The sequence below is a fragment of the Monodon monoceros genome, unplaced genomic scaffold, assembly GCF_005190385.1.
Source record: "Monodon monoceros isolate NGI ecotype Baffin Bay Population unplaced genomic scaffold, NGI_Narwhal_1 Super_Scaffold_7, whole genome shotgun sequence".
In the NCBI taxonomy this organism is placed as follows: domain Eukaryota; kingdom Metazoa; phylum Chordata; class Mammalia; order Artiodactyla; family Monodontidae; genus Monodon; species Monodon monoceros.
Window position 1 is genome coordinate 76,741,212 of NW_021703784.1, and position 144,179 is coordinate 76,885,390.

Genomic DNA, 144,179 nt, shown 5'->3' on the forward strand with positions numbered 1-144,179 from the left:
TCTGGACAGGTTTGGGTTGAAAACAATCTAATCTTAGACTTTCTGTAAGTCAAGGAATTTCCTTTGCCTTTAGTCTGATTAAATTGGACCTTCAGTTACTTGCACCAGAATGATTCCTTCCAGCTTCGTGACATGCGGTTTGTCTTTTAAAGGAGGTAACTGCAGGAAAAAGCAAATACTGTGTGTATATACACGTCTGACTCTTCAACAAAAGAGCAAGCTCTTTGGAGGCTGTAACTTTTTATTGCACACCTTTGTATCTGTAGCTAACTTAACACTGTGCCCTGCACATAGTAGGGGGCAAGTGGTAGTGAATGCTTAAAATAGGCTTGTTTAGTTGAATTGGTTAGCAAGTCAGAGAAGGGATTGTGCAAGAAGTAGAGTGAATCAGAGTAAATTCTGCTTGCTTTTCTTGGCTGACTGGCCAATTTGAATCCATCTGTTGTCATTTGTCAAGGTGCCAGGGGAAAAGGAATGAAGCAATATGGTCCTTGAGTCCAAGAGTCCTGTCTCTCAAATGGAGAAAGTTGGAGTTTTCTGCTGAAACACAGTGAAAATGTCATAGTCTTTAGTTAGCATAAACACTAAGAAAACTCATGTGACCTACGTTTTCACGATGCCAAGTCCCTGGATAAAAATTAAAATGTGTGGTCAACACGCTCCTCAAAATCTATGCATGTGGCACCACATCAACAAATATCCAATTACTTAACTGGACTTCTCACTGTCTAGCCAGGGTTGTTTATGTCATTGAAAGTGATGGCAGCAAGTATGGCACTGTGGCTCTAAATGACACCAGTGCCTTATGATTCTGGGAGGGAGATAAGCATAAACACAGGCAAATCACATGAGTGTTTCAGGTACATTTCAAGGCAGAAAGAGGAAATAACCATAGAAATAGGGACGCTGCCTCTGTTTTCCCACTCCTTCCCTGTCTTCTCCTCCACTCCCCTATTCGACATACAGCATCTCTTATTTATTTATATTAATTTTCTTTCAATGTCCCAGAATGTGAGCTCCAGGAAGGCAAGGATTTCTCTCTATTTTTTTTTTCACTGCTCTTTCTGTGAACAAAATAGACTCTGGCGAATGGTAAATGCTCAATAAACATTTGATGAACAAATGAGATGGCCTGAAGGATGGCAATATGCTAAGCAATTCATAAATCAAAAACTAAGATGACCTGGTGAAAAATTACTTTTTTTCTAAATTAAATTAAAAGACGCAGTGACTTAATGAGTACTGGCTGGCTGAACTGCAGTCTTTGTGATAACAAATAATTTGTTTAACTTTCTATCCCTTGGGTTCTCCACCCAGAAAACTAGAGATAACAGTGCCAGTCCCATATTCTGCAAAAACTTTTAAGTGTCCCAAAAGAGGCAATCGCTGTAAAGGTGTTAGGTTAAAGATGTAATGCAGGAGCTTAGCAAGGATGGGCTTTCATGAAATTAAACAATTATCTCAGTTGCCCATTGACTTATTAAACTGGCAAAATTCCATTTATCAGCTTTTGTTCCTAGACATACTAGCAACCATACGTTAATCAGTTTTCTATATTCCTATTTATACCAAAGTATTAAAGTTATTGTAACTTCAATTAACCATTTCCAAACAAAACTGCAATTTCATACACTTCAAATTTTCCTTTAAAGCCATAAACTTTTTAATGCTAAAAATAGACATACCCACAGAATGCAATCTAACTGACATTTATTTTATTGTTTTGGAAACAATTTTAAATAGTGAAATGGCATTTCTCCAGGGTAATTACCCTTCCTCCCGATTCGTTAATAGCAAAACAGTCTGTCTGTTATGGGAATTCTATTTATCCTCTTCCCATTTTCTCCTTCAAGCTAAATTCTATTTTCCGGGGTCTCTTTATCAATCCTCAAAAAGAGACTCTGTACCTTTAATAGCACAGACCTGGTGAGAGGTTTCTTTCCAAACTTGTTCCCTGGCTTCCAAGTGACGAAACCAGCTGTAATTTGAGAGCAAAGAGATCCTCAGGATATCATTAGCCAAAGGAAAAGCTCCGCATTCCCACCCAGTCCAGGAGTTGAAATAGTATCAGAGGGCAAGAACCTTTCTCTCCAGCTACAGGCTCCATTTCCCAAGGAGCGAGGGGTAACTCAGAGAGCCAGAGTAGGGCAACGGAGCCAGCCAGCGTCCAGCCAGAGAGCTGCAGCAGGGGTTCCCCACCCGTGCCGGGATCCCGCCGGGAAGGAGCCGGCTGAGTTCCAGCCACCCGAGCGAGCTCAGGGGCTCAGAGCGAGGGTGCATCCTTGGCTGCGGGCTGCGGCGGCTGCTACCCAGGCTCTGGTGCCGCAGCCACATGAAGCCAGTTGGGGAGGGGGTGCCAGGGTGCAGCGAGGCTACTGGGACTGAGGCTGACGCCGTCTCAGGGAGGCGCTGACTCCCTAGGGGACCCCCTTCCTCGCGCCTGGGCGAAAAGTCTTCTCCAGGGGTCCCCGGTCATCCTGAATATCCAGGATGGTGTTCATGAAGTTCCTCTGGATGGGTTTTCTGTGCCACCTGTGTCAGGGCTATTTCGATGGCCCTCTCTATCCAGAGATGTCCAATGGGTCTCTGCACCACTACTTTGTGCCCGACGGGGATTACGAGGAGAACGATGACCCCGAGAAGTGTCAGCTGCTTTTCAGGGTGAGTGACCAACGGCGCTGCTCTCAAGGGGAGGGGAGCCCAGCCAGCAGTCTGCTGAGCCTCACCCTGCGGGAGGAATTCACCGTGCTGGGCCGCCAGGTGGAGGACGCGGGACGCGTGCTGGAGGGCATCAGTAAGAGCATCTCCTACGACCTAGACGGGGAGCAGAGCTACGGCAAGTATCTGCGGCGGGAGTCCCACCAGATCGGGGATGCCTACTCCAACTCGGACAAGTCTCTCACTGAGCTGGAAAGCAAGTTCAAGCAGGGCCAGGAACAGGACAGCCGGCAAGAGAGCAGGCTCAACGAGGACTTCTTGGGGATGCTGGTCCACACCAGGTCCCTGCTGAAGGAAACGCTCGACATCTCCGTGGGGCTCAGGGACAAATACGAGCTGCTGGCCCTCACCATCAGGAGCCACGGGACCCGGCTAGGCCGGCTGAAAAACGATTATCTTAAAGTGTAGGTGGAAGGGCAAACTTCCAGGGAGAGGGAATCACATCAGACCCGTGGTGGAAGGTGGGGGACAGAGACGGGGCTTTTTCCCATATACTTATTACTTTTTATAACCAAATTTGCACTTGGAGAGTGATCTGATGTGATCTTAACAAGAAAGAAGTGAGAATTGAGTGGTTTTAGTTTTGTACACTATTTATGTGATTGCTATTGATTTGTCACCTGGAAAGACGAATTTAAAACCATGTCTCCTGCCTTTCCTAGAAGGGCTTTATATCTCTGCAGAGACACCTGTTTCAGCCACCTCTGAAAGGACACAGTTTATGCAGTAGGGACTGTTTAATCTTCCTCATCCTGAAGATTATGTGAAAATATCCAGGGAGCATGTGCGCAGCTCCTTTCTGCCTTCAGCCTTCTCTCCTGGGCTCTGAAAGCTGTCAAAGTCGCCTGTTTTTCAGATGAGGTCAGAGGTGCTGCTCAGCATGCCTGGCAGAGGATGGAAGTTGCCGGTTTCTTCTCCTTTTCCTTCTTATTTATTAACCATGGTCTTTAGTTGTTTTCTTTTTGGTTTTGGATTTGGGTTTTTTGGGTTGTTTTTTTCTTAAGTATTGGCTAGAAACTATACGCAAATCACCTTTTGCAGGGAGATGTCTGCTGTGCCTCTGTGGGTGTGTGTAAGTTAAAGGGGTCACATTCAAGAAGTCTTAAGGTTTTGGTGATTATGCACTCCTGTGATATGCTGATTTGCTGTGTCTCTCATTGTGTGTCTGTGTCATCAGCACTGCAGTCCACTACAAAGAAGTAGGTAGATTGCCTTGACACACCCCCAAATGCCTGTGATTTAGGTTACCAGTGTATTCTTTCTCATTTAAGGGTTTTGCTCCTGTTTGCTTATTGAAAACTTGTACTTCAAGTAGAGGGAATTTTACTTCTCATAACTCCTTAACTAAGTTTTATTATTCAGCCAATAAATATGTTCTCATATAATACCTGCTTATTTTCTAATTTATATTCATAACTTTCATACTGCAAAGAGGAGCCAGTGCAAAAGGGAAGAGAAGGCTGGGATTAAAGCCAGTTTACTTAGAGTATATGATAAAGAAGACAGAGGGACCGCTACGTATTTGGCAATCCTCCCTTCCCTGGCCACCCTTACCATCCTCAAAAGGAAAAAATAAAATCTAGGCTGTGCCAAAACTTAATCTCTGCTGGTCTGCCTAAAAACTCCAATTTTCTCTGGTTTTCCCCTAGAATTAATTGGAAAAGTTTACGGCAAGGCTCAGAGCTTATATGCCCTCAGAATGCAGAGGGAAGGCTCCATTCTAAGCTGTAAGAATCACAGTGATGTTTAATAACTTTGAAGACAGGTCTACGTTATTTCATTAATGATTTTTAAAATGGAAATGCACTTTATTTCATACCTTTTCCCAGCCAATCCTCACCCTTCCCTTAAATATGTTTTCCTTTCATACATATGCACACACACACACACACACACACACACACACACACACACACACTGGGAAATAAGTGTTCATAATTTATTCTTCAACAGGGAGCCACTTTTTCTCTCCCATGCACGAGGAATCCAGTTTTCTATTCCTCTGAAGTGTCCAATATCCTCCTATGACAATAGGAGAAACTGAGGCCCAGAAAGTGACTGATCCTCAGTTAGTTCTAACAGCACCAAGTCTCCTAGATTTAAGTATGGGACTTTCCCACACTGCTCTTTTCAAAGATGCTGAGAGATGAGAGGGAGTGGCTTGAGGCCTGAGGCTTTGCATAACTCTTTCATTGTTTAAAATAAAAAGGAACAAAATATGGAATAATACTTCAAATAATCATTTGTCATTTCTTTTAGCCGCCTCTAGTGTATGGGGAGAAGACTGGTGTGTGGGAAAAAGGTAAAGATCTTTTAAGAGGGTTTCTATCTTTATTCCATGAAAGATGAGGAAAAAAGTAACAGCAGAGGCAAAGGAGATGATATTTGGTACCTAAATGATTGTAGTTTGTAGTCACCACCTTTTCCTATCTCAAAACTTTCATATCACTCACTTCACAGTGATCACATCTAATCCACAGACGTATTAAATGTCATCTCCTTAATTTTCCCAGTTGTAATAAGAGGATATTAGACTCATGATACGATGGAAAATTGATTTCCTCTTGATGCTAATTTCAATCAGTTGGGAATGGCTACATACAGTAGTACATCAAAAAGGATTTAAATGACACAGATGTAAAGATTGCTGTACCCAATTAGAGATATCTTCCATGCGTGCAGGAAGGCGAGTGGTGACACATCTGCTACAAATTTGGAAACCCAAAAATAGATAATGTCTGAGGTTCTTTCCAGTGCTGACATTCTATGATTCCTACAAAACCAGAATGAAATTATCTGACATTGAATCATCCATTCAAGGCTAGATGTAATGCCAGTAATCTCACAGAGTCTTATGTAAATGGCCCCAGAGGGCAAACTGGAATTCCCAGGTGGGGAGAGCAAGCCATCCTGGACTATCAACCCAGAGGCTAGTATCACAAGGAGTTTCCAAATCCTCTTATGACGGGGAGCCAGCCCCACGCAGATCTTTCCCCTCTGCTTCCTTATTATTCTTACTAAGACTTTATTACTCACACAGTGACAAATTCTTTTTTTTAAGTAGTGGTTCTTTATTTCTTAGACCATGAAATATTTTAAGAATCTGAAGAAAACTATATACTTTCCTCCCTGAGAAATCTACTTACAAGAACATTCAATGTAGGATAGTCTTTCTTTAATAAATATTTGTCGATCACTCACTCAATATGTGTCAGGCACTAGGTTAGGTTGTGGGTAATTCTGAGATATTACAAAGTGTTGGGACACCAACTAACTGAAAGTTCTAAAAAGTCTCTTAGGGCTTTTTTTAATTTGGAGTAGGAGACATTTATTATTATTATTGTCATTGTTATTATTGTTATCAACAACAACAAAATATCCAACTTTTTTGAGAACTCAGCTCAGCATTATTGGTTAGAGCCTGTGCTAAGAACTTTGCCAGGGTATTTCCCTTAATTCTAACAACAAACTGTGTGAGGAAAGGATTATATAAAAGGAATTAACATATGCCAAGGGCTTAGAATAGTACCGGACACAGAGTGAATCCTCAATAAATGTTAGTTGTTGCTTTACTGTATTTATTATTATCATTATTTTTATAACTGAGGCCCAGAAAGCCTAGGTAATTTTCCCAAGGTTAAAGCAGTGATGTCTTATTTGCTTCACTATTCTCTCACTTTTTAAGCTGGTGATTATCTAGTGGGATATATGATCAAATAAAAGAAGAATGTGGAGGGTAAGGGTCCACTGGAGCTGCCAGCTGTCCACTCCAAACATTGTCCCTTCTAGGCCAGGCAGCCTACAGCCTACAGCAGCTCAGATGCCTGAGAGCTGTCAGTCAGAAGCCGAGTGGCTCCACTGGTAACAGAATTCCTCACTGATACTTTCTCCATGTAATGCATTGTGCAGTATCCTCACACTCTCAATCTGACCATGTGAAAACTGCCATATACCTACTTTGAAGAATTCCATAGATATCTGTCCATCTATAGCCTGCCGATAAAAGACACCAGGCCACATTAGCCTCTGCAAAAACCAAAGCCACACTTGGAGAAGCTGGCAGGTGTGGGTGTGTTATGCATGGCAGCACGGAGAGGCTGTTCCACAGTTTATGTACATTCATTGTCTTTTAAACTCTCACTTACAATTCTGCTAAGGAAACAGACACAAAACTTTCTTAGACAAGCCTTGAAACTTCAATTATAAACTATTTAACAAGTAATAAAAGCATCCATGAAAACTACTAAAGATATGAAATCTCCCTAAAGGGTATGGTCACATTTCCTTGGGACATTTTTCAGAGTATGATTATTAAAATCTTCTTAATAAAGAATAGTACTAGGGTGTGAAATATGAATGGTAAATGTGGTTTATAAATGTTTTAATATAAAAGGAAAGACAACTGGAAACATAAAAATCTTGGTTAGAAATAGAATACAGAAATACATAACAATCATTCACCAGTATAGAGAATGAGATTCTGCAAATCATGTTTGTTAGTAATTTTGGAATCAGGGGAATACTATTTCCAGAGTCAGAATCCCCAAGGATATGTTATTTATCAGACTTTTCTTTTTTTTTTTTTTTTTTTTTTTTGCGGTACGCGGGCCTCTCACTGTTGTGGCCTCTCCCGTTGCGGAGCACAGGCTCCGGACGCGCAGGCTCAGCGGCCATAGCTCACAGACCCAGCCGCTCTGCTGCGGCATGTGGGATCTTCCCGGACCGGGGCACGAACCCGTGTCCCCTGCATCGGCAGGCGGACTCTCAACCACTGCGCCACCAGGGAAGCCCTATCAGATATTTTTTAAGTGCCATCATAGGAGGTAACTAGGATAGAAATAGTACAGTCGGCTCTCTGCATCTGCGGGTTCCGCATCCGTGGATTCAACCGACCTCGAATAGAAAATATTTGAAAGAAAAAATATTCCAGAAAGTTCCAAGAAGCAAAACAAAAAGCAAAAATAGTGCACTGACAACTATTTACATAGCATTTATGTTGTATTAGGTATTAGTAATATAGAGATGATTTAAAGTATATGGGAGGATGTGAGTATATTATATGCAAATACTAAGCCACTTTTTATAAGGGACTTGAGCATCCCTGAATTTGGATATCCACGGGGGTCCTGGAACCAATCAACTTCAGATACAGAGTGACAACTGTGTTCAGGCATGTGGGGAAACTGACACCTATAAACGGATTTGAGCTTGGCACACTGTGGATTTGTGTGTACAAGGTCCAGCAAGAGTCTAAACTAGAATTGTCTGGACAATGTAAAACAGTGTAAATAAAATAAGGATTTTGTATAACCACATATTCAAGGGATAAAGGAGTTTCATTGTTGCTGTTATTATTGTTGTTGTTTTGCTTTTTAAATAACTTTTTTTCTAGTTATATAAGCCATACCTGCTGAATTCTAATAACGTGGCAAACAGCAGAACATAAAGAAAACAAAATCATTCATATTCTCAAACTCTCCCTGCCATATACTCACTATTTGCATTTCGGTGTGCATTCTTGTAGTGCTTTACACACATATCTATGTATTGTATTTTTTTTAGAAAAAATGATATTTTAATAATGCATTGTTTTGTAGCCAATGTGAAGTTTAAGTGTTAAATATGCTCAATTGCATAAATCTTTTAAAAATGCTTAAATCTATCCACCATGCTTCAGGAGGTGGAAGTTCTGGATTCAGATCTTGGCCCAACACGTGTTAGCTATGCAACTTTGAAGAAGTCCCTTCAATGTTCTGAAATTCAGTCACTTTGCTTGCAAAATGAAGATAATAATAGCTAATATTTACTGAACAGGCACAGCTCAAAGTGTTTTCCATACATTACCTTATAAAATCCTCACAGGGTCATATTTCAGGTAGATGTTATAGTTTCTGAACTTTTTGTATAATGACACTGAGACACAAAGAGGTTAAGGTCTCGCAGCTAAACACGAGTGGAGTCAAGATTCAAAAGCAGGCAATCTGACTTCTCTATTGCCCTCATAACCACTAATGATGCTTTTCCTTTCTGGAAGCAGGAGATTGGACACATGATTTCTTAAATCTCTGCCTATTCCAGGATCTATGACATGTGGCCTGTGAAATGAACATTTTCTTTATATGATTACCTTAACCGAAAAAAGTTAAACCCAATTTCTCTCAAAGAACTTTTTTCTCTGCTTGATTTTACATTGGGCCAAGTATCTCCTTATAACTGTGTCACTCTGTGATTCTTTGCCTAAGAACAACTGGTTTCTCGCTAAATATGACATTTTTCCAATCACTTTCACATGTATTATCACTTTCTATCATAACATTTACTCTGTTACTTTTATTCTGTAACATTTACTCTGTTACTCTGGTAGCAGAGTAAATCAGAGAAAGAAAGAGCTTGGGGTCAGAGAGGAGAACTGAGACTAGGTAATATAGGAACTAGACGGTTATCATAAGAAATTTGGATATTATTCTAATTTCAATGCACTTGAAGTCTAAGGAGAGCATCTATTTAGATATTAATTAATATAATATATGTAATATTGGATAATATTTGGGTATTATTCAAATTTCAATGATCTAATTTCCTTTTGGATATTATTCAAATTTCAATGCACTTGGAGGTCTAAGGTGAGGAGTAGTATGATCTGATTTACACTAAAAAGACCAGGTTGGGAGGAGATTATATGTGGGGCAGCAAGAGTGAAAGCAGGAAAGCCACTTGGATAGGTGGCTACAAGGTCATGCTGATGAGAGATGACGAAGGCTTGGGCTAAGGTGCTAATGGGAGAGACAGCAGGAACTGGCCTTGATCCTCTACCAATATGTCTCATTATTGCTTTTGCCACAGAAGAGTGTGTGTCATTATTCCCAACCTTCTTCTGCGTTGATCCAATTTCCCAACTCTTGGTTCCACTTCTCTTCCTCCCCTTTTGGATGTGACTCTAGCATTGGCTCCCTCAGATTCTTGACCACCTTCTCCTACCAAAAAGTGGCTGGATATGTATGAATGACTACCTCAGGCAATATATGGACCCCAGCTGACCCCTCCCACTCAAAGCTCCAACTCTGGCCCACCAGCCCAAGCCCTGTCTACCCTACTTTTTAGGCTGGAATGGACAGACCTGTAAAGGTGAGATTTGCATTCAAACCACAGGCATGACTCACATGATTGCCTATTACACAAAGATAACCGTGATCTCACTAAAGTTTAGACATCTCCCCTTTACTAATGATCTCAGGCATCACCACTGCATCTCTATTTATTCTGCATTTTTCTTCACAGGAGTTTTAAGATGGATAAGCTATATCTAAATACATAACTTTTCTTCTGAGGCTTTCAAATGACTTCAGAATTTGTCATTGCCTCGTACTCGATAAGGGCACAGAGCATCCTATTTTGACTCTCACAGTGTTTACTCGTATGGCTTGTACATTTCACCATGTCTCATTTTTGCCTTTCCACGAAAAACAGAAGACATTTTGTGTGTCAATAGCTTGCTGTTTACAGAGCAGAACCTGACAGCTATGATTAATGAGGGAGAGCCTCCATGCTTTGGGATTGGCAGTAATGGCTTGCATTTTCCAGTTGTGAAAAGTTTCCTCCTGCAGGAGTTAAGGAAATGTGTTTCCTGAATGTCTTTTCTTGCTTTGATCTTTGCCCGACTCTAAATGCAGGCACTCCGCTCAACTTTCAAAATGTATGCTTTGCTGGCAGTCCCACTGAGTCAACCACTAACATTTTCCACATGATTCGACTACAGATTAAATTATAAAGAGCAGAAAATCTAGTGGGTTCGCTCTGCTCTGAGGTACATTTTTGCCTACCCTTCAAGTGTCTGTTTTCTCCTGCCCTGGTTTCCCCTCCCCCTTGCCTTAGCAAAGCTCTTTCTCTCCTGTTTCCTCCTTTGCTCTCCATCTCTCCCTCTCCTTTTGCTATTAGGAGCATGGGAAGTAGAGGCAGAATTCGGATTCACATCATGACTCTGCAATTTATTAGCTGCAGAAACTAAGCAAATCGTTTAACCTCTCAGAGCCTCCGTTTCCTCCTCTGTACAGTGGGAATCATGACACATAGTTTGCAGGGTTCTTGTGAGGATTTGATATGCCATTGTATGAAGAGGACTTACTATAATACTGAGCCCAAGTGCGTGCCACTATAACCATGCTGTCTGGCCATGGGTAGCTCATCGAAGACCCTCCTTTAAGAAGGGACACCTTATGTGTTCTTAGGGTAAAATGAAAAAGACGTATTTCAAATAAGCCTTAGACATTGTATGTATGTGTCATGAACCTGTATTAACCTCCCCATTCTAGGCAGGCATCTCAGAAGCCAAAGACGTGTTTGTTCCCATTCATGTAAGAGAAGCTCCTTTGCATGTATGTGTGTATACCTCAAACATTCCTCCCTATCTAGGCCAAGAGAATGAATGCTATTGCAGGAAATAACACTTAGCAAACTTGCTTACCTTTCCTTTCCAAATGTTAACAGTGCCTTTGCTTCTTGCCTTGAGCACGGGGATGATGCACATGAAAGAAACTCGGGAACTGCAGTACTTGGGCAGCTACAGTGAGAGAACTCGCAAATCTTGGCAACAGGGCTACCAAGTGAGAGAGAATAAGAATATTAATTCCTAATATTTACTGAGCACTAACTACATATTTGGTCCTGGGTACCCTGGACAAGTCCAGTTTCAGGCCTGTCAGACTAAAACCAGAGCCCATTTGTGGTGATCTCAATATGGAAAGCATTAGGGTGAGAGCATGATTTTCTTTATGTAAACCCACACTCTTGCTGTGGGATTTGCTGGCCTTAACTGCCTGGTAGTCCTCTATCGCAGCGGTCCCCAACCTCTTTGGCACCAGGGCCCGGTTTCGTGGAAGACAATTTTTCCACTGGTGGGGCGGGGGAAGGCGGGATGGTTCAAGCCGTAATGCGAGCGAAGGGGATCGGCAGGGGATGCTTCGCTCGCTCTCCCACCCACCGCTCACCTCCTGCAGTGTGGCCCAGTTCTTAAGAGGGCTTAGGGACCCCTACTCTATAGTCTCCAGGATATGAGCTTGCCAGGGCTGGTAGATTGTACTGATCTAAACCCTGTTTCAGCTCGGACATATGGGGTCTTCACTAAGAGGACCCGGGGACATTTGCATGCAGCTTGCAGACTTCCTGAAGTGAGAATTTCTGAAGTTAGTAATTCTCTAGCTTGCCTGCTTCTCCCCCATGCACTCTCTACCTGAGCTGCAATGGAAGAGGCCCTGGGTCAGTTGAACAACGACTCAGGATAGGGCATGGTGATCCCTGCAAATACACTCAGAGAAGACCTGGATCTACATCCTCTTCAGTATAAAAGCAGACAGTGTGGCCCAGTGAACACTAATCTGTGCATATATTTAGCAGTAAATCTAAGGAATAAATAGGCAACATTTCTTTTCTAATTCTAGAAGCATTCTGTTCACTTGGGAAACTTCAGAAATAGAACAATTTTTAACTGTTTGGCTCAAACAAAAACTCATTCAGGCTCAGAAATTGGCAAAGACCATACTAATGATAAATACTTATCCCATAATCACATTTTCCATAGCCCCTCTAATTTCCAAGAGTTTTGTCATAAAAAGAATTGCAATGAAAAATCTGGACTGCCAGTTCGCAATAATGATGTAATATTACCAGGATGTCAGGGTTTACAGGGCTCTCCCATTTATTCTGTAAAACTTTGACCATTACCAAAGCCACCACTTTGCCTTTCATTCATTGTTAAACAACTATTTTTCAGAGGGGCTATTCATTCATTTTTCTGTTCATTCAACAAATATTTATTGAATACCTACTATGTGCAATTACTTTACTAGATTCAGAGCATAATACTTGTAATAATAATGATAATAATAAAAATAAAAAAATAGACAATGTTTTTACACTCCTTACTATGTGCCCAGCACACTATTTTGAGCATATCACATTTATTTAACACAGGTAAACCTTGCAATAACCCTTCAGAAGGTTTGCTTGTAAATTGCTCAACAACCTTTCTAGAATGTCACCAATGCCAATGCCAACCCCTCTTCTTGCCTCTTCCCTGATCCCCAGCCTTGCCAGAGTCCCCTCTCTGGCTACCAGCCTCTCCTGATCTGACCCCTCCTACCTTCTAATGGATTGCTAATTCTGGGAGGATCGAGCAGTCTTTAAATCAGGAGTTCAGGAATATTTGGAGAAAGTTCTTCCTCAGTGATCCAGGGAGTTAAATAAAACAAACTTTAGATTATCTGAGAAAGAAATGTTAGAGAAAGAAAGTTAGCAGGAGAAGACCTTGACCCCAAGCTCAAGTTTTCAGGATTGAGCCAGCCAACCTGATCATGAAACCCAAGATTTCAACATTATGTTAACCTCTGTCAGGCTAAAATAGAAATAGAACCATACTTGTAATTACATCCCTAGATACAGTTTTGGCCCTGAGAGCTACACAGTCTGAGAACATCAGAGCTAGAAATAACCTTCACAAATGGAGAATCTGAGGTCCAAACAAGGGAAGAAATTTATTCCAGGTCATATAAACTCATGGTATTAAGGCCAGGATGTCACAGAATCACAACCCGAGGGGCCAAGTTCATCCCATTTACCTGGTCAGTCGTCAGCTGCCTGAATTTCTTATATTATAATATGGCAGCCCTGCCAAGTGATAATACAGCCCACATGCTTGCAGTCCTCAAATTGTGGTGCAATCCTTTGTCTCTGGAGGAGTGCATTCAATTGTCAGAGAGTTCCAACTCTTAGAAAGTTCTTCTGTAGTTTGAACTTAAATCTCTCCTCATGGAGCTTCCACCATTCAGGGACCCACAGCCTCATTTATCCCTTTTCCATATCAATTTAATCAACGACCTGGCAGCTCCGTTGGCCAGGCTCCATAGCCTCCAACCTTTCCTTCTGTAGCATAATAACCAAGGTCTCCTTGCTCTACTTTATTACCAGCAAGCAATGATTTACAGTGGTTAAAAGCATGGGCTTTGCAAACCGACAAACCTCTGGGTTGAATCTCAGTTTTACATTTACAACACAAACATCCAAGGGCAGTTTATTTATTCTGACCATAACCTGGGTTCTTTTACGTGAACTGGTGATGATGATACCCACAACATAGGATTGTTGGGGTGAATAAATGAAATAACATGAATAAAATTCCAAGCACTACACCTAGCACTTCGTAAGAATTCAACAAATAGATCTGAATGGATGAATGAACAAACCCCAGGTTGGGTCTTTGTATAAATTCAGCATTGTTAAGGGAGCTGTATAGAAAGAATTGCAAATCTGGGGAAGACCCTGTTGGGGAGAAGGCCAAAGGAGGAATGAAGGGGAGAGGCCCGAATGATTACCCCAAAGCTGCCACGGCTTATGACTGGTGAGCTTTCTGTGCAGGACATCCTCAGCCCTTCTGTCACAAGTTCACCAACCACGTGATAAGCCGTGTAGTTCATGCTCATGGCTGTGCTCAGTAAGGGGACAAGAGGAGTCTTAAATTCAAATCTTTTTCAACTAATTCTGGACTTTCTCATAAACATCTGACCACATGCTAATTTGAAAGTCCAAACACTAAGTTATTTTGGGAATGGGAGAAAAGGTACTTTCTATCTTATCCCTCCCCACTCCCTTACCAGCTACAAAGACAGCTGAACAGACTTTCCTAACTCTTTCCCAAAACTTTCATGTTTGGGCTGAGCTCAGCCCTGGAAGATCTCACTCTCAAGAGAAAGACCTGAGAAAGTCATTAAAGGCAAATGAAAGCCCTGGAATAGAAATACACAAGGAAGATGGGAATTCAGTTGGCTTTTTCTCCCAGGTGATCCATCTCTCAGTAACAGGAAGATGAAACCAAAGCAAACTGTCTCAAGGATAATATCTTTTTTGTGTGTGTGGTATGCGGGCCTCTCACTGTTGTGGCCTCTCCCGTTGCAGATCACAGGCTCTGGACACGCAGGCTCAGCGGCCATGGCTCACGGGCCCAGCCGCTCCGCGGCATGTGGGATCTTCCCGGACCGGGGCACGAACCTGTGTCCCCTGCATCGGCAGGCGGACTCTCAACCACTGCGCCACCAGGGAAGCCCAAGGATAATATCTTTTAAAGCATATAAACTTCAACATAGTGTTAAGAAGGGGCTCTTGGGCACAGACTGCCTTGCATTGAATCATGGCTCTTCCTTTGTCATCTGGGTTATCTGTGGCGAATGACTACACCCCCTGGGCCTGTTTTCTTCTCTATAAATGGATATTATGGTCCTTATCTCCTAGTATTTTGAAGAGAACCAAATGAGAGACTCCAGCTTGGTATATGGTCTGGCATGTATGTTACACTATTTCATTAAGTGTAAAAGGACAAAGAGCAAGCAGTCTTCGTCCCATGAATACGATGGGATCAAAATGATTAACACCTAGAGTCCACACTCTTTTTTTTTTTAACATCTTTATTGGAGTATAATTGCCTTACAATGTTGTGTTCGTTTCTGCTGTGTAATAAAGGTAGAGTCCACACTCTTTTTCCTGTCCCTTACCTGTTTGGCCCCTCCTCTCCTCCTATCTCCTTCCTGGCTCTTGGCAAAAGGAAAAAACCACACTGACACATGATCCACCCCATTTCCCAACAAAAACGTTTTGAAGGAGGAAGAACCACATGCATTAGGGGGATAGAGTGTGACATGAAAGGAAAGGGATAGAGGCCAGGGATGCTGATCTGCATCCTACAGTGCACGGGACAACCCCCACGACAAAGAATTATCTGGCCTGCAGTGTCAGTAGTGCCAAGGTCGAGAAACCCTGGTCTATAATATGTAAGACATAAGGGAGCAGGGAGACAATAGGGATGTGATAGTTAGATTGAGGATCTTGAATATCAGGCTAAAATTCTTCCCAGACGTAATGGGTGTATTATAGAATTCAAGGCACAAAGAAAGTACAAATTTCAGAAGATTTGTATTACAAAGGTTTGTCTAACATATTAGCACTCAGAGATACTAGAGACTTTCAGGCATCCTGATACAAATTCACATATTTTATATAGTATCATGGCTATAATGCCCCAACATCTGGCTGAAAAGCGAAAGCATCTATCAAGAGGCTAATTTTATCTCCTTGGCTTCAAAAGACAACTGGATTTCTGGCCCTTCCATTGATTAGGGCTTCCTCTACACTCTGGCAAGACAATTAAAAGGGATGAGGGATGTTGATTTTTCTAAATAATAGTTTGGCATGATGTAGACAAAACATCTGGTTGATTGGCACTTTCATTTTGTACTTGGTGGCTTTGATATGGAGGAAACATAATCATTGTTGGATGTTGGCTAGTCATCATTGTAAACCTAGCTGATGGCAGGGTACTCAACTGGTCCTAAAATAAAGAATTGTAGGTATGAATCTTCAACCTGAAAGACCATTGCTTATAAGAAAGAGGAGCTCTAGAGTTGAAAAGGAAGAACTCAAGCATAACCTTCATTTATGTCACCCTGTGATTGCTCATATCCAAATACACTCTCAATGTACTCCTGGGAAGTTTGTGTAATCCACCAAAGCATTAGATCAAGCCATGTTCCCTGGACAAGGAATATAACCTTGCCTGGATATATTCCCAAGGAATATAGCCCTGCCTGGATAACAGGGCTCCTTTTTCTTCATGCACAAGTTACTGTCTGCTCACAAACTCAAGTGAATGCATCCACCCAGAAGGGGAACATTGTATTTTTGTTTGCTTTTTAGTTTCTTTTTTATTCATCTACCAAGAGGTGACACCTTGTTCTAATTCATCTAAAGGAACAATATAAACCAGTGAAGAACGTGGTCCCTTTTTCCTGCTTTTCCAGTTCTTACATATCTTTCCAAGTCCAGCTCATACTACCTCCCTAAAGCCTTCTCTAGGGTTCCTGTCGATGGTGATATAATTCATAACAACTGTGATTAATAAAGACTACCTGGATCACTGTGTCAGGTAGGATATTAAAGCCTTATCAATATAAGGAGAAAGAATTCTATGATCTATTAACAGCACCTTTTAAAATTACAAGATGGGGAGGAGGTAATATGTAAATCAAGTATTTTCTTTCCTCATCCTTTGCTGACATTTACTGACATTATCATTCATTTTGGTACCCATTATAGACATTAATATAACAATAGTGAGCAACAGTAGATATTATCCCTGCATTCTCAGAGCTTAAAGTCTAGTGGAAAGGATCACTAATCAAATAATCATCTACCTTCTGATGAATTAGAGACAGTCCCAATTCTTTGCTGCTTCCTTCATCAGGAGGTGGCATTTTACGTTCCTCCCCTTGAATCTGGATGGCCATGTGACTTGCTTTGACTAATAGAATGTGGTGTAAGTGACACTGTGCCAGTTTTGGGCCCAAACTTTAAAAGGCCAAGAGCAGCTTCCACTCTTTCCCCCTGGAATCTATCCACAAAGGTGTGAAGAACATTGGGCTAGACTACTGCATGAAGGAGCTCACATGGAGAGAGACCAGGGAAGTTGAGAGGCCATGATGGACATGACAGGGCCAACTGAGCCCCCAACTGAATGCAGCCACATGAATGACCTCATCACAGAATATGGAATAGAAAAACCACCCAGCTGAACACAGTCAACCAAAAGAATTGCACAAAATTTAAATTGTCATCATTTTAAGCCAAGAAACATGGAGGTCATTTGTTATGCAGCAATAGCTAGCGAAAACACATCATATCTGAGATAGACCTCCACCACATTCTTTTTCTATCACATTACCCTGTTTTCTTTATAGCTCTTATCACTGCCTAAAATTATTCCATTTAGGTTTCTGTTGTCTGTCTCCCCCAGCAAGAGAAAACTGTGAGAGCAGGGACCTTGTCTATACTGTTTCCTGTGATAACTTCTGTGCCTAAAACAATGCCTGACACAGAGCAGAATGTTCAGTAAGCGTTGTAGATTAAATGAATAGAGGGACAGTTGTAACTATGATAGATGAGATAACTGAGAAGTAGATGTTGCTAAAACAGTTTATAATAAGGGAATTAGACCTGGACAGGGAAGTCAAGGATGAGGAGATTTGGTCTGATAAAACCTTCACATGATTTGTTCAGGAGGAGAGTGGGAGAGGAGCTATTTTCTTTCTAGTTACTCTTCAATTAATCATTCTCTTATAAGTGACATTATCATTTTAAACTTCCCATGGTGGTAGAGCACAGAAATTTTTTCAAAATATTTTTAGAGCAACCTTCTGAGGATCCAGATATTAAGTAGGTAAGTAATCTCCTGAATTATATAAAAAATTTAATTTTACAAAAACTGCTCAAGAAAAGATGCGGAATCTGCTCTAGTCCTCTGCTAGAAATCTGAATGAAAGGGAAAATTCTTCTTCCTCAATTTGAGAAAGTACCTCTTTCTAAATGTGAGGAAATTTTGAGGTATATTTTGTGTTTCCTAAGTGTAGAGTCCATTTGAGAAACTTTACAGGAAGAAAGAAAGAGTTCTTAAAGAAGAGAGTCAGTGAGAGAGAAACATGGAAAGATCTTTTTTCTCCTTCTTCCTGGAAAATGTTTCCTTGCTGGGAAACAGGAAATCAGAAGAACTCTGGAGTTGCATGAACCAAAAACCATAATGCTGTAGACACATAGTTTCAGGGCTGTGAGTGAGTTGGTGAGTAAGCAGCTGAGACCCTTCCTTCAAAGCCAAAAGATGAAGATAAGAAAAGATCAGAAAGAGAAAAGGATAAAAATGAAAACAGTTAGGAAATGATGGAGCTGATAGCAATTTTGCTATGTGTGTAAAATATATATGGAGTGTGTGGTAGAATTAAACCTATTTTCTTCCTTATAGTTGTATGTATTTTATAAATGTTAGTTTTATACACACACATATATACATGCATGCATATCTATAAATATATACATGTATCTTGAGTTTCTATCTGTTTCTAAATTTTTTTAATTACTGTTTTGATCTTTGTTTAAAGCTTGGTTTGGGTTGTTTTAATGGAAAAAGATAAACAGCATGAAAGGAAGAGAAATTCATGGTTATAAGACCCTGAGATTAGTTTGAAAAGAAAAATACTATCAATTCAGTGCACAGAAAGACAACGAGATCCAGATCAACAGGTAAACAGAGACTCTGGCTTTATTTGGACCATTGTCTGAATCTTTGATCCACCACTTACAATCTCTAGAAACTGAGGGCACTACTTAACATTTTATCTCTAAAGGACAGGTTCTTTCAATGTTTTGAGGTACTTATGCATGAAATAATATGACGTCTGAGACTGGGTTTAAAATAATCTAATAGGAAAGGTCATGAGGTAGGAGGGGATGTGGGTAGAGGTGAAATAAAATTGGCCATGAGTTAGCAGTCTTTGAAACTGGATATAGATGACTTTTTTGTTCTATTCTCCTTACTTGAGTATATGTTTGAAATGTCTATAATATAAAATTTTAATGCCAGGAAAAAAATAAGTAAATAAAGGGCAAGTTCTTTCTATTCAGTTCAAGAAATATTCTATGCTTGAAGAACCTTCTATGCTAGGTTCTGACACTACAGCAGGGAGCAAGAGAGCTAGCTGTTGCCCTCATGGAGTTTAGATTTTAACCAGAGAAAGAGACATCTGGAAAGTAAATTATAAATGATCTGGGAATCTCCTCAAAAATCTTTAAGAAAACTTCCCTTATAATGTAGTTGAGAGGATTTTGTAAAATAATACTTATAAGGTTTCCAGGATCGTGCTTGTCACATCATAGACATTCAATAATTTGGAGTTCCAAGCCCCTGGGCCTTGAAGCAAACAGAAAGTAGACAACCAATATCTTTCAGATTTGAAAGGTTGATGGGAGCAAAGATCATAGTTGCCTATTGTTCACCATAGTTCTAATGCTTAGATTGGAATAATGAATGACTGAATTGATACCTCTTAAATACAAAATACATTATGTAAGTGTGTAGCTTTGCAGCACTGCCTGTTGTTTGAAAGCCAGACAGTGTCTCACTTACCTTTTCCAAGTCCATGGTGAGTAAGTAGCACAATGCTGAAGAAATGATAGAAAGCGTAGACCAATGGGAAAACACTGGACTGGTAGGAGAAATAGTTCTCTCTCTGCCAGCTCTCACCTGTGAATCACTTCATCTCTAAATACTAGCATTCTTACTTTCAAGTAGGTTTTGAAATCTTTGCTTCCCTCACAAAATAATCAAATGAGATAATATAAGGGAAAGTGCTCTGAAAACTACAAGACACTACACAAATATAGAGGAGTGTTATTATTAAGACACTTTCATGCTCTAATCCCCTGCAGTCTGGCTTCATCTAACCATCTCTTTATTGAGATTCATTTCTCAAAAATTACCCATAAAGTTGGCTTTAGCAGTCTTTCAGAGTTAATTATATTTGGGATGACAACTTGTACTGATTTGGATATCTAAACCAGGGTATGTGTTAAAAAAGAAATAGAACAGTTGGACACTCTCTTTCTGTTGTACATTCTCTCCCTGTAGAAAAGCCATGTGAAGCCAGTTTATCAGGAGGTACCTTGATCAGCCAAGAACTGGCTGCCTTGCAGTCAACTCTGGTGACTGGAATGTTTAATGACACCAGCATGTCTGCTTCCAGGATAAGGATGCATCTGCCTGTGAAAAATGGATGTTTATACCATCTAATCAGAGCACTCTCTCCTCTGGCTTGTGTCTCTCTGCTTCTCTTTGCTGGTCAAAATCCCTTCTGAAATGACACATTCTTTCCTTAGATAAGGTAACTCCTTCAATCAAGTTTCAGTCCTGCCTTACTGGCCTGAAAGGCACTCTTTCTTCTTTATGTAGCTTTGACCATCTCTGATGGATCAAACCTTAAGTGTTCATGTTATAGTTTAATTCTCATGTGGCCATCTTATTTCATTTTGTGTGTGTTTTTAGAGGGCACTTCATTGTTGCCCCATTTATCACCAACAATAATGACCTTCTAATACACCTTCAAACTAAATGGCCCCTTTTTGGTCCTCCTTCTCCGTCTTCCTTCTCCTTCCTCTCTAAGCAATGTGACAAAGTCCACCTTGCCTGCACTAGGAATTTCCCAGCATCATCCCTTTTCTCAACAGTACCCAGCTTCTTTTGGAGGAATTAGCTTCCCCCCATTGTTTTTCAAGTTGATAGAAGGGTAATTCCTGGCTTGCAAATGCACACCTCCAATTATGGACCAGACTCTGGTTCAGCCATGATAGGTCTGTGACCAAATCTCAACTAATCAGATGATTTGGGAACTTTGAGGGGCAATTATTCTTATCACAGGGAGGATGAAGTGGCAATGAGTACAACATCACCAGCATGCAAGATTCTTGGTCTTGCTGGAGATATTTGTTAAATGGTCTAATCTTCCTGCATTTATTTTGGCCTCTGGATTGATAAATATATTATAAACATATTTTTATATAATGTATACAGTATATAATATATAACATATTATTACATAATACACTTATATATTATATTATATTATATTATACATTGATTCCTATTGTTCCTGAGCCTAGTCTACTTACTACCATTTTATTGCATTTAAGGACATTTTCAATAAAAATCTTGAGTTTCAATAAAAATCTTTAGGTCTTGGCTAGGTAATCCCTTTGCATGAGAAGTCAGGTTTCTCTGACATAACACCATGGCCAGCTGTGGGATTAATCAAAACCACAAGCTCAAGCACGTTGACTATTTCAATATTGTACTCAGTTTTTCATATTGAACTATCTCATTAGCTACAAGACAAACCAATGAAATTCTTAATACATAGAAGAAAACAATAAAAGACTAACTTTCTACATGCCCCCTATTCTTTAGTCCTTCAGTAATAGTATTTAAATTGTTTCAAGGGGCTTCCCTGGTGGCTCGGTGGTTGAGAGTCTGCCTGCCAATGCAGGGGACACAGGTTCGTGCCCCGGTCTGGGAAGATCCCACATGCCGCGGAGCGGCTGGGCCCGTGAGCCATGGCCACTGAGCCTGCGCATCCGGAGCCTGTGCTCCGCAACGGGAGAGGCCACAACAGTGAGAGGCCCGCGTACCGCAAAAAAAAAATGTTTCAAGGATAATAACATTTATGCATCACTACCCGTGTTTTCTCAAAAATTTTAATCTAAACTCTAAAAGTCATAAACAAGGATCTGTATAGTCAGAGCCATTTTTATAAACTTTTGATGTTTATTTTGTTGTTTATCTCACAAAAATGAATATCTGGAGATAAGGACAAATGTACAATGATAAGTGTACATTTAAGTCATCCGTGGTCGTATGAATTTTGCTTATATGGCTATTTGCTTATATGAGTGCTGTAAATGGCCAGATATAATAATTCTGTGTTCTATGACCCCTGAACACTTCCACTAAATCCTTTTGCTTAATGTAGACAGAGGGATTTGTATTGCTTGCTACCAAGGAGCTTTTAGTTCAACTATAGTTGAACTGAATTGAATTGCCGTGAATCAAATCAAATTGAAATGAATGGACAGGATTTTTCTCAGACCCACAGTAACTATAAAACTAGATTATTTGACCACCATTCAGAAAATTGTGCTCACAGGAATCTTGACAGATAAGATTTCAGGAACCCCTTATTTAAACACTTCTCAGACAAATTACGTGTCGCACTACATTACTAGGATTTCTGGCAAGGATTTCCAAGTAAAATGTTTTTCCAAAGCAACTGCCTGTGTTTGTAGGTGGTGTGTCATCGTGAAGTGGCCATAACAGACTGCAGTGTAGTTTGGGGCTCTGGTTTAACCAGACTCTGACTCAATGGCAACACTGGTTTGCAGAATCAGATGGAGCAATGTATGCTGAATAGGAATTGCAGATAACAGCACATGGATTGGGTTTTTTCCTCCTGAAGCTCAGAAAAAAAAATGTTCTCTCTCTCTGTTACTGGGTTTCTATTGTTTTCTCTCTCTGTTACTGGGTTTCTATTGTTTTCTCTCTGTTACTGGGTTTCTATTGTTTTCTCTCTCTGTTACTGGGTTTCTATAGTATGTCCCTTATCCAGCGTTAGATCAATGCTATTTGGCAGTTGTGCAAAAGATTGTTAAAGAAAAATGAGAGATCAAAGTTATGCTCATGGGAAACACTTCTTCTTAAGCAACCTATTCAATAAGACACTTTTTAAAATAATAAGAATAGACTTTGATTTTTTTAAAAAAGTGGTCCATATTTATGTGGCTCAAAAGTTTACCAAAACAAGACTATATGCTAACTTTGTCAACCAGTATTTTTACTTTTTCCTGAAAATGAACCTCTCTCCCTGGAGAGAACCATCATTGGAAACCACCAGATCTTGCTGACCACAGAGATCTGGATTTCATCAATGAGGCCACGGAACTCACTAAACACCACCACACATTTGTACTGGGTGCATATATGCCATGCAGAATATACCATCTCAACAGTTTTTCACTTTTGAACCAGTGTTTCTTTCCCCAGCTTTTCAGAACACTCAAACCTATACTTTCTTCAAAGTGATCCTTGAATACCCTGGATGAAACCTCTACCGAAGGAGACCAGACACTCAAGGCACACATGCTTCATTTTTCATCACTGATTGTGATCAGGGAGGGAGGATTTGGAGGCAATAATATGGCCCAGTTGGAAGAACTTAAGAAAAATGGTTTAGAGCAAATCAAATCAAATAATTTTGCCACTAAGAAAAATATTTAAAAACAGTTTAATCAGCTTCACTAAAAAATAAAAAATTAGCCTTGGTGAGGACAGAACCTTTTCTCACTCAGTTATGATGGGGAGAATTTGTCTAAGGGAAGGAATAATGAGGCCCAATATATATCATGCATGATGTTAACCCAGGTAGAATGTCAAACTCAAATCCCTGAAGTACAAATGATGTAATAGAAAGACCATTGCAAATTGGTTATCCATACAGCGAAAAATAAAATTGGATTTCTGCCTGCCCCATAAAAATCAATTCCAGATGGATTAGAGAACTAAATGTCAAAAGTAAAGATTTTAGTGGGAAATATAAGTGAATTTCTTTCTGACCTCAATGTAGATAGGATTTCTTAAAATACAAAATGTGCTGATGTAAGTGAAAAAAATGGATGAATTTAACTATATTAAAATTAAGGCCACTTGCTAATCAGAAGACACATTAAAGAAAGTGAAAATACATGTTATGAACTGGAAGAAGATATTTTCAACATGTATAACCAATAAAAAATTGATAACAACATATAAAAAACTTTTGGAAATCATAAGGAAAGGACAAGTAACACACTAACAAATAGTCAAAGGCATGAGCACACACCTCGAGGTTAAGGAAATGCGTGTTGCCAATATACACACAGAGAAAGATCTAGTATCATCAGATATCTGGAAATTACAACATAAGATGCCATTTTAGACCCTTTTGATTGGCAAAATAATAATAGTGGTAATAATTTTTGACAAGTGCCAAGTGTTGAAAAGAATTTAGATAATTAGTTTGAGAGGTACATATTAACCCTCTGAGACCAATCCACTGCAGGCTGATCTCCCAGAAAAAGAGATGACTTCCTGCAAAACTTCATAGAAACCAGCATTGGTCAAATACTTAAGGTGACGTCAATCCCAGTTAATCTCAAGGCTTAGACCCCAGCACACTGATGATGCCCCATGATGGACTGGTGCTTCTGTGAACATGAATACTCTTGCCAGGTGACAAATTCTTCCATTCACACATCATCATACAGCTGCAACTGATAGACTGGGACCCTGACCTCCTGATCACTGCAAGGGAAAGGCTAGTGGTACCCTCTACTGAGAAGACTCAACTAGCAAGATAGGGCTGGACTAAAAGTTTTGCTATATTACTTTGCTATTTGATTCTGGAATCTGATCACCTTGGCAGAGGAGCTGGAGCACCCTTAACCATAGAGATTAAAAGCCCCACAACCCAAGAACCAGGGTCTTCTATAGTCCAACATCTGGTTATGCCAAATAACTGTAATCTATCCCATAATGGGTGAGCACAGGGTAGTTTCAAACAGTATTCTAGTTCTTATATTGAATGGTGAGTCCTCAAGTGTTTATTGTATTATTGAAAATAAATGAATAATTATAAACAAACAACAAAACAAATGTAACCATTCATGAGCCAGTGATGAGAGTACTTCATAGCTAAAGGCTATGATTAATCCAATCCTGTGCTCCTGGGTCTAAAATAGAAGGAAAAAATGGTTTTAAAGCTTTAACTTAGATGGTTTACCTACTTTCTCTAAAATCTTAATAAGAATTTGTAATGTAGCTATTTTTGTATACATATTTCATACAAAGTGAGAGGATCAGAGAGGATAAGTGAAGAGCCCAACACCAAATATCTAATAAAAGGTAAGTATCAGATTTGGACTTAAGTCTACCTGATTATGTATTAGTTTGATTAAGCTACAGTGATACTAGCCCCCAAACTTTCAGTGGCTTAACACAATAGAAGCCTCCCCTTCACATAAGTGTCCCAGGAGCATCATTTGAGTCAGTGGGGCAGCTTTCCTTTATGTGGTCATCAATGGACTAAACCTCTCTGTCTTGTGGCTCTATAACCCTTTAAATCTTCATCATCGTGTACAGGAAAGAACATGAAAGAACAGATTGGGGAAGTCGTATAGGCCAGCTTTAGAAGGATACTCATTATTCCTATTCAAACTGTGTTAGCAAAAATGAAGTCACATGAGCACACTTAACTGTGAGGGGGGCTGGAAAATGTGGGAAGAGTGAATTTGGGTGGACAGATGGCAACTTCCACCACAGGCTCCAGACCTCATGCTCTTTCCAATCTTTCCAATGTAACAGGTTGCTTCCCTTGAAGACAATGGCAGGCCATGAGCCACAAGTTCTGTGATGCTAGGGCACATGTGCTCCCTGAACAAATGTATTCATTTTACTAGAGTATAAAAGAAACATATCCCAAGCGAAGCTGTGTGAGGTGCTTCCTCTTTATGCTTAAATCCATGGATGTATATTAAACAACTGCATTATACATAGAGTTGGCCATCCTTCAGTTGGTAACTATAGGAGAGAAACTGCACTGACTAATGTAGTGGGTATGTGTGCATTGGCATGAATACAAGGAAGTAATGAAAAATGTAAACAGTCATAATGTTGAAAATCGGTATATGTTGGTTGTCATCCAAGACCATTTTTGGGGGCTTTACTTCATAAAATATAACATATTTTAAATTTGTTTTAATTTTGGCTAGTCCATTAGAGACTGATCTATTAAAGAATTACCAGTATTATTTATAGGTTCTTCAGAATTAGGACTTGTAAAAAAGAGAGAGTTTTTCAAACAAAATTAAAAGTTTCTATAGAGTGTGCCTAAGTTATTAGAGGGCAGTAGCAGATTCTCTAACTAAGCATGTATATGTCATACTAACTCAATCAGTTATCTGCTTTCATGCTTTTCTAAATAAGAGTAGCCATTTATTAAGCACATACTGTGTGCTAATAGCTTTATATACATTAGATCATTTAACTACGATAATGCTATCAGGTCGTTGTTAGGATTCCCAGTTTTCAGATGAAGACACTGAATTTGGTTTAACTGCTTAAGGTCACACAGCTAGGAAGGAGTAGATCAGAATTAGAATGTAGATCTCTCTGATTCCAACACCCTTCTTCTACCCCATCATGATCAGTAGCCAGAAGACCAGCTCAGAGTCAATAATGTTATTCACAAGGTGTCAAAAAGGATGATGATTTCCTTATTTTGATTAGAGTGTTTCTACTGGGAAGGCTACAGCTGGTACTATATATGGTAAGTTTAAGTGATATCCTTGCATCTTGCCTCTCAGGATGGTTCCAGTTAGCCACCCAATTCTGACCCACTCAGACATAGGGTGCCAGACAGCTGAACTGAGGATAGAAGAGATTAAGATGTTCTCTTGGATTAGTCATTTTGGAAGCAATGCTTATCCCTAGGATCCCACCAACTAAGAATTTTAAGATGGAGTATTTTTATCCAAGACAGGATATTTCCAGGGCACTGAAATTATATCCTGCAGGTATAATAATTTCCCTAGTAGCATGGCTGCTCTTGACAGGAAATCCCAGTTTCACATATACTAAGTAATATGAAATTGAATGAACTTTTCCCGTTTCCTTAGAATTGACTCTTGGGAGCCTCTGCTGATGACAAAGAAGTGACAAGTACCCCACATTTTAAAAAGAGCAAAAAACAAAGGTGAGCCAAATTCTCTCCAAGGCTTATTTAGAAGCAGTAGATCTGGCTCTTCCAAACCCAACCATATCTCAGCTACCTGAGTCATCTTCCTCTCTTCCCTGCCACAACAACCAGCCTAAATAAAAAGACAGAGAGCTAGCGGTGTGTGGGAGTAGAGAGTCATTGACTCCCCAACTCCAGCTTCTTTTGGAGAAAGAAAAGGTGCCTCCTAACTTTACCCCACCCCAAAGCTAATGAGGAGGGCACATAGAAGACAATCTGAGAGCCTGAGGATGTGCACAGCAACATGAAATTGTTATCTCATTCCCTGGTTGGACCTTTGCTTTGGCAATAATCATGCTAACCTGCCTATTTGAGCAAGGCAAAGGGACTGGGGAGAGATGGCAGCATGGAGAGAGGGACTTCAACGGTGAGATTTGGCAAAGGTGTGTGAAATTCTCAAGGTTAAGTGGGCATGTCAAAAGGTGGTTGAACAGGAAATATCTTGCTGGTAACACACCCAAGAGGGCTGGGCACCCAGTGAGATATCAAGAGCATCAAGAGGCTGTGGGATAAACTGCCAGGAGCACACGCTGCATGGGTTCAAAACAGTTAAGCTAGAAAGAATCTCATAATAAAAAACTAGGCAGTAAGGGAAGCTCAAAGGGGCCTCTTGAACCCCACAATAGAGTCGGCATGTTTGCCTTACAGGGGCATCAGCAGCCAGTCCATCTTAGCCAGCGACTCAGAGATTGCCCAGAGACATGGAGAATTGCTGAGACCTGCTCAGTTAGCGATGCTTGTACTATTACGTCTTTTTCCATAATAAAGAGAACAAGAAAAGGAAGATAAAGAAGAGAGAGATCTAACAGGTGCCCCAGCCCTAAATCAAGCTGAAGTTGGATGTAGAAGAGTAGAACATAAGCAGTAAATTGAATATGACATTGAAGCTTTAAATTCAACTAGACTGGATTGGACTTCTTTGTACCTAAAATTTATTGGAAACCTGTGGGATCTGTTTAAAATTGTTTAGATTATTCGATTTCATTAGATTGTTTGCAAATGGTCACTCCCTCCCCCTTGACCTCCTCCATAAACTGGAAGATAATGGCATGAATCCTGCATTCATGCTGGGCTCAGCTATGGCACCTGCTTTGGCATATGGATTGTTGGCAAGAGCTCAAATAGCACTATATGGATTGGCTGGCCCTTTTGCACTTCTGCTTTTTTCCATGAGAAGAACATGTCTCAGGTGGTCACTGGTCCAAAGAGGATGGGAGACCCATGGAGAGGACATGAACCCAACTCATGAACTACAGCCAAGCCCAGTCTAGAACTGCTGTAGCCCAACCAACTGGCACAATGTGAGAAATAAAAGGATGGATATGGGTTTCCTGGTGGCGCAGTGGTTGAGAGTCCGCCTGCCGATGCAGGCGACACGGGTTCGTGCCCCAGTCCGGGAAGATCCCACATGCCACGGAGGGGCTGGGCCCATGAGCCATGGCCGCTGAGCCTGCACGTCCGGAGCCTGTGCTCCGCAACGGGAGAGGCCACAACAGTGAGAGGCCACAACAGTGAGAGGCCCACCCACTGCAAAAAAAAAAAAAAAAAAAAAAAGGATGGATATGAGTTAATGTAGCCATTCCACCATATTTATAGGCATTAGGTTGTTTACCTTCTCAAATTTTTTAAATTCAGAGAGTGCTGCAATAAATATCTCTTTGAATATATCATTGTACATACGAAAATTATTTCTATATGCTAGAAAACTAAAGAGGAATTTCTGAGCCAAAGACATTGCACACTAAAATTTTGTTACATACTGCTTAAATTCCCTGGAAAGCTGTTAGAGCTCTTCATATCATCACTATTTACATTCCTACCCATTGGACCTAGGAGGGCCTGTTTCTCCATGCCCTCCTAAAGACAGGCCTTAACAATCTTTTCCAATTTTACCAAGCCGAGAAGAAAAATCAAAATCTCATTTTTTCAATATCAATGGTTGAAGATAGTAAGGCATTACTCCATGTGCTCATAGGGAAAGTTTTCCACAATCCAAGTGAAAAAGCAAGTTGTAGAATTATGTATCTAGTATAATCTCATTTCTTATATACATGTATGAACTTATACATGTCTCTTGTATAAATGTACGTATGTATGTAACTGTGTGTGTAGGCATATCTTTATGTAAATCTATATAAACATTAAAAATCTGGAAAGGTATTCTCCAAACTGTTACCATGATTCTCTCTGGCAAATTAATTTGGGGACAAGAGAGTAAGGAGAGAACTTCAGTCATGTACTTTATACAGTTTCATGTTGTTTAAATTTTATGATCATGTAAGATTTTATAAGAAAAGAAAGTGAAACAGATAAAAATATTTCCTTAAATATAAAACAAAGATCTTCATATCCAGAATTATACAGCGATAATCTCCATTAATGATTTCTTTTATTTCCAAACTCACTAAGAAATCAATAAATTAGTATACTCATATGACATGTCACAATTCTTTTGTGCCTGGTATTTATCATTAATGTTATTTAACTTAGTAATATATCAAATATGGTAAGTTATAATAAAAATATTTGGAATGTTAGTGTACTATAAAACAAATGAATTCCAGATTTCCATTTGTATTTCAGTCTCAGAGCTCTGTGTTTATTAATTTTTTTAAAGCCATTAATGGGCCAGCCCAACCCTTTTAAGTAATTTATTAGAAGAGTAAAGCCTTTCCATTGAGATGTTTTTATAGCTCTAGTCTATCTGTCTAAAAACATCTCAAAGTTAAAACTCACTCCTACGTTTGCAAATCAAGGACACATGTCTGGATGAAGCATTTTTTTAGTGGCTCTTTATACTCAAGATGACATTCTCTGAAGTAGGAAAAAAATAGAGTATTTTGAGAAATTGAAATTTGGCTAGACAAATAATGAACCCACAAATCATTGTTTCCCAAATGTTTTATATAAATGATGTGTTAACTCTCGTTTCCCACTGTTCAAATCATGTAGTGATTGAGGAGTTACCCTCTTTCTGCCAAAAATGTCATCAGAGCCTTGTGAGCTAATTGGAAAAATGATCATGAAAGAAAAACAAAGAATGTTATAGAACCCTACAGAGCTAAGAAAAAATTTAAAGTATTGTAAATACATCTGGATAAGAAAGGAATGTGAGATTTAGGATCTAGTGTTAAGGGAACAAAAGACACTTAATATACTTTCTCAAGTGCAAGTCTGCCCACAAATTGCACACACTGTACCAGGTTCTTTAAGACATTTCAGTGTAGTATATATTTTCTTCCAGTCACATTCTAAATTCATCTTCCACAGTATATTATCAAATCCTAAATACATTTACCCACACATATGTTTAAGTCTTTTGTTGAGGTATCCAAACAGGCTGGAGAGCACTTCATTTGTTAAACAACAAATCAGAAAACAGAACTATCTGTTACTTTGTTGAATTTGATTGCTGGCTTGCAGAAAAAGGTTTATGCGGGAGATACACTCACAAGAAAACAACAAGGAAAGTTCCCTTGGATCCCCCTGGGTCTCCTAGAATTTAGCCACAGAATAAGAAACATGTTCCATCTTTGAGATCACTTGAACCTTTGCCTTAGAAACCCCCTAATTTCAAGGTGAACCTATAGGATTCAGACCCATGTTACAGTGTTGATTTGGGAACCATTTGATAATCTTAGGAAGGCATGTTTATCAGTTTATGTCCTCAAATCCATGGGTATCATTTATTCAGTCCCATTTCCAGCTATTTGTGTTAACCTCAACCACCATCAGTGTGTTACACATCTTTCTAAATGTAAAAGTCTTAATTACAAACAGCTGTTTTTGTAACAATGCATGCTTGACCTAACTGTGCTCAATGTTATAGACAATCTTGTGTCTTGTGTTCAACAGGTGCTTGAAGGAATGCAATGGTTTGCATAGCTAAATCCAAATCTGTAGTACATGTCACTAGGTCTTGGCAGGGTGGGTACAAAGTAAGAATCTCTGGGAGTAAGATTGGTCCCTTGAAAGAAATATTTTTTTAAACCTCTGTCTTCCAAGACTCCTCAATTTTTCCCTCTTGTTTCTTTTACTCTCATCCAAGAGCAGATGGTGCCTCCTGCCTCCCATCTTCTGCCCTAAATGATTCCTGCTCATCTGTCTAGCCTCATCTCCTCCAGTTCTTCCCCTTATCACCATGTGCATCTGCAGTGGCCCGTCTTTTCCTCAAGGGCACCAGACTGACCCTTCTCTCAAACCATTTTCCATTGCTCTTCTCCCTGCCTGGAATGTTCTTATACTCTCCTGTCCTCTGTTCTCTCTGCCTGCAGTGCTTTTCATCCTCTCCCAAAGGCTGGCTCTCTCATCATTCGCTTCTCAGCTTGAGCATTTTCTGCATTAAAAAAAAAAGCTTTCCCTGACCACCACAACTAATATATTTTCACTCAAATTTCTCTCCACCTCATTTCCCTGTTTAGTATTTTTTACAGCACTTACCACTAACTGGTGAAATTATCTCATTATGAAATTATCTCATTAATTTATTTCCTCCTTATTGTCTATGTTCCTCAGTGGAATAATAGCTCCCTGAGGAGCATCTCGAAGTGTTTATGGTGGGCTCTTAAACATGCTTGTTGAAGAAGTGGGTAAATGAATATTGCAATTACTTTTAGTCTCTTCATTGCTACATAGTGATGGGGAGCTCTGGTTTTGAAGTCAGAACTGTATTTGAATTCCAGCCTTGATAATTACCAGCTGAATAAACTTTTGCAAGTTAGCAACCTTCTCTGAGCTCCAGTTTACTCACCTGTAAAGTAAGAATAATAGTGTCTACCTCATTGGGTTTTGTGAAGGTTGAACAAAATAGAGCATAAAACACTGATTAAAGTGTCTGCTCCACAAGAAATGCTCAGTAAACATTAGTGACAAAGTAGTGCTTCTCTCAAAGGATATTTGCATTTGAAAAGATCTCAGGAAGAGACTAAATCTTAATGAGAAGATGCCTGCCTTTCAATCAATGGGACGCCTATTACTAGTGTAGTTTCTTTTGGCAGAAAAGAGATCATGTTAAGAAAGGAAGTTAGCTAGCACCCTGCACATCATAGTTTGAAGACAGTGTTTCCAATGGAGAAGGAAGAACTGTCTTTCAGAGGGTGAGACGGGAGGTCAGATATTGGTGAGGAGAAGGTCTTATCCAGCAGCATTTCCTGGGTGACTTTTTCTTAATCAAGTATTGGCCTTGCAGACCCAGAAAATGTCAGTTTCTCGGAGTTGATAACACTAAGTGAGACTGCCTTGCAATGTCCACACTGAAGCATATAAACTAGAGACCAATTTGTTGAATTAGAACAAGAACTCTTAACTTTGAGATGGAAAATATTCCTATTAGCCTAAGCTGTCCATTTTCCCCCTCTATAAAAAAAAAAATCTGTGAAAGCCAAATTTTGATATAAAAATATCTTGGTAGGCAAGGAGAACTATTTGTGGGTCTCAAACGTTACTGGATATATGCTGTCAGACACTAATGCATCCATCTGCACTGCCAAATCCTTTGGCGGTGCTGGAGGGGTGCTATCAACTTTCTTCTTCTAACTCCTGGTTTTTAATGTTTCCTCACCTTCAGTTGTCACTTTCCTTAGATAATCTTAATATCACTTATCTTGCAACTGCTTGAGTCTTACTAATTCAGACAGGTGAGAGTTGGAAGAAATGTTTCAGCCACTCAGTTCTATGCTAATTTCCTAGAATTAATTTTCTATAATTGTATTCTCAAAACATCTTATTGTTAGGGTCTTATTATGCCTTAGTATATATTATGTTTACAATCTATGTCTATGAGTTCACACATTTGAAAATTGTCAGTGACTGTAGGAGTAATAAGGATTTGCAGACATTGGGACAGTTCAAAAATATTCCATTTTCGTCCTCCCAATAACACAGTTGGATTGCAGTTCTTTACCTCCTTGAAGGGATGTGTGATGATTGACTTGCTTAACTAATAAAATGAGTGAAAGTGGTATGTGACACTTACAGATGGGAGTCTTTAAATTCCAGGCATAATTAGCCATGCTTACTGTCCCTCTGCTACAGCACCTGGTGATATGCCAGGTAGTAGAGACTTCATCAGTCTTGATCCCCAAGTTCATGGAGAAGATCCCACTGCCCACACATGATGGGCATGTCATGTGTGTGAGAAATACCTCACAGTTGCTTTAAGCCATTCAGCTTTTGCAGTTATTTATTTATGCACCATAACCCAAGCCATCTTCACTAACATAGAAATGAAAATCTCTAGAGTGGACACCTAGATGATATCACTCTTGATGTTATCTGGTTTTTCTTTCCTGCAGAAGTAGTCCAGATTCACCATCTATAAATTAAGATTTTAGATCAGAAGATGTCTAAGGTTCTTCCCAACTTCAATTGTACTTCTACATTTACTGATGATTTTCCTGAGTGCTACCTTTAGGTTCATGTGCATATGGATCCCTTTGTGTTTCCATTCAGCAGCCTGTTCAGATGAGTTTTCAACACTTTTGTGGTCTGATCCTAGGATATTCTTATTTGGAGATCTTTTGGAGAAAGAACTGTGTTGTTTTTTTGATAGTGTAAAGGAAGATTCCCAGACATATTTTTGCTATTTACAAGAGATTTCTTTCCCAGGGTTTTGAGATAATAGAAACAGAGCTCACTCAACTTTTTTCATAGAAATTGGGAGGTAAAACAAAAAGCTATTGATGACACTATGAAAAGAAAACATGGCTAAAAAAAAAAAAAGGAAAGGAAGAAAAATTACACCTAAAAAAAAAGAAAGAAAACATGGCTATCGGCTAAAAAATATTGAGGAGGGAAAAAATGGTTCATTGAGCACATGGGAGAAATACTGAAATACTTTGGGAGGAAGAAAACACCCTCATGAAAAGTAAAATATCTGCTATTAGGAATGATTGAGAAAAAGCAACGCTTAAACTAAGTGTATCAATAACCAGTCAATGGACTACGTTTCACAGGTAACAACTCTCTCAGCAGAATTGATTACTCATCATTAAGATTTATTCAGTTAGCCAAGCAAATGAGAGGGAGAATGCCTCTGCTGAATCTTCCTTATTTCTCACATGTTCATCTTGAATTCCTCACTGAGGATAGTATATGGAATGACTAAATCTCAACTACTAATTCAAAGCCCTTTTTCTCTTCACTATCCCAGGATACAAAATACAGCTGAGAACAAAGTTAGAGCATAAAACACAGCCTTTCCTCCCCTAAGCTCGAATAACAGACTTGTAGCCAAATGGAATTTTACCAAACTTTCTAAAATGAGTAACATTGTGTGAGCACTGTTCCCTTGGGAACTGTATGAAAATGAGATGTCTATCACAAAGGATTCTCCAAGAAAAACCCTCAAAGAAATGGGCATTTGTCTTGACCTATAGACAACTGCAGAAAATTACAAAAACCTAAGAACAGTTTAAACTAAAAAACTTGAATTTTTCCCAAATATGATAATAAAAAACATACGAAAATTTATTGAAAGTCTATTATTCATTCTTTCAACAACATTTATTGATTGTATATAAGGTGCCAAGAACTGTGCTAGATGTTTTCACATGAACTGTATCATTTGGTCAAGAGCTCTATAAAGTACAGATGAATTTATAGCTGAATGGCTTACCTAAAGTCATGCACCTATAAAGCCTCTTATCCAAGAGATATTTATTAAGGTTTACTATATTCCAGCACTTTTCTATGCACTAGGGTGCACCATTAACATTTGGCTGTGGGGGGGGGGGTTCCAAGAATGGGAGTACAAATTGAGGCTCCTATACTACAAAGCTAAATATTTAAAATATAAATGTTACCTATGCACAATGAGGCCAAACAAACTGAAACATCAGAGTTTGGAGCAGAGAAAGATTTATTGCAGGGCCATGCAAGAAGAATGGGTGGTTCCTGCATACAGCCAGCTGTATGCATCTCCTCCCAAATTCACATTCAGTAATGTTGCATTGGCAGTTTGAATTTGGCCGTGGTGGGAGAATTTACACCTTGGCAAATGGAAAACACTACAAATTGGTTCATTGTTGTTGTTGCTGCTGTTGTTTTCAGAGAGCCTCTTGTTAAACATTTACCAGCATACCACTGCTTGTGACAACCTAACTGTTGAATAAAATATGTTCTATCCCCCAACCTTGAAAAATATACCTTCAAGATAATCTAGGAGGCCAAGTTTGAATTTATAATTCCCAGATTCCTGTTGTTCTGCACCAGATTTTGACAGGGAAGGGAGAGCCAGCCCGTAGACTCTAGCCCTCAGCCTGCAACCTGAGGCCACAGCTCTGTCCACTTCTCATCAATCTCAAGTTTCACCCTTCACTGGGAGGAAGATCATGTGGACACTCCAGAAAACACATGTCAGCTCATCTATCTGTACACCACACACACATGCAGATCTGCCCCTGGACCACCCCTTGGGCCTAGCGTTTTTCATATCGGGGTGCTGTACAACCTCAGTGGCCTAGCGGAAGAGAAGAGAATGGTTACAGACCCTGGTAGCAGACACAAGTCTTCGCAGGTCTGAAATGTCAGGGTCTGGGTTCACAGAGCATCATCTAGAATGGAGGGATGGTACAGGCTCCAGGTGGGTCCTCTGGTCCCATGTGAAATCACTGGGGAGTGGTATGGATGGAGAGGGGCCAGAGTAGAGCCCCCTAAAACACAGGGCACAGCGTAGAGTCCTCTATTGTTTGTTCTAAGAATGATACTAAATACAGAAGTCTCAAAGTCCTCATGGAGCTCATATTTCACTAAGAGGACATATAATAGTTTAAATATCAAATATTTAAATATTTTTTAAAAAATTATTTTCAAGATCAAATTGGTTATATTACCACCCCTCTTTAAGATTAATAGTGACTATTTATGGACAGATTATTTTTTCAGAAATTACTAAGTTCTTGGAGACTGAATGACTAAAAATTCAGAGCTTGGCTATTGATCTTAGTTCACAAAATGGTTACCAATATTTACTTTTCATCACAGTATTTGTTATGATGTCTGAGGAAGGACTGAGGACAGCTTCCCACTCAATATAAATGTTCCTTCTACCTACCTGAATGAGTCCTTTTGCAGATTCTGGGCTGGGCTTGCTCCTTGCTCATGGGTCCCATCACCCTAGATAATGAAAGTATTTTTGTTATTTACCTGAAAATTAGAAACTTGTGGGCACAGAGAGCTGGTTTTTCCGTGCTTACCAGCATACCACTGGTTTACACATATGTATGGTAAATACTTCAGTGTAGACTAAAAAAATATATTAACAGCTATTACTTTTGGGAAAAGTAATTCAAAAGAAAGAGAAGGAAGGCTTTTCATTGATTGTATTTCCATATTTTTCTTAATAATAATATGAGGTCAGTGGGATTATGGGCCATTTTGGTTTTCTTCTTTATAGAGAAGTATGTATAAATTATAGTCTTTTTAATATCATTAATTTTTGTGTGTGTGTTTTCAACCTTTATGAAATGACTAAAATTTAAACAGAAAGAATGCTACTATCTATTGACTGTATAGGAAGTATCATGTGCAAATCCTGTTAGTTTTTCCTCCTTCAAAAGTGGAAATGATGTAAGCAGCAGAATCTTTCCATAGGCACTAGATTTCACTGAAACTAAAGAGTCCTGCCAGTTAACAATGTTTTCTTAAGCCCAAGTCACCCTCTTTAGCATCACCAGATGCTACATGTGATACAGGTATGTTGCCACTGGAGTCTCCAGGCTCCAATGGCTTTCCTCCTCTAGAAACACCACCCACCTTCAAATCTGCGAGTGACATCTTGCTCAGTCTCATCAAATTCTGCCACTTGGACAACACCAAAGAAGCCTTTCAAGTAATCAAGACCATCTTTCATTTGTGCATGCTCACTGAAATGAGGGCATCATTCATTCTATTTCTGTTTAAAATAAAAACAGAGTTACAATGTGTTTCTAATGTCTAACTCATTGGCTGTACTTAAGTTCAATTAGCTGTACTTAACATGGAATTAACTTTTAAAATAAATTTTTCTTCAGCCTAAACCTAAAAGAAACACATGGGCAAAATATCAACATTTCTGGCTCTGGTACGGATGTCACCTCTTGCGCGTTTTGTGATCTTCTGTAGTCCATGAACCTCTACAGTCTCATTTTCTCTATCTGAAACCCAGAATTTTAACATTGTTTGCCACTGCCAGGATAGTACACTGAGAGACCATATATGAAAGCAAGCTGAAAACTGTAATGGGTTAATACAGATAGAAGAGAGGCCTCAGGGAAACGCTTTTTTTTTTTTTTTTTCCAATCTTAAAGAGGCTTCTCACAGTCAAGAGTAGGATATGTCTGTGTGCTTTCAATGTGGGAATTAATTCTTTATGTGCAGGTGTTTAAACTTTAACCTTAACAGGTTTGTTTATTGTTGTCATTTTGTTTTCTTTCACTCTTCTGTTAGAAACCGTGTTCATGCAACCCAGTTTTTCAATGATGTTCTGAAAGCTGGAACAGAATTTACCTAATTTATTCCAGTAATTGTTACTAAAGCACAAAGTGTGAAATAAAAGTCAGTGGAGTGTATGGACACCAAGGGGGGAAAGCGGCAGGGGGTGGCGGTGGTGGTGTGATGAATTGGGAGATTAGGATTGACATGTATAAACTATGTGTATACAATGGATCACTAATAAGAACCTGCTGTATAAAAAAATAAATTAAATTAAGTTAAATTTTAAAAAGTCAGTGGAGTGTATTTCTACAATATTATGTCATCTGAATGTTTAAAATATAATTAACTGATTGCTTCTGGCATACCTATCACCTCAGTTACTGTGGGTTTAAAGTGCTGGCGACACTGATGGAGGACCCCCAAGTCCACACACCTTCTCCTCCCATATGTAGGAAACAAAGCCTGCCTGATTTTCACTGGATTCCCGCGTGTCAGTCTTTTGACCTGGAGACTTGGGGGAGGGAAGAAGGAAGATGGAGGAGGAGACCACTGATGAAAGGACACAGTTTAAATTTTACTGTGAAAGAGCCAACAGGGCATCATTAATGGAGGGGACGCTGCAGTTCTGGAAGGGGGGAGTTGTCCTGGGCAGGAGACCTTAGAAGAGGCCACAGAGAGTGGATCTGCATTCTCTCTCCCTCTCTCTCTCTCTCTCTCTCTCCCTCTCTCTCTCCCTCTCTCCCTCTCTCCCTCTCTCCCTCTCTCCCTCTCTCCCTCTCTCCCTCTCTCCCTCCTTCTCTCTCTCATTAGCTCTTTTGCGGCTGCCTGTCTGAGTCTCACAGCTGTGGAGTCCTTCAGGCAAGAATCAACAAGTTGTGGGCTGAGGCTGTTTGGGTGTCTTCCTGGGAAGGGTGGTGTTTGGTGAGAGGAGGGCAGAGGGCTCATAGGTCACTTTCCTGGACTTCAGTTGCCACCTGCAGACTTTCTTTTAATGGAATCTGGACCCCCGTTAAGAACTAGGACCTGAGACTTGCCCACCAGCCCTCCCCCTGCACCAAGCACGCACCTACTGAAGGCCCAGCAGCCCACCAGCCCTCCCCCTGCACGGGGTACGCACCTACTGAAGGCCCGGCAGCCAGGCTCTGGGTCCCTGGCAGGCTGCCCACCCTGGTCTTTCCCTTTTGTTGCCCTAAGGGCTGTGTGTTGGGAGTCAAGTCACTTGGCAACCAGGTGCCTTCAGAAAAGCCCCATGCTCCCTGGCCGCTACTGTTCACTCCAGCCAAAGCGGCAGAGAAAGGAGGGCATCGGGCTCAGGGGGGACCATCCCAGCCTTCCTACTAGCCCCTGAGAACTAGTCAAGCTCCCTCCAAAGAGACTCATATGGAATATTCTATGGGCACGGAGGTACCACCTCATCTCTGCTCAGGTGGGAGCTAGTAGCTCCTCCCTGTTAAATGTGCATCTCAATGTCTTTTCTCCAAGTGCGTTTTTCAACAATAAAGCTGTTGCCGTGAACAGGTGGGACAGGAGTAAAGGAGTTCCTTCACTTGCTGCTGCTGGCTCAGGGGCAGGAGATAAGACAGGTGAGAACTGTTCTCCTTTTACCAGGAAAGATTCTAACTACGGCAATGCATTGCAGTGAGTCCTGGGGTTTTGTGGTTTTAGGCACTAGTAGAAGTTAAAGGATTTTCTCTTTCTAACTCCTTCTCCTCTAGGCCATAAAAGCTCTTCACTTTTTTTTTTTTTTTAATCTCCAACCTCCCGTCAGGAGTTGCTACACCTTCAGATTGGGACATCCTTCCTCATTTGCAAACCTCAGCTGTGTCTGGGGGCAGGGCAGCAGTGGCACTGCCAGGAACAGGAAGAAAGGCTTCCAAGTCAGAGCACTACATCAGATGTAGGGAAACTGGGGGCAGATACATCTGGAAGGTGACGGGCATCAGGAGGCTACCTGCCCAAAGGACATTGAAGATCAAAGCTGATGTTTTCTTTCCTTGGTAAATTTTGCATGACTTGGCACACAACGCACATCTGAGAACAGGTATAATTGAGCTCAACTTTCCCTTATTTTGAAGGGCTTGTGGATTCGGGTCTACGGATTGGGGGTGGGGTGGGGGGAGTATCCAACTGGAAATCCAGTCACATGCATCTCACAGCCATGTGGGCTGAGATGGGGATGGTCCATCAGGCATTAGGAATAGGCTTGATTTTGGAATGCAGTGGATCTGATTGCTTCTTGGCAGCTTCCTTTTCGCAATTATGTTTGGCTTAGTCTAGTAGTCAAATTACTTTGCAGTCCCTAAGCTGATCCAGGAAGCACACAGAGGGCACAGAGAGGATACTGTCTAAAAAGTAGACTGGGTGAAGGGGGAGGGGGGTTCTGGCTGGAAACTGGAAATGTTCACTAACTAATCCACCACCCAGCCCAAAGAAAGTGACTGTATATTACACCTTGGCCCTTTGTTAAGCCCCCAAACTGAATGTAACATGCTTTTTTAGAATATTGGTCAATTAAGGCTATTGTGACCTCTTTCAATTATTTTGCTTCCTGAATATAGCTCAAGAAGACATATGACAGGTATTTTGAATTGATCTTATTTGAAAACATAGAATTTCTCATAATGAATATATGTTCTGTTGCAAAGATTTAAAAACCTTAAAATCTAGACCCAGTACTCTGCTTTACCTTGGTAAACAAATGAATTGATAATTTGAGTTTCAATCGGAATGTAGTAATGCCACCAGACTGAAGCTAAAATTTTCCTTTTTATAATTTAGGAAGGACGTGTTTGCATAAAATGTGATACCTTAAAAAAAATGTGGTACTTTAAATAAGGGAGCAGTCAGAAGGGTAAACCTACTCAAGAGAATGGTCCAGTTTTACTAATAGCTTCATAGAATTCATTATTCCCATGAGAGTATATTCATGAATTATTAAGTAACTCAGCCACTTATTAAATCAAGGTAGAGAAAAAAAAAGCAATAACTTCTAAAAGTTAAAAGGACTTAGGTAGCAAATGTAATGAGTAGAGTATGTATGTATTCAAACCATATTAAAGTTCACACACTACAAATGCAGTTTGGTCAACTTCTACCTTACCAAGTGGAAACTGAGTTTTATGATTTAAAGGTTGTGTATAAAGGAATAATAATATTTTAAGCCTTTATGGTGTAATGTCTGAAAACTTCTTCCTGTCCTCTCCTTTCAATGATGAAATGTCGGATGGTGAGGTCAACCAACAACCAATAATCATGAGAGTTAGCTACTATTTTAATAGTACCTTTTTGGTAAATTGAAGCTATTGCCTGGAAAATTATTCAGCCACAGATTCTCCATGAGGTAGTCCTGTGTAGTGGTCACAATTTCTATTTCCTCTGCCTTCAAATCAGTTTCTTTACCCCTTGAAGCTTAAGATCATCTGTAAAAGGGAAGTGATGGAACAGATCTCACAGTGTTTTCTGGAGGATTAAATAAGGTTTATGCAATCGAAAGCATCATTAGAGCAGCTAGAACATAAAAAGTGCTAAATACATGGTTTTGTGATACACCTTGCACACCTACCCATATGATTTGCATGTTTCTTGCATTTTGATCATTTTTTTGATCCTAATACCTAAAAGCAGGAGGTCAAACACAGAGAATCCTGTTCTATGACAGCAAGTCTGATGACTTAACCAGAGGAAGAGAAAATAGATATTAACAGATCCTGACATTTGATAACATGAGTCCACTCTATCTGGTCTACCATCATAAAAATCAGTCCAAAAATGACGGCCTTTTATTTTGGAAGGTGAGTAATCTAGCAGATGAATCAGCCTTCTCAGGTGCATATTATTAATCTCTAGCAATTTTAATTTTATATATGGTAACTATGTAGTTTCTACATCAACTTACTGAGAATCCTAACTAAAACCTCTGATTCAAATTAGTTGTAATTCGCATTTGAGGAATTTTTGCACTCTCTTGTATAGAACCAGAAGTTGTTCACTTTCTATGTGTGTAGTAGACTGGCAGATCCAGGTTTGGGGCAACCTCTCCCTCTAGCCAGCAGTATGTGCTTGGACAAATCATACCCAACATCTCTGAGCTTCCACTTTCCTTGCATAAAAATAGAGGCCACTTAACCCAGTGATATTGAAGATTGTTTCTTTCCAGCTCTGAGATTTCTAGTTCTAAGTTTCTTTTATTTCCAAGATCAATACATAAGATAAATTTCAGAGCTACTTTCTTGATTTTCCAAACCAGCTGACAAAATTTGAGTTTATAAAATTTTAAAGATGACAAAAATCACACCCATGGCTTAAGTAAGATAATCTCTAAAACAATTTAGTTGTGCAAAACAGGAGTGCCAAACACACTTCCATAGCTCTGAAGGGGAAAAATATGGTAAGTGAGTTAGGAAGGAAAACAACAAAAACAACAACACATACACATCAAGTGATGGGATGAAATTAAAAGAAATCTGTCCCATCAGATAGTAATCCCCCCTGACCCTAATCCAAGGTCTGTTTTCCAGGACAGGTAAAACTACTTCCTCCCACAAAAATCAAGCTGATATTTCATAAACTAAATTATACTTGTGAATAATAAGAAGCAGAATAGTTAAGTATAAAATAAATAAACATTTTCATTTTATAGGACCTCTTTAATTCAGCAAAAAGTTCACACTGAGATAGATATAAAGAGAGAGAGATACAGATATAGATATATATACATACATATCTAGGAGCATCAAACTTTTTCTTTTTTTCTCTTTTCTTCAGAGAAACACAATAGTTTATCAAATAACTAAATGGTCATTATGCTTCAACAGGGCTCAGTTTTTTTTTAACATCTTTATTAGAGTATAATTTCTTTACAATATTGTGTTAGTTTCTGCTGTATAACAAAGTGAATCAGCTATATTTATACCTATATCCCCATATCCCCTCCCTCTTGCATCTCCCTCTCACCCTCCCTACCCCACCCATCTAGGTGGTCACAAAGCTCTGAGCTGATCTCGATAACAGGGCTCAATTTTAACAAGTCAAATTGAAAAACAGATTTCAACAAATCACACACACGTACAAGCCTATTCATTTTCATGAAGAATCTGTTTTCAAGTTCTGATGATCCTTGATGGTTTCTTCCTGTTTAAATTTTCAGCCCATTTGCCCCAATACAGCTTTAAATAAATCAAGAAAAGTTAAAGAGGGAAACTGTTTTCCCATTGCTCCCTGCTTTTGTTTGGATGACCATTCACATTTGTCATGAAGTTGAGAAAGGAATTGTGAAGTGTAGAAGTAACCCACCAAGTTCCTTCATAGATACCCAAACAATTTAACTTCAGCAACACCCAGGTCTTTCCAGTTCTTCCACCCTCTCCCAGGTGCCTCAGGCAGCCTCCATCAACCACCCTCCTGATGTGGCCACTGCTCTCGAAATACCCTCCTCAGAACATCCATTTCAGGAGGGCTGGGGGGAAGAGTCTCAGGTTCCCCTAATACCTGGAAATGCACTTTCCCTCTCCAGTTCAAATTTGCTAAGCAGAAGAAGAAAAATAAAGAAAAAAGAGAGAGAAAGCCTAAAAAGGAAGGTTGGATTGTAATTAGTGTCTGTTAGTGCAGGTACATCTATCGTTGTGATCAGTTCCACAGTTAGTGTGACTTGGCACAGTGCCAAGTTAAGTACAGAACAGTATTTATTGTGGTAGGAGATGCACCCTTCAAACAATGTATCCATTAAGAATTCAATGTGTTATGAGCCAGCAATCCCACTACTGGGCATATACCCTGAGAAAACCATAATTCAAAAAGAGTCAGGTACCACAATGTTCATTGCAGCACTATTTACAATGGCCAGGACATGGAAGCAACCTAAGTGTCCATCGACAGATGAATGGGTAAAGAAGATGTGGCACACGTATACAATGGAATATTACTCAGCCATAAAAAGAAACGAAATCGAGTTATTTGTAGTGAGGTGGATGGACCTAGAGTCTGTCATACAGAGTGAAGTAAGTCAGAAAGAGAAAAAGACATACCGTATGCTAACACATACATATGGAATTTAAAAAAAATAAAAATGGTTCTGAAGAACCTAGGGGCAGGACAGGAATAAAAAAACAGACGTAGAGAATGGACTTGAGGACAAGGGGAGGGGGAAGGGTAAGCCAGGATGAAGTGAGAGAGTGGCATGGACATAATATAAAATAGATAGCTAGTGGGAAGCAGCCGCATAGCACAGGGAGATCAGCTCGGTGCTTTGTGACCACCTAGAGGGGTGGGATAGGGAGGGTGGGAGGGAGATGCAAGAGGGAGGGGGTATGGGGATATATGTATGTGTATAGCTGATTCGCTTTGTTATAAAGCAGAAACTAACACACCATTGTAAAGCAATTATACCCCAATAAAAATGTTAAAAAAAATTCAATGTGTGAAATTTATAAAAATCCTTTCTACCAAGACATTTTCAAGCTCATTAATAAACACTCTATTGACAATGAGTTAAGCTTAGAATATACACTGATACGCATGAAAGTTTAATGATAAAAATAAGGATTTTTTTCCTTAATTGTCTTACTCCTTGGGAGAACTTAAGATGGTATCATCTGTATTCTGGTATTCCCCAACCTCTTTCTCCTGCTGTTTACTTGGGTAATTGCCATAGATTTTTCACTGGGCAGGGATGTTTCCAGTTAATTTGGGATAATATAACCAGACCCTTAAATAGCGTACAACACATAAGAACAAAAAGAGTAAACATAGTAAACTTTTCTCTAGCTCAGAGGTTGGCAAATATTTTCTGTAAAAGGGCAAATATTATATTTTTTGGCTCTGCAGGCTGTATACATTCCCTGTCACATGTTCTTGTTTTATTTTTTCAAATGTTTTAAGAATGTAAAAACTATTCTTACCTCATGGGCTGTACAAAAACTTCTGGCCCACAGGCAGTACTTTGCCTGTCCTTGATCAAGTTATGTAAGTCATGCTTTTACTTCAGTAGATACAATCTTACTTAAATACAGAATAGAGTTCTATTTTTCCTCCTCATATGTAAAGCTAGAGTTATCATTCAAATATATATTAAATATCTTCTATGTGTCTGGTGCACTAGAGAATACAAAGATCACCATGAAGTTTCAGACCTCAAAAAAAAAGTGAGATAATTATGAAAGTAAACAAAAAATAAGGAAGACTGGGCACAAATGGCATTGATAGTTATCTGAAAGGCTCCAAAATGCCTCCTTAAGGATGTCTATATGAGTAAGTCTTAAAGGGTGTGATCAATGCTGTTGAATGCATATTAACTCTATCTTATTCTCCTTCCTCACTAATAAAACACTGATTTCTGCAGAGCAAGCATGTGACTAGTAAACAGCTATGTTTCCCAGCTTCCCTTGTAGCTAAGGTTAGATTGTGACATAATTCTGGTCAGTGAAATATACTTGGAAGTTGCTAGATGGGGAAATGTTTAAAAATGAGGTAGACTTAGCTGCCACATGATGTTTTCCCTTTTCCCTTCTTCCTCTCTGGAATGTAGATGTGGTATCGGTGATGCAGCAGTCATTTTGCAAACATGAGGCAAGAAGTAGAAGGAGAAAATCTACCAGTAGCCTGGGCTTCCCATGGTTCTGTGAAATCACATTACCATTACTGGACAGTCATGTTAGGACTTCTTTTCACGCAAGAAAAATAAACTCCTTGCTTATTTAAGCCTCTATTTGTCAGATCATCTGGATACAGATAGGTTGGCTCATGAAAAGAAAAGTTTGTGAAAGGTCATCCCAAGCAATGGGGGCAGAATGAGCTGAGGAACTGAGATTTGTAAGTATGGAGGTTGAATGATAGAAAATATTTAATTTGGCTGGAGCTCGTGTACTTGGGCATCAGTTAAAATAGCACAGGTATGATTATTACACTTTCAATTTGTGGAGTATTTTTCTCCCTTAAAAATTTTCCAGAGCTTTTATGCAAACATAAAAGTGCCTGTGTCATTGGTTCTGAACGTATTATCTAAAATTACTGTGAGAAAAACAAGGAATTCTTTTCAACTGGATCCTGACTCAGCACGTTTATCTTGTTTACTTTCAGTCACTGTGTTCCTGTTTACAGCTCATGAAATACTCTCATCAGAACAAAGGTCCTAGCATTGATAAGTGAAACCACAAACTCAAGCAAATAGCAGAAGCCAGAGTCCATTTGAATTGAAGTCAAGTTCAGAGCCGATCTTCCTGAGAGTCCATTTAACACTGATTTGTCATAGCAGGTAGCTGACAAGATTTACCCTCAAGGACCAGAAACATGCACTGTGCCATCCAAAAGGCAGAAGCGCTGGATGGGGCTCATTTGATGCGAATCCTCTGGCAGGATGGTGTAGAGTCTGTCTACCCCGCTGTGTGGCTGAGGGACAACTGTCAGTGTCCCGACTGCTACCTGGATTCTGCAAGAGCACGGAAACTTCTCATCGAAGCTCTTGATGTGAACATCGGTATCAAAGGCTTGACGTTTGAAAGGAAAAAGGTAACTATCTCTAAATTATCTCTGCCTTCTCTCTCAACTTAAATAAAGGAACTAGTCTCCAATAATTTACATAATGAATTATATTTTATTAGATCATATTTTATACATAAAGCCGTGATTGCATAGTCCTTGGTGCGAGGTCCACATGCTTACTAAATGGAAGCTTCTGCTATTATTATTACTATTTTTATTACTGCTGCTATTATTTTAATAAAATGTACAGTGTTGCTCATTATTCCTTCAGTGAGTGGCAGCCTTGAAGACACAATCAAACTATGTCTCTAATAAAAGGAATGCCCCTGGGCTTCAGTTTACTCATCTAGAAATGAGGGATACTAACAAAATTTGTTCCTAGGGATGATGTGAAGATTCAATGAGCTAATATGAGTAAAAATCTTAGCATGTGGCTGGCATATGGTGAGCGCTCAAAAACTTGTATTGATGAATATTTTTAGTCAAATTCGTGAGTAAATGTGTAAGGCTTTGTATGGGATTCCTGAAAGCATAGCTCTCAAAACCACAAACTAGATGTGGCCTCACCCTGTGTTTCTCTCTTTCAAATTTGCTAAGATAGTTATCAGAAGAGCAAGTGTGACCAGCAAGGTCATCCTCTCCCACTCTTGTCTCCATCTCTAATTAAGAACTTTACCCCCAGGGTTCAGTGCTTGCTAGCTGTGGGACCTTAGACATGTTATTTCCTCTTACTTTGCTCACCTGAAAAATGTGAGTATTAGTTATTGCTTCTCCCTCAAGTTGTATGAGGACTAAGTGGGTTATGTTTATAGCGCTCATTGTAGAGTATACACTCAAAATGGTGTTATTCCTACTATTAGTATCTGTCTCATCATCATTACTATTTCTGACACTCTTGGCAGGAATATTAATTGATCTCTAACCATCACAGAAAGTTTAGGGACCACAGGTTTTCAGAATATAGAACAAGAACTCAGATCTAGCCAGGTTTTATTTCTTTGTGATATTTAAAGGGCCTCAGATCTCAGCTGTATCCCCTTGGCTTTCAGTTTCCTTGTTTTCCAAAAGCTTATTCTATGCCTGTGAGTATATAAGTTAAAAAACAGAAAGAAAAAAGAGCAAGGGCTCATTCGATTCCCTGATAACCTTAAATAACATTCAGAAACAGCAAGAGTGGAGAACCAAGGTACGTAGAAGCATAATAAACGTTTACGTGATATTTGCTTTCTGTATTATAAGGTTCATATCACGTGGCCAAACGACCACTACAGTGAATATGAAGCTGATTGGCTGAAGAAAAGATGCTTTTCACAGCAGGCCAGAGGAAAGCTCCAGAGAGAATTGTTTTTGCCAGGTAACCTTGCTATGGTCTTCAATGCCCTTTAAAACTTGTCTGGTAAGAAATTTGCTCAGAAGCAAATTAAAACCCTTGTGCTTTGGTTAAAATATTATTGTAATTTACGTGGAACGTTTAATGATTTACCAACACAGATGATGTAGGTAGAGATGGAAAGAAACATAGAGCAGTTCTAGACATTCTAAAGAGACAGAAAGAAAAGAAATGCAGCAAATATTTATCCTTGTCATCTAACACAAAAGCTGGCACACCGTAGATACTCCATAAGTGTTCCCTGCAAAGCAGCAGGATGAACCAGAGGCAGACTTGCCCTTAAGAATTTTATCTAAGGCCAGAACCACACAGAATCAACAAGGCAGAAATTCCTAACCTGGCATCAGATAAAACTATGTGATCTATGAACCTCATGAAATGATATACACATCATTGACAACACTGAGTGTGCATGTGAGCGTGTGTGTGTGTGTGTATGTGTGTCAGGCTTGTGCACAGCAAATTGCTTGGGGAGAGTTTATATGAATCCCAAGGGAATCTGTGAACACAGAAACATTCAGAAAATCTCCAGTAAACAGATTCGGTCGAAAAGGAAGACTTCATTCTTTGTTGTTTTTTTTTAAATTTGCTTTCAGTCTTTTTTCTTTTTTTTATTGAAGTATAGTTGATTTACAATGTTGTGTTAATTTCTGCTGTACAGCAAAGTGATTCAGTTATACATATATATATATATATACATTCTTTTTTATATTCTTTTCCATTATGGTTTATCACAGGATATTGAATATGGTTCCCTGTGCTATACAGAAGGGCCTTGTTGCTTATCCATCCTATATATAATAGTTTGCATCTGCTAACCCCAAACTCACTCCATCCTTCCTCCACTTCCCCTTTGGCAACTATGAGTCTGTTCTCTATGAAGAAGACTTAATTTTTGATCTGAGAGACAAAGTAAATACTTAATATAGATAAAAAGTTATTTTTTAAATACGATTTTTGGAGATACACAGTAATACAGCTCAAACAGAGGTGCTGGGGAGAAGTGGGAAGTATTAATACTTTACTCTGTGTATTTTGAAGATTTGTGTCATAAGATGATGTGGGTCAAAGGCCCACAAATTCATGTTTTCAAATTCTGAAAACATGCTGATTCATATGTATTTACTAGAACCTTGACTTCTACAAACACACTAACAAGCCAACTTTCCCTGAACATTCTTTTCCGCTGTTTACCGGATATATTGGACCACTGTCCCTTTGGGCAACTGACCAGCCTTGTTGGATTTTATACACATCTCTTCTGGGATTTCTGGGTCATACACCAAGATAGAGATTTTACCTTACTCCTTTCGAATTTGAAATTCTCAAACATGTGTGGTAACTGCATGGTTTTCAATGTTAGACTTACAACACTTTACTGGGTATGGAGATGTTACTAAATAGCCAACTTGAACCCCACAGCTTCACCTTGTCCCATGGTTATCAATAGGGTGTGACATGGTCCCCTTCCTGTTCAAGCATAGTCCAGCCTTATCAAGAGCTAGCTTCCTCCATTCTCTTAATCTCAACATTCTGACACCTGACAATGTTTTGCTCTAGTGCTTTCTGTCTAAACCACCAGGAATCCATTTTCCTCTTTATCTAGTCCAGCCAGCTGGTGGAATCCAGATGGATATCAAGGGAAAGATGTTTTTCCTGCCTTCCCCCCAGTGAGTGCTTTGCTAGATTCTTCAAAGAGTCTTCAATTACAAAACTGAGTGGCAACTGTCTGGGTCAAATAGCAATATCACAAGTATATTATTATTTTTTATTTATTTTAGATTTCTTCTGGTACTCAAAATATTTTTCCTTAACTCTGCCCTAATTTTGTAATCCCGTTGGATTTTACTCTAATTTCCTTCGAGTTCTTCTTTTGATTATTTTCAGGGGATAAAAGCCAACTTTTTATTATTACAGCTTATGCTTTTAAGCATTGTAAAAGTATATGGCCACCCCCTCCATTAATATTTCTTGACGGGTTCAGTTTTATAGCTTACATTTCTCAGTACTATCAGGCAGTAGCAGGATGGAAATGATACTATATTCAGTGAAACAGTGGAAAAAACTAGTCACACTGACAGGCTGCAATCATGAATAATATAAGGAGGACTGGCTGCTATTTAGACAACGGAAACTATTTTAATGGTTTAAAACAAGATCAGATTTTGAAAATATATTCTCAAGCTGTGCAATTGGTAGGTGAAAGAAGAAATTAATGGACCATTTTTGAAATATTGCTTCTATGGCTTTTTGCCTGTAGAATTTGACACCTTATTTCCCTGCCATTGCATATTTTCAAACATTCATACTCAGAACAAGTAAACAAACTCAGTTACATTTGTCAAAGAATTTTGTTTTTAGTCCTCAGTGGCAATGTTTCCTCTACTGCTCTTTCCTTAGAGTGAGGAAACACTTTTAAAATCTGGCGTCAAGATGCAGATCACTTTTCCTTGATCTTTGCTTGGCACTAGATGTTGAACTCAAAAATGAAAAAAACATCAGCCAGAAAAAAACTCTTGTCATGGGACAGCCACAGCTGGAAAGAAGGCATGGGTAACGATCATTCCGTCATAAATTTCTATTCAACTGCACGTATATCGCACACCTATCTCGTGTGGGAAGCTGTAAGGAAATACCAGGTTTTAAAAAGACATGGATTCTGCCCTAGAGGATTTATCCAGTCTAGGAAGGGACACTAGGCATGGAAACAAATAAGTATAGTACATCATTTTAAGTACATGAAAGTGTGCATAGAAGGTTAATTAGAATGTAGAAGGACTCTGAAGAAACAAGGAAATGGAACTCAAATAAGAGCTAATACTTGCGCTGGGTTTTGAAGGATCTGTCAGACAAAGATAGAAGAAAAGGAAATTCTCAACAGAGAAAAGGGCATGTAGAAAATCAGAGAAGCATAAAAGGGCAGGGTAGGTGCGGGAAACTGCAATTAGTTTAAAATATAGGTGAAGTTAAAATTGTTAGGCAACGAGGAAGGAAGTGGCTTAAGTACCCTACTAAGAAGCTCAGCCCTAAACCCTTAGGCAAGGAAGTTTGTCCAGCACAGAGGTCAAGTATGTTTCCTTCCATTAGTTTCCCAGGCTGATTCTCTTCCTAAAATTCCAGAGAAATGAGTTTAAGGTCTTTATAAGTTTAAGAAGATTGCTTTACTTACTTTCTTTAGGGTGCATTTTATATTTTCAGAGTTGTATCTTTCTGATTTTTACCAAATGCATATAATTTCGTAAATGCCTACAAGGTTGTGAATGTCTTCTTAGCTTCCTTTTTCTCTTGATGCATTCTCTCCCCCTCCAGTGTACCCCTTTGGTTCTTGGTTTGTACTTATCTTACTAAAGACAGTGAAGTGATCAGTTCTGTGTTGTAGAAAGGTCTTGAGCATGGTCATCTGTGCTGGATGGATTGGCGTGGGTAGTGCCTGGGAGCAAGGTAACCATAGCATGGCCTAGAAATTGTCCTGTAAGAGCCATTAAGAACTTAAACTAGGGAAGCAGCAGAGAGGATGGGGGTAGAATTTGTACTCAAGGAAAACATATCATTGACCTGGAGGACAGGAGGTTGCTGGCCCTCTAATCTCTACCAATTTTAAACGAGACTGTTGAAGCCTTGCATGTGAGTGTTTCCAGATAGGTGGATGAAATGGAAGACTTTAATAAAACATTGGAAATATGAAGATTTTTAAATGTAATTGCTTTTTAGCCTCCATGTGAAATTGACATAATTATACACTCATTTCTTGTGACTAACTTCATGATGCAAACTTCCCAAAATAAAATTGATAAGACTAAAATGGGGAAAAAAATCGATACATAGCATGACCTTATATATATATGAACCTAAATATCTGTCCTTCTTAACCCTCAGAGGCAGAATGAATGCTTGTTTTCCTATCTACCTCCTTGAACTGGTACTGAAATGTTTGTATATTTTTCTCTGACATCAGTAGTATTTGTCATTGCAAACTGAAATTTAAAATGTGGTAATTTGAAGAAAATCTTTTGTCCTATGGAAGCAGTCTGCTCAGCTTTCTCAGCAGTGGAGGGAGTGGGTACATTGCACGGTCAGAAAAGGATATTTCCCCTTGTTTCAATATGCCCCACTTTAGCAGAGCAGGTCTTCACCTGTGTACTTTATCAGACTACAACCCTTCGGTACATAGCTATGACTCCCTCCTTTGTTTCAAAAGGAATATGCCACAAGAGGAGTGAAAAATCTCAAGGAGATATAAGGTCCCTCTAAGATCTCTGTGCCTTGCACATGGTGAAAAAAACAAACCAAAAAACAGAGCTCCCCCTTTCTTACAGAGGGCATGTGTTTCCTTGAAGATGAAGCTTTCTATTATAGTGCAAAGAACAGAATTGGTTTGGTACCCAGGCTACTTTTACAGAAATTTTCCAAAAGAGAAAAAATCACTATCTTTTAAAAAAATTAACAAGTAATGTACACAATAAACATGCCTAACTCCCGTGTAATATTTCACCCATGTCCCTAAGCTTTGCCCCATCCTTCTCCTTTTCTTAAACCCCTAGAGGTGGGAATCTGTAGTGCATGTCGGGGATGGGTGAGGGCATTTGTTTCACGTATTACTTGGTAATTATAAAAAGGACTGGGAGTTTGTTTGTTTCAAGCTGCCTTAGAGTGTTCCAACTGTATCAGAACTGCCAGGTCAGAATGGCTTCAGAAGAGCTCTGTTAAATCAGCTGCATTAGAGCAATCAATTCACCATGTCATGTACCAAAATACATTCCCGTCCCAAGAAAGACCTTATAAAAATTCCTTCCCTGAGGTTATCCAGGCTCACATTGTCTGATGCACAGGTGGGAGAATGATTCAAAGTCTTCGTAAGTTTAAGAAGCCAGTCTCTATGCTACTTTGCCTGCCATATGTGAAATGAACCTACTGACTTTCAGAGAAATGTCTTTGGGGTTTTGATGAAATGAATACAGGTATCTTAAATGCTTGTGAGTTTACAAATGCATATTTTGCTTCGCTTTTTCTCTGTGCCATAGTGATGTCTTCCCATGTGTCTTGTTCTTTTCTGAATTACATATCATTTATCCCACTCAGTTTCTGCATTGTACTTGGTAAACGTGGGCGTAATATGTAAAGGGTCTAATATCCCTCCATGGGCTGTGAGTCAGTGAGTCCAAGATGGGAGATTCACAGACTGGGAAGTACCCTGCAGTGCTGTGTACCCAGCAGAGGCCCCGAATCTGCGGGTTGTTCCCACAGCCATCTGCCTAGTTTTTGATTCCACTTGTAGACTCTAGGTCAGATCCTTTTTCTTTTGCCTTTTCTCATCTCCATCCATACCTCCAATTAGAAAATACATAACCACATACTCAGAGATAAGTATTGGGTTGACCAAAAAGTTTGTTCAGGTTTTCATAAGATGTTATGGAAAACCCGAACGAAATTTTTGTCCAACCCAATATTAAAGATGTCTATTTTACAACTAGATACATTACAGAAATACTGGGGAAAAAAGGCCTGTGTACTACGTCTATTACCTTTTTAAATTTTTAGGTAATAAACATTATATTCTTTTTAAAAAATCATTTTTTATTACTTAACAACTTCATAAAACAAAGAATCGTGTCATCATCCAATGTTAGTGTGAAATAGTATTTTGAAAAGCTGGTGTCTTCAAAAGCTGATATCTTTAAAAGACTTGAAAAAGTTTGAGGATTTTTTTGAGAATCTAAAACAAATCTATTTTAAGGAAGAATTATTACGTTTCCCTTTTCATATTTTTTCAGTATACTTACCACATCAAAAATTAAGAAAAATATACTAACTTTTTTATTCTTGGAAAAGTAATTTTCTAGAGTTACACTAAAGTAAATTTATTTCTTTTCCTTCCTTTTTCTTTTCAAACAGGGTAGAGTGGGCTTTTTTCAGTGAGTGAAGAACTTCCATTTCTCACAAACAAGACTTACTTCTTCTTGCAGCCCAGGAATAAGTTTTATAACATTGGCAATTGGACTGCAAATTTAGAATTTATACATTTAGAAAATTCCAAAGTGTGGCAATTTCAAGAAGTAAAGTTGGATTGCTTTATATGCTAGCTTCACTTTTACCAAACCTACACATAAGTTATAAACAATTATTCTCACTTCTGGTTCTACTTTGTTCTTCAAGATGACAGAACACAGCAGAACAACTATAGTTTTGGGATAGTAGATATCTTCATCTTACTTAAATTTCTTCCTTAAGATTCCAGTCCCAAACTTTCAAATATGCCCATGGAAAAAAATGATTTTTAATTTCTTTTTAAAGTTTTCTAACCCTGTAAGAAAAAATTGATTTTAAAAAAGAATTTTGATGTTGCTATTTACCCAGTCTGTGTATTTGCCTAATATCTAGCTGAGCAAATTAGGTAAATAATCTTTAATCACTGCTCCATTGAATGAATTCTCTAACTTTATTCTTTTCCTCAAAACTCTGTATAATTCTCAATCTGTAACTTTGCTCTTAATCAAAAGAGCAGTGTAGCACTGAAATTAAAAGTGCTCTTGAACTTAGGTCTTTCTAGGTCTGTGATCTTGAGCAATGTACTTAACCTGTCTATGCCCCTAAATCTTTAACTGCATGATGGTACCTACTTATCGCCTTGAGTAGCACCATGTTGAGAGAAAAACAACGTCTCACTTTACATATTAACTCACTTCATCTTCACAAGTTGCCCTTGAAAGCAGTTGTAAATAACTACAGAGAACAGCCTTGAGAGGCTTCTTGAACAGTATATGTTTACTGTTCAATGAAACATATGAAACAAAAAAATGTAGAATCCTATTAGTAAAATTCTTTCTCCTTTTTTCCATTAGCTGTCAAGCTTCCATGCACATCGCCTGTTTGCCCAGAGAAGACTGACATTCAAAAGGTTTTAGGGGGAAAAGGTTGTATAGGTTGTCCTTCTTGCCAACAACTTAGTTGAAGCCTTTTATTATCTCACACTTGAATCCTCTGTGTTCACTCCCAGCTTGCACAACTCTGCAGGGTAAGCTTCCCGATGCCCACCATCATCCTTCTCCCCCCCGGCTCTGGTGTTTCACTGCAGCACGATAAAGTCCAAAGTCTTCCCTGGGACTTTCTAATCATCCCACAATGTAGTGCCCCCTCAGCAAGCATGTGGATTCTTACTTTTGTCCAAACTCCTAGTTTCTCAGATCACTTATTCTATTCTTTCTGTCTGGCCAAACTTCACCTTTCCATCCTGCAAGGTGTAACTCACATCCCAAAGAAGCCCTTTACAAACCTACCCTATATTTATATTTATATTTATCCCCAAGTCAAACTACAAAATAGAGACCAGAAAGAAAGCAAGCCCAGGAAATGGACATAATTTCACTCGTAACACTAAAATGCAAAGCTATAATGTAACAATGGAAGCATATATATTTTTCTAAAAGAATTTTGTTAGAATTTGTTAGGAGAAGAAGTGAAAGAATGTGGTCTGCTAGGAAAGCGCTTCCCCCCGTGAAACAACACAGTGTTTTGAAAGGAGAACAGCTTTGGAGTCAGCAGAGGGGCTTTGACTTTCTGCTCTGTGAACTTGACCTAGTGTCATAAATGATCTGACTCTCACTTTTTCCATATGTAAAAGAGGCAATGCCTCTCAGCTCCAGGATGTGAAGAATAAATGGAAAAATGTAAGTACTTTGCCTGCCACACTGTGGATGCTCAAACCTTGTTAGGTCCTTTCCCTCCCCTTCTCCTTCTACTTAGAGAGCCATGAACATAGCAGAGGCATAGTAAAGAGCATTCAGGTAAGGGCAGGAGAGAGAAACAACAGTGGCATGATCACCTCTTATGCGTGAGTTCCCCTTACTTGACGAATAATCATGTTATAATCCAATTAAACGCTTGAGAGTGACTCAGAGGTGAATTATTGCCACGAAAAGGATTTTAGTTATTCAGACATTGGTTTGAAGTCTGGGCCAAATTTTTGCCTACCTGACAGATAGTTTCCTTTAAATAATACTAAGGAAGGCAATGAAAAGACTGGTCAACTATGACCCTAATTCCAATCAGTGTTGTAAAAATGTTTACTGAAGCTGGGATGATCAGCAAACTTGGGGAAAAATGGTGAGTTATCTACTAGTTAGTCAAGGATCACTACAGATGAAAATACCAGCACTCAGTAGATATATTTCATGTACAAACCTAGATACTTGGACGAAAAAAATTCCAGACCCATCTAGATACAGTCTCATCACCATATAGAAAACAGATAATATGAATAAGGAAGATAGAGGAAAGGTATCTAAAGAGAACAATGTGCTCATGCAAGGAGGAAGCAGAGTCTCTCAACTCTAACTTCACTGAGACGTGATGGAAGTTTCTAGCCCAGAATAAATTGGTCAAGCACAATATATGATGGACAACCAAAAAGGAGATTTATAAAGTGATTTACTTGGAGCAATAAGAAAAAATGAAGAAAACCAGAGAAAAGGTGAATCCTCTGATGGGAGCAGATGGTCTTAGGTAATCCTGTTTCACACCCAGTCTTTCCCATCTCAGTTGATGGCAACTCCATCTCTCAGGCAGCAGGTCCACCCTAGACTCCTCATTATCCCTTATACTACACACCCAATGTGTCGAGAAAATCTACTAGCCCTATTACCAAAACAATCCAGAATCCATCCATCCACATCTCGCTACCTCCACCACCAACCCTCCATCTGAACTACCAACAGCGTACGCCCTCTTCCTCCCCTTCCTCTTCCCCTACTCCTTTGCCAGTCTTCCTTCTTCATATTTTTAAAGCATTGCTATCTGCCAGGCACAGAGCTCAATGCTTGATATGTATTACTCTATTTAATCCTAGCAACAACTTTACAAAGGCAACATCACTGTAACCAGTTTACACATGAGGAAAATAAGGCTGATAAAAGTAACTAGTCCAAAATCAAAGAGGCAAAGAAGCAACAGAGCCAAGATTTGACTGAAGAACATCTGCTTTATTGAATGCCTTTCTGTCATCCACCTCTTCTCTGTGCTTACAGCAATTGGTGCCGGCTACTCTTTTTGTGTTGCTGCAATTATTGCACTGAAGGGTCAATGTCGGTGTATTTGACTGTCATCCCCACTAGACAATTGGAATCCAACGAAATAGCTAATATTAATAACAGGTAGCATTTATTGAACATCTTCCATGCATTATATTTATTCAGCAAGTACTTAATGAGTGTCAGCTATGTACCAGCCGCTGTTCTAGGTACTGGGAATGCATTGATGAACAAAACAGAGGTAGACTTTAACTGTAAGGAGTTTACATTTTGGTAGAGAAAGAGATCGCAAAATTTACAAATTTATCTACATTACATCAAGTGGCCATAAGGACTTGGACACAGGCAGGTTGGTCGATGTGGCGATGGGGTGTATGGAAGTCTCTTCTGAGTCCTTCTAATTTTTTACTGAAATAGGAAGCAAAGTTATCAGCTGAGCATGAATAGGAGGAGGAAGTGTGGGAAGTTTGAGGACAGGGAACGTGAGAAACAGTCAGCTAGGGGAGCACGAGATAGAGTTAACTATAGATTAATGGATGTGCAATAAAATCACTCATCATGGTATGTTTTCCTCCAGCCATGTTCAGCTGCTCTGGGTCAAGTGCAGATTTAATTAAGTATACAATGTCAAGTTCTTTCTAGGTATCATCTCATTTAAATTTCCCAACAACCCTGCAGGTTGTTTAACTGTATTTTCCAGATGAAGAAATTGAACTGAGAGAATGCATCACTTTCTGAAGGTCACGTAGACGGAAGTATCAGAATTCAGATTTGAATCCACATCTGTCACCTTCAAACCTTGAGTGATGAATTTTGACACAAAGTCCCTATCAAATCGGACCGGCATTCTCAACTCTATATGTGCTTAATATGTTCTCAGTGAACTAGCTTCGGAAACTTGGCTGAGGAGGAATTCGTACACATTCTGGTTGACTGAAAAGTTAGTATGCGTCAACAGACTTGAGACTGCCAAAACAAAGTTAATTAGATTTAGGCGGCCTGAATAAAAATGTAGTAGTAGCGAGCCCACCGTGCCGGCACGCCTGTAGTATTATGTCTGATCTGAGACGCCCAGGCTGCTGTGGGACATCAGCAAACTTGAAAGCATCATCCAGAGGAGAGCAGAGAGGGTAGTGCAGGGCTTGGGAGCCATAAAACATGAAAAATATGGGAGAGAAAGAGACTATTTAGCCTTGGCAAGAAAAACTTAGCTCAGGGCCTGTCTTTATACACATCTCCAAGACTGCCATATTCTGCGTGATTCTGGAGCACAGAATTAGTGCCTAAAGGAAGGTGACAGACGTAGATGTGCCTCTGCATAAGGAAGAAGATTGTGTTGATTGGAGCCGTCTGGAACCAGGATAGGCTGTGCCATAGAGAGATGTGTGCTCTGGAATTAAAAGCCATCAAGAGGGTGTTCTATAACCTTTTGAGAGATGTCAGAGGGGATAGTCACAACAAGGACAGAGGGTAAAACTGAATTTTCTGTTAGTCCTGCCAATTCCAATGAAGTCTGAGATAATAATCTCCCTTATCAACATCCTCTGGTGCTTGTTATCCTTTGACAAAATTTTTTCAGAATATCCAGTCTAGCTCTTCGTGTGGGTATCCCAGCTCTGACATATATTAGCTGTGTGACGTTGCCTAACTTAGGTATGACCCTGATGCCTGTCTAATCTATAAAAGGGGAATAATATAGAACCTCTATTATGGGCTTGTTGTCAGGATTACAGGCATCACTCCATGTAAAGTGCTTAGAAGGGTGCCTGGAATTATAAATGCCCAATAAGTGTTCACTCTCATTTTTTCAAGTGTTTTTCACACACTCCCCTTTAGTGCTGCTTCATTATTTCATGAGTTCTTGTTTTTTCCAACTAAATCGTCACTCTTGTCATATATATATTATATATATGGGGCTGAGCATATATATATTACCGGGTACTTAATAGTTCAAAACAAAAATGTGTTTCTCTTCTTTCAAGCAACGTAAACTTGTTTAGAAGCATCTTTTGTACATTCTCAGGGAGACTTTTCAAGTTTGGTGGGATTATCACCTAGAGGAGAGGTTTTATGGATTTCCACCTTTTAAAATACTAAAGTGTGCTCAAACACTCCTTTTTCAGGGGTTGCTTCTTGTTTCCAGTCATCATTAAGAAATAAGCAAAGATTTGTTTAGGATACAGAACATAGCAGTTTTCTGAAAATCTACTGGGTGCAAGCCCTGGGCTATATACCAGGGGGAGGAAGAGTAAGGGGGCAACAGTGGTGAGGAAATAAAGATAAACAACAGGATCTCTATAGTTTGCAAGGACCGTACAGTCCAGTGGCAGAGAGAGAAAGATAAGGACCTGCCTGACCCACACTTGCTTATTTTATCCCTTCATCTGCGACACCCACCTCTTTGTCTCATGGGTCCTAGCTTCAGTGACTTTGAGTTCCTCCAGCAAGCTAAGAGATCACCCCTCTTCCTACTGTCTTTCCTTTTTAGACACTTTCCCTGCCCTTTGCGAGATTGGCTTCTCTCACCTCTCAGGATGTGGTTTAAAAAGCTTCTTTTCAGTTACACCTTTCTTATCTGCCATGTCTAAGCAAATAAGTTCTCCGTCCCACTCCCAATGATTGTCAATATACCCCATTCGTTACGCCCACAGCACTTACTACAACGTTTATTTTTATGTATTTATTTGTTTGCTTGGTTGTTTATTCACTTTTTCCATCCCAAAGGCAGCAATCACATCTTTTTTTTTTTTTTTTTTTTGGCGGTACGTGGGCCTCTCCCTGTTGTGGACTCTCCCGCTGCGGAGCACAGGCTCCGGACGCGCAGGCTCAATGGCCATGGCTCACGGGCCCAGCCGCTCCGCGGCATGTGGGATCTTCCCGGACCGGGGCACGAACCCATGTCCCCTGCATCGGCAGGCAGACTCTCAACCACTGCGCCACCAGGGAAGCCCCACGTCTATTTTTATTCACCAATGCAACCTCTTTCGCATAGCCAGACTTTCGACAAATACGTGTGGAGTAAGTGAAAGATCCTTTCAGCATAAGGTGGTGAGCACAGGGGCTGAGGTGTGTATTGGTGCTGGGGATCACAGAAGATAGCCATCTAACCCAGTCTTGGAGATCCTGAAGGTGGGCATTGCAGAGGCTGTCACTGCCCCATCAGACCTCCTCAGCACTCTTCCCATACTTGCCAACAGCTTGCTATTGCGAGATTGCCAAGCTCCTGGAGGGTTCTCTCTGCCTGAGGGAGCAGGCTTGGCCAACACACAGGGAGGGCCAGAAAGACCAAGGAGTGAACACCCAGAAGCAGCTCTCAACCAATAAGGGGTAGGTGTGGGTGGCCTCTGCATCTCAGCTTCCTTGCCCCTGGGTGGGACAACTCTGTATCTGAGTATAGTCTACAGTGTTGCCATGAGGTCCAGCAGTGCTGAGCCCCAGCTGCAAAAGAAGTAACCCATTCATTAAAACACCTTCCAGAGGCCGCCTTCCCTTTCTCACTTCCCCACCTCCTATTGGTGCCTCCAGGGAGACCTCCTTAAAAAAATTGCTTGCATTCAAATCCTCATCTCAAGGTCAGCTACTGGAAGATCTCAATTTAAAAAAGGACAAGTGACCAGAATCTTGAAAGGCGTGTCGAATTCACTAGACAAGAGGTAAAAGAATTTCCAAAGAGGGCAGGATTTCCTTAGTGCAGAGAAGAGAATCAAAGTCCCAAAATCTGGGGGTCAGATTTTGATTATGGCTGGGCCCCTGCAAGATATTTATAGGAAAAGACAGTAAGCAATCAGCTGATCATCAGCACATGAGATGAGCTGTTTCAGAGCCAAGAGCACAGTTCCGTGAAGGTAGACAGAAGGTCCTAAACTCTTGAAATAACACATTGCAACCCTGCACGCTGTACTCATGAATCTTTAACTGAAGAGCTTCTTTGTGTCTTTTCCTTTTTTGAAATACAACTCAGGATCCAGGAATGTGAGACTTAATCCTGAAAAGGAAGCCTTGTACAAATGGTGTCTTGAAAGCCAGCATGTAGCTTGTTCATAAATTTTATGATGTGTGAAGCACATGTTCAAGGAAGCATTTATTAGTAAGTCCATAAGTTAAATTAGAAAGGGTGGTTCATGCCTTAAATATTCCGTCATTTTCCACACTGTTTATGTTTCCAGACCCAAGTGTGAAATTTAAATTTTCTTTTAATGTATTCACCTAACAAACGATTTACTCTAGGCCAGCATGTTTTCTTATGGTCCCCAGTGGTGGTGTTTTGCAGTTGAGGGGAGACAGGGAAAATGCTTCTAAATAACTTTTTCAATGTCAAAGTTTCTGTACAGAAATCATAGAATGATCTTACTGGTGGATTTATTAAGAAGATGTAGTTTATTTCTCCCAGAAGATTGGAGTATTTTATATCGGGGATGTTGTGATGAGTTTGGAAACTGGCTAGTCATAGTGCTGTCTCTGAAAGTCACAATTGGCATAACTGAGTCTGTGAATGGCTCGTATTAGGAAACAGATCCTGTGATGGGTTGTGGCCCTTGGTCACTGACTTTTTCAAAGCTCCTGCCAAGGCACACCAAAATAGGAGCTACAGTTGGAAAACTGTAAACTCTGTAGAACTTAAAAGGTATTGTGACCAACCCCTGATTGTAAAATCCTATGAATTTGAAATTATGTATAGTACAGACTATGCTATGTATGATATGAACAGCCTCATACTGAGTTTTATACTGAGTCTTTGTGTGAATATGGTTAATTTTACACATGTAAAGAGTAACAAAATTATTCAAAGAACCTAACTCATTTTGTAATTTTAAAACAAAGAATATCGTGTGTGTATGTGCGTGTGTGTTTGAGAGCATGTGTTTGTGTGTGTGTTATTCTATAATGGGAAAATGACTCATGTAGAAACAAAAATTCATTAAAATATGCAATAATTATATAGAGATGTATATAGTGTGTGCCCTTAGCAGAGCCTTCTTGAATCCACAAAATGCTCAAAATACAAAAGTTTTGAAAATATTTACATCTTGTGAAAGTGTTTTTTCCATCTCTATTTATTACATTTCCCTGCTACACAGTCACCAAAACTCTCTGGAAAGTGATAAAGGCCTTAAGTAAAACCAGACTGGCATGGATCACTGACATATACTGGCATAAATTTTAAAAACGAAGCTAGCTGATTTTTAAGCCTTGGTTCATTTCACAAAAGCAATGAATAGCAATGCTGTCAAAGAGTTGTGCCTAGTCATAAAGCCTTTTCTGCATTTAAAATCCTGACTGAGAGCCAAGGTTTATCTTTAAACACTCATGCTTGAACATGTCCAGACAGAGTGTTCCTAATTGTAACTTGCCCTGCTTTTTTTTTCATCTAGAAAGTAGATTTCCTTTGTAAGGGATAGAATAAGCTGTGGACATTCAGACATAGGACTTAAGAATACATGTAACAACAGTATTTCAAGGCATTAAATGTTTATTTTCTGTGTAGTTGTTGAAATTAGACTTTGGAATTAGTCACCTGAATTTGCCGAAGTAGCTCTGCAAATCATTAGCTGAAAGACTTGGATCTCTGTTCCCTTCTCTGTAACATGGGAATACTGAAAGCATCTATCGCATATATTTATTACGGACATTAAAAGAAATAAGGCATGGAGAGCACCTAGCACTGTGCCTGACACCTAGAAAGTATTCAGCAAATATTAACTATTATTATTATTATTATTATTATTAGTCTACTATGTGCCAGGCACTGTACCAAGCTCCTTGCATAATCTCATTGCATGGTTAACATATGACCTGCAAGTAAATATAAGTACGGTTATTTTATAAATTAAGTTCTGGAGGATCAGCGAAAAGATAAGGAAACAAGCTGGTAAGAAGCAAGACAATGACTCAAACCCAGGCCTCTTTAGCTCCATGTTCTTTATTCTATTCATGTCCTGTTTCATACAGTATCAGTGATATGTGGTTACTTAAGTTTAAATTTAAATCAGTTTGAATTAAATGAAGGAAAAAATTTAGTTCCTTCATTCCACTAGCCACATGCCAAGTCTCGATAGCCACATGTTATTAGTAGCTATGATACTGGATGGTACAGATAGAGAATATTTCCTTCATCTGTTCTATTTGACAATATTGCAGTCTAGACCATACTACCTCTCCAGGCTGGTTTGCTCTCAATAGGACAACACATTTTTTCTTTTAAATATTATAACAAAGGCTCATCAATTAATTACTTAACCCTTTGTAATAAAGACAACACATTGCTATAGATGGCCATGTAGACCGTAGCTAATCCATCTAACAGTCTACACAGGAATGAAAAATTTGCCCTTGGCCAGATCATCACAGTGCCCAAGAACTAGGAGGATCCTCAGCTGTAGTCTAGATGATCTTTTTATTCAATAATAAGAACCCATGGTGATGGGAAATCCTAAAGCCAATGTGAAAATGCAAGATGAGTCTCCACCTCTCATCTACCTCTAATACTCAATGGACCTATAACTTTCATTTGGGGCTCAACAAGCTTAAAGCTGTTTTCAATATTTTTTAAGTTTCTGGGTGTAGTCTACTTAGGTGTAAGCTTTGGAAAGAGGAGATAGTAATTTATTATGTCATTAACACTGATATTTTGCCCAGGAAATTTTTCTCTTAACTGGAAGCCAAATGACTTTTCTAGCTTCGTAGCCAATAAGTAATATTTATGATATTTATCACCTTCTTTTCACAGACCTTTTTGATTAGTATCAGATATTACAATCTGGAGACTGTAAATGCGAAGGGCAAATGGGAGTGGCAAAGCAAACAACCATATAATCCAATATTCAAAACAAAGTCAAATAGATTGCCTCTTTGAACAAAAGCTCTTTCATATAAAGCCAACTCTTGTTAGAGAGCAGAGTGGTGCAGCAGAACCGCGCTGGGCCCATAAAACCAACTTTGATTTCAGAAGAAATAGTTGAGGCATGAGGGACAGACCTGAGGAACTTCATGCATATAAAAGAGCAGCTGGCATCGTAGAAGGAGCATTAGGTAAGGGATCAGAAGATCTGATATCTCCATGGTATCCTGAACGTACTTCAACTATAGCATCTACCATATTATGTTTTAATTGTCAGTTTCCATGTCCAAGTCTCCCATAGACTATGAGTTCCTGAAAACCTACTGCCTATCACAGTGTCTCACGACATGGTAAAATATGTATTTTACACCATCCACCCTCCAAAAACAATTGTGATTATATCCCAAACCCTTCACATCCCATTGTTGTCGCTTTAGTCAACTTGCTCTGGCCCATGTGCTGAGCTGCTTCTCTTTGCCAAGCTGACTTGGTTTAATAGTAAATTCTAAGGTTTTTCTCTAAAAGCACTTGATAAGAAACACTGAAAAAAAAAGGAACAGGAACGGCTATAGTTTTTTCAGTTACGGTTAGTCGCACAAAGAGAAGAGTTAAAACAAAAATTAGGAACCAGTGGCTGAATATAAACTTGACTTCCTGAGAAGATACAGTAAGTCACCTGGAATGTATTCAATACTGAAGAATATTAACATTGTCCAAAATAATGAATGCAGCCACTAGGGAGGACTCATTTAGAGTTTGCAATTTAGGCCCTGAAAATTCTGCCTCATTATGCATTATGCAATATTATGCAAACTTTGGCAATATATGTGTTTATAATCTGATTAGTTCTCCCCCCCCTCCCCGCCCCGACACACACCTGCTCATCTCTGTGAATGTCCTCATGCAACTCGCTGATGGGAGATCAGGAAGTGGCTTCCTGCCCCTGTAAGTATCTTTGCTACTACTAAACCAACATCTGACTCCTGAGAAATCCTTGGTTCTGCAGAAACAGCCATGCTGACATCAAAGAAGAAATGATTCCCAATCTACAACTACTACAAGGGAACACTGACCCAATCTTTTGTCTTAAACTGGAGGCTCTGGGGTTTTCTGTAACATGACATATATTTCCCAGTTAGAAAGGGAGGCATTGCACAGGATGATTTTGAGATCATAAGACCTCATTCTGTCACTTGTTAAGAAGGCTTGCCTTCCTAAGGTAAATTCTTTCCCCCAAAATGAAGAAATCAAGTGGATTAGCTAGAGTGGTCTTTGCTGAATGCAATTGTTAATATCTGAGTTATTTTCCTTGGCAAAATTATGTTTCCTCTGTGTTCTACTTCCTTTGAGAGAGCCTGGTTTGTAAGCAAATTATTTTCTACACTTGTTTTCCTTTCTGTTTTTTCAAGTAAACATTTTTATGAGCCATAAATCATGAGGAATCAGAAAACAAAGAAAGGCATTTGACTTTATCTCATGTGGCATTGTCACCAAAGTGTTTGTGCGTGCCATGAGCACAACTTTCATCTTTTCCTCCCATGGACAGCTTTTGCTGACTCCTGTGAACAAGTTGACCCTAGAGAAAGCTTCTTATCAGGTAAAACAAGAGGAAGAAGGAGCAGTTCCTACCATGGCAAACACTTCTCACCCCGACCCCCAGGGATAGGCATACGCTGTTTTGGCACATGGTTCTGATTTTACCTCTATTTGGAATTGAGCAATATAACTTGGTTGTTAAAATACACAATATTTCAAGGCTATTTCTAAGCAATGTCCAGGCAGAGAAGCCCTAAGGACCTATGTATCAAGAGCCATCACAAGCTAAACAACATCCTCTTGACAAATGTGCTATAGTGAATACCCGTCATGGGTCTTCCACAGTTGTAGGCAGACAGCATAGAGTAGACTGGCTTGGGTCCAGGGAAGAAGAGCTGGTAACTTGGGCATTTCTAATATGACTGAAATTTAATCAATTCCGTGATAGAACAAAGGTCAGCTTCCATGAAGTAGTCCCTTCTCTGAGGTTCTCATTGTATGTTAAAAACAGTGCAATCCCATCTGGTTTCTTCTTTTTCTTAATTCACAGAATGTCAGTACTGGGGCTCAGAGTTCCAGCTACCTACTCTGGATTTTGAAGATGTTTTAAAAGATGATGAGCATGCATACAGGTGGCTCTCCAGGCTCAAGAAAGTCGGCATAGTGCGACTCACAGGAGCATCTGACAAACGAGGAGAAGTTTTAAAACTTGGGAAAAGGATTGGTTTCCTTTATCTCACATTTTATGGGTGAGTCGCCCAATCGTTGGTGTTCTGCCATCATATATAGGGTTTGATATACTTTCCAGACAGGGGACTCTTTTGATTGATGATATAGAAATTTCCACAATGTCTTGACAGGAAGTCAGATGAGAATCTAAAATTGGGATTGCTCTGAGAATGACTGGAATGACGTCAGACGCCAAAGACAGGATAGTTAAAGGTTGAGGATTAGTTTGCTAGGGCCGCACAACAGAATACCGTAGACTGGGTGGCTTAAACAATAAAAGTTTATTTCCTCACAGTTCTGAAGGCCAGAAGTCTAAGATCAAGGTGCTGGCAGGGTTGGTTCTTGGTGAGCGCTCTCTTCCTGACTTGCAGTTGCCCACTTTCTCACTGTATCTTCACATGGCCTTTCCTCAGGGTACCTGCACTCCTGGTATCTCTTCCTCTTCTTATAAGGACACGAGTCCTATTGGATTAGGGCCCCACCCTTAAGATTTCATGTAATCGGGAATTCCCTGGCAGTCCAGTGGTTAGGACTCCACGCTCTCACTGGAGAGGGCCTGGGTTCAATCCCTGGTCAAAAAAAAAAAAAAAAAAAAAAAGAAGATTTCATTTAACCCTAATCACCTACTTAAAGGCCCTTTCTCCGAATGTAGTCACATTGAAGGTTAGTGTTTCATCATATGAATTTGGGGAAGACACAATTCAGTCCATACCAAGTGGGATAGAAGACTGTTTCTCTAAGGCTTTTTAAAAATATTCAGCTTTACAAATGTGAACGTTTATTAAAGTTTTACCTCCCAAGAGTTGGCACAAAATTAGGTTGGGCCCTGGGGAAATGAAACCAGCCACCAGATGTTTTAAATAAAGCTAACATGCAGAAAATTAAGTCTACGCACTTTAACAAGTAACAGGAAATACAATTGATTTTAACTTTGGAACAAGAGGCTGTTTGCATAAGAATTGCCTGGGAGGTAACATTAATTATGGATAAAGAAAACACTAGCAACAGGAAACACTACCTGGAAGTAGTGGGGTATGACTGTATTTCTAATCTTTAGGGTGAGCCTGTCATTTGCGATGGAGACACTTATTCTTGGGCTCAGAGTAGAGGGCACTAAAAGTGAAAAGGACCTGCAAAATGCAAAGTTTGCAAACTGGTAGCACACGGGCAGTATTCAGATGTGTTTTGTTTGGCTCACATGATGTTGAAAAAAAATGGAATCAACACTTAAAAACTGGGAGATTTTACATTAAATATGGAGCTGACTTTTCTTGAAAAATCAAATGTAGCAAAAACTGAGCTTAAACCCCTGCTTGCCAGCAACCTGCTGGAGGTAAGAAAAGGCTGAGCCCTGAAGAGAGCATATCCTCACTCTCCAATTTCACGAATTCTGCCCCCAACTCCCACCTCAGACCTGCAAGGGCCCTGCTAGCCTTTGACTTTGCCCTTAGGTTTGCTAATCTAGAGCAAGACCTCGTCTGTAGGTAAACAGAAGGTCAAAAATATTCAGTCACTTGCCTTCAATGATTTGAGCATGTTTATTCATGGTAGAAGACTCTATCATGTTTACGCTTGGATGACCCAGTCCCCACCCCCATCCCAAGAACAAACTTTTACCATTAGCGAGTTTGTGTCATACAAAATTTTTATCTCCCCTACATCTGTAAGAATTTAAGCTGCCTTAACAGATTACAGCAGCAACAACAGACAAAGGAAAGAGGAAGAGTCTTGAAATTATTAAGAGCCCCAACTGTATTATTTTCTCTCTATTTTTCACAACTTTCTGGAATAGATATTATCCCTGAGTTCACTAATGAGGAAGCTGAAGCCCAGAGAATTAAAGTATAAACCCGAGTTTCCACAGATAGTAAACAAGGAACCAGAGTTGGAATCTGTGTCTGTCCCATCCCTGGGCTTTCTAATATACCTCACTATCAATCATAGTATGAAGGAAGCGCATTGAAAAGATGCCTTAGGGCACTGGAGGTAAACAGAACACTTCAAATATCTTCTAAGTTCTTTTTACTTCATTTTTATTTGCTGACAACAGACTTTTTGCACTGATGCCAACACATTTCACAGTTTCATTACAGTGGCCAAATTTGGGGCTCTTTGTTATGGCTCCCTAATTTCCACCCCCATCTATCACATTAAGGGTCACATTCTTAGTCCTGATTTATAACTTGTGTTTTATTTTGTTTTGTTGTTACAAACCCTAAAAAAGGCTTAATAATTTGGCCACTGACCTAATATTGTGAAATTTGTTGGAATGAATACTAAAGGTTTGTTGTCAAAACAAATCAGACTTCCTACTACTCTTCCATTCCCTTTGTCCCAGATCTTTGCATCTGACCACAGAGTATACCTACACAATTTCACCTTCAGCAGTTGATCACATTTCTTCCCTAAATCTCTCAAACTATACCACACTCCAGAAAATGCCTTTCTTTCCACCTTACTGCTTCTTCCACCAATGATTGTCAAGATCTCTTTTTTTAATTTTGAATTTTGTGTGGGGCGGGGGGGGGCAATTTCTAATTCCCTACCTTAAGAACTTAACGAAGAGAACAGTTTTGTTGTTGTTGTTGTAGCTTTGATTTTGTTTGTTTGCTTACTTGTTTGGGGGGATTTTGTCAACAGAATGAGAAAAGTGAATATTTTCCCCGAAGTTACTTGCCTTTTCTATACTGAAGTTAGGGTAACATGAGATTTTAAAAAAAGGGAGATATTTAGGACAATGTTTCTCAACCTAGGCTGCACAGTGGAATAACCAATTTAAAAAATACTGACATCTGGGTCCCATCTCCAGAAATTTTGTTTTTAACAGGACTTGGATTTGGCCTGGGTATCAGGAATTTTAGAAACACTTCAGGAGATACTCATTTGCAGCAAAGGTCATAAGACTCTGGTTGAGAGGAACGGTAGTTCAAGAGAAGGCAGGTCACAGGTGGTGTGGAGCTTGGTTTCTTTACATCCTCTGAACTCTCACAATTATGTAGACTAAATGGCACTTGTCATGTTCTTCTTTGTACTGTGGTAATGCCTGGATGTGACTTTAGAACAGAATCAGTAGCTGCCTTAGACAGGGTCTCTCCCTTTCATATCTTTGTTTCTCCACTGGCCTTACTCTTTTTATTTATTTATTTATTTATTTATTTATTTATTTATTTATTTATGGCTGTGTTGGGTCTTCGTTTCTGTGCGAGGGCTTTCTCTAGTTGCGGCAAGTGGGGGCCACTCTTCATCGTGGTGCGTGGGCCTCTCACTGTCACGCCTCTCTTGTTGTGGAGCACAGGCTCCAGACGCACAGGCTAAGTAGTTGTGGCTCACGGGCCCAGTTGCTCCACGGCATGTGGGATCTTCCCAGACCAGGGCTCGAACCCGTGTCCCCTGCATTGGCAGGCAGATTCTCAACCACTGCGCCACCAGGGAAGCCCTGGCCTTACTCTTGTTTGAAAAATAACTGGTTGGTGATTGAGTGAACAGAAAGAATAAATGAAGGCAATAAATAATGAAGGCAATAATAATAATGCCAGAAATAGGAGAGAGACAGAGAAAGGAAAGTGGGGAATGTTAAAGGTAAACTTTGCTTTCCGGGTAGATTTTTCAAGGAGCCTGGTTTCTGCTCTTGCTTAGCTGCCAAAAACAATAATAACTTGATGCTACTTCACACGTGCTTGCCTTGGGAAACTAACCTAGTACTTTTCCATTCAAATAGGGTTACTAGTTTAGAGAATTTAAACTGTGTGCGTCTAAAGTGAGAATTATAATGTCTATTTTGGGGTTTTGGCTGCCATCTACATTGTTAGATTGTTGGTTGGATAAACAAAAACAGTAGATTCCAGAACTTTCTGTGTTTTTAGCATATGGTAGGCAAGGAATAAATGTATAATGAATAAATTCACACCGAGTTTTTAAAAGACTATAAAGCAGCTGACGAATGTAATAATTATTAGAGCATTTCATGTTATAAAATTATGTTCACCTATCAAAATGGCAATAGCTTTGAGGATATATGTTTACATCATTTCCACAGCTGTATTTTCTCAGATACTTGTCAGTTTTTGACAGTGCATCATCTAGGCAATATTTTTTCATGCAGCCATATGAAATGTTCAGTAACCTTACTGCCTTAATGATGAAATCTTTCCTGGGAGAAAAGAATAAGAGTTGGTAAAGAAACCCCCATTGTCAATTTTGTCAAATACATATACATGTAGAGCAGTATGTAAAAAGATGATCTTTTCAGGAGGATTTAAACCTTTGACTTGGAACAATGTAGTTTTTACAGAATGAGGCCAAAAGCCTCATCCCATGTCCCTGACCACACCCCACCCCCACAAAAGGAATGAAAATAGCTTTCTGGATCATTTCTTTCTTTTTTGAACAAAATATCTGAATTTTATGACATAATTTAACCCAATGGGAAATAGTCATTGTAAACTACACTCCACTGCCATCTTCAGTGACTGAATGCAAGTTAGAATAATGCATTCGACAATGCATCCCACAGAGTAAATCTTCAAGAAAGTACAGTCACTGTCAATGAAAGAGAATGTCCTGGTCGGTGGTATTGTCGTCTTACTCATCCATACAACAACCATTCCTTGAATACTTTACCACATGCAAGGCACCATGCCAGACATTTTGTTCTGAACTAGATCTGGGTTTCTACTTTATGGAAAACTATCTTTGGTGATTGCTGTATATGGGTGAATATAAAGAGTTGAGCTGACTTCATCTAGATAATATGGAACAATAAATATTCCATAAAACCAAGGAACAAACTGTAAAGTACCCCTGGACTTTTGGCATTACAAATGAGGGAACAAGATAGTCAATACATGCCAACAGTAATTAAAAGGTAGCACATAGCTGAAGGGTGATACTCTCCCAGCCTGGTGAAAGCAAGGTGAAGATGGGGTGATATTCAGCTATCAATATGGCAGCTAGAGAGAATGAAGCCAGACTCCTCAAACTTACACAGGCTACCACTGTATAAGTAGGTGTGACATTACTACATACATATTTAATTATGACTATATAATTCCATACAGCTCCTCCCCATCTCAAGCTAGCCCAACTTAGATGCAAACCATTTTTTTTTTTTTTTTTTTTTTTTTGCGGTACGCGGGCCTCTCACCGTTGTGGCCTCTCCCGTTGCGGAGCACAGGCTCCGTACGCGCAGGCTCAGCGGCCATGGCTCACGGGCCCAGCCGCTCCACGGCATGTGGGATCTTCCCGGACCGGGGCACGAACCCGTGTCCCCTGCATCGGCAGGCGGACTCTCAACCACTGCGCCACCAGGGAAGCCCTGGATGCAGACCATTTTATCCACCAAAGAGAGTTGGTGGGGAACAACTACAGCCATAGCTCCTTTCTCACGTTGCTCAGATTGCTTTCCTCCCTTCCAACTTAACACCTTCTTTCTTGCATGCATCTCCCTCGCTTTTCCATCTCCTTTATCCTGTCTACAAACAACCTGTTCCAAGTCCTCCTCTGATTTTGGCTGCTTTTTGGCCTTTCGTGCCCTAGTTGCTTGACCTATTAATCTTTCTCCTCCTGTGTTCCAACCACCATCCCTGCTCCATCCTCCCTTGATCTGGTAGCCTCTGCAGTTTTAAGGGAGAGAACCCCTCTCCCAGCCTCAGCTCTGTGAGATCACTACCATCGCCACATCCCCATGCCCAGGCATTACAAGAAAACAAAATAAGTACTTTACTACTCATCCTAGGAGCCAGTTTTGCATTCTGAACCGCCCGTCCAGAAAGAGGGATGGAAATTCCCTTCTCTCCCATATATTCCTAATATCTAGTTAGGCAATTTCTGTTTCTTGTGGAAGATTCCACTTTTAGGGATAATGCATGCAGTGTGAAAGAAAATAAACTACTGTGTTGTAAGATATCACTACTGTTAGTTTGCTGGGTTGTAGTAATATTTGCTAGTCATCATATTTTGAGACTGTAATTAAGACAACAATGAGAAGTTCACATGCTCTTCCCTAAAAAGGCAAAAGCATAACCTGAGAATTTCTCCTCTAATTAGTTGGACAACTAAATTAACTGGTGTGGTCAGGGTATTACTATTTATATATACTTGTGTGTGTGTGTGTGTGTGTGTGTGTGTGTGAGACACAGAGATGGGGTGGGAGAGGAGGGTTCGACATCGTATTTTTTAGTGTTTACCATTAATATTGTGTATTAACTAGTTACCTTTCTTGTGACTACTAGCCAGGATAACCTTTGAAAATAAGGCATGTGTATCTCATTGCCATTGCCACCGTCATATTGAGCTCTTTGCAGGCAGAAACAGTGGCCTGCTCAATGCTAGCTTGGTGTCTCACACACACTTATCTCTCAGGAAACGTTAATGAAAGGGAATGTATGCTACGATATTGAGAAATTCCATTTGATCAAGACATCAAAAATTCTTTCTTAGCATTGTCGACATTTATCAGTCCTTAGAAAATTAACCTCATGAACAACTCATCAGAAACTCAAGAGGAAGAAAAATACAAATTTCAACCTTAGCTAGCAAAACTCCTCTTTTCCAGATCAGAGCCCAGAAGTTCAGTTCTTTCTTCTTTCTTCTAAGAATATTTTATTTTCTAGCACAAGCAAGATGCAGTAACACATATAACAAGGATTAGGCTAAGAAGAATAATCAGGTGAAAATTAAAAAATATATTTTTCTGAAACACTAACATCAGGAATAAAATAAAGATGATGAGAGACAATGAGGAATAGGTGTAAAAGCAAAGAAATTTATGAATCTTGGTGGTAGTCAAATTTTATCTTGTGGAGACAGCATGAAAGATATGTAAATGCTAAATAAAACTTATAAGGCCACAAATTGTAGTGGAAAATAAATAAATACTTTGAAACACTTCCTTCCATAAAGTTTAGGGAAGAATTGAGGACCCAATGCCCCAGAGCATCTGTATTGCCTTACTACCCAGAGAGCTGCCCATGGGACCAGTAGGGAAGCAGAGCTTAATCATGGCTTCACCACCAGCTATTTGTAGGTGAGAAGTTGGTCTAAACTTTTCTTTTAGTTTCCCAGAGTTCTATGATTCTCCTCTACTGAGGCCTTGTTTCTCTTTCTAAAGGAGTGTTTTAATACCTATCATGTCCTTTGAGGCCTTTGGATGAAAATTTGCTGGAAAAAATCTAAAAATTTTTTTAGTTTTTAGTAAAAACTATTACTGCTGAGTTTTGCATCTGCATGAGTACCTTGCATGCAGGCTTCATGAGATGAATAAAATAATGTCAAACAGCAAATGTTTCTATTGGGCTGTTTGTCAAATGCACCAGCCAAGCCAGTTAAAAATTAACATTATTGAAATAGCCTCTGGGGAGAACAAACATACCTCCTTTCCAGCATTCACTGGATTTCTGCTAGCATTTCTGTAAGCCAGCCCAGCAGCACTTCACACATTAGCTTGTATTAGAGATTGAGGACGTATGAGTGAAAAATATGATTATTCTTTGGCATCTGGCCCCTTAGAAATTGCTCCTACCATTAGTACTTCCTCCAAATCTGACTTTGAAACAGCTACTTGCTTGATATACATGTTACTAGAAAACATTTGTGAAGTGTGGGGACTGAAGAGGGGAAGAAAAAACAAGTTTACCCATTTTGCTGAAGTTTCTAGCTAAGCAATTGCTTGAGAAAACCACACAGCCCTTCTTGAATAAAAATGGCTATAAAATAAAAACTAACCTAGAAGCAATTCAGACTTGGGAAGAAAACAAAGAAAACTTGTCTGAGTTCTGAACTGAGTTGTAATTTCATCCTACTTTGTGAAAAATCTACACTGAAATTTCTTAATGAGCTGTTTTAGATTTAGTACTGATCACAGTATTTGAGGATTGGGTTGGGGGAGCTTTAAAATGTGTATTCTTCTGAGTATTAGGGTTTCCCAAGCAGAGTAACAAGCTGTGTTCTTTCGGCCATTGTGAATCCCAGTTTATGTTATCAGCCAAGAGCCAGTCTCTGGAGTTCCCTTTGTTATCTTAGGTTTCACGGTAAAGTAGCTGCCAACAAAACCACTTGAGTATGAGGTCATCTCATGAATGAAAGGAAAAATAATTTCTGTATCTCATGCTCCTCTAGAAATCACTTGAGGAAATTTATAGGCTACCCTACTAAGGCAGTTGCTTTTCCACAAGCCCTCTGATCCCCATTACCTCTTTGGTTATACTCTGTGCAGCTAAGACAGGCAGCTGCTGTTATTGAGATGGGAGAAAATAATTTTCTATTAAGCACTTTTTATGTGCTAAGTATTGAGCTCCATGCTTTACCATCATGATCTTGAATCTTGACAATTTTGATAAGAATCATTATCCCCATTTTAAAAGTAAAGAAACTGAGGCAGAAGAATCAGCTGCAAACTGTGGTTTACTTGACTCAACAGTCTGTAATCTTTCCTTTACAACACACCGCTACGGTGGTTTGTTGATATTAACATTTTCCCATAATCCCTAATGCCATAATAATTGTTGACTATCAAATGTGTCTTCAACTCATACTGCTAGCCCAGATGCAAGGGTATAATTTGACAGGATTATGTGGAAAGTTCTCAAACGAAACCATAATGACAGTACCAGACTATTCATTCCCTTCCCCTCTATTAAATTCAAATTATAGCCAACTGTTTATGCAAAGGGAAAATGACAGTTGACAAACAGATAACTTGTCACAAGAGAAGATAAAGTTTGTATTTATTTTTCTTTTTTTAAAATTTTTTAAATTTTATTTTATTTATTTTTTATACAGCACGTTCTTATTAATTTTAGTCATCAATTTTATATACATCAGTGTATACATGTCAATCCCAATCACCCAATATATCACACCACCACCACCACCACCCCGCCACTTTCTCCCCTCAGTGTCCATATGTTTGTTCTCTAGATCTGTGTCTCAATTTCTGCCCTGCAAACCGGTTCATCTGTACCATTTTTCTAGGTTCCACATATAGGCGTTAAAATATTTGTTTTTCTCTTTCTGACTTGCTTCACTCTGTATGACAGTCTCTAGATCCATCCACGTCTCAACAAATGACCCAGTTTCGTTCCTTTTTATGGCTGACTAATATTCCATTGTATATATGTACCACATCTTCTTTATCCATTCGTCTGTCGATGGGCATTTAGGTTGCTTCCATGACCTGGCTATTGTAAACAGTGCTGCAATGAACATTGGGGTGCATGTCTCCTTTTGAATTACGGTTTTCTCTGGGTATATGCATAGTAGTGGGATTGCTGGGTCATATGGTAATTCTATTTTTAGTTTTTTAAGGAAACTCCATACTGTTCTCCATAGTGGCTGTATCAATTTACATTCCCACCAACAGTGCAAAAGGGTTCCCTCTTCTCCACACCCTCTCCAGCATTTGTTATTTGTAGATTTTCTGATGATGCCCATTCTAACTGGTGTGAGGTGATACCTCATTATAGTTTTGATTCCACAGGCTGCAGGATTGTAGTTTTTCTTGCTTCTAAAGTTTATATTTTAATGTTTCACATTAATAATCTAAACTAGCATCCAATTCTTGTTCTGATGAAATAAATTAAGCACAGTTTTCCTTTCACCCCCCCCAAAAAACTATTAAATATGCTAAATGTGGAAATCTTATAGTTTTTTTTTTTTTTGCAATGTACTACATTCTAAGTTTTTCCCCATGAAGGCCTTTGGAACTTTGAAGCAAATTGCTGTAACATTTTTCTTTATGTGTTTAGAGGCAGCTGCCATCTTTCTATCATTACCTGTCTTCAGTTTTATTGTTGGGAGTATTATTAACCTTTAAAAATAAATTTTCAAAAAATACTTCTCATGGTAGAATATAGATACAGAAAAATCACATAAAACAAATGTACAGCTTAATGAATTACTAAGGCAAACACCCTTAAATACCATCCAGGTCAAGAAATGGAACATTGCCAGCCACTCTACAGCCCATCCACAAGTCCTAACCAATCACAAACCTCTCTTTTCTCCCCACATGTAATAGCGCCCCTGAACTTTAAGGTATTCACTATCATATTCACTTACATGGTTTTCTAGTTTAAAGTATTAGCACCCAAGTGTGACTTCCTTAGCACTACAGTTTGGTTTCCCATCTTTTTAGTTTTCTGATATCTTTTTTCCTTACCTACAATCAGTTCTATTTGTAAACATAAATTTATTAATCAGCACCAGTGCTATGTCAATGTATTTCTATTCACTTCGCTTGCCTGAAGCCCATTCTCTCATAAATTCCTCAGGAAGAACTCATAGGAACAATACTCTGAATTCTTGCATATTGAAAGCAATTTAAGACCTTTATACTTGAAAATCAGCTTGGCTAAATATCAAATTCTTGGCTCACAGCATCTCTAAGATGTCAGTATGGTTTTATTGGTGATCTAATTTTCTTTTCCTTATAAATAATTTGATATTTTTACCTAGATTCTCAAAAAATTTTATTTTCTTTAAAGACCAGTAGTTTTATAGACTATTTCTTCATGTTGGTTGCTCTGGGGTAACTTTTTCAGGGAGTATATGGGTTGATCTTTCAGTGTGCAGTTTTGAATCTCATTTTTTTAATTTCAAGAATTTTTTTGAGTTGTAGATTTTAGTATTTGTTCTGTTCTTTACTTTGAGTTTCTTCTCTTGAGGACACCTATTATGTATATATTAAATCATCTTTGCCTATCCTCTTAATTTGTTACTTTCTCTCAAATGTTCTTACCTTTTTTAAAAATTTTTTAAATTGAAGTATAGCTGATTTAGAATGTTGTGTTAATTTCTGCTATACAGCAAAGTGACTCAGTAATACACATGTATGCATTTTTATATTCTTTTCCATTATGGTTTATCCCAGGATATTGAATATAGTTCCCTGTCCTATACAGTAGGACCTCATTGTTAATCCATTCTATATGTAATAGTTTGCATCTCCTTACCCCAAACTTCCAATCCATCCTTCCTCCAACCCCCTCCCCCTTGGCAGCCACAAGTCTGTTCTCGTGATCATGGTATCTTCCCTGCCAGGTAATTATACAAGTCTGTTCTCTATGTCTGTGACTCTGTTTCTGTTTCATATATAAGTTCATTTCTGCCATATTTCAGAATCCACATATAAGTGATATCATACGGTATTTGTCTTTCTCTTTCTGACTTACTTTACTTAGTATGATAAGCTCTAGTTGCATCCATGTTGCTGCAAATGGCATTATTTTGTTCTTTTTTATGGCTGAGTAGTATTCCATTGTATATATGTACCACATCTTCTTTATCCATTCATCTGTCAGTGGACATTAAGGTTGTTTCCATGCCTTAGCTATTGTGAACAGTGCCAACATGAACATAGGGGGGCATGTATCTTTTTGAATTATAGTTTGGTCCGGATATATGCCCAGGAGTGGGATTGCTGGATCATATGGTAATTCTATTTTTAGTTTTCTAAGAAACCTCCGTACAGTTTTCCATAGCAGCTGCACCAGTGTATATTCCCACCAACAGTGTAGGAGGGCTCCCTTTTCTCCACACCCTCTCCAGCATTTGTTGTTTGTAGATTTTCTGATGATGCCCATTCTGACTGGCATGAGGTGATACCTCATTGTAGTTTTGATTTGCATTTCTCTAATAATTAAGGGTGTTCAGCAGCTTTTCATGTGCCTCTCGGCCATCTGTACATCTTCTTTGGAGAAATGTCTATTTAGGCCTCTGCCCATTTTCTGATTGGGTTGTTTGCTTTTTTGTTGTTGAATTGTATGAGTCATTTGTATAATTTGGAAATTAAGCCCTTGTGGGTCACATGATTTGAAAATATTATTTCCCATTCCGTAGGTTGCCTTTTTGTTTCGTTTATGGTTTCCTTTGCTATGCAAAAGCTTGTAAGTTTGATTAGGTCCCATTTCTTTATTTTTGTTTTTATTTCTATTGCATTGGAAGACTGACCTAAGAAAACATTGATATGGTTTATGTCAGAGAATGTTTTGCCTATGATCTCTTCTAGGAGTTTTATGGTGTCATATCTTATGCCATTTTGAGTTTATTTTTGTGTATGGTGTGAGGATGTATTGTAACTTCATTGATTTACATACTCCTGTTCAACTTCCCCAGCACCACTTGCTGAAGAGACTGTCTTTCTCCCATTTTATATTCTTCCCTCCTTTGTTGAAGATTAATTGACCGTAGGAGTGTGGGTTTATTTCGGGGCTCTCTGTTCTGTAAAATTTATCCATATGTATGTTTCTGTGACAATACCACATTGTTTTGATTACTGTAGCTTTGTAGTATTGTCTGAGTGTAGGAGGGTTTTGCCTCCTGCTTTGTTATTTTTCCTTAGGATTGCTTTGGCAATTCTGGGTCTTTTATAGTTCCATATAAATTTTAGGATAATTTATTCTAGTTCTGTGAAAAATATAATGGGTAATTTGATACAGATCTCTCTTTTTTTTAACATCTCTATTGGAGTATAATTACTTTAAAATGGTGTGTTAGTTTCTACTGTATAACAAAATGAATCAGCTATATATATACATATACCCCCATATCCCCTCCCACTTGCATCTCCATCCCACCCTCCCTATCCCACCCTCTAGGTGGTCACAAAGCACCAAGCTAATCTCCCACTGTTATGCTGCTGCTCCCCACTAACTATTTTACATTTTCCAGTGTATATATGTCCATGTCACTCTCACTTCATCCTAGTTTACCCTTCCCCCTCCCCGTGTCCTCAAGGCCATTCTCTACATCTGTGTCTTTATTTGTGTCCTGCGTCTAGGTTCTTCAGAACCATTTATTTTTATAATCCATATATATGTGTTAGCATACAGTATTTATTTTTCTCTTTCTGACTTACTTCACTCTGTATGACAGACTCTAGGTCCATCCACCTCACTACAAATAACTCAGCTTTGTTTCTATTTATGGCCGAGTAATATTCCATTGTATATATGTGCATCTTCTTTATCCATTCATCTATCGATGGACATGAAGGTTGTTTCCATGTCCTGGCTACTGTAAATAGTGCTGCAATGAACATTGCGATACATGACTCTTTTTGAATTATGGTTTTCTCAGGGTATATACCCAGTAATGGGATTGCTGGGTTGTATGGTAGTTCTATTTTTAGTTTTTTAAGGAACCTCCATACTGTTCTGCATAGTGGCTGTATCAGTTTACATTCCCACCAACAGTGCAGCAGGGTTCCCTTTTCTCCACACCCTCTCCAGCATTTATTGTTTATAGACATTTTGAGGATGGCCATCCTGACTGGTATGAGGTGATACCTCATTGTAGTTTTAATTTGCATTTTTCTAATTATTAGTGGTGTTGAGCATCTTTTCATGTGTTTGTTGGCAATCTGTATATCTTCTTGACAGAAATGTTTATTTAGGTCTTCTGCCCATTTTAGGATTGCGTTGTTGGTTTGTTTGATATTGAGCTGCATGAGCTGCCTATATATTTTGGAGACTAATCCTTTGTCAGTTCCTTCGTTTGCAAATATTTTCTCCCATTCTGAGGGTTGTCTTTTCATCTTGTTTATGGTATCCTTTGCTGTGCAAAAGCTTTTACGTTTCATTAGGTCCCATTTCTTTATTTTTGCTTTTATTTCCATTACTCTAGGAGGTGGCTCAAAAAGGATCTTGTTGTGATTTATGTCATAGAGTGTGCTGCCTATGTTTTCCTCTAAGAGGCTGATAGTGTCTGGCCTTACATTTAGGTCTTTAATAAATTTTGAGTTTATTTTTGTGTATGGTGTTAAAGAGTGTTCTAATTTCATTCTTTTACATGTAGCTGTCCAATTTTTCCAGCACCACTTATTGAAGAGGCTGTCTTTTCTCCATTGTATACTCTTGCCTCCCTTATCTAAGATAAGGTGACCATATGTGTGTGGGTTTATCCCTGGGCTTTCTATCCTGTTCCATTGATCTATACTTCTGTTTTTGTGCCAGTACTGTACTGTATTGATTACTGTAGCTTTGTAGTATACTCTAAAGTCTGGGAGCCTGATTCCTCCAGCTCCATTTTTCTTTCTCAAAGTTGCTTTAGCTATTCAGGATCTTTTGTGTTTCCATACAAACTGTAAAATTTTTTGTTCTAGCTCTGTGAAAAATGCCATTGGTAGTTTGATAGGGATTGCATTGACTCTGTAGATTGCTTTGAGTAGTATAGTCATTTTCACATTGTTGATTTTTCCAATCCAAGAACATGGTATATCTCTCCATCTGTTTGTGTTATCTTTGATTTCTTTCATCAGTGTCTTATAGCTTTCAGAGTACAGGTCTTTTACCTCCTTAGGTAGGTTTATTCCTAGGTATTTTGTTCTTTTTGTTGCAATGGTAAATAGCAGTGTTTCCTTAATTTCTCTTTCAGAATTTTCAGCATTAGTGTTTAGGAATGGAAGAGAGTTCTGTGCATTAATTTTGTATCCTGCTACTTTACCAAATTCATTGAGTAGCTCTAGTAGTTCTCTGGTAGCATTTTTAGGATTCTCTATGTATAGTATTATGTCATCTGCAAACAGTGACAGTTTTACTTCTTCTTTTCCAATTTGGATTCCTTTTATTTCTTTTTCTTCTCTGGTTGCTGTCGCTAAAACTTCCAAACCTATGTTGAATAATAATGGTGAGAGTGAGCAACCTTGTCTTGCTCCTGGTCTTAGTGGAAATGTTTTCAGTTTTTTACCATTAAGAACGATGTTGGCTGTGGGTTTGTCATATATGGTCTTTATTATGTTGAGGTAAGTTCCCCTTATGCCTACTTTCTGGAGGGTTTTTATCATAAATGGGTGTTGAACTTTGTCAAAAGCTTTTTCTACATCTATTGAGAAGATCATATGGTTTTTATCCTTCAATTTGTTAATATGGTTTATCACATTGATTGATTTGTGTATATTGAAGAATTCTTGCATTCCTGGGATATACCCCACTTGATTATGTTGTATGATCCTTTTAATGGGTTGTTGGATTCTCTTTGCTAGTATTTTGTGGAGGATTTTAGCAACTATATTCATCAGTGATATTGGTCTGTAGTTTTCTTTTTTTGTGACATCTTTGTCTGGTTTTGGTATCGGGGTGATTGTGGCCTCGTAGAATGAGTTTGGGAGTGTTCCTCCCTCTGCTATATTTTGGAAGAGTTTGAGAAGGATAGGTGTTACCTCTTCTCTAAATGTTTGATAGAATTCGCCGGTGCAGTCTCTGGTCCTGGGCTTTTGTTTGTTGGAAGATTTTTAATCACAGTTTCAATTTCAGTGCTTGTGATTCGTCTGTTTATATTTTCTATTTCTTCTGGGTTCAGTCTCAGAAGGTTGTGTTTTTCTGAGAATTTGTCCATTTCTTCCAGGCTGTCCATTTTATTGGCATATCATTGCTTGTAGTAATCTCTCATGATTCTTTGTATTTCTGCAGTGTCAGTTGTTGTTTCACCTTTTTCATATCTAATTCTATTGATTTGAGTCTTCTCCCTTTTTTTGTTGATAAGTCTGGCTAATGGTTTATCAATTTCATTTATCTTCTTAAAGAACTAGCTTTTAGTTTTATTGATCTTTAGTATGGTTTCCTTCATTTCTTTTTCATTTATTTCGATCTGATCTTTATGATTTCTTTCCTTCTGCTACTTTGGATTTTTTCTGTTCTTTCTCTAATTGCTTTAGGTGTAAGTTTAGGTTGTTTATTTGAGGTGTTTCTTCTTTCTTTAGGTAAGATTTTATTGCTATAAACTTCCCTCTTAGACTGCTTTTGCAGCATCCCATGGGTTTTGTGTCATCATGTTTTCATTGTCATTTGTTTCTAGGTATTTTTTGATTTCCTCTTTGATTTCTTCAGTGATTTCTTGGTTATTTAGTAACATATTTTTTAGCTTCTGTGTGTGTATTTTTTCCTCTAATTGATAGCTAATCTTATAGTGTTGTGGTCAGAAAAGACACTTGATACGATTTCAATTTTCTTAAGTTTACCAAGGCTTGATTTGTGACCCAAGATATGATCTATCCTGGAGAATGTTCCATGAGCACTTGAGAAGAAAGTTTATTCTGTTGTTTTGGGATGGAATGTCTTATAAATATCAATTAAGTGCATCTTGTTTAATGTGTCATTTAAAGCTTGTGTTTCCTTATTTATTTTCATTTTGAATGATCTGTCCATTGGTGAACGTGGGGTGTTAAAGTCCCCTACTCTTATTGTGTTACTGTAGATTTCCCCTTTTATGGCTGTTAACATTTGCCTTATGTAGTGAGGTGCTCCTATGTTGGGTGCATAAATATTTACAATTGTTATATCTTCTTCTTGGATTAATCCCTTGATCATTATGTAGTGTCCTTCTTTGTCTCTTGTAATACTCTTTCTTTTCAGGTAGACTGCCTATTTCCTCTTCATTTGTTTGGTCTGGTGGGTTTTTACCTTGCTCCTTCATCTGCTATTTGTTTCTCTGTCTTCTCATTTTGCTTAACTTACTGTGTTTGGGGTCTACTTTTGGCAGGTTGCAGGTTTGTAGTTCCCATTGTTTTTGGTGTCTGCCCTCAGTGGGTAAGGTTGGTTCAGTGGGTTGTGTAGGCTTCCTGGTGGAGGGGACTAGTTAGTGCCTGTGTTCTGGTGAATGAGGCTGGATCTTGTCTTTCTGGTGGGCAGGACTGTGCCCAGTGGTGTGTTTTGTGGTGTCTGTGAACTTAGTATGATTTTAGGCAGCTTCTCTGCTAATGGGTCAGGTTGTGTTCCTGTCTTGCTAGTTGTTTGGCATGTGGTGTCCAGCACTGTAGCTTGCTGATGGTTGATTGGAGCTGGGTCTTAGCGTCGAGACAGAGATCTCTGGGAGAGCTCTTGCCAATTGATATTACATGGGGCTGGGAGGTATCTGGTGGTCCAATGTCCTGGAGTCTGCTCTTCCACCTCAGAGGTTCAGACCTGACACCTGGCTGGAGCACCAAGACCCTCTCAGCCACAGGGCTCAGAACAAAAGTGAGGGAAAAAAAGAAAGAAAAAATAATAAAATAAAGTTATTAAAATTAAAAATTATATAATTAAAATTGTAAAAATGAAAAAGTAAGTTTAAAAAGAGAGCAACCAAACCAATAAACAAATCCACCAATGATAACAAGTGCTAGAAACTATACTAAAAGAAACAGACAGACATAACCTTAGGACAAATGGTAAAAGCAAACCTACACAGACAAAATCATACAAAGAAGCATACGGATACACATTCACAAAAAGAGAAAAAGGAAAAATATATACATATATATATATATATATATATATATATGTATATAAAAGGAAGAGAGCAACCAAATCAATAAATAAATCTACCCATGATAATAAGCTCTAAATACTAAGCTAAGATAAACATAAAACCAGAAACAAATTAGATGCAGAAAGCAAACCCCAAGTCTACAGTTGCTCCCAAAGTCCACCACCTCAATTTTGGGATGATTTGTTGTCTGTTCAGGTATTCCACAGATGCAGGGTACCTCAAGTTGATTGTAGAGATTTAATCCCCTGCTTCTGAGGCTGCTGGGAGAGATTTCCCTCTCTCTTCTTTGTTCGCACAGCTCTGGAAGTTCAGCTTTGGATTTGGCCCTGCCTCTGCATGTAGGTCGCCCTCTGGCATCTCTTCTTCGCCCAGACAGGGGGAGGTTAAAGGAGCACCTGATTTGGGGGCTCTGGCTTACTCAGGCCAGTGGGGAGGGAAGGGTACAGAATGCGGGGCGAGCCTGCGGCAGCAGAGGCCAACATGATATTGCAACAGCGTGAGGTGCGCTGTGTGTTCTCCTGGGGAAGTTGTCCCTGAATCATGGGACCCTGGCAGTGGTGGGCTGCACAGGCTCCCAGGTGGGGAGGTGTGCATAGTGACCTGTGCTTGCACACAGGATTCTTGGTGGCTGCAGTAGCAACCTTCGCTTTTCATGCCTGTCTCTGGTGTCCGCGCTGATAGCAGCATCTCGCACCCATCCCTGGAGCTCGTTTAGGCAGTGCTCTGCCTTCTGTGGGCACTCGGGGAAGGAATGCCCTCACATCACACACCCCAAAACAATGGTCTCTTGACCCTTAGGCGGTTCCAGACGTTTTCTCGGACGCCCTCCCAGCTAGCTGTGGCGCACGAGCCCCCTTCAGGCTGTGTTCACACAGCCAACCCCAGTCCTCTCCCTGGGATCTGACCTCCAAAGCCCGAACCTCAGCTCCCAGCCCCTGCCCACGCCGGCGGGTGAGCAGACAAGCCTCTCGGGCTGGTGAGTGCTGGTCAGCACCGATCCTCTGTGCAGGAATCTCTCCGCTTTGCCCTCTGCACCCCCGTTGCTGTGCTCTCCTCCATGGCTCTGAAGCTTCCCTCCCACCCACCCCGTCTCTGCCAGTGAAGGGGCTTCCTAGTGTGTAGAAACTTTTCTTCCTTCATAGCTCCCTCCCAGATGTGCAGGTCCCGTCCCTATTCTTTTGTGTCTGTTTTTTCTTTTTTTCTTTTGCCCCACCCAGGTACGTGGGGAGTTTCTTGCCTTTGGGGAAGTCTGAGGTCTTTTGCCAGCGTTCAGTAGGTGTTCTGTAGGAGCTGTTCCACGTGTAGATGTATTTTTGGAGGGGAAGGTGATCACATCTTACTCCTCAGGCCACCTTGAAGGTCCCCTATCTCTTTCTTTTTTTTTTTTTTTTTTGACATTTAAATTTTCCTCCCTTTCATCCTGTAGTCATCCAAAGGCATTATTTGTTATGCTTATTTGATCTTGTATTTCTTCTAATTTAGTCTTCATTTTCTAATTATTTTTAATTTTTTTTTCTTTTCTGAGTATGTCATCCCATTTTTGAGTTTCTGCTTCTTATGTAAGTTATTCTTTCATATATTGTGCCAAAGTCTTCTGGATTCATTAGAAGTAGCTATAAGTAGAAAATAGAAGTTAGAAACAGAAAAAAATATATTTTTCATCTTTTAGGGGCATATCCTTCTATCAATGATGTATTTTCTGTAGGTGTGCTATTTCACTATTTTTTCTTTCTCTTTTATAAATTAACTATGAGACTAAACCTTAATCATTTGTATGTTGCTTATCTTTATATAAAACGTGTTTTCTTAACTATTAAAGGGAGATGTGATTCAGAAACCTTTTATAAGTTATGTTTTTAAGCTATATTTCAAAATTACGGGCAATAACGTTCTAAGACCTCCCAGTCCTTCTCCTTTACTTTCATCTAGACCTTTTTCCTTTGTCCCTGTAATGCTCAACATAGGATCTTTTTCTCAGAAGGAAGCTTTATCATGGAAGGGAATTTGGTAAGATTTTAGAGTTCATGGTGCTCAGACTATTCCAACTCCTTACTATAGACCTCTTGTATTCAGCTATAGTGGAATGTCAAAATCCTCTCCCAGCTTTAATTACCATTCTCAAGTTGCCCTACTGCACTTTCCAGTGAATATCTGTCAGTAATTTGGGAATTTTTCAGGTCCATCAGATATCTAGTTGCTTCCCTCTGCTTCTTCCTACACAGTTGCTTTGGAAGGCCCATCTCTATACTCACTCATTTTGGGGGTTCATGGAAATATCTTGTCACCTAATTTTGATTAGATATTGTCACTGAGTTTTGGGGTTTGTACACTAGATGTCTTGCAGAGAGAATTCAGAGAGATTAAAAACTTTGTCACCACCAACATTCCAGAATCCTCCTTGTTTACTTCATATCTTTATGTTTTATGGAGCTGTTCAGTTCCCTGCTGTAATGAGATTTTTTTTTTTTTGTAAGACTTTACAGGACTATAGGGAAGCAGAAATTTGAAGAGAAGTCAAGAATAGCCATTGAGCAAATCTTCCTTGCTCATCTCTCACATCCTCTGATAGATCATATTCTTTCCCTCCACTAGGCCTTCTCACAAGCTATTTTTTTCTGCCTGCAATGCCCTTTAGCCTTCTAAGTAAATCCTACTCAGTCTTCAGGTCCCCACCTGACTGTCACTTCTTTACTCTCATAACACCTTGTACGTTAGCTTTGGAAGATAAATCACACTAATATGTCTTCTGCATAGACTGTAAGCTCCATGAAGTGCAAGTACCGTGACTATTCTATTCACTTCTGCATCCTCAGTTCCTGGCCCGTTGTATGTGTCTAATAAATGATAATGGAAAAATAAATATCTGGATGTCTGATGAGTGACTGCATCTAGCAAGTCACATGTGGAAGCATCACAACTATAGTTAGAAATAATAAGCAATATGTATTCCTTTAGATGGTTAACTATAAATTCTTTTGATTTATTTTAGCTAGGAGAGCATTTTCCATGTTAAAACTTAAAAAATAAAAATAAGATATGAACATTATGTTTTTGATACAATGGGATAAGTAATGATGTTCAAAAAAGGCATTCTTTCTTATATCTGACAATAAGAGTTTGCAGCAGGTCAACATTGGAGGTTGTAGCTGCTGGGGACAATAAATCCAGGTTGCAGGTTTAGAACATCTTTTCATATAAATAGTACTTCAAAAAAGAAAAAGATTGCAAATAAATTCAGCATGATTTTCCAAGTGTGAGCCACTAACCAAAAGAGTATAAAATCTATCACCCAGGTTATAAAGAAAAAATCTAGTGAAAACAAAATTTCAGCATTCCATAAATACTGAAGGATTCAAATTTGTCACAAATCACTATTAATATCATGAAATGCCATGGTATCTATGACTGGCCATCTAGATTAGGGTGAATCTAGTAAATTAGCATTCAAACCAATTCCATGAAATACAGTGCTACCTTAACATCATGATTTTAATGTACAGAAGATTTTGACAAAATTCTTGAATAGATGAGGAAAAATAGGGAAAGTTCTAATTAAATGTTGAGAATGACATGAATAGCTCAGTGAAAATACTTAGGCTTGTTTAATAACACCTTTGGCAAAAGCAGTATTATTTGTACAGTGACAATTACCTGCCCCAAGTACAATTACAAGCAAGTCTATACCATCAGATTTAGATGCTATACTGAGCCTGCTTCTTCCACTTTAGAACAATCTGGTCCTGTACCTCTATTGCATGACAGCTCCTGATAATCAGCTTGAGTTGTTTCCTTTCTTAGAACAACCTAAGAATATGTCACTAATAAGAGGTGCATGTAAGTACACCCTAATCTCACTAAGGCTCCACAAGCGGACTTTTTAAAAATCCTTTCTACACAGGCCAATGGATCATGCTTGCATTTATTTCTGCTATGTTTCATTGGAGATTTGGATTTGAGAAGGATAAGTGAAAGCTTAGAGTCATAGAAGCCTTCCTAGCATGACTCATTTCTATAAGGAGGTAGAAAGGTAAATCAAATGACATTTCTAAGATTTTTCCAGACTTATGCTATAACTATTAAGAGAAGGTTTTATGATTGGAACTGGCAAACTCCTTTCCTGGGATTTATCATTACGTGTGAGCATAGACTTTTAGGCTATACATCCCATACTGTGCCTAAGACACTTTAGGGCTATAAAATGTTTACCATCCCCTGCCAGTTAGCTCAGAGGGCTGGAGAACTGCTTTGAAGAAGCCAAGTCACAAGCCCCATCCCTGTAGAAACCAGTTAGTGTCAAAGAAAAGATCTGTTCCCTGCCTAAAGCTTGCACCTTGAATCTCAGCCAGCTCTTGGCCACAGCAAAACTCAGTTCATTTACCCTTGATCGTAGGAGGAACCAGGAAAGAGAATATAGATGGATCAAAGCAAAACCATCATCACTCTTGACAGAAAATCTAAATAAAGTCATTTCCTCCTGACAGTGTCAACAGCATCATCTTCTTAGAAGACATTATATATTTTATAATTTGATGAAATTACTCTTTTTGTATCCTAAATCCCTTCCTATATGTAGATTATTCTTGGAATGCTGATGTTGACAATAGTCTGAATCTGTATTATATATGGACCATGGAGTGACATGAACTTCATAGCAAACATGTATTTCTTGGCTATAGTCACAACAATATAATGGATTGCCTGACTCATACTTGAGTTGCAGCAGGCTATACATACCCTTTTCTCCTTTCGCTAGGTCTCTTTCCAGTTCATGCCCACATATGGATGGCTCTTTAATTTTAATGAAAGTTATACCAGGCTTTCCACCCTAAATTTAAGTGAGAAAAAAAAAAAAACAGAGCAAAATAGCTAGTTTCATTCTCAGTCCCAGAGAATGGGGAAGAAGCCCAACCTTTTCATTTCAGATTCCTCTGCCTCAAATACATCTCTCAGATATTCACATTTCTCCTTCCCTTACTTAATTCAGGTTTCTATGAAAAATTTCAGCTCTTTCTAGAGTACTTCCCAAACCATCATTTCCACCATGATGTTCTCCTGGCCCCAAACCTTATCTCCTTGCCTTGCTTTATTTTCTTTATAGCACTTATCTCTATCTGATATTAGATTTGGTGATTGCTTGTTTGTCCTTTTTGTTCCCTACTATATGAACTAATGCTAAAACAATACCTGGAATAGAATAGGTTTTTTCAATATATATTTATTGAAAATGACTTAATATGAACATAAATTAACAAATAGACATTATAACAGCAATAAAATGGCATGCATGTATAGTGACATATTTTCAAATCAGCTTTGGTTTATTTTGAGACACAGCTTCCTTCCAATTACCCATTGTTTCAATCTTCCAAGGAAAAGCCTTACAAAATCTGAATAACGGTTGCTTCTCTTGCCACAGAGTTGCAAGTAATCTCTAGTTATTTTTTAATTAACTTTTTATAACGTTTAAGTCAAGCTGTTCTTTGGTAATAGAGGTAAAATTGACATAACATAAAACTAACCATTTTAACATGTGCATTTCTCTGTCATTTAGTACATTGGCAATGTTGTGAAACCATTACCTCTATTTAATTTTAATCCATTTTCATCAATGATGTTACTTTTTAAAAAACTTATTATTCATCTTGGAGTGGTAGAAAACTAACCCATTACATAGCAAAATGGTAAATAAAGGAAAGAATCAAGCATTTATCTCATCATCCCTATTTAAGCTATTATATGGGGTAAACAAACAGTAGATGAGGGAAAATGAATCTTTTTAAAAGTATTCCAACTGATAAATAAAAAAGAAATTATTAATTTGGTATTTCACTATTTGGAATCCCCAGTGAATTAGTGGGTCTAGCTATTGAGCACGAGCAACAAATATCACAAAAAGAAAGACATCTAGATATTCTGTGCCTTGTAATAAAAGAACACAATCACATGTACAGTTTTGTCAAATAGAGAAGAGAGAGTCTACCCAAGCCTCTGCGTTTAGCTGCCAATTTTCCAGAAACACAGAGGACAGGGAACATGTTGAACTACACCATGAGTATAAAATCTGCAAGGTCCAGGCTGTGAGGAACTCTATAAGGCAAATTCACTACCTTCTTCAAATAATAAATTGTAAGAAGTATAGGCTGGAAGAGAAACATATAGATTAAGAGACTTAAAAGACATAACAATTGTTTTTAATGGGCAAGATTAAACCTAGTGTCTTAGGATACATGTTCAGGGAATAAAAATGTAAAGAAATGCAAAGAAATCATAAATATAGAAGTCACAGTCATGGTTATTCTAGAGAAGAGAGAAAGGATGGTGACTGGGACAGGGCATATGTTTGAGCTTAAAGTTCTGTTTCTTGATCTGAGTGAAGTTACAAGAGTGTAATTAAAACTTCATTAAGTTCTCCCTAAGATCAGGAATAAGACAGAATGCTGTTTTTTACCACTTATATTCAACATTGTACTAGAAGTTTCGACAAGAGCAATTAGGCAAAAAATAGAAATAAAGGCATCCAAATGATAAAGGAAGAAGTAAATCTATCTCTCTTCCCAGATGGCATGATCCTGTATGTAAAAAACCCAAAAGAATGCACAAAAAAGTTACTGGAGCTAATAAATGAATGCAACAAAGTTTGAGGATACAAGATCCATGCAGAAAAGTCAGTTGTTTTATGTATATCAGCAACGAACAGTCTGAAAAGGAAATTAAGAAAACAATTCCATTTACAATAGCATCTAGAAGAATAAAATACCTATGAATAAATTTAACCAAGGAGGTGAAAGACTTGTTAAATGAAAACTACAAAATGTTGCTGAATGAAATTAAAGATCTAATAAATGGAAGGACATCCTATATTCATGAATTATAAGACATAATATAGTTAAAGATATCAATACTAACCAAAGTGGGCTACAGAGTCAATGCAGCCCTTGCCAAAATTCCAATAGCCTTTTGGCATAAATGGAAAACCCAATCCTCAAATTGATAGGAAATTGAAAGGGGTTCTGAATAGCCAAAACAATATTAAAAAGAATAAACTTGGAGGACTTACCCTTCCTGATTTTAAAACTTACTACAAATCAACAGTAATCAAAATATTGTGGTACTGGGATAAGGATAGACATATAGACTAATGGAATATAAGTGAAAGTGCAGAAATAAACCCGTATATCTATAGCTGATTGATTTTTAACAAGGGTGCTGAAACCATTCAATGGGGAAAGAATACTCTCTTCAACAAATGGTACTAGGACAACTGTATACCCACATGCAAAAGAATGAACTGGGACCTCTTACTCACACCACTTATAAAAAAATAATTCCAAGTGGATCAATTATAGAGCTAAAATCATTAAATTCTTAAGAGAAAACATAGGGGTAAATATTCATGACCTTGAATTAGGCAGTGGATTCATACATATAACACCAAAAACAGCAACAAATATAAATTAATAGGACTTCATCAAAATTAAAAACTTTGAACATCAAAGGACATTCCAAGAAAATGAAAAGACAACCTACAGAAGAGGCAAAAATATTTGCAAATCATGTATCTAAGGATCTAGTATCTCAGATATATAAAGAACTCTTACAACTTAACAAAAAAAAGAGACAATTTTAAAATGGGAAAAATACTTGAATACATTTCTTTAAAGTAGATATACAAATGCCCAACAAGCACAAATGCTCAACATCTTTAGTCATTAGGATGTCACAAATCAAACCCACAAGCTACCACTTCACACCGACTAAGATGGCTATAAATAATTTTAAAAAAACAACAGACAACAAGTGTAGTGAGGATGTGGAGAAATTGGAACCCTCACACATTGCTGGTGAGAATGTAAAATGGCTCAGCTGTTGTGGCAAACAATTTGGTGTTTCCTCAAAAAGTTAAAGATATAATTATGACATAATCCCATAATTCCACTCCTAAGTATTACCCCCCAAAAAAAATTTGAGAACAGTTATTCAAATAAATGCATGTTCTTGAACATGTTCACATGTTCAAACCAGCAATATTCACAATAACCAAAGAGTAGCAACAGTGCAAATGTCCATCAAATGATGAATGGATAGAAACATTGTGGTATATCCATACAATAGGACATTATTCAACCATAAAAGAGAATGAAGTACTGATACATGCTACAACATGGATGAATCTCAAAAATATTATGTTAAGTCAAAGAAGCCAGACACAAGAAGTCACATATTGTATGATTCTATTTACATTAAATAGCCAAAAGAGGTAAATCCATAGAGATAGAAAGATAGAGATAGATTGTTGTTTGCCAGAGACTGGAAAGAGGACAGAATGGGAAGAAACTGCTTAATGGGTAAGAGGTTTTAGTTTGGAGTGATGGAAGTGTTTGGAAACTAGATAGAAAGAGGTGTTGGTTACCAACATTGTAAATGTTCTAAATGCTTCTGAAGTGTTCACTTTAAAGTGGTTCATTTTATGTTCTGTAAATTTTGCCTCAATGAATCATTTTTTCAACTGCATTAAGCTACTAAAAAACATAACCTACACCCATATACACCTCTTTATAAATTTTGCACTCTTTTTTGGAGAGGAGAAGAGAAATGAGGAGATGCTGATTCTGAAACGGTTACTTTGCACAAAGAAAGGTCAGACTCTTTTCCTGACTCATAGTCATTATGGTAATTATTTCATAAAATGAAGTTTCCATTTGCCCCATGTCTGAAGTTCATTCTAACACATTTCCTCTGACTTAGTGACAGCCTGTTTAAACACGTTTCTTGTATTTTACAGCCACACTTGGCAAGTGCAAGACAAAATCGACGCAAACAATGTGGCTTACACAACTGGGAAGCTAAGCTTTCACACTGATTATCCAGCCCTCCATCATCCACCTGGGGTAAGGTGAGCCTCAACATATTTTCCACAAGGCAGGCCAAGGACTAATATCCTCCTACATTTTGAGCCTAGAAGATTATATGTTTCACTAGCTAATTTGTCTTATGTAGATCTTTCTCCAAACACAATCCAAACTCAGAAAATCTCTGTACTTAAATCCTGAATAGCCTCATATTCCCAAGGAATAGAAGATTTTCATGTTTTTTTGTTTTGTTTTGTTTTGTTTTAACATTTCTTCATTTCTCCCTGGAAATAACTATTGGCATTTGTTGCTTTGCCAAGACATTTTACCACAGTGGTACATCTTGAGGTCTTTTTGAATATTTACCATTCCCAAGAGAGTTAAAAGAGAAAATAAAACCAGGGAACACAATGTAGAGTTTTTCCCACAAAGTCACATGGCCACCATTCATATCAGTTAGCTATTGCTGCAAAAAAAACCCAAAAAACAAAACAAAAAAAAACCCACTCCATAACTTCACAGCTTAAAAGAACAGCCATTTACTTAGCTCATGTCTTTACAATTTGGGCTATGTTCAGCTGGGTAGTTCTGCAGTTGCTGAGTCTGCTAGGGACTGGTTGACCTAAGTGGTAGCTGAGATGACTTGCCCCTGCTCCATTTGATCTGTCATCCTCTCCCCTCAGTCAGCAGAATGTCATCTCTGCCATGTTTTATTGGTCAAAGCAGGTCATAAGTTTAGCCCAGATTCAAGGGGTGAGGAAATAGAGGCCACCTTTTATGGGAGAAGCTGCAAAGATGTACTACAAAGGAGTATGAATACAAGAAGCAGAATAACCCTGTCTGGTTGTGGAAATCATCTACTCTCCCAGCTATCAGATACTTCATTGAGCAGGAAGATGTTCACCATGGAACCACAAATCCTCCAGATTTTCTGGAAGCCTCCTCTTCCACTACATTGTTACAAAATTACCATTTTACTAAACCAGCTACGTTTTTACAAAAGCATCATTTTGTTAAACAAAGAAATAAATGGTCAGGAAACTACCTTTGAAAAGATATTTTGTTCCTATTTTTAGAGCTAAATGAGACTAAATGAAATAGCCACACAGAAATTTATATCTTCAACAGTAAATGGAAATTTGGGGCAGTTCTCTAGCTAATGAAGGTGAAATGAGGGAAAATCAAAATTCCTGTGTTTTTCATCATATTGACTGGACACATTTTCCCTGTGCCTTTGTTACCCATTGTCCTCAGTATTAACTAAGCTAGTCTAGTATTTGACTTCACATATTTTATTTTGTTGATTGTAAAACACCACATGATTTCTCTGAACTAAATGACGACAGTGAAATGACCCACAATAGTCACCTTTTTGGGTAGGGATTGAGGGGAAGGCACACAATGTGATTTGTTTTAAATGTGGTCCAGAAATTTTCTAAAACCCTGAGGGTTAAAAGCCAAACTAATCAGCTCAGTTCATCTGCCAAAGACAGGTTGGAGAAGTTAAATGGATTAAAGTTTTAAAAATTAGACTAGAAAACTAGATTCTATTTGAATTTTTAAATTATCTGCTTTTTATGAGTTTATGTTTGTTTCTGGGTTAAAATTGAAAGCCTATGGAAAAGTGATTAAATGACTTCATAAATGTCCCTGAAGTATAAGGCTTGACATTTTCATAGCATTTTATATTTTTTTCTGCGTTTTATATTCTTTCAAAGCATTTTTACTTATATTGCTTTATTTGATGCCTCTTAGAATTCCTTTAAGGTAGACAGGAGACATCATGTCTTTTTATGGTAAATGATGAAATGGTACCCAGCATGGTTAAATACTTTCACAGGGTGACATCTGATTAATAGGGAACTTGAACTTGAAACCAGGCCTCCATCAAGTTTTTTCACCACACCATAGGGATCTTGAGTTGGACTTTCTAATTACCATAATTTCTATAAAATGTTGATTATTTATAGACATTGTCATATATTACAAACTCTTGAAATACAGGAATTGAATCATACTTCCAAAAATTTCAAGACTTAACCCAGCACCTTGCATGTAATAGAGACTTAATAAATATGCCAAAAAGAGGTTTAAAAATGCCACAAAATTGTACCAATCTCTACCAGCAAGTGCAATATCCAAATCTAAGTGATCTGATTGGAGATTTTTAAATAAAAAATGATTCCTGAAATGTCTAGATTCTGGTAAAATAATGAATAAAATGTAGCCACCTGCTTGTGCTATTGTTTAAATTTCCATTTTGAATTATTCAGGGATTAAACCAAAGTTTGAGCTCTTTTATAACAAATAAAATAAATCAGTGCTCTTTTCAGTACAGATGAAATGATCTGGATAATGAGTTACCTGTTAAGAGTTCAGTTTGATCAATTTCAATCACGTGGGGGAGGATAAGGAGACATCTTTAATGAAACACAGATGTTGCTTCCTTCACTGTCTTTGTCTGGGCCAAAAGTCACATGCTGCCATAAAGTAACATTTAAAAAGAAAATATTTTTGGTTCTGAATGACTTACATGACATCAAATTTGGTTTTATACACATCAGGCGTGTATTTACCTTTTGAATTCATGATGAAAGTGTTGTCTGGCTCCATCGTTTTTTTTCTTTCATAAGATGGCATTAAAATGTAAATGTACAAAAGAAGATTATTAGTTGGCCTTGCCACATGTAAAAGACATCAGCTGACCTTTTTTTTTAAGATTTGTATTTGCAATATTCTGTGACTTCATTATGGCAGAGTATAAAAGGATTTAAAGAACACTCAGATTCTCCCAAAGACAAAGTTATGCTATTGCTTTGCCTTCTTGGAGTTTGGAAGACTTGAGTTTGATATTTCCATTTCATCTTCTTTTTAATCATGCTGTTTCACCCCTCATTACCCTGGCGATGAGATAATTCTCTACAATGACTTGGTCAGCTTATGCACATATTTTTTCAAGCTTAAAAAAAATGGCATAAGTTTAAGGACTGAACCATTATTCATTTAGATCAGTTATCTATCTCCTAATAGCAGAAAATAAGGTATTATCAACCTGTAATGGAACGTTAAGTTTACAAAACACATAAACACACACACCACATAATACCAAATTAGTAAGAGTACTATAAAGGGACTTCTCCTATTACAGGAAAGGAACTCGCTGTATGAGGACTTTGAAGCAAATAGGCTGAGGTTTGAACATTAGCTTTGCCATGTATTAGCAGAGTTCTTACCAGCTGGCCAGTGTTTACACCTGACTCTCAGTTTCTTCATCTATATAATGGAGATGAAATTATCGAATTCTAAGGACTGTTGTGAGGAATTAATAAATATGCATTATAACATCATAATTTAAGATCAAGTATGTATAAAATTTTAAATATTGAGAAATTTTGTGTGGACTTGGGAGGAGGCAGAATTTGTGTTCTAGATCTGCACTATCCAATATAGTAGTCCCTAGTCATCTATGATTGTTTACATTGTAATTTAAGCTAATTAAGTCACACTAACCACATTTCAAGTGCACAGTAGTTGTATAGGACTAGGGACTACTATATTGGGCAGCACAGAAGAACATTTCCATCAACACAGAAAGTTCTAATGGACAGCACTGCCCTAGCCATCTACAGAGATAACCAAGCCAAATAGATGTTTTCCCCCCTTATACTGATATCCCCCTAGTCTGAGTATTTGATCATATTCGCCTCTTCTTTTCTACAAGAACTGTCAGACACTGCCTTTTATTTTTATTTTATTCAGTAAAGAGGAAGTTTTAGTTTATAGTATTAGTTTCTTTAAGCTGAATAGTGTTAATTTCTTTAAGCAGAAAAATTACTGTCTAAATTTAGGTATTAAAAATTTAGGTATTCAGGGCTTCCCTGGTGGTGCAGTGGTTGAGAGTCCGCCTGCCGATGCAGGGGACAAGGGTTCGTGCCACGGTCTGGGAAGATCCCACATGCCACGGAGCGGCTGGGCCCGTGAGCCATGGCCGCTGAGTCTGCGTGTCCGGAGCCTGTGCTCCGCAACGGGAGAGGCCGCAACGGGAGAGGCCGCAACGGGAGAGGCCACAACAGTGAGAGGCCCACGTACCGCAAAAAAAAAAAAAAAAAAAAAAATTTAGGTATTCAAAATCACCCACCCATGCTGACTTACCAAAAAGAATCATATAACCGTGGAAAACAAATCAGCTCCATTCAGAAGAATATTGTTAAAATATTACTACATTTAGTTTTTCAAAATGAAATAATGTTAAACATTTTTCCCTAACTCTTAGTAAAAGTAACTAACATTCCTTTTGGTTTCTCATTCCCAGTGTACCTTGGGCTTATTCATCCTCATAGCCACATCCTTCCTCATTCCCTTATCATTATGCTTGAACTACTGCATTAGATTCTCAAGTAGTTACTCTCTCACTAGTTCTCCCCCTTAAAAAATGTATCTCTTGTCAACACCACTAGACTAATAATTTCCAACTCAGTCTTGACTACATTACTTCCATATTCAAAAGACTTTAACAATTCCCCTCTGTGCACAAGAAAGTCCAATATCTTTCATCTGACATTCCAGACTCTCCTGATGAAATCCTAGATTACCTTTCCAGCTGGATCTACTATTCCCAGTTGTGACCCTCTACCACAGCCAAACTTTTTGAGACCCAGTGAAGTATGCATTTTTGCATACCCATCAACACTACCACCTGATTAGCTCTTGCCATTCCGTTCTATGTATCCAAAATTTTATCCATCCTCCTTTGCCCATGTTAAATCCCACCTCCTCTGTAAAGTCAACACAGAGTGCTCACTCAAAAGATCACTGCTCTTATGATCTGTGCCTTTTGTTTACTAATGAACATTATATGCCTGTGCCCTTGTCTTCAACTGTAACAACGTTTGAACTATAAATTATTGATTACAAGCAACTTTTTCTCCCTAACCTCTTTCTCTGTTGTCACCAAAGAGACAGATATAAAAGGTTTGCTGATTTTAATTCAATTACCTTTATGAATCTTTCCTTAAAACTGTCAAAAATGTTAAGTGCATACCATTTTAAAACATAGTTCTCTGTTTCTTTTCATAGGTTCAGCTTCTGCACTGCATAAAGCAAACAGTCACTGGGGGTGATTCAGAAATTGTAGATGGATTTAACGTATGCCAAAAGCTCAAGGAAAAAAATCCTTGGGCATTCCAGATTCTGTCCTCCACCTTTGTGGACTTTACAGACATTGGAGTGGATTACTGCGATTTCTCCGTACAATCCAAACACAAAATTATAGAGTAAGTACTGTTTCTAAATTTGTCAGAGCAGTAAAACTGTTGACAGCAAATGCTTCATTAACCTAAAGCTTAAACAACAGAAAAATTCAGTTAACTCACGAACTTTAGTTTTTATTAACTGTTTACTCCAGTTCTTGAATGAAAGAGGAAAAAAGAACACTATCACCATTAAAAAATTCTTTATCAAATTCCCTATTCTTAATCAAGATAAGAAGAGTAACTAAGACTTCATGTATACTTCATTTTAAAAATATAAGTTCTACAGAGTTATAATCAGTGTGATTGTATGTTAATCAGGACCCTTTCAGAAGTGAAAAAAATATAACTCAAATTAGGTAGGTCCAGGAGTTTTAAAATATCATCTGATATTGATCTCTTTTTTTCCTTCACCTCTTAGCCAACATATCCTCTGTGTTGGCTTCATTTTCAAAGATAATCAATAGAAGCTCCAAGTTTTCATTGTTATTAGAGCTGGTAATCACAGCACACAGAAAACACTTACTTCGCAATAGCTAACACAAAGATGTAGATTCGCTGCTCAACATGTGTTCAAGTCTATACTGGAAGCAATCACCACGGCTAGGAAGTCAGAGAATTTTGACTGGCTGTCCCTGGATCACATGTTCACCTCTGGAGTAAGGTCAGGCTCACCCGAACTACAAGGGCTGAGAATGAAACAGTGACATCTCCCCAGACTGATGCCAAAAACTCATATGTTCCCTACACAGAATGTTTTGTGTGCTTTTTTCATTTAACATTATTTCACAATAATTTTTCAAGTATCTACAAGGACCACACATTTATTCTCTTATATGAGAATTATCCTACATTGCGTTTCTAGGACATGTTTTATTTAATCCAACCTCAGTTAATGAATGCTGGGGTGTTTTCCAATTTTATAACTGAGTTTGTATTCTTCTTTTAGGAGAAATAACCAAATAATATGAAAATAAACTCATTTAATAAATAATCAAATCCTCAGTATACTAACTCAGCTTTCTTATATACACATATGATCTTCATTTATTCATTCAACAAATATTTACTGAAGCCAGTCACTCTTCTTGGTGCTTGGGATACATCAGTGGACAAAACAAAGATTCCTGCCTTCATGTAGCTTACTTTCTAATAGGGGAGGGGAGAATCAGGAATTTTAAAATGGATGAGTAAATTGCAATGAATATTAAAACATTTTAAGTGCTTAAGAAAAAAGGAAAAGTAAGGCAGGATAGGGGAATCTGTAGAGCCAAAGACTTAGGGAGGATAAAATTTGTATCATTAAATAGTGTGTCAAGGATAAGCTTTACTGAGTAGGCGATATTTCAGCAAAAATTTAAAGGAGTGAGGGAGTTTTTCCAGAAGATGAGCAGCTACAGAAAAGTTCCTAGGATAACCCTAAGAAGATGCTGGGTGTGTCCAAGGGACAGCAATGAGGCCAATGGGGGGATAGTATTACAAAAGGAGGCCAGGTGGGGGTAAGTTTACATAGAGCCTTACTAGTCATTGTAATAATATTAGCTTTAATTCTTAGTGAAAAAAGGGCTTGCTGGAAGATTTTGACCAAAAGAGAGGCATCTATATTTATATAAAGTCATTTACATTTTAAGTGGATCACCATGGTTGCTGTGCTGAATATAGTGTACAAGAGCAAGGGCAGCAGCAGGAAGACCAGCTTGGAAGCTCCTACATGACCAGAGGTCAGAAATGAGGGTAACTTGAACATGAGTGGTCCAGGTGGCGATAGCAGCAGTATGGAGAAGGGTCTGCTTGGGGATATATTTTGCATATCGAAACAGCATATTTTCATGACAGATTGAATGATGGTGTGAGAGAAAGACACATGTCAAAAATAAATCCTAGTTCATAATAACATACCCTGAGAGGTAGGTCATTGAGGTGGGAAAAAGATAAAATAGCTCCTGAGATTCCCAGTTTTAACAGGACAGCTTTCACTGTTTAAAAGTTAACTTAGAGGGCAAACAGCAGAAGCAAGAAGAACTACAGTCCTGCAGCCTGTGAAACAAAAACCACATTCACAGAAAGATAGACCAAATGAAAAGGCAGATGATTATGTACCAGATGAAGGAACAAGGTAAAACCCCAGAAAAACAACTAAAGTAAGTGGAGATAAGCGAACTTCCAGAAGAAGAATTCAGAATAATGATAGTGAAGATGATCCAGGACCTCGGAAAAAGAATGGAGGCAAAGATCGAGAAGATGCAAGAAATGTTTAACAAAGACCTACAAGAATTAAAGAACAAAGACCTAGAAAAATTAAAGAACAAACAAACAGAGATGAACAATAAAATAACTGCAATGAAAAATACACTAGAAGGAATCAATAGCAGAATAACTGAGGCAGAACAACAGATAAGTGACCTGGAAGACAGAATTATGGAATCCACTGTCGCAAAACAGGAAAAAAAAAAAAAGAATGAAAAGAAATGAAGACACCATAAGGGACCTCTGGGACAACATTAAACACACCAACATTCACATTATAGGGGTTTCAGAAGGAGAACAGAGAGAGAAAGGACCTGAGAAAATATTTGAAGAGATTGTAGTCAATGACTTCCCTAACATGGGAAAGGAAATAGCCACCCAACTCCAGGAAGCGCAGAGTCTCAGGCAGGAAAACCCAAGGAGAAACACACTGAGATACATAGTAAACAAATTGACAAAAATTAAAGACAAAGGAAAATTATTAAATGCAAAAAGGGAAAAACGACAAATAACATACAAGGGAACTCCCATAAGGTTAACAGCTAATTTTTCAGCGGAAACTCTACAAGCCAGAAGGGAGTGGCACGATATATTTAAAGTGATGAAAGGAAAGAACGTACAACAAACATTACTCTATCCATCAAGGAACTCATTCAGATTCGATGGAGAAATCAAAAGCTTTACAGACAGGCAAAAGCTAAGAGAATTCAGCACCACCAAACCAGCTCTACAACAAATGCTAAAGGAACTTTTATAAGTGGGAAACACAAGACAAGAAAAGGACCTACAAAAACAAAAACAAAACAATTAAGAAAATGGTAATAGGAACAGAGATATCAATAATTACCTTAAATGTGAATGCATTAAAAGCTCCAACCAAAAGACACAGGCTAGCTGAATGGATACCAAAACAAGACACATATATATGCTGTCTACAAGAGACCCACTTCAGACCTAGGGACACATACACACTGAAAGTGAGGGGGTGGAAAAAGATATTCAATGCAAATGGAAATCAAAAGAAAGCTGGAATAGCAATACTCATATCAGTTAAAATGGACTTTAAAATAAAGAATGTTACATGAGACAAGGAAGGACATTACATAATGTCAACGGATCAATCCAAGAAGAAGATATAACAATTCTAAGTATATATGCACCCAACATAGGAGCACCTCACTACATAAGGCAAATGTTAACAGCTATAAAAGAGGAAATCAACAGTAACACAATAATATTAGGGGAGTTTTAACACCTCACTTACACCAATGGCCAGATGATCCAGACAGAAAATTAATAAGGAAACACAAGCTTTAAATGACACAATAGAACAGATATATTTAATTGATATTTATGGGACATTCCATCCAAAAACAGCAGATTACACTTTCTTCGCAATTGCACATGGCACATTCTCCAGTATGGGTCACTTCTTGGGTCACAAATCAAACCTTGGTAAATTTAAGAAAATTGACATCATATCAAGCATATTTTCTGACAATGACACTATGAGATTAGAAATCAATTACAGGGAAAAAACGTTAAAAACACAAACACATGGAGGCTAAACAACACGTTACTAAATAACAAAGAGATCAGTGAAAAAATCAAAGAGAAAATCAAAAAATACCTAGAGACAAATGACAACGAAAATACGATGATTCAAAACCTCTGGGATGCATCAAAAGCAGTTCTAACAGGGAAGTTTATAGCAATACAATCCTACCTCAAGAAACAAGAAAAATTTCAAATAAACAATCTAGCCATACACCTAAAGGAACTAGAGAAAGAAGAACAAACAAAACCCAAAGTTAGTAGAAGGAAAGAAATCATAAAGATCAGAGCAGAAATCAATGAAATAGAAACAAAGAAAACAATGGAAAAGATCAATAAAACTAAAAGCTGGTTCTTTGAGAAGATAAACAAAATTGATAAAACATTAGCCAGACTCATCAAGAAAAAGAGGGTGAGGACTGGGCTTCCCTGGTGGTGCAGTGGTTGAGAGTCCGCCTGCCAATGCAGGGGCCACAGGTTCGTGCCCCGGTGCGGGAAGATCCCACATGCCATGGAGCGGCTGGGCCCCTGAGCCATGGCCGCTGAGCCTGCACGTCCGGAGCCTGTGCTCCACAACGGGAGAGGCCACAGCAGTGAGAGGCCCGCGTAACCGCAAAAAAAAAAAAAGAGGGAGAGGACTCAAATCAATAAAATTAGGAATGAAAAAGGAGAAGTTACAACGGACACCACAGAAATACAAAGCATCCTAAGAGACTACTACAATCAACTCTATGCCAATAAAATGGACAACCTGGAAGAACTGGACAAATTCTTAGAAAGGTATAACCTTACACGACTGAAACAGGAAGAAAGAGAAAATAGGAACACACCAATCACAAGTAATGAAATTGAAACTGTGATTAAAAATCTTCCAACAAACAAAAGCCCCAGACCAGACAGCTTCACAGGAGAATTCTATCACACATTTAGAAAAGAGCTAACACCAATCCTTCTCAAACTCTTCCAAAAAATTGCCTAGGAAGGAACACTCCCAAACTCATTCTATGAGGCCACCATCACCCTGATACCAAAACCAGACAAAGATACTACAAAAAAAGAAAATTACAGACCAATATCACTCATAAATATACATGCAAAAATCCTCAACAAAATACTAGCAAACAGAATCCAACAACACATTAAAAGAATCATACACCATGACCAAGTGGAATTTATCCCATGGATGCAAGGATTCTTCAATATACGCAAATCAATCAATGTGATACACCATATTAACAACTTGAAGAATAAAAACCATATGATCATCTCAATAAATGCAATAAAAGCTTTTGACAAAATTCAACACCCATTTATGATAAAAACTCTCCAGAAAGTGGGCAAACCGTGGGAACCTGCCTCAACAGAATAAAGGCCATATTTGACAAACCCACAGCAAACATCGTTCTCAATTGTGAAAAACTGAAAGCATTTCTCTAGATCAGGAACAAGACAAGGATGTTCACCCTTGTCACTATTATTCAACAGAGTTTTGGAAGTCCTAGCCATGGCAATCAGAGAAAAAAAAGAAATAAAAGGATACAAATTGGAAAAGAAGAAGCAAAACTGTCACTGTTTGCAGGTGACATGATACTACACATCGATAATCCTAAAGATGCCACCAGAAAACCACTACAGCTAATCAATGAATTTGGTAAATTTGCAGGATACAAAATTAATGCACAGAAATCTCTTGCAATCCTATACACTAACAATGAAAGATCAGAGGGAGAAATTAAGGAAACAATCCCATTCACCATTGCAAAAAAAGAATAAAATACCTAGGAATAAACTTACTTATTAAGGTAAAAGACCTGTACTCAGAAAACTATAAGACACTGATGAAAGAAATCAAAGATGATACAAACCAATGGAGAGATATATCATGTTCTTGGATTGGAAAAAACAATATTGTGAAAATGATTATACTACCCAAAGCAATCTACAGATCCAATGCAATCCCTATCAAATTACCAATGGCATTTTTTTACAGAATTCAAACAAAAAATCTTAAAATTTGTATGGAGACACAAATGACCGGAATAGCCAAAGCAGTTTTTAGGGAAATAAACGGAGCTGGAGGAATCAGACTCCCTGACTTCAGACTTTACTACAAAGCTGCAGTAATCAAGACAGTATGGTACTGGTACAAAAACAGAAACATGGATCCATGGAACAGGATAGTGACCCAAGAGATAAACCCACGCACCTATGCTCAACTAAACTATGACAAAGGAGGCAAGGAAATATAATGGAGAAAAGAGAGTCTCTTCGTGGTGCTGGGAAAACTGGACAGCTACATGTAAAAGAATGAAATTGGAACACTCCCTAACACCATACACAAAAATAAGCTCAAAATGGATTAAAGACCAAAATGTAAGACCGGACACTATAAAACTCTTAGAGGAAAACATAGGAAGAACACTCTTTGACATAAATCACAGCAAGTTCTTTTCTGACCCACCCACTGGAGTAATGGAAATAAAAACAAAAATAAACAAATGGGAACAAATGAAACTTAAAAGCTTTTGCACAGAGTGAAGTAAGTCAGAAAGAAAAAAACAAATATCATATATTAAAGCATATATGTGGAATCTAAATAAATGGTACAACTGAACCAGTTTGAAATGCAGAAATGAGACACAGATGTAGAGAACAAACGTATGGACAAAAAGAGGGAAAAGCAGGGGGGTGGGTGGTGGTGGTGGGATGAATTGGGGTTTGGGATTGACATACATACACTAATATGTATAAGATGGATAACTAATAAGAACCTGCTTTATAAAAAATAAAATTCAAGAAAAAAAGAGAAAATGAATGGTAAGATTGTAGATTTAAACATGACCTTATCAATAATGACATTAAATATAAATGGGCTAAATACAACAATTAAAAAAAAAGTTACCTTAAAACTCTATGACAAATTACCATTTTGTTGTGACACAATATGGGTGCAGACTCTTCAGGGCTAGAGAACAGAGGCAAAAAAACAAAAACGAAAAGAAAAAAACACTTAGCTATTGAGTGATTTTTTTTTTAACAGCTTTACTGGAGTATAATTGCATTACAATGGTGTATTAGTTTCTGCTTTATTACAAAGTGAATCAGCTATACATATACATATATCCCCGTATCTCCTCCCACTTGTGTCTCCCTCCCTCCCTCCCTCCCTATCCCACCCCTCTATACGGTCACAAAGCACCAAGCTTATCTACCTGTACTATGCAGCTGCTTTCCACTAGCTATCTATTTTACATTTGGTAGTATATATAAGTCCGTGCCACTCTCTCACTTCATCCCAGCTTACCCTTCCCCCTTCTCCTGTCCTCAAGTCCATTGTCTATGTCTGGATCTTTATTCCTGTCCTGACCCTAGGTTTCTCAGAAACTTTTTTTTTTTTAGATTCCATATATATGTGTTAGCATACAGTATTTGTTTTTCTCTTTCTGACTTACTCCACTCTGTATGACAGACTCTAGATCCATCCACCTCACTACAAATAACTCAATTTTGTTTCTTTCTATGGCTGACTAATATTCCATTGCATATATGGCCACATCTTCTTTATTGATTCATCTGTCAGTGGACACTTAGGTTGCTTCCATGTCCTGGCTATTGTAAATAGAGCTGCAATGAACATTGTGGTACATGACTCTTTTTGAATTATGGCTTTCTCAGGGTATATGCACAGTAGTGGGATTGCTGGGTCGTATGGTAGTTCTAGTTTTAGTTTTTTAAGGAACCTCCATACTGTTCTCCATAGTGGCTGTATCAATTTACATTCCCACCAACAGCGCAAGAGGGTTCCCTTTTCTCCACACCTGCTCCAGCGTTTATTGTTTGTAGATTTTTTGATGATGGCCATTCTGACTGGTGTGAGGTGATACCTCATTGTAGTTTTGATTTGCATTTCTCTAATGATTTGTGATGTTGAGCATCCTCTCATATGTTTGTGGGCAATCCGTATATCTTCTTTGGAGAAAAGTCTATTTAGGTCTTCCACCCATTTGTGGATTGGGTTGTTTGTTTTTTCGATATTGAGCTGCCTGAGCTTCTTGTATATCTTGAAGATTAATCCTTTGTCAGTTGCTTCATTTGCAAATATTTTCTCCCATTCTGACGGCTGTCTTTTCATCTTGTTTATGGTTTCCTTTGCTGTGCAAAAGCTTTGAAGTTTCATTAGGTTCCATTTGTTTATTTTTGTTTTCATTCCCATTTCTCTAGAAGGTGGCTCCAAAAGGATCTTGCTGTGATTTATGTCATAGAGTGTTCTGCCTATGTTTTCCTCTAACAGTTTTACAGTGTCTAGGCTTAAATTTAGGTCTTTCATCCATTTTGAGTGTATTTTTCTGTACGGTGTAGGGAATGTTCTAATTTCATTCTTTTACATGTGGCTGTCCAGTTTTCCCAGCACCACTTATTAAAGAGGCTGTCTTTTCTCCATTGTATATTCTTGCCTGCTTTATCAAAAATAAGGTGACCATATGTGTATGGGTTTATCTCTGGGCTTTCTATCCTGTTCCATTGATCTATATTTCTGTTTTTGTGCCAGTACCATACTGTCATGATGACTGTAGCTTTGTACTATAGTCTGAAGTCAGGGAGCCTGATTCCTCCAGCTCTGCTTTTCTTTTTCAATATTGCTTTGTCTATTCAGGATATTTTGTGTTTCCATACAAATTGTGAAATTTTTTGTTCTAGTTCTGTGAAAAATGCCAGTGGTAGTTTGATAGGGATTGTATTGAATCTGTAGATTGCTTTGGGTAGTATAGTCATTTTCACAACTTTGATTCTTCCAATCCAAGAATATGGTATATCTCTCCATCTGTTTGTACCATCTTTAATTTCTTTCATCAGTGTCTTATAGTTTTCTGCATACAGGTCTTTTGTCTCCTTAGGTAGGTTTATTCCAGTTATTTTATTCTTGTGGTTGCAATGGTAAATGGGAGTGTTTCCTTAATTTCTCTTTCAGATTTTTCATCATTAGTATATAGGAATGCAAGAGATTTCTGTGCATTAATTTTGTATACTGCTATTTTACCAAATTCATTGATTACCTCTACTAGTTTTCTGGTACCATCTTTAGGATTTTCTATGTATGGTATCATGTCATCTGCAAACAAACAGTGACAACTTTACTTCTTCTTTTCCAGTTTAGATTCCTTTTATTTCTTTTTCTTCTCTGATTGCTGTCAGTAAAACTTCCAAACCTATGTTGAATAATAATGGTGAGAGTGGGCAACCTTGTCTTGTTCCTGATCTTAGTGGAAATGGTTTCAGTTTTTCACCATTGAGAATGATGTTGGCTATGAGTTTGTCATATATGGCCTTTATTATGTTGAGGTAAGTTCCTCTATGCCTACTTGCTGGAGGGGTTTTATCATAAATGGGTATCGAATTTTGTCGAAAGATTTTTCTCCCTCTATTGAGATGATCATATGGTTTTTCTCCTTCAGTTTGTTAATATGGTTTATCACATTGATTGGTTTACATATATTGAAGAATCCTTGCATTCCTGGGATAAACCCCACTTGATAATGGTGTATGAACATTTTAATGTGCTGTTGGATTCTGTTTGCGAGTATTTTGTTGAGGATTTTTGCATCTATGTTCATCAGTGATATTGGCCTGTAGTTTTCTTTCTTTGTGACATCTTTGTCTGGTGTTGGTATCAGGGTGATGGTGGCCTCATAGAATGAGTGTGGGAGTGTTCCTCCCTCTGCTATATTTTGGAAGAGTTTGAGAAGAATAGGTGTTAGCTCGTCTCTAAATGTTTGATAGAATTTGCCTGTGAAGCCATCTGGTCCTTGGCTTTGTGTGTTGGAAGATTTTTAATCACAGTCTCAATTTCACTGCTTGTGATTGGTCTGTTTATATTTTCTATTTCTTCCTGGTTCAGTCCCTGAAAGTTGTGCTTTTCTAAGAATTTGTCCATTTCTTCCAGGCTGTCCATTTTACTGGCATACAATTGCTTGTACTAATCTCTTATGATCCTTTGTATTTCTGCAGTGTCAGTTATTACTTCTCCTTTTTCATTTCTAATTCTATTGATTTGAGTCTTCTCCCTTTTTTTCTTGATGAGTCTGCCTAATGGTTTATCAATTTTGTTTATCTTCTCAAAGAACCAGCTTTTAGTTTTATTGAACTTTGCTACTGTTTTCTTCATTTATTTTTCATTTATTTCTGATCTGATTTTTATGATTTCTTTCCTTCTGCTAACTTTGGGGGTTTTTTTGTTCTTCTTTCTCTAATTGCTTTAGATGTAAGGTTAGGTTGTTAATTTGAGATGTTTCTTGTTTCTTGTGGTAGGATTGTATTGCTATAAACTTCCCTCTTAGAACTGCTTTTGCTGCATCCCATGGGTTTTGGGTCGTCATGTTTTCATTGTCATTTGTTTCTAGGTACTTTTTGATTTCTTCAGTGATCTCTTGGTTATTTAGTAGTGTATTGTTTAGTCTCCATGTGTTTGTATATTTTACAGATTTTTTTTCCTGTAATTGATATCTAGTCTCATAGCGTTGTGGTCGGAAATGATACTTGATATGATTTCAATTTTCTTAAATTTACCAAGGCTTGATTTGTGACCCAAGTTATGATCTATCCTGGAGAATGGTCCTTGAGCACTTGAAAAGAAAGTGTATGCTGTTATTTTGGGATGGAATGTCTTATAAATGTCAATTAAGTGCATCTTGTTTAATGTATCATTTAAAGCTGGTTTCCTTATTTATTTTCATTTTAGATGATCTGTCCATTTGCAAATGTGGGGTGTTAAAGTCCCCTACTATGATTCTGTTACTGTCAATTTCCCCTTTTGTGGCTATTAGCATTTGCCTTATATATTGAGGTGCTCCTATATTGGGTGCATAAATATTTACAGTTGTTATATCTTCTTCTTGGATTGATCCCTTGATCATTATGTAGTGTCCTTCTTTGTCTCTTGCAATAGTCTTTATTTTAAAGTCTATTTTTTCTGATATGAGAATTGCTACTCCAGCTTTCTTTTGATTTCCATTTGCATGCAATATCTTTTTCCATCCCCTCACTTTCAGTCTGTATGTGTCCCTAGGTCTGAAGCGGGTCTCCTGTAGACAGCATATATAGAGGCCTTGTTTTTGTATCCATTCAGCCAGTCTATGTCTTTTGGTTGCAGCATTTAATCCATTTACATTTAAGATAATTATCAATATGTATGTTCCTAGTACCGTTTTCTTAATTGTTTTGGGTTTGTTATTGTAGGTCTTTTCCTTGTCTTGTGTTTCCTTCCTAGAGAAGTTCCTTTAGCATTTGTTGTAAAGCTGGTATGGTGGTGCTGAATTCTCTTAGCTTTTTCTTGTCTGTAAATATATTAATTTCTCTGTCAAATCTGAATGAGATCCTTGCCAGGTGGAGTAACCTTGGTTGTAGGTTTTCCCTTTCATCACTTTAAATTTGTCCTGCCACTCCCTTCAGGCTTGCAGAGTTTCTGCTGAAGGATCAGCTGTTAACCTGATGGGGATTCCCTTGTAGGTTATTTGTTGTTTTACCCTTGCTGCTTTTAGTATTTTTTCTTTGTATTTAATTTTTGATAGTTTGATTAATATGTGTCTTGGTGTGTTTCTGCTTGGATTTATCCTTTATTTGACTCTCTGTGATTTCCAGACTTAACTATTTCCTTTCCCATATTAGGGTAGTTTTCAAGTATAATCTCTTCAAATATTTTCTCAATCCTTTTTTTTCTCTTCTTCTTCTGGGACCCCTATAATTCGAATGTTGGTGAGTTTAATGTTGTCCCTGAGGTCTCTGAGACTGTTCTCAATTGTTTTTATTCTTTTGTCTTTATTCTGCTCTGCAGTAGTTATTTCCCCTATTTTATCTTCCAGGTCAGTCATCCGTTTTTCTGCCTCAGTTATTCTGCTACTCTTTCCTTCTAGAGAATTTTTAATTTCATTTATTGTGTTGTTCATCATTGTTTGTTTGCTCTTTAGTTCTTCTAGGTCCTTGTTAAATGTTTCTTGTATTTTCTCCATTCTATTTCCAAGATTTTGGATCATCTTTATTATCAATACTCTGAATTCTTTTTCAGGTAGACTGCTTATTTCCTCTTCATTTGTTTGGTCTGGTGGCTTTTTACCTTGCTCCTTCATCTGTTGTGTGTTTCTTTGTCTTCTCATTTTGCTTAACTTACTGTGTTTGTGGTCTCCTTTTTGCAGGCTGCAGATTCATAGCTCCTATTGTTTGTGGTGTCTGCCCCCAGTGGCTAAGGTTGGTTCAGTGGGTTCTGTAGGCTTCTTGGTGGAAGGGACTAGTGCCTGTGTTCTGGTGGTTGAGGCTGGATTTGTCTTTCTGGTGGGCAAGTCCACACCCAGTGGTGTGTTTTGGGGTGTCTGTGACCTTATTATGATTTTAGGCAGCCTCACTGATAATGGATGAGGTTGTGTTCCTGTCTTTCTATTTTTTTGGCATAGGATGTTCAGCACTGTAGCTTGCTGTTTGTTGAGTGGAGCGGGGTCTTAGTGTTGAGATGGAGAGCTTTCGCCGTTTGATATTACGTGGAGCCAGGAGGTCTCTAGTGGACCAATGTCCTGACCTCAGCTCTCCCACCTTCTCGGCTCAGAAGAAAAGGAAGAAAAAAAGAAAGAAACATAGGAATAAAATAAATAAAATAAAATAATTAAGAAATAATTATTAAAAATAAAATAATTAAAAAGTAATAAAAAAGAAAAAAAAAGAAAGAAGAGAGCAACCAAATGAAAAAACAAATATACCAATGATAACAAGTGCTAAAAACTATACTAAAAAAAAAAATGGACAGACAGAAGCCTAGGACAAATGGTCAAATCAAAGCTATAAGACAAAATCACACACAGAAGCATACACATACACACTCACAAAAAGAGAAAAAGGAAAAAAAAATATATATATATATAGTTGCTCCCAAAGTCCACTGCCTCAATTTGGGATGATTCGTTGTGTATTCAGGTATTCCACAGATGCAGGGTACATCAAGTTGATTGTGGATATTTAATCCGCTGCTCCTCAGGCTGATGGGAGAGATTTCCCTTTCTCTTCTTTGTTCGCACAGTTCCCGGGGTTCAGCTTTGGATTTGGACCCGCCTCTACGTGTAGGTCGCCTGAGGGCGTCTGTTCTTTGCTCAGGTAGGACGGGGTTAAAGGAGCTGCTGATTCAGGGGTTCTGGCTCACTCAGGCCGGAGGGAGGGAGGGGCACGGAGTGCTGGGCGAGTCTGCAGCGGCAGAGGCCAGAGTGACGTTGCACCAGCCTGAGGCGCGCCGTGCGTTCTCCCGGGGAAGCTGTCCCTGGATCACGGGACCCTGGCAGTGGCGGGCTGCACAGGCTTCCAGGAAGGGAGGTTTAGGTAGTGACCTGTGCTCGCACACAGGCTTCTTGGTGGTGGCAGCAGCAGCCTTAGCATCTCATGCCCGTCTCTGGGGTCCGTGCTGTTAGCCACGGCTCGCGCCCGTCTCTGGAGCTCCTTTAAGCAGCGCTCTGAATCCCCTCTCCTCGCGCACCAGGAAACAAAGAGGAAAGAAAAAGTCTTCTTCCCAGACTTTTCCCCGGACTCCCCGGACTCCCTCCCGGCTAGCCATGGTGCACTAACCCCCTGCAGGCTGTGTTCACGCCGCCAACCCCAGTCCTCTCCCTGCGCTCCGACCGAAGCCCGAGACTCAGCTCCCAACGCCGCCCGCCCCGGCGGGTGAGCAGACAAGCCTCTCCGGCTGGTGAGTGCCGGTCGGCCCTGATCCTCTGTGCGGGAATCTCTCGGCTTTGCCCTCCACACCCCTGTTGCTGTGCTCTCCTCCGTGGCTCCAAAGCTTCCCCCTCCGCCACCTGCAGTCTCCGCCCGCGAAGGGGCTTCCTAGTGTGTGGAAACCTTTCCTCCTTCACGGCTCCCTCCCACTGGTGCACGTCCCTATTCTTTTGTCTCTGTTCTTCCTTTTTTCTTTTGCCCTACCCAGGTACGTGGGGAGTTTCTTGCCTTTTGGGAGGTCTGAGGTCTTCTGCCAGCTTTCAGCAGGTGTTCTGTAGGAGTTGTTCCATGAGTAGATGTATTTCTGATGTATCTGTGTGGAGGAAGGTGATCTCTGTGTCTTACTCTTCCGCCATCTTGAAGGTCTCCTTGAGTGAGATTAACAATATCTATCATCATAATTTGCTTTTGTTATTTTTTGCAATAACATTCTAGAATTTGGCCGTTATCAAGGTCTCAGGGATATCCATAGAGAATATCAAGTGGTTAACATTAATTCACTTAAAATGTATTTTTAACAATAGGAGATGAAAGAGAGTTTTCAGTTAATCAAGGGCCTCGGTCCCCTGAGTGTTTGGGTTAATTTTCCTGGTGGTTAAATCTTTTAAGTCTTTTGAGATGCTTATGTCCTATCTAATACAAAAAGATCTTTGAGGCTGCTGAGAAAGTTAAATATCATGCAGTACAATAAAGAACAAAGTAACTAGGACGAAAATAATAGTGAGATTAAGCTATAGTGTTGCATCCTACTGGTTACAAATTCAGTCACATGAACACAACTCTTCTTGTTATCTGTGAGTTGTTGGTCAAGTGACTTATTCTTGCTAAGTCACGAAAAGGAGTAATTCTCAGTAAAAAAAAAAAGTGATATTAATACTTAACCACATAACAATTGTAGTGGGACTTATAGAGATAATATACAGACAGCCCTGTCAAAGTGTCTGGATCAGAAAGGGCAGAATAAATTTTAGCTAGCCATAATTTTCATAATCCAACACATTTACTGGTGATAGATTTTAATTTCAGCTCTGAGTTTCTAAAGACCAAAGCAAGGAGGGAACATAATCCATTTGCAAGATTTGAGATGCTTTTAAAGTCTGAAATAAATTTTTCTTGCATAAAATGTGATGTGGTGGGCAAGACCATAGTGATATTCTCACAACAAATTCACATCACATCTCTCAATGAGAAATAATATTTTAACTAAATAGGCATATCCACAGCATCCACCTGGATTGTAGGAGATGATTCTACAGTCTTTCCCTTGGGTTCTTTTATTGGCATCACTGATGATGTTTTGCTTTTACTAATTTGCAGTCACCATGTTGCTTGTTTCTGTTTAAATGCTTGTCCTTTATGCATAGCTAATACATAGCTGGTTATTCCTCATCTTTGGGGGCTTTTTACCCTTCCTCAACATATAATCCTGCATCAAGACCTTCCTTTCATTCTGTTTTTGCACACAGAATAGCCTGCTTACTAAGATTCAATTTTGCATTTTAGGTTGATCTTCAAGATGCCAGCCACTCATCTCCTCTAACATTCTTCAATCCTCAGGATAACATCTTCTCTAGACCTCATAACTAAATTTACTTTCTATTTCTCCTCAGGTCATTACTGAGAATGCTAAATAACAAATTTGTTTCTTATTTTCTCATATAGAAAGTAGATACCAGGTGAAAAGAGACAGAGGCTGTGTTACACACACGTACACACATAGAGAAATTGCTTCTTTTTGCCCACATGTGTGAACTCTGGGAAATGAAAACTTAATACAATGTACCATGGGACACACAATTCTGATTTCATGAGATTAATGAATCACGAAGTTCCTTTCAAAGATATGTGAGGATACATACATGGACTCCAAAAGAGAGAGCTCATAACTAGCTAACCATTCCCATGCAAGAATTACGGTGCTAGTGGAAAAAAAAAAAACATCACCAGAGTGGCTGGGATGGAAGACCCCAAGAAGTTTCAAAGATGTGACATACTTGTCAGTATCATGGAGGATGACACAAAGGGTGTCATTGGTATATGTACGGAAAATAATGCAGGGGGAGAGGAGGGAATGTGGGTCAGGAGCAGTCAGGCTAGAATTTTAAAGATAAGATGAAAAGGCAAAATGCCCTCAGAAACTGTGAAAGGGGTCTGAAACCAGCAGTATGAACACTAATGGGGCAATTGAAAGGCCAAGCACTGTCCTTTGTACCCCTCAAACCCAGAGGTCCACAGTCTCCTCTGCTGACTGACCTCTTCCTTGATTCTTTGTTCATAAAGCCACAACCTGCAGGCCACAGAGCATCCTTTATCTATGTGGAGAAGATGGGGCAACAGGGAAGGGCCCTTCACTGCCTATTCAGTCATATTTGTATTTTATCAATATATATAAATTCAAGTTCTAAGAGCCTTTTTTGAAAACCTGTTCCTTTCTTACATTCTTTCCCTATATGGTTCAATAGGTAGTTTTCAGTCACTATTCAATAAGCAAAGAGTTGCTGCTAGTCACTATTTCTTAGAGTTTATCATTACACTTGCCATTGGCTCAGAGGATTGACTATTAATCTGAGGCACAAAGCACAGGGGCCCAGATAGCCATACTTTGTATACCACAGGCCATTGCATCCTTCCTCCCATAACCTAGCTTGTTGATAATGGTCCACTCTGTGTGAGCAGCCAGCTAAGTGTAATCTAGACCCCAAATCAGTGTCACCAACCCCTGGAACATGTGACAGTCTGTTCGGTTTGACCCATCAGTCAGCTGTTGGTTCACATTACCACCTCCTAAGCTGGCCCAGGAGTAATTCTTGGCACTTTGTCACAATCCTTGCCCATCTTCAGTTTTTATCCATCACACCTGTACCTAAAGAAAAGGTAAAGTTGGTTGATGTTTTAGAACTGGAGAAAAGTTCACCTTCCGAATAAGCTTAAAAAAAAATTTGTCTCTTCCTTTTGTCTCTGTGTCTAAATGGTCATGCCTTGCTAATTATAACCAGCAAACTTAAATTTAGAAATAATGTTATCATTTGTTACATTGAAAACAGTATTATGTTACATTGTCATGATCATGATTTATATTCTAAGAAAGAATATAGAGATCACAATATTAGGATCTCCCAAGGTACTAAAAAGACCTTGGTACTCTCTAAATGTACTGAAAAAATATATACAAAGTTACATATGCAACAAATATTTAATAACTGCCTGTTATATCCAGGATCTATGTTAATTGCTGGGAATACAACGTTAAATGACATTCAGTATCAGTCTTCTAGAAGCCTATACACTAAGATACATAGTATAGATGGAAAGATCCAAAGAATGTGCCTCATGCTAGACTCTTCTTTCTCTGTGCCTCAGTTTCCCCATCTATAAACTAGGGATTGAAATAGAACAGAGTATTTCCAATTTTTAAAAAACAATTTTTTCTTCCCAATATTGTTCCAGTAAAATCATATTTAAAACTTCCATAGATGAAACATATAAAGTGATTGACCTATGAACTGTAACAGAAAAATATTTTAATATGTAAAAGCTGCTGTTTTAAAGAATAAAGAATGAATTTATTTTCCTAAACAAATTTTAACTGGAATTTCTCAGAAACATTTATTTTAAATTAATTTGAATCAATTCTGGCACTTATGTAGTAAGATTTCAAAAAATTCTTGCTAAATGAATATGTGAAAAAAACAAATGAGTACATTGTACCACAGATAACCTTAATATCTTCTGTACATGTGTTTGGATTCTTTAATATTGTATTTCAGAAATATCTTCCAAGATGAAATGACCCTTACAAATGTAAATAGATACTTCATGACTTCTATATTTTAACTTTTGCTCTTTGAAAAATAGATTAGACGATAAAGGCCAAGTGGTTCGCATCAACTTCAATAATGCAACTAGAGACACAATATTTGACGTACCTGTTGAAAGAGTTCAGCCTTTTTATGCTGCTCTGAAGGAGTTTGTTGACCTCATGAATTGTAAAGAATTCAAGTTTACTTTCAAGATGAATCCAGGTCAGTGAACACATTTTCTCAGACAACTGAAAGAATGGATTTTCTTCAACCTTAACCATTTAGCACAATATCTAGAGCAGTGTTTCTCAAACATGGCATGTGGAACACTAACAACAGAGTCTTGGTGAGCAGCCAGCTTGCTTAAATAGCAGACTCATGGCCCCTACCCTTCCTCTAAATTGACTCTCCAGACTTTAAAATACTCATTTTACTAAGTCCCTAGGTAATCCTTAAGCACACCAAAATTTAATAACCTCTAACCTAAAGAATAAATATTGAAAGACAAGCTACAGACCAAATAAAATCTCATGTCTGATATGAAGACTGATGACTTATATTTTCTATTTTGATAGCCAATCAATACAAACTGAAACCTGTACTTAATTTTTCTATCTTGGTAAAATAAATAAAATTATCTCCATGAGCCTCACTCTAAAGTACATGAGTAGGGTTTACTCATTACAGTTATCTGATCTGGCAAACATGGTGCTATCTGAAATAAAGTAGTACTTGAAGTATTCCAGCCACTTGGATAAAGGAGCAGAAAGCACTATGGTTTGTCTGGACCATCTCTACTCAATAAAGTGACATCAAACTTGAGGCTTTTGATATCTAAAATAAAAAGCATAATTTCTCCCTCCTGCTGATTGGGCCAAGTGGAAGATACTTTTCATGTGTGATTATTTTTTGAATTGATCTTTGGTATAATAAGGTAATACTAGAAATCTCCATAAATCCGCTGCTATGAAGTCAACACCAAGTTGAGTTTAAGAGCAGCAACATGTAAAATGGAAATATCGTGGGAGAAAAATACCCCCAAAATAGGAGTTGGAATTCAAGCTTCAGCATTCAATGGCAGTGTATCTCCTGGCAAGTGCCTCAACTGCTCAGAGCTTCAGTTTTCTCATGTATGAAAATATGAGATAATACTCTCCTTTCAAGATTTTTATGAGGCATAGAAATTATGTACATAAAATACTAGGAACATGAAAGACAAACCAAGAATATCACTACCCTTATAATTGTTTGAAGCTGTTAAAGTAGAAATAAATACTTCTTAATCAGGAGGAGAAAAACAAATACCATATGATACCACTTATATGTGGAATCTAAATTATGACACAAATGAAACAGACTCACAGACGTAGAGAACAGACTTGTGGTTGTAAATGGGGAGAAGGTTGGGGAAAGGGATGGATTGGACATTTGGGGTTAGCAGATGAAAGCTATTATATATAGAATGGATGAACAACAAGGTCCTACTATATATCACAGGGAATTATATTCAATATCCTGTAATAAACCATAATGGAAAAGAATGTATATATAACTGAATCACTTTGCTGTACAGCAGTAATTAACACAATATTATAAATCAACTATACTTCAATTTAAAAAAAACACTTCTGAGTAAGAGATAAGTAACCATCAGGAAGAACAATTCAAAGGTTTTATACAGAGATAATACTTTAAGTAAGAATTATAAAAGTGTCTACAAGGGCCCTCCAAGCTATGTAGTTCAAATGTCAAAAGGTCTAAAGCAGTCTCCATTCAGTGGGCCTGATTTGTATGAAAAAGCAAATGCGCAGTTTCATGTAAAGAAATAAACATATTGCGTCTTGATGTGAACCAAGTAGCAATGCTGTTTTGCAGTTTACATTTTCTAGCTCAGCAAATCATTTACACATAGAATTATATTCATATTGAACAAAATCTTTTGTCTAGGTGATGTGATTACCTTTGATAACTGGCGCTTACTTCATGGCCGACGGAGCTATGAAGCAGGAACTGAGATATCCCGCCATCTAGAAGGAGCTTATGCCGACTGGGATGTGGTCATGTCAAGGCTTCGTATCTTAAGGCAGAGTGTCCGGAATAGAAACTGAATCTCCTGTCGATAAGATTCCAGTGAGTGTATTTTATAAGATATGGCAAGGTTATTTGTCTTCACAGGCCATGAGCCACGTCTATAACACATTAATTTCTTTAACACAAGAGTTCTCTTTTCTTTGTAGTCATATACACTGCCAACTTTTTAGATGTTGTAGCCATGCTCTCTCTTTTTCAAATAAAGCATCTCTTCTGTCCAATTGCATGTATGATCTAATTTCTTTTGCCCATCTGTGAAAGTCTCCAGAATGCCTTCAAATAGTTTTGTATCAAAGTCTTTCTTCAAGTAAGTCTTCTTTTAAATAAAGCTTTTGTTTCAAATAAAGGTTGCATTTCAAATAAAGCGTCTCAAAACATGTTTCTGCTCTGTTGCCTGGAGGGTCTCATTTTTCGTGACTGCATATGACTGTCTTTAGCATGCGTGGGAAGAGGCTTCATATTTTCAAAGATCTCTTTTGTTTACTCTTATTACAGAATTACATGACCCCAATTTCCAGACCTCACCAACCTGGTGATCTCAGCATTTCTTTTAATACCTAAATTATGATACCAAACCCAAGAATATGCCAAATGAAAAGAAAATCTAGTTCCATCCCCCACCAAGTTGCTCTTTCCCCAAATAAATACTCCCAAGGACTGCCAGCATAGCTTACCCCTGTCCGTGGATCAGTTCTCCTCACTGCTTGCCTTCAACTAATAACTAGAAAAGGTAGAACCAAGATGCATGCAACACTCATAAGTGGACATGATGTTTGTTAACCTCTGGACAGCTTGACTTGCTGGTCTTGGCTTCTTATATGGCCACTGCCTTGCTTTCAGTGATGGAACACAGGTGTCACCACCAGCCATGAAAGTTCCACTCTGGTTGTGCCCAGTCCCTTCCCTACCTCTGCCGAAAAGGGGAGTCTCAGCACTTCCATTTGCTGAAATCCTGGTAGTACATAGATTTTTAGTCCATACACTTTGGGACCTAACCAAGCCTCCTATTTCAAAAGTCTTAATCACTGCCACCACTGTAGAGCTCTACCTGTCACCTTAAGACCGAGTGAAAACACTACTTCCATCCATGCTTTAACTTTTGTTTCACACTCATAGTGTGCCCATGGCACTGGGAGTCTGGATCAAAAGTGTCTTAGGCCTATGTCGGCACACCCCTCTATTTTCTGAACTCTGGTAGTAAGTCCACATCGCCTGCCCAGGCTCCTCTTTCTCTTGGAACACTGCCCCTTTCTGGGGCCTTCTTTGTCCTTTCCCATTATCTGGTCTTGCCTGGGGCTACTATAGTACATCACACATGTTTGATTCCTCTATACTTCAAATGAAATGGGTTGGGTTCTCAGTCTCACCTCTCCTAAGAGACTCCTAGAATGAAAACAGGTAAGTTCAATGGGGGCATGGCTTGATTTGAAGAGGCTGCATTCAATACCTGAAAACAAATACGTTTCTGGACTAACCCTAGCTCCATCCATTTACGGCATCTAAACCACAAGCACTTGCAACACTAAAGTGACTTGTTAGACTTTTATTCATTTGACAGATATTTAATCACCTGTAATCACCTATAATCACAATTATACCATATATACCTGGTATATATCAGGCACAGTGATAGACTAAGGACATAGAAGGACTTGGGATGTGCCTGCTTATAGTCTGGTAGAGGAACAGATAAGGATGTAGATGACGATGTGTTATGTTAACAGAACAGTTCATAGGAAGGCAACCAATACTGGGGAGGTTAATGAAAGCTTCAGTGTAAATTGAATGAGTGTTAACAGTGGTTTTCCTGGCAAAGATGGGAAAATGACTTTCCAAGTCAAAGGGCAGAGGAAGCACAGAGAATTGAAAGTGATCACAGTGGAGGCACTGAGAGAGTAGAGCATAGCAGGGCTGTAAATCCTGGGATTGGATGCCTAGGTTCAAATTGTAATAATGATAATCAGTTAACTATGTGTCTTTGGACAAATAACTTCTTCCCTTAAGCCTCAGATTTCTGTCTATAAATGAGACTAATAATAGTTCTTATCTCATTATATTTTTATGTGGATTAAGTAAAAGTTCATGTAGAGCAGTGTTTTCCCAAACTTCTCAGATGATAAGAGTCGTGTGTGTGTGTATGTGTATGTGTGTGTGTGTTTAATACAACTTCCCAGACTCGGTCCCTGAAGACTAGGACTCAGCAGATCTGGGCTAAGAACTAGGAACTGTATTTTGAGCAAAGATCCCAGGTGATAGGCATCAGCAGAGAAGTTTGGAAAATATTAATGTAAAGTATTTAGCATGGCTCCTAGCTGAGGGTAAGCACTCAATAGATGTTAACTATAATTAGTTATAATAACAGAGGTTGTAGAGGGAAAGGGTAGATAAGGATGGAAAGAGATATATGATGCCGGAGACGGAGATAGGGACCAAGTCATGAAATGTCAAAATGTATGTTGCACTAAAGAGCTGACATGTTATCTTGAAAGCAATGAGGAGCCATTTAAAGGTTTTTAAACAATAAAGTGCCTTGGTCAGATATTCATTTTTTTAAAAGATCTGCCTGGCTACATTGTGGAGGAAATTGTAAATGAGCAAGGCTAGAAGCTGTACATCCACTTATGAGGTTATAAATCTACTTACTGTAGGAAGCCAGATGAGAGATTAAGAAAGATTGAATCAGAATGCTGGGAGAGGGAATAGAGAGATACTTAGAAGGCTGAATCTAGAGAACTTGGTGCCTCTCGGCATGTAGAGAATGAATGAGATGTCCAGGATGCATGCTGTATTTCTAGTTAAGAAAAATGGATTAACAGTGATTCCATGCTTAGGAAGAGAAGCCACAAGAGCAGAAGAAAGCTTGTGGGCAAGACAACGAATCCAGTTTTGAACAGACTGAACTTGAATTGTCCTTGGACTAGTCCATTTGGCAGTTGGCTCTATATATACATACAGCTCAGGACAGAGACCTGGATTGGAGATCTGCATGTGGAAAGTATATAAATGATGGATGAAATCATTACTTGTTTTCCTGGAGACATTTAGTGATCATGACCAAGATTACAAGCCTCATGATATGATGATAAACTAATGATATTGGCCTAGTTTGTGGAATCAGTTACACCCTGAACATATCAGCGTTGGCTTACATTCAAAATCAGCTAGACCTCTTACATATCGTATTTAGTCACTAGATGACAACATTCCAAACCAGCGCCCCATGGACTGGCTGCTTCCTTCTCTGCTGAAAAATTATTTCTGCCCTGGAAAGAAGGGACAAAAGGATTGGATGCCATTGCAACAATTTCTGAAGTATTATATAGGACATGACATATTATGGGCTACGGCAGCTGGTGCTGACTGAAGATGATTAGGTTTCCTGGATATAATAGTCTAAAGATTTGACTTTCCTCCAAACTCACAATAGATCTGATGCAACTTGGACTAGAATTTACCCCTATTTGGCAGCGCGGACTCTTACTGTCTGTTCTATTTCTCTGAGTTGAATTGCAGAATATTAGCTTCTTGGCTGGTTAATCAGAATAACTTCACAGGTCACCAGAATGACATGTCACAAGGTATCTTTGTTGTTCTCTATTTCTCCCCCTAATGGACCATTAAAAGGTAAATAAATGAGTTTCATTAGAGGGAATTTATGCAAAAGAAGGAAATCCATGGAAAAGCTGAGTGACACTGAGGGTAATTTCTCTGTTCAGAATTTAAGCTAAGAAACAGGAGACACTTTATGAACAAAAATACCCTTTTATGTTAAATATCATTTTGAGGATAGATTTGAACCAAAAGTTCTTGCAATGAAAATGTGATCTGTTCAGACTAAATGGCTTAGAACATACCTCTGTGTCTCTGCACATACTTTTCCAACTGTCTGGACTATTCTTCCCTACCACCTTTTATGCCAGGAAAACTCGTCTTCCTCCTTTCACCTCTCTTGTGAATCCTTCCCTGATTCTCCAAGTCAGGCTTAAGCACCCTTTCCTCTGGCTCCCAGTGAGCTTTAAATAAATGTTTGTATATTCATCTATTTATTCTATCAATATTCATGAGCACCAACTATGTGCCAGACACTATTCAAGGCATTGGTAACACAGTGGTGAGCAAGACAGACATAAGGGCCCTCGTAGAGCTAATGGTCTAGTGGTAATATCAGGCATTGATCAAGTAATCACAGAAGTAATTAATTACAAATTGTGGTAAATGCTATAGATGAAAAGTCTAAGAAGTTACCAAAGCATAAAATAAGAGAATAGGACTAATTTGAAGGGAGTGGGGCTCAGTCTTCCTTGAGGAATTGACTTTTGAGTTGTTTGATGAAGAATGATATATATAATGGTACTTTTGACATCAACAGAAACTCTTAATCTAACAATAAAGAAATTTTTTATCTCACAAAACTTGAAGTCCAGGAATGAGGCAGTCTCCCCACATCACATTTCGTCAGTCCCACTCCTCTGTATCTCTCTTGCTTCTGCCTTACTTCATATGTGTGCTTCATCCTCAAGTTGGTAAAATGGCTACAGAAGTTCCAGGCATCACATCAAGACATGGCTGTGTGAAAAGGAATAAAAAGTCTGATATTTTTCTTGGGAGCAGAGAAACTTTTCCTAGAACCCCTCCTACAGGCTTCCTCTCATGCCTTCTCAACCACAATTGTGTCAAATACACTCTCCTAAGCTAGTGACTGAAAAAGAAAATGAGATTTCCATGTTTAACTTAGATGAATCAGGATCTGCCCTTAGACAGGGGAGGTAGTCTCTATCACTGGTGCAGGTGGTTGTGTGGAGAAGAGCAAATAACTAAAACATCAGGATGAAGATTAAGGTTAGATGATGTGTAGGCAACCACCAGTGTCTGCTCTAGATAGGAGAGACTTGTCTAGGTGAAGGAGAAAACAGACAAGGAGAGCATAGCAGGCAGACCAAAAAGAGTAAGTGCTCTGATATGGAAGGCAATATGGTACCTCTGAAGAAATAGATGAACGCCATGAGTCTAGAAGCTGAGTAGCCAACCAACAGTGTCCAATAGATTATACACTCTTTAGACAGAGATATTTTCATTAGTATCCCCAGTGCCTAAGTATGTGGAATAAATGATTGAAGCTAGGGCATACTAGTACTCTCCATTTTACATCCTAGGTCACAACCCCAGAACCTCAGTCAGCTAGAAAAACCTCAGTTTTTGTGTCAGGTGGGACCTCATTTCTTTTCCCTCTTCCACTTGTATAACACATTTTATCTATGCATATACCCAATTTTAGCCTCAGAAGCTTTTTCATTCTCTACCAGGATCAGTCCATTCACCAATTTAAAACAACCCAGCAGGGAACTTTCAGTTTTCAGACCAGCATGCAAGGAGCTTCAAAGCCCTTGCTCTCTTTACAACAAGTAAAAAGTAAAACAAACTGAAAAATCAACAACACTTCCTAGATCCATCAAACAAGTGAGGTCACAGGGTAAACTGCAGTGACAAACTCTACAGACAAAAAAGCAAGTACAGAAAATCACAACTTATCAGAGCAGAAACTTCCACAGGACCAGTACCAGGGTAGGAAACCCTAATTTATAATTGACAAATTGCTGGAGGCTCAGAGTAGACATATCTAAGAGGGAAAATCTCTAGGGGACCCCAGTCATAGGGAGGCCTTCACATTTTTGTGAGTTTTATCTTCAGGAGCTCTACAAGTTCTCATAGTGAATATCAGAGAAAAATCCCCTCCTCTTCCAGCAGGAGGAGGGAAAAGGAACCATTTTAAAATGTGCCAGATCATTCTGTTCTTAACAAGGCCTTCCCTCAGGGAAAACTATGTTACCAGAGCCTAATCTGTTGGTGCTATATCAGAACATAACCTACCTGAGGGAAGGGAAACACAGAGCTCCAGACACCTCCAGCCATCCTGTCTCACCTAAGAAAGTGAAACTGAGATGTACTGGTGAAGTTCACAGTCCAGGGGCATAAGTTCACCAAAAGACAGAGACCTAATCATAAGACTAAGGAACCCTTTCCTCACTCACCATCTTACCACTACATTATTAAAGGCCTAGTTACTAGTTTCTTTTACCTAGTGTATCATGACCACATTTCAACAGAAAGTTACAAGGCATACTAAAAGACAAAAACACAGTTTTAAGGGACTGATTAAGTATCAGAACCAGAGTCAGATATGGCAGTTGGAATTATCAGACCAGGAATTTTTTAAAGTTATGATTAATATGCTAAGGCCTTTAATGAAAAAAGGAGAAAACTTGCAAGAACAGATGGATAATATAAGCACAGAGATGGAAATTCTAAGAAACAATAAAAAATAAATACTAGAGATAAAAAAACACTATAATGGAAATGAATAATATGTTTGATGGGATCATTAGTAGAGGGGCCACAGCTGAGGAAAGAATCTCTGAGCTTGAGGATATGAAAATAGAAATTTCCAAGAGTATTAATCAAAGAATAAAAGGAATGAATAAAAAAAGAACAGAATATCCCAAAACTGTGATACAACTACAAAAGATATAACATATATGTAATGGAAATAGGAGAAGAAAGAGAGAAAGGAATAGAAACAATATTTAAAGCAATAATGACTAAGAATTTTTCCCAAATTAATGTCAGACATCAAACCACAAGTCCAGGAAGCTCAAAGAACACCAAGCAGGATAAATATCAAAAAGCTACACACAGTCATATCATATTCAAACTTCAGAAAATCAAAGAAAAAGAAAAAATCTTGAAAGAAGCCAGAGGAAGGAAACAACTTATGTATAGAACAGTAAGGATAAGAATTACATGTAACTACTCCTCAGAACCCATGAAAGCAAGAGATTAGGGTGAAATATTTAAGGGGTTGAAAAGAAAAAAAAAACACTAAAATTCTACAGAATGCAAAATTTCTTTCAAAAATTAAGGAGAAATAAAGACTTTCTCAGACAAACAAAATTTGAGGGGATTTGCTGCAAGTAGTCTGCCTTGCAAGGAATGTTAAGAAGTTCTCCAGAGAGAAGGAGAATGATATGTCAGACACTCAGCTCTACAGAAATAAAGGAAGAGCATTGGAAAATGGATAAGTGAAGGTCAAATAAAATATTCCAGCACCTGAAGCAACAGGTAGGTCCTCAAGTATCTGGTTAAAGTAATCCCTCAGCCTCTGTCTCTGATGAGAGTCCACTTTTTACTAGATTTTTTTAGTCAGGACCTGAAACAATTTGATCCAATCATCTTCTCACAAAAAATTTTTCTTGAATCTAATATAAGTAGATAGCACTGAGTGCTTTCCATATTGATAATGTTGATACAGGGCTATAGTATTAGTCTGTTGATATCAGACTCTAGTCATTATATTGTAAAACCAAAGAATCTTACTATCTCTTTCATGGACTTCTAGGTCCAGTGATTTGACTTTGAGAATTACATGAATACCCTGAAAGTATATGTAAAAGTCTGGGTGTATTTATGTGTGTAGTATGTGTGCACATTTTTCTGAGTCAAAGGATCATAATTTTATCAGATTTTCATAGATCACTTAGATCCCTTGTAAAAATTAAGAAACTATTCTTATAAATTCTCATTATGTCCTTATAAGAAAAAAATATATAATCTCTTAGGCTATTAGTCTTTTACAACTTTTGAAAACACTTTCAATCTATTATCTTATCCCCTCAACAGCTCTCTGAAAAAGGCAGAAACTGCTACCTTTTTCCCAGTAGATAATACAGCCTTCTCATCTTATTTAGTAGAACACTACATCCAAATGAGATGAGTTTGTGTTCATCTTTACTTTTTCAATACTACGAGTTAACAGAAAAAAAATCAGTCCCATAGAGAGTTGTTAGTCTTTACCATAGGTAGTTTTGACTATCCTTTTTATTTTTACTAAAGAAACCAATTATTATGTTATTGTTTTGTTATTACAAAACCAAAATGAATTCCTTTGATGAAGGATATAAAAGACCTATACTCGGAAAACTATAAGACTCTGATGAAAGAAACTGAACACAACACAAACAGATGGAATGATATACCATGTTCTTGGACTGAAAGAATTAATATTGTTAAAATGACCATATTACCCAAAGCAATCTACAGAGTCAGTGCAATCTCTATCACAATACCAATGGCATTTTTCACAGAACTAGAACAAATAATTTTAAAATCTGTATGGAAACACAAAAGACTCTGAGTAGCCAAAATAATCTTGAGAAAGAAGAATGACGCTGGAGGAATCATGCTCCCTGACTTCAGACTGTACTACAAATCTATAGTAATCAAAACATTATGGTACTGGCACAAAAACAGACACATAGATCAATGGAACAGTACAGAGCCCAGAAATAAACCCACACACTTATGCTTAATTAGTCTATGACAAAAGAGGCAAGAATATACAATGGAGAAAAGATAGTCTCTTCAAACTGGACAGCTACATGTAAAAGAATAAATTTTCTCATACCATATACAAAAATAAAATCAAAATGGATAAAATACCTAAATGTAAAACCTGAAACCATAAAACTCCTAGAAAAAAACATAGGCAGAACTCTTTGACATATATTATAGCAATTTTTTGGGATCTGTCTCCTAAGGCAAAGGAAACAAAAGCAAGAATAAACACCTAACTAAAATTCAAAGCTTTTGCACAGCAAAGAAAACTATCGACAAAACGAAAAGGCAAGTTATTGAATGGGAGAAAGCATTTGCAAATGATCTAACAAATAAGGTGTTAATAACCAAAATATATAAACAGCTCATACAACTCAATATCAAAAAAATAAACAACCCAATCAAAAAATGGGCATTTTTCCAAAGAAGACATACAAATGGCTAATAGGCACATGAAAAGATACTCAACATTGCTAATTATTAGAGAAATGCAAATCAAAACAACAATAAGATATCACCTCACACCTCTCAGAATGGCTATCATCAAAAAGACCACAAATAACAAATGTTGGGGAAGATGTGGAGAAAAGGTAACCCTCATACCGTATTGGTGGGTTGTAAATTGGTGCATCCACTGTGGAAAACGTTATGAAGGTTCCTCAAAAAACTAAAAGTAGAACTACCATATGACCCAGCAATTCCACTCCTGGATATATATCTGAAGAAAATGAAAACACTAATTTGAAAAGATACATGCACCCCAAAGTTCATAGCAACATTATTTGTAATAGCCAAGATATGGAAGCATCCTAAGTGTCCATCAACAGATGAATGGATAAAAAAGATGTGGTCTATATATAGAGAGAGAGACCACATCTAATGCACAGCATTGTGATTATAGATAACAATACTGTATTATTAATATTTACTTGAAAGTTGTTAAAAGATTAGATCATAGATGTTCTCATTACAAAAAGAAATGTTAATTATGTGATGTGATGGAAGCATTAGATAACACTATGGTGTAATCATATTGCAATATATAAGTGTATCAAATCAATATGTTGTACACCTCAAACTTACACAATATGTCCATTATATCTCAATAAAGCTGAAAAAATGATGCACAATAAGTATACTGTGAACAGATTTCAAATTTCATTTATGCTAAAACTGTAATTTTTTTTCTAATTCTGTTCTAGTTTTAATCATTTGAAAAAAGAAACAGATGCAGTTAAAAGATGTTATTAAGAAAAATATTTCTTGCTTAAATACTGTATACTTAATATAAGCATTTAATTAAATATTAGAGTAACATTAAATGCCATTTATTTTGAGGAAAAAAAGTCATTTTTTTCATAGCTTTTGTTATGATACTTTTTCCTGATAATCACCCAAGGTTGATTTTTCAGAAACTGTTTCTCAAGTTTAAACTTTTTTTTCCTCCCAGAAATAATGAAATAATTTGCATGACACTCCAATAAGTCCTTAGATTTATAAAACAGAAAATGGTCTTAAATACCATTTAATTAGCTGTTTCCCCAAGTAAGGTAATAATAATATTAAAAGTAGATTTGATTATTTTAGCACTTCAGGGATAGACTTTTAAAATTTTTAGTTGTTATATATTTTATACTTATGACTTTCTAATTATCGTGATGATTGGTTTTCCATTTATGGTAATGATATGAAGTTCCTTTTTCAAATTAAACTTAAGTAACAATTAAAAGAAAAATATTTCTTTTCTTTTTTTTTAAGTTGCTGGGATTGGGATTTTGTTTTTTTGTGTTTTCTTTTTATAAATTTTATTTATGCTATTTTTGGCTGCATTGCATCTTCGTTCCTGCATGCAGGCTTTTCTCTGGTTGCAGCAAGCAGGGGCTACTCTTCATTGTGGTGCACAGGCTTCTCATTGCAGTGGCTTCTCTTGTTGCAGAGCACAGGCTCTAGGCGCGCGGGCTTCAGTAGTTGTGGCACGCAGGCTCAGTAGTTGTGGCTCACGGGCTTAGTTGCTCTGCGGCATGTGGGATCTTCCCAGACCAGGGCTCGAACCCATGGCCCCTGCATTTGCAGGTGGATTTTTAACCACTGCGCCACCAGGAAAGCCCAAGAAAAATATTTCTAATAGCACAGGTGATACTATTTTCAAGGTGATACTCCACTGACTGAAGTTGGGAAAATGTGGATCATCTTATGAACAAACAAACAGAAAGAGAGAGGAGAAATTACTTTCCATGGTTATACATAGTGAGTGACAGAGCCAGAATTCAAACACATATTTTGGTTTCCCGTTCAGGTTTCTTTCTTTTTCACATTGTGAGGATTTCAGTTTCACGTGGAATTAGGCTGGCTCCTTGCTGCTTCCAGGTTTCTGACCAGTGGCTTCACTTTACTTTCCCTGTGAAGTAATCCCAGGATTGATTCAGAGACAAAAGTGAAAGGGCACAAAGGTCATTTGAGGGTCTAATAAACATGAGAATCTAAATCAGTGCAAAATTCTCAAATTATGGAGTACATAAAAATCACTGGGAAGCTTGTGTAAAATGCTGACTCCAGATACACCCCCATTTGGATTCAGTAGACCTAGGTCTTGGAGTCTTGATATTTAACAAGCATACCAGGGCTGTAGGTGGTCCATGGATCACACTTTAAGAAACACTGTTCTGAACACATGGCCCAAAGGAAGCGTTGCAACCCTGACTGAAAAGGCCTCTGGGACTTTTAATAGCCACACATTGTCTGCACTTTGTTTCACTGTCCTCTCTCAAAGATTTCCCTTATTTTCCTTTGGTATACCAGTAGCAAAAGAAGTGTCACAGAGAGGGTCTCCTTACCCTATTCTATGTTAGTAGAGGTCAGCAACTACATCTGTCTGTCAGCCCCAAGAAGTCGTATTTCTTCCTCAGCCTCTTGTCTACCACACATTTTCTTTATAAACTGAACATTTCCTTGGAAGCATTTACCATAGCTGCAATACAAAGGTTTTCTGAATAACTAATTATTTGGGTTTATTTTTCTCCCTGGACATTGTTACACTCATAATACAGAGTATACATGGCACTCAGGAGACACTCAATGAAGGGTTGCCGAATAAACAAGCAGAGTATCACTTTGGGATACAAACTGTTGAAAATGATCCAAATTTCACACTTTGTAGGTAGAAGAGAGGAAAATTTTCCCTTCCTTTTATTTTTGGAGAAAGTGACATTTCCAAATGTCATAACTGTGATATGGCCTGGAAGATACTGGTTATAAATGTTCTCAAATTGTTGAAATCAATATAATGAAAAAACATTTACCATGCATGCAAAAATGGTGTTTTGGCTTGTTTATGTATGATGTAAGCAGCGGCACTGAGCTAAGCTTTACATTCCCTGGAGACCATATGGAAAATACCACTGTCTATGATGCTTGATGAGCCCAAATATTGCTATGGTTTCTCTCCAGGAAATAGCAGTGTGCTGACCCAGCTGCTTAGTGTTCATTATGTATTTAAAAATACAAATCACAAGGCTTCCCTTTTAATACATTTATGCAAAATTAAAGATCTTACCACCTGAGATTTTCTAGGTTAAGTCATATTCAGAGAAACCTAAATCATCATAAGGAGCTAGGTAGTGAGGAAGCAGGGTACAGAAGATGCAATTCATATAGATATGTTTTCATTTTAAGACATAAATCAAGCATTTCCTTTTTAATACGCTTGGGCAAAATTGCAGTCCTAGTTGTTTTGAGTTAACACATACATAGAGAGACTTAATTCTTGGACCAGTGGTGAGTCAGGGTCAGATGGAAACAGGATGCAATGAATATAAATATGCACATGAAAAGAAACCGTATTTAGTGGTTTCTGTTTTTCCCCCATACAATTTGCTTTCAAATTTTAGGCAGTGTCTTTGAAATGTGGGATTCAACCAGCATTAAAATGAAACCCTTGTGAAAGCTGTCATTTAATGATTTCTGGAAAGTCCTGAACTCTTTCTTGGATACCACTGAAATTATTGGTGGTGATAAATAATGTACCTTCTTTCCCAGGAACCAAAGGAACACCTGATATCAAGTTTACAGAAGCCCACATCTGAAGCCATCACCAAGGTGTTCCCCACTGGGAATATCTGCTGAAGAACCAGGATCAAACTGGAAAGCCTCTTAAATGAGATAATCTAAGATACCATTTGCTTTCCCTTAGCAGCAACCACTAATAATGTAGCTTTTTAAATTAACTTTAAAAAACAATGTGGTATTTAAAAAGAAAAACAGAAAAAGGTATGATTTGCTTATCAATAAGTCAACCAAACTAGACGACCCTTACATCAAAAGCTAATTTTTGGCCAATTTTATTTTAAATATTTTGGCATACATAAAATGATTCAGTAAGTATATCCAATTAAAATAGGGAGCCATAGCCAGCCTTAGTGATGCTGGATATGAGTCCCATCCTTGGTGATAGGACTGTCCTGAGAGTAACTGCAGCTAATTTACTACTGATTCAAGAGCTTAATAACAAAGCCACTTTATTTATTATGGTATTGCTACTGAAATAGCCAAACAGAAATAAAAGGATGAGTACCTTATTAAGTGATGATAAAACAACTGACTGTCTTTCTGGAAAAATAAAATAGAGACATCCTTATCCTAATCTTACATCATCCACAAAAATAAATTATAGATGGATAAATGACTTTAATTTTTTAAAAAGAATAAAATCTTGAAAATAAACCTAGGAAACTGCATGCACAATCTGCATTGAAAACCCAGAAGTTATAAAATAGAAATTATAGCCATTTGACTATGTAGAAAAATTTTTACAAGTTTTTTGTCTGAATAGAAAACCAGCAGGTGTTGTTGCTGGCTTCTTGCCAAATGTCAAACTTGATAGAACCATAGACATAAGAAGGAAATATGGATTCCCAGAATCATCAAGAAAACGTGAGAAACCCTGGAGAGCATGATGACTGTCTTGACCCGATTGTATAAGAAACAGATCAATGCAGCCTGGGGCCAAAGATGGTCTGAAAAGAAGTGAGAAGATAAATTGGGGAAAATCTTTAAAGTTCTGTTCTTATTCTCAGGCTGTTACTTTGAAAAAATCATGGCCTGTCCCTTCAACACCCAAATCTACAGCAATAGCACAACCACAGGGGTCAGCTAGGTAAAATCTTGATTTTATGGCAGCTCAGTAGCCGTAATGAGATGAAGAATTATTGAAAATGGGTACAGTTGCCAGATTCTATCCTTCTACTCTAAAAACCCCAGGATTGGCAATATTACCACCTACAGTGTTGACATCCTCACCATGCTATTTTTTCCTAAGAGTTAAAAGAGAAGTTACCTGGTAGAGTGGCACTAAACAAGAACGATCTTATGGTGCTATGTGGTAAGCCCTCTTTCTTCCCCTCTCCTCAAACTCACTGAGGTGGACACAGACTAGGGCCCCACTGGTGGCCCTTCATTAATATTCATTTCCAGTGTAATTGTTACCCCTAGGTCAATGTGATCTCAAAAGATAAAATAATAAGTCACATGAAGATATGGCCATTATAAAAGAAAGGCAGCACTAAAGAAACAGCCAGAACAAATGGCTAATAATTTAAAATAAACATGAAAATATATATTTAGGGAGATAAGGAAAGATAGTAGTAATATGAGTAATAATAATATTCATAAAAAGATATTAAGAAAAATAACAGATATGAATAAACACAGTACTTAAAATTGAGAGCATAATATATGAGACAAACAGCAGGATGAATTCAGTTAAAAATAAACTAGGGAATTCATCATTAGGACAATTCAATTAAATAGAAATAAAAAGACAATATAGTAAAATTTTTAAATGAAATAGAATGACAAAAATCAGTCCCAATTTAACTGCAATTAGAATAAACAAAAATGGATTAAGCTCACAAATTAAAATAAAGGGACTATCAAATGGGAATTTTTTTAATTTAAATTTTTGCATTTTATTTTATTATTTTATAAAGCAGGTTCTTGTTAGTTACCTATTTTATACATATTAGTGTATACATGTCAATCCCAATCTCCCAATTCATCCCACCACCACCACCCCACCACCCCACTTTCCCCTCTTGGTTTCTATACGTTTGTTCTCTACATCTGTGTTTCATTTCTGCCTTGCAAACTGGTACATCTGTACCATTTTTCTAGGTTTCACATATATGCATTAATATACAATATTTGATTTTCTGACTTATTTCACTCTGTATGACAGTCTCTAGGTCCACCAACATCTCTACAAATGACCTAATTTTGTTCTTTTATGGCTGAGTAATATTCCATTGTGTATATGTACCACAACTTCTTTATCCATTCATTTGTCGATGGACATTTAGATTGTTTTCATGAGCTGGCTATTGTAAATAGTGCTGCAATGAACATTTGGGTGCATGTATCTCTTTGAATTATGGTTTTCTCAGGGTATATGCCCAGTAGTGGGATTTCTGGGTCATATGGTAATTCTATTTTTAGTTTTTTAAAGAACCTCCATTCTGCTCTCCATAGTGGCTGTGCAAATTTACATTCCCACCAACAGTGCAACAGGGTTCCCTTTTCTCCACACCCTCTACAGCATTTGTTGTTTGTAGATTTTCTGATGATGCCCATTCTAACTGGTGTGAGGTACTACCTCACTGTACTTTTGATTTGCATTTCTCTAATAATTAGTGATGTTGAGCAGCTTTTCAAGTGCCTCTTGGCCATCTGTATGTCTTCTTTGAAGAAATGTTTATTTAGGTCTTCTGCCCATTTTTTGATTGGGTTGTTTGTTTTTTTAATATTGAGCTGTATGCACTGTTTACATATTTAGGAGATTAATCCTTTGTCCATTGATGCATTTGCAAATATTTTTCCCATTCTGAGCATTGTCTTTTCATTGTGTTTACAGTTTCCTTTGCTGTTCAAAATCTTTTCAGCTTCTTTAGGTCCCATTTGTTTGGTTTTTTAAATTTCCATTACTCTAGTGGGTGGGTCAAAAAAGATCTTGCTGTGATTTATATAAAAGTGTGTTCTCCCTATGTTTCTCTCTAAGAGTTTTATAGTGTCCAGTCTTACATTTAGGTCTCTAATACATTTTGAGTTTATTTCTGTGTATGGTGTTAGGGAGTGTTCCAATTTCATTCTTTTACATGTATCTGTCCATTTTTCCTAGCACCACCTATTGAAGAGACTTTCTTTTCTCCATTGTATATCCTTGCCTCCTTTGTCATAGATTAGTTGACCATAGGTGAGTAGGTTTATCTCTGAGCTTTCTATCTTGTTCCATTGATCAATATTTCTCTTTTTGTGCCAGTACCATATTGTCTTAATTACTGTAGCTTTGTAGTGTAGTCTGAAGTCAGGGAGTCTGATTCCTCCAGCTCCGTTTATTTCCCTAAAGACTGCTTTGGCCTTTTGGGGTCTTTTGTGTCTCTATACAAATTTTAAGATTTTTTGTTCTAGTTCTGTAAAAAATGCCATTGGTAATTTGATAGGGATTGCATTGAGTCTGTAGATTGCTTTGGGTAGTATAGTCATTTCACAATATTGATTTTTCCAATCCAAGAACATGGTATATCTCTCTATCAGTTTGTATCATCTTTGATTTCGTTCATCAGTGTCTTACAGTTTTCTGAGTACAGGTCTTTTATTACCTTCATAGGTAGGTTTATTACTAGGTAATTTATTGTTTCCTTAATTTCTCTTTCTGATCTTTCATTGTTAGTGTATAGGAATGCAAGAGATTTCTGTGCATTAAGTTTGTATCCTGCAATGTTACCAGTTTCATTGATTAGCTCTAATAGTTTTCTGCTGGCATCTTTAGGATTATCTATGTATAGTATCATGTCACCTGCAAACAGTGACACTTTTACTTCTTCTTTTCCAATTTGTATTCCTTTTATTTCTTTTTCTTCTCTGATTGCTATGGCTTGGACTTCCAAAACTATGTTGAATAAAGTGACAAGAGTGGACATCCTTGTCTTGTTCCTGATCTTAGAGGAAATGCTTTCAGTTTTTCACCATTGAGAAAGATGTTTGCTGTGGGTTTGTCATATATGGCCTTTATTATGTTGAGACAGGTTCCCTCTATGGACACTTTCTGGAGAGTTTTTAACATAAATGGGTGTTGGATTTTGTCAAAAGCTTTTTCTGCATCTATTGAGATGATCATATGGTTTTTATTCTTCAAGTCGTTAATATGGTGTATCACATTGATTGATTTGTGTATATTGAAGAATCCTTTCATCCCTGGGATAAATCCCACTTGGTCATGGTATATGATCCTTTTAATGTGTTGTTGGACTTTGTTTGCTAGTATTTTGTTGAGGATTTTTGCATGTATATTCATCAGTCATATTGATCTGTAGTTTTCTTTTTTTGTAGTATCTTTGCCTGGCTTTGGTATCAGGGTGATGGTGACCTCATAGAATGAATTTGGGAGTGTTCCTTCCTCTGCAATTTTTTGGAAGAGTTTGAGAAGCATGGGCGTTAGCTCTTCTCTAAATGTTTGATAGAATTCACTTGTGAAGCCGTCTGGTCCAGGGTTTTGTTTGTTGGATTTTTTATTTTTTAACATCTTTATTGGAGTATAATTGCTTTACAATGGTGTGTTAGTTTCTGCTTTATAACAAAGTGAATCAGCCATACATATACATATATCTCCATATCTCCTCCCTCTTGCATCTCCTTCCCACCCTCCCAATCCCACCACTCTAGGTGGTCACAAAGCACCAAGCTGATCTCCCTGTGCTATGCGGCTACTTCCCACTAGCTATCTATTTTACATTTAGTAGTATATATAAGTCCATATATACGTCCATATATAAATCCATAAGTGAGCCACTCTCTCACTTCATCCCATACTAAAGTACATACATTTAGTAGTATATGTAAGTCCATAAGTGAGCCACTCTCTCACTTCATCCCATCTTACCCTTCCCCATGTTGGAAGATTTTTTTTTTTTTTTTTTTTTGCGGTATGCAGGCCTCTCACTGTTGTGGCCTCTCCCATTGCCGAGCACAGGCTCCGGGCATGCAAGCTCAGTGGCCATGGCTCATGGGCCCAGCTGCTCCGTGGCATGTGGGATCTTCCCGGACCGGGGCATGAACACGTGTCGCCTGCATTGGCAGGCAGACTCTCAACCACTGCGCCACCAGGAAAGCCCCATGTTGGAAGATTTGTAATCACATTTTCAATTTCATTACTTGTGATGGTCTGATCCTATTTTCTATTTCTTTCTGGTTCAGTCTTGGAAGGTCATGCCTTTCTAAGAATTTGTCCGTTCTTCTAGGTTGTCCATTTTATTGGCATAGAGTTGCTTGTAGTAGTCTCTTAATGATGCTTTGTATTTCTGTGGTGTCCGTTATAACTTCTCCTTTTTCATTTCTAATTTTATTGATTTGAGTCCTCTCCCTCTTTTTCTTGATGAGTCTGGCTAAAGGTTTCTCAATTTTGTTTATCTTCTCAAGGAACCAGCTTTTAGTTTTATTGTTCTTTGCTGTTGTTTTCTTTGTTTCTATTTCATTTATCTCTGCTCTGATCTTAATGATTTCTTTACTTCTACTAACGTTGGGTTTCGTTTGTTCTTCTTTCTCTAGTTCCTTTAGGTGTAGTGTTAGATTGTTTATTTGAGATTTTTCTTGTTCCTTGAGGTAAGATTGTATTGCTATAAACTTCATACAGATTTCCTTTTTACTATTCTTGCAACTTTTCAGTAAATTTGAAAGGAGAAAGGAAAGAAGGAAGGAATCTTTGAAATGAAAATAATAATATCTACCTTGTAGATTTAAGTAATATGTGTAAAGTGCTTTGTGCTGTGACTAGAATCTAGAAGATGCTCAATAAATAACAGCTATTTTACAGCCTGAAGTTCTCATAATATACCTATGCAGTGGTTCTAATGGACTTTTGAAAAAGGTTTCTGACAAGTTTTACTTCTCTTTAACTTAAAAGGATATTGTAACATACAGGGATATTTGAGTTATAGGAATCTTCCAGAGCTTATTAAGTCCATAAAAATGTGTACTCACTCACCATTTTCCCAAATGTTTTAGTGAAAAGATTTCTACTGGCAGTCCTTTACATTTATATAATGCATATTCCCAAATACCATCTCACTGGATACTCATAATGACCCTGTGTGTAGTTAAGATTATTGCTCCCATTTTACAGATAAGAATCTAACAAAAAAAAACCTTATGATTACATATTATATGTAAATGATTTACATATAATAAATGGTGAGTGCAATCTCATGTTTCATGACTCTAAATCTAGCATGTTTTCTTCTACTTAGAATTAATGTTACCATATTGTTCAGCATAACAGAATATTATATAACTCAAACAAATTAGTTCCTCTGAGGTGAGTAAAATCTTGCTGAAACAAGACTGGCAGTACCATTTAGAGAAGACAATTTAAAAGGAAACTAGACTATATAGGAATAAATAAATCTAGCAACAAACATGAAAGATTTAGATAAAAAGCAACGTTAACTTCACTAAAGTGCTTTAAAGACCTGAACACTGTAGAGATACCATGGTCCTGGATATAAAAGTTCAATATTATAAAAATGTCAGTTCTGTTCCAGTTAATAAATTCATAATAAAATGCAATTAGAACCATAATTCCAACTGGATCATCTATAAACTGTGACAAGTTAATTCTAAAATTTATGTAAAGATAAAATGTGTAAGTATAGCCAAGAACATTAAAAATAGTATAAGGGGAGGAAAGGGGATTCTTCCCTACCAGATGTCAAAGCCAACTGTGTTGTAGTGACAAAAACAATGGTATTGACACAAGAAAAGAAGGCTCTTTCATGGTATAAGATAGATTCCAGAAACATATCTATAATTTTATTTGTGATAAAGGTGACATTTCATATCTATGGGGAAAATATGCTCTTTTCAATACGTAGCATCAAAAACTATTGGCCATCCACTTTGAAAGCATTAAATTTAGACACCCCCCCACCTCACTCTATATACAAAACTAAACGCCAGATACATTATGGGGTTAAGATAAATGCACAAAATATGAACATATAATAAGAACTATAGGAGAATATTTTATAACCATGGAGGAGGAAAGACCTTCCTTGACAAGACACAAAACCTGGAAAATAAAGGAAAAGATTGGACCTCCCCAAAATGTAAAACTTCTATACAAGAAACATCATCATACACAAAGACAAAAATCAGATGATGGACTGAAAGCAAATATTTGCAAAATATTTAACAAATGACATTATAGGGAAAATATAAAAAATCACAAATCATTTCTTAAAAATTACTAATAAGGAAATGGTAAAAAGACATGAACAAGCAGCTCACAGAAGAAGAAATGTGATTGGCCAATAAATATATAAACGATACTCTATCTCACTAGTAATTGAGAAATTATAAATTAAACAACAGTGAGATATTTGTATCTATCAGACTGGCAGAATATTTTTAAAAGACTAATATCAAATAATGAGTCAGAAGTGAGGAAAAGGATACTCTTACCCAAAGGAGTCAGAAAGACAAGGCTGGTGAGATGTGGGAGGACAAGCAGAAGTTCTAGATGAGGAAAGATGAATAAAAATAACCACGCCTCCTTTCCTGAAGCAAGGCCAAGATGAAATAGGGATGAAGCCTCAACTTTAAATCAAAGCCAGATTTTTGTATTATTACTTGGAATTTAACATGGTAATTAGTGCACTGAGATGGTATTTTGTGACTTGAATTGACTAGAGAAGGCACAATACCTAAATGTGCTCTCATCCAGGGCAGGGGAAGAACTAGCTCCCCAGATAAGGACCAGTGGGAATACAAATAAAATTGCTCTATGATTATCTATGAGTTATGCTTAGTAACCATTGTATACATATATATAAACAATATATGTATTATATGTGTATGAATATATACATATACTAAAAAGATACAACTAAATTGTTGCCAGAGGTTTCCTCTGGAGAAGGAAGTGGGAAGGTGGGAATTCTCATAAATGGTACATCTCTTTCAACAGTGGTTCTTAAGCAATTGTTACTAAATAGCAGCAGTTTAATTCTGTGGCATAATGAATTGAAAGAAAGAAGGAAGAATGATTCTGAGGCTAACAAAACCATATCTTATTCAAATAACAAAGAAGAAAAGATTCCATCCTAACTCATGCCCTCATCATTTCTCACCTGAACTGCTGGAATCAGTCAGAACTTGACTCAGTTCTTTACCCTGGTTTCTTATTGGATGTGTGATATTGGGCAAGTTACTTAGCTTTTCTGAGCCTAAATTTCCTCACTTGTAAACTGAGGTTAATATTGTTATATTTACCTCTAGATATTATTGTGCAGATTAGATATTATGCAAGAAACAAATGACATTATGTTTGAAAATTAGCCCAGTGTCTCAATCCTTATGCTTAATATAAATGTTTAACACTGAATACTTATGATAGTACAAATACTTAATACTTATATTAATATACCATACTTAATGCTCAGTATACGGTAGCTATTGTTACTATAAGAAATTCCTAACTGACCACCCTACCTTTAATCTCACCACCATCTAGTCTCACTATGACAAAATTTCCTTTCCAAAATAACAGTTATGTCAACTCCCTATTTTAAAATTTTCTGATTTTTCATTACATTCAAGATGAAGTCTAAAATCCTGAATAAACATCCAAGCCACATTTTCTATTCCTTCCCCTACCACCTATGACCCCTATACTCTACGTACAACAATTTCCAATCTCCCAGATATGTCATATGCTTTGGAACCTCTGTGCTTTTGAGTCTGTCCTTCCTTCTCACCCTCTAAGCCTCAGCTTGGACATATCTTCTCCAAGAAGTGCTCCCATTTCTTTCCATACTGTGGGAGATAGTCCTTCTTCATGGCTCCTCTGTATAACCCTTTGTTAAAATCTATTTCATTTTACCTCATATATGTAATCCCCCTTATTGGTGGAGCCATACAAAGTGAGAGAAACGAGCATATACTGAGTACATCTAATGTGAAAAACACTGCTTAGCATTCCACATTATGTTTTTAAATTATCCTTAACAGGTGAGGAAACAGATGCTAAATAGCTTGCCCATGGTCGTTGGGTGACTCAGGTGGAGAGTTGCTAGAGAAACCCAGTCTTTCTACTCTAAAGTCCAGATTTCAACTCCTTGGCCTTGTACCTCTTGGTGTTCCCAGAACTTGCTACATGAATTAGTAAATACTTTTGTAAGTACTAGGGATATAATGTACAACATGATAAATATAATTAACATTACTGTGTGTTATATATGAAAGTTGTTAAGAAAGTAAATCCTAAGAGTTCTCATCACAAGGAAATTTTTTTTCTTTTACTTTATGTCTATATGAGATGATGGATGTTTATTAACCTTATTGTGGTAATCATTTCATGATGAATATAAGTCAAATCATTATGCTGTACACCTTAAACTTATACAGTGCTGTTTGTCAACTATATCTCAATAAAATTGTAAGAAAAAAAGTCAACCCCAAAATGACCTAGATTCAGGGATTATCAAACAATGATTTTCAAAAAGCGATTATGGCTATGCTCAAGAGATAAAAGAAAATATGCCTTAATAAATCAAAAATGAGGAAATCTCAAGATATGGACCCTACCTGTGTCCATCAATAGATGAATGGATAAAGAAGATGTGGTATATACATGCAATGGAATACTACTCAACCATAAAAAAGAAAAAATTTTGCCATTTGCAGCAACATGGATGGACTTGGAGGTCATTACACTGAGTGAAATAAGTCAGACAGAGAAAGACAAATACTGTATCATGTCACTTATATGTGGAATCTAAAAACTACAACAAACTACTGAATATAAGAAAAAACAAAGAGTCACAGATATAGAGAACAAACTAATGGTTACCAGGGGAGAGAGGGAAGGGGGGAGGGGAAATATAGGGGTAGGGGAGTAAGAGGTACAAACTACTAAGTATAAAATAAGCTACAAGGATATATTGTACAACATGGGGAATAGAGCCAATATTTTATAATAACTATAAATGAAGTATAACCTATAAAATTTTTGAATCCCTATATTGTATAATATATAATAGTGTACAGCAACTATACTTCTGTACTTCAGTAAAAAAACACTTTACTCTTGCAAAAAAAAGAAAAAGAGGAAATCTCATCAGAGAAATAGAAAAATTTTAAGTGAACTAGACTGAAATTTTAGAACCAAAATATACAACATCTGAAATAAAATTAGCTGAATGTGCTTATGATCATAATGGTAATAACAAAGAAAATACTCAGTAAACTTAAAGATAAATTAATAGAAATTATCCCAGCTGAAGAAGAGAGGAAAAAAAGATCGGCAAAAAATGCACAGAGCTTTAGGAACTTGTAGGAAAAACTCGAAATGTCCTAGCATGTGGATAATTTTAATCCAAATGAAGAAAAGAGAGAATGGAGAAGAAAAACCTATTTGAAGAAAGAATACTGAAAAATTCCCAAACATAGTTGAGGATATATGTACTGAAACCACAGTTTCAAGAACCTCAGCAAACACTAAACAGGATAAGTATGAATAAAATCACATCTAGGCATATAATAGTCAAACATCTGAAGCCAAAGATAAGGAGAAAAAATCGAAAGCAACCAGAGAAAAATATATTTCATAAAAGGAAACAAGGATGCAAATAACTATGAACTTCTTATCAAAAATTATGGGGACCAGTAACTAGTAGAACAACATCTTTAAATTGCTGAAACAAAACTGTCAATCTAGAATTCTATAGCCAATGAACACATTTTTCAAGAATGAAAGTGAAAAAAAGCCACTTTTTAATAACATTAACTAAGAGAATTGATTGCTCACAAATCTACAGTGAAAGAGGTACTACAATAACTAAACAGATTTGATAGCATAGGGAAACACAGTTCTTTAAGAATGAGCGAAAAGCAGCCAAAATAGTAAAAACTGAGTAAAATAAAATCCAAGTTTTCTTTCTTAATGTCCTCCAAATACACATAAATACTTAAGGCAAATATTCTTGTAATACTTAATTTTTTGTGTCAACTTGACTGGGCTATGAGATGTCAGGTAACTGGTAAGACAGTATCTCTGAGTGAGTCTGTGAAGGTGTTTCTGGAATTTTTAGAACAGTGGAAGTTTTCTGTATGATACTATGGGGTGGATACATGTCATTATATGTTTGTCAAAACCCATAGAATGTAAAACACCAAGAGTGAACCCTAATGTAAACTATGGGCCTTGGGTGACAATGACAAGTCCATGTTAGTTCATCAATTATTACAAATGCACCCTGTGGTGCAGGAGGCTGTGGGTGAGGAGGAATGATCTGTCCTTTCCACTCCATTGTGCTGTGAACTTAGAACTCTTAAAAATTGTTTACTAATTTAAAAAATAATAAATAAACATAAACTCTAAAAGCACATTTACATGTTCAATACATCTGTCCTCCTCTAGCTATGGGTCTAATGGAAATACGAAAACAGCAGGCTCTAGTATTGTTAAATTCCCAAGATTTTGCTTTTTAATATTTTATTTAAAGAGGTCCTAACTTTGATCCAACCACTTAAATGAAGAAGAATCTGGACTGAATCAGAAACTAAATTTTATTTGGAAAAGTTTTGAACAGTTTCCATCATTTGGCTCTTTATAAATGCATCCCTTAACCACTCCCTGATTTTCTATTTGGGGAATTCTAGGTAGAGCAGGTGTTTAGGCTACTGTATGGTCATCAGTGCCTACTGAATTAGGAAGAAAGAAGACAGGGAGGAAGAGAAGGATGGGGTGGGGAAGGGAGGGAAGGAGAGAAGGAAGGAAAATGTAGTTTTAAGTACTCTCTTTTTATAACTTTGCCCTCGGCTTCAACAACAGATTATAATTTGATAGCCTAAAAATAACCATTTTACTATTGTCAGGTCCTGTCCTTAGGGAAAAGGGCTTTTTCATAATATTTGGGTTTAGAAAAAATATAGGTCAAATTTCAATTTTGCCAGGTACCTTATCTGTGTTGTACTGTCAAGAAATCTCTATGTAGAATCACAGCAAATGAAACCAGCATATGTTGTATTTAATAGGGCTTATAAAAACTTATTTTGAATGAAAAAATTAAAGAAAACATAACTCTTAATAGAATCATAATGGAAAATTTTTTTTTAACTGATCTTAAATGCCACCTAAGAACTATCTGGACCTAATACAAAGGAGAAAGAGATTAGACTAGAGGGCTCCAAATTTAATAAAACAAAACCTACATACAGAAGTGCTGGCAGGCTAGCAAAAAGGGACTTAGTCAACAGTTATGTCCCCATCACAGTAGACACAATTACGAGCCCCCTAAGCTGGGCTTGCACAAAATGGTACCCTTGATGCAGAGATCTTTTCCATTCCTGCATAAGGGTTTTTCCCTTTCCTTGAGTACCTAAGTTATTCACTAAGCCATTAAAGAAAAGACCCCCAGAAGTTGCCAGATGGTCTAATACCCCAGCCAAGATAATTCTACATCTTCCCTGCATACTTCATACCTGCTTCTTTACCCTGTCCCCTAACTCAGTGAAGAACTCCATCATCCATCCCATTGCCCAAGCCCTAGGAGCAATCAATCCATGGCTCTCCCTCTCCCTCAATCTCAGCATCCAATCACTCACCTAAACCCCTTTGATTCTACATTTAAAATGGAGTTAAACTCTGCACACTCTCCTACATTCCCCTTGTCACTTCCCAAGTAGAGGTTCCATCATCTCTTTCCTAGTCTAATACTCTCCTCCCCAGCCTCCCTTGAATCTTGTAAGGATGCCTCCCATCTATTCTGCCCTTAACAGCTAGGTCAACTTACAACACACAAATCCAGCTCATCCTTAGCTATTATGTAGCCATATTGCCATAACAGTTCTTTAAGACTGAGTGGTCATTGCATTTTACCAGTTGTTAAATACTGAATATCAGCCTGATTGATAATCTTATCACTCTCTTCCTTAAAACCATTCTCTTATCTAAGATTTATTGCCTTCAGGATATAGTCCAAACTGCTTAGCAATACAAATAAGGCAAGGTAATTTCCTAAAATATCAATTTTTTGTTTGTTATTGCCATTTCCACCTAATGCTTGTTCCAAATAGGTAACCAAGCTTTGTAATTTCTTGCTTTGGGAATTCCCAAGGAAGAAAATTAGAAGCTGAAGTGTTTTGTAAATGTCTAAACCTTTTAAAGAAATTAGATTATGTTAGGCTGCCTGGAAGGTTAGGGGAAGAGAGAAGTGATAAAGTCACAGGAAACAATTGTAGGACACTGGGGAGAAGGAGAGAAGTTTATGAACAGTAGGGATCCAAGCCCTACACCTCAACAGTAAAGCAAGAAAGTGGAAAGACCTTGAGAAGGAAAGCAGAACGGCTTAATCTGGGAATCCGGCTCCTAGACACTAGAGTTCCCACCTCAACAAAGATTCTCCTGGGTGACGGGAAAGCAGCATACGCGCAGGAACCACGAAGGCTGAAGCAATGGGTTCTCCATGACAACCACTGTGGACAGATGACCGACACCCTAAGAGGCCTCACTAATAGCATGACCCTGCAAACATGGGATGCTTCAAGAATATCTAAAGTGTTGCCTCTCTTATGCCCTCCTAAGGCATCCTACAGTATATTTCCTTTCACTGTTTTTACTCTCAATGCAGTTACTCTTTGTCAGCCCAGTGGATGGCAACCTTTCTTTGTAAAGCGCCGAACAGTAAATATTTTAGCCCCAAATCACAATCTATGCAGTCTGTTGCAGCCACTCAACTCTACTAACGTTGCATGAAACAGCCAAAGACAATATAAATAAATAATGGGTGTAACCCTGTTCCAACAGAACTTTACTTACGAGCCAAAGTGGTGAGCCAGGTTTGGCCCAGGGCCAGATTTTTCCAAACCCCACCCCCACCCCCACCCAGTTCAGCATGTTAAACTATTAGTTCACTGAAGTCAAAGGTGGTATCTTTTTCTAATTCAGCAAAAATTTATTGAGAATTTACCATCAATATCCCTGAAAAGCTGAGCATCGGGGTTTCGTAGTGAATAAGATAAAATCTGTGCTCTAATGCAGCCTAGATTCTAACACATGGGAAGAGAGTAAATAAGCAAAAATCAATAAAATCTGAGAGCAATCAGTCTTGTTGACCAGTGAGGTTCAGCTCCCTGGCCTAGCATTCAGTACCCATAAGGACTGAGAATACTTTCACGCAATGAACACGTTTGGTACTAGGAAGTTTACACTTGACCCTCAGTGCCCCTATCCCTAAGCAGCCAGGGGCCTAAGCTGCTGAGAATTCTAACAGGAAGTGGATCCCCAAGCTGGCCCTAAAGCAGCTGGCTCAATCACTCATCATTTAATGAAGCCACAAGGCAGTACCAGCCTTCAGCCCCCACCAAGAGGGTCGTGAGGACCGGGGGCTGGAGGACAGCCATCCTCAGTGTGGGTGATTCTCCAGAACACTGTGCCACCTGCTGAAATAAGGGATAAATGCTTTTACGGTAAGCTGGATAAAGACCCCCAAATTTACCCATGTCTTAATCCCCTGAACCTGTGAACTTTGCATATGTGATTAAATGAAGGATTTTGAGATGGGGAGATTATCCTGGATGATCCAAGTGGGCCCAATCTAATCATAAGGGCCCTTCTAAGAGGAGTTCCAGAGGGTCAAAGTAAGGAGCAGAGGTAGGAGAGAGAAAAGGGGAGGGGGTGAAAGGTCAGGAGGGAGATTTGAAGATGCTATGTTGTTGGCCTTGAAGATGGAGTAAGGGGCCAGGAGCCAAGGAGAACAGATAGTCCCTAGAAACTAGAAAAGGCAAGGAAGTTACTCTCCCCTAGAACCTCCAGAGGAAACTCACCCTCCCTACACCTTGATCTTAGCCCCATAAGACTCATTTCAGACTTCTGACCTTCAGACCTGTGAAATAATAAATCTGTGTTGTTTTAAGCCTGTGGCAATGTGTTTTAGCAGTAATAGGAAATGAATACGGTCCCTCACGCCAGAGCTAGCACAAATCTGAAGACGCCTGCAGGTCCTTTGGGTCTTACCGTAGATGACCGGAGGACCCACCATGCCAGCTCTGTGCTTGTGGCCCCTGCTCCAGAGGCAGCTATGCAGAGATGCCCAGGCACCACCAGAGAGGCTGGGCGAAGCGGGGGCCAGCCCAGGATCGTGCTGTGTTCTGCATCTTTCTTCCCCTTTGGGAGTGTTCTCCATCTGCTCCAGCAAACCCAGCCCAGCCAAGGCTTCTGCAGGACTATGCTTCCCACTCCTCACCTCCCCATCAGCCTTGACTCACACCAGGCCAGCAGGGCTTCCTTTGTCCTTGATGAGAAAATCCTGTTCTTGGACCCATCTCAGCTGTGCAGCTCAGCTCGCTACAACCAATCCACCAGGCACATCAAACAAGCTTCTGTCAATTCCTAAATTTCAGGTACAAGGAAAAGGATCATTTAGGAAGGTGCTGAGAGTACGATCTTTAGTTGGACAGGTCTTGTAACCACATGGTGTGGCCAAAAAATGTTCCCTACGCCTCCACCTATTCAGCCCCATCACTGGAATTACACCTCTTTCTTCAATATAGGCCTTAGTTCACAACTCTATAGACAGGTGATTGGACTAGATGTGTTTTCTTAGGAACCA

The 144,179-nt window shown here is 38.2% G+C and overlaps 2 protein-coding genes across 9 annotated transcripts; both read left to right on the top strand.

Moving 5' to 3' along the window:
* Nucleotides 1-2,055: 2,055 nt before the first annotated feature.
* Nucleotides 2,056-4,103, top strand: FIBIN (fin bud initiation factor homolog). The gene has a single exon (XM_029209669.1). It carries the CDS (start codon nt 2,491-2,493, stop codon nt 3,124-3,126), a length of 636 nt encoding a protein of 211 aa, XP_029065502.1. The 5' UTR covers nt 2,056-2,490; the 3' UTR covers nt 3,127-4,103.
* A 34,568-nt stretch (nt 4,104-38,671) lies between these two features.
* BBOX1 (gamma-butyrobetaine hydroxylase 1) lies at nt 38,672-116,500 on the top strand. 8 transcript variants are annotated; one of them, XM_029207453.1, is made up of 10 exons: nt 38,672-38,953; nt 39,139-39,411; nt 40,992-41,161; nt 45,616-45,872; nt 47,085-47,199; nt 65,183-65,381; nt 91,385-91,490; nt 96,528-96,724; nt 114,101-114,267; nt 115,993-116,500. In XM_029207453.1, exons 4-10 carry the CDS (start codon nt 45,654-45,656, stop codon nt 116,151-116,153), a joined length of 1,164 nt encoding a protein of 387 aa, XP_029063286.1. In that variant the 5' UTR covers nt 38,672-38,953; nt 39,139-39,411; nt 40,992-41,161; nt 45,616-45,653; the 3' UTR covers nt 116,154-116,500. The 8 variants fall into 8 exon arrangements, with proteins under 8 accessions (XP_029063286.1, XP_029063288.1, XP_029063289.1 ...); XM_029207448.1 differs by having other exon boundaries at nt 38,673-38,953; nt 45,444-45,872; XM_029207452.1 differs by having other exon boundaries at nt 38,673-38,953; nt 45,619-45,872.
* The last annotated feature ends 27,679 nt before the right edge of the window (nt 116,501-144,179 follow it).

Excerpts from the sequence above, each read along its gene's own strand:
- FIBIN (XM_029209669.1), top strand. The coding sequence starts at position 2,491 with ATGGTGTTCATGAAGTTCCTCTGGATGGGTTTTCTGTGCCACCTGTGT.
- BBOX1 (XM_029207453.1), top strand. The coding sequence starts at position 45,654 with ATGCACTGTGCCATCCAAAAGGCAGAAGCGCTGGATGGGGCTCATTTG. Across the intron at positions 45,873-47,084 it reads TGACGTTTGAAAGGAAAAAG|GTTCATATCACGTGGCCAAA; the intron begins GTAACTATCTCT and ends CTGTATTATAAG. Across the intron at positions 114,268-115,992 it reads TACTTTCAAGATGAATCCAG|GTGATGTGATTACCTTTGAT; the intron begins GTCAGTGAACAC and ends TCTTTTGTCTAG.